A 144,179-nucleotide genomic window follows, 5' to 3' on the forward strand; every position below is an offset into this window, starting at 1 on the left:
TACCAGCGCTTAAGGGCGCCGGAAAACTTCAAGGGTCGTGTCCTGTAACCCTCGCAACGCTCAATATTGCTTTTCGTACCACTCGCTGTGCTCGTGGTTCAATTATGGAATGGTTCGCTATAGCTACTTTGTCCCCTTTATACTTACCAATCTTTTCAATATTTAGGTACCTACCTAACTTATGGAAAATCATAATATAACGTTTGACCTCCACCATCCATATCGATACACAGCAGTCATTTTATTACAAATTAATTAACATCAGTCTTCGGGTTTCTCAACAAGATTTCAGTGTTCCTATTTCTATCGGATATAGAATCGTGACTGGTTTCCACGCATACTTCATACCTCGGGTTAGGGTGTCGGCCATCATAGGAACCTAATTACCGAACTAAATACAAGAATTATGTTAATAAATTTTACAATAACTGTTGTTTTACTAACGCTAACTCATTGACAATGATGATTTTCATTATGTTCGAATTAAAATAGTGACTTTTATTAGTTGAATCAGAAACGTCCCTACTCCCTAATTAGATTTAGATCAAACTTAGACACTGACAGATCACATGTATAAAAGCTACAGATCAAATGCACCTGTTATTACAATCCGAATTTAGATAAATAAATTATAACTAGAATTTTCTTCCTCTACCTAAATAACTAAATACCACTACTACTTTTACTACTTTTGTACCATTTTTTTTTGTAGTGTGCAATAAAGCATTTTATTATTATTATTTGTATCTCTTTTAAAGTCACGGGTATATACATCCCGGTCATTTGATAGGCGTGCGTGGGGATACAGATCCAACACGTAGAGGCCCTTTGGAGAAGTTTGCTGTTATGTAATACACCTGCTAGAACCCATTCACGGGTACAAATAGATACCCGTAAATCGGTCCCAACAGGCGTAGGGGCTATTGTAAATATAGTGGAGAAAAGTGCTGGTTATGGTAATGAATGTTGGCTGGTCAAAAGATTGGGCTATTGCTGAGAGGTCCGGACACCTGCCATAACAATGTTAGTACACGTTATCGAAGCAGGTGGTGACTCGCCGCTGACTAGATGGGCCCCTGAAACTGCCGTCGTAAAGACGACCAGGGGCAACACCGGTGTGAGCGACTCAGGGCTGTCGAGAGGTGTGCGCCGCTTTCTACCCAGTGGCTGTTACCAGCCACTGTGCCAACTCGCGTCTTATGCATCTTTCACTTCCACCCCTGGAGCATATAGCTCTAACGACTCCTCTCTGGACGGCCAATGAAGGCAAGCCAGAGCTGAGAGTCCTATGGGTCCCCTTGGGGTCCACTCCGACCGACGAAGACACGCCGGAGACGGAGACCCTGACCGACTCTCGGGAGCACTCGGGTCCGTGGGGTCGTTACTCCCCAACAGCTCGCCACAAGCTGCCCTGCGGGCTTTATTATTATTATTATTCAATCTTATGATTTTCCTCGCAAGCAGATTGAGCCTTAGAAAATCGTGGATAAGTGTTACATTCAGCGTCAATATCAAATTACAGTCTCCGCTCTACTTACCTTACAATAGAATAGTGAACGGCCTGCCAACTTGCCAAGGGAAGGGACTACATATAGTCAAATGTATTGTATTGGATATTTTTATTACAATCCTTGTGTTACAAAGCGAAAAATATTGTACAGAATCTATACCGGGTGTGGCCTGTAATATGAGCAAAAAATTAAACTGTAGGCTGTACTCCTCATACTGACCAACATTGGTTCGGCGACTTTCAAAAGTAACTTGTGGTTTGATTTTTAATACACTTTAAAGTTTATTCTAACACGCAATGTATTGCGAATTTTGTTATGTTTAAGACATGACAAGCAACGTCAATCACAACGATAATGGCGTGGCGATGGCGTCCATTGAAGATAATATTTATTTTGTATGAAAAATGGGGAGTCTAAATACTTCATAATTTTTAAAAGTTGTTGAACAAAAGTGTCACCGTTTGAAGAGTACAATCTATGTTTTAATTATTTGCTCGTGTTACAGGCCACACCCGGTATACCTAATTTTAAAGGCGATCATTAACAGCGAAAAAAATGTGATGCCACAAGCCAAGGGCAGCGATAGAAACTACAGAAACCCAGTATGCCTAACTTTCAGTACAGAGAGACACACTATTAAATTACAATACAAAATAAATGTCATCTTATGAAGGTAAAAACTACCAAGGCTACCAATGTCCATGGCTGGAATCGAACCACCGTCTTTCGTTTACGAGACAGATGCCTGCACAGGCATTTTTCCTTCCATATGATATGACGTTAAGGAATGTCATAATAACCTAACAAATTCTACATGGACAGAGGCTGGTGACTGGTGTTTCATAATCGCAACGCAAGTGAATAAATAACCAGTCATCTAGGTAATAAGTTTACCATAAATTATTTTCTAATGCTCTATCTAAACTAAAACTGCACGCAGAGAAATCATTACCTACACGGTCGGGTATCATTTGTTATGGTCGCTTTATCCTTGCCCGAGTTGCTAAATGTGCCCAAGGCGAGGAATCCCATGCGATTGCTATCAAGAATTTTGATGAACTGCCAAATAAGCCGGTTTATACATTAAGTTGTCTTATTGTTAGATGTAATCAGGCCTAGCTGTTTCGTGACATGGTATTTCATGAACGACCGTAACAAGTAATACCTGGCCCTTATTTCACCAACGTGACAGGTCCGACAATTGTCGACATCACGGTTACTGACGTCACAGGCCTCCATAGGCTACGGTAACCGCTTACCATCAGACGGGCGGGGCGGCGTGGTTATTTGTCACCGACATGTTTATTAAAAAACAACTCCACTATGTTGCCAGTTAATAAGTACTTATTTTGAGAAGCTAATGACAATTGTCACAAGAAATACGACAATTGTCACGAAATTCCGACACAGAACTGACAGAACTCATTTGCTGTCAAGAATTACCGAAAGTTCTTTGAAATCTTGTGACAATTGTCATCATATTAAATATATTAAAAACGGGTCACTCACGTATTTTCAGTCGAAAAACGCTCGACATGTTTCACTCCGTACCGAGGAGTGTCATCAGGAGCTTGCGTTGCGTTTCAGTTTCGGAGTCTAGCTGTAGGTACTTTACTAGTCGTTTTAAAATGAGAGCGTAAAACGTATTGTGTGGAGAATCGAGCTTACAGTTAAGTATACTGATTGTATTTTGTCATCTAGTCTGATCTGTGTGATTAATGATTCGTGGAATGGTGGTCACTTGACGAACCATAAGTATCTGTTGCTTATTAGCTATAATTATATACCTATATATGTTATTATCTGCTGAATATGTTGTATTATTTTGCATAACGACCCGTGCCTGATGCATTGTGTTCCTCAATTTATGATGATAGATGTTGCCATCATAAAGTCAAATTATGTGCAAATATACTGTCCGTGAAATGAAATCGGACTCGTTTTATTTGCTTGGCACGAATTTTGACGGTAAAAATTATCCGTGCTTCTTTGGCGATGGCGATCCTCATACCTAACACCTAGTAAAGGAAACTGTACGCTTCTGAATAGGTATGTTACGTAGATAAAATTTTATAAATTCACCATGTAACGTAACATAATGTGAAATTCGTCATATTGCAAAAATTACAGCTCGCTAGAAAAGCTTAGTATTTCTTCAATGTCGATCAATATGTCGTCACTCGTTGAACAATGTCCTTGATGTATCCCGTGAGTCGGTTTCGTGACCGTAGGTATCTGAAGCAACCGACCGGAGTGCTCGTGACAAAGCCGAGCTTTCGGCTTTGTGGGGCGCTGCTGAGACGGATTGAAGCCTATATCGAAAACACAATTTAGTTTAGTACCTAATCCTAAGCGATCGTAAAACGGCGGACGAATCGGTAATTAGAAGCATTTGTTTCCAGTCACGCTAGAGCCAACGAAAAAGCACCTTTGACAGTTACAAAGTTACTAATAATGGATTAGGAGATTAGCGCGTTACAATTTTACGCATTGCAATTAGCTAGTAGAGTAGAGGTATAGATAGTACATACTTGAATTAAGCACTTGATAATAGTAATGTATTCCTTGTTTTTTTCGTTTTACGCTTCGTATCCGTATGCTTTGTAGTCAGGGTTACGTTTCATTATTGTGATGATACCTTGTCTCACCTTGGTGTAATGCTCGTATGGCACCATTTGTAAGCAGGGGAGTTAACGGCGATCGTTAGAGAACCATTTGTTGCTCTCAAGTTCTCAGCTCGGCTGTCCTAAGGTCAGGGTTGCGTTTCGACATTACCACACATTACTTACTCTCTCGCACTGCTATTATTAATAAGCGTGTTCAAAACAAGAACACGCTTCATACAAATTAAATATTTTAAGAAGTAGGAGGCGATGTGAGCGTTTACAACTAAATTAAGCCAGTCTAAACGTATCATTATGAGGACTAATTTGTAGCACTTAATTTATGTGTGGTCAGTTATTAATATCTCGATTGCTCTTATTTGCTACCCACGACACGACCACCTAATGAACAAAGTTTGACCGGGATTGGTGAAAAGGACACTAAATAATTATGGACGTGACCAAAATTAAAGAACAACATTGAGTTTCTGCACGTTTCAGAAGGTTAATAACGAAAATCAACTTAGGTAGGTAGGTACTGCCGAAGAGTAAATTTAGGTACGACTAAGTCTAGGTACCTATACAAACTTAGCGTAGCGTACAATAATATAACATTAATAACACAATTTTTCCTTTAGTCCCGTTTCATAAACAATACTTGGTATGTACCTAACCGCCGTTAGGTAACCGGTTACCAAATGTGTCTTTTGTTTATGATTAACTTCAATAAAAAAAACCGGTAACCGAGATATTCTGTAAGACTAGTTGAAACACACAACACGTAGGTACTTGACGTTATTATTTACGTAAACTCGCAGAAGACAATTCTGTGCTCGAAACGTCGGAGGTAATTTTAAAACTTAATTATAATAATTTAGAATACGCGATTAAGTCCTGTTTTAGTACATACGTAATAATAATAATTAAATGTGCAAAAAGGAAGGTTATATGTACATACTTCCATTTTAGAGAATCCGGATGTGTGTGTAGTATTTAATGGCTAATATGATCATTTGATCAAATATTATAGCTCTACCCATATAACCATTCCAGTCGCAGAATCATCAAAGTGGTAACTAAATGTCAGATGTGTCGTAACAGAGTCCACACAATGTGTCTAGAATTGTTTCGAAACAAAGTGTCGTCGCCGTGTCTACACTTTTCCGTAACAAGGTGTCGACACATTTGTGTGCACTTTGCGTGCGGTTTGCGACTAAATCTGACAGCAAATTTGTGACAGCAAATGTCAATATAAAATACCTCTTGAAAACCAAGGTTTGTCAAACTACTATTAGTGTCTCGTGTGCTCGTAATTCTAGTAAGTCATCATGGGCGATGCGAATGATAAAAATCGACCAAAACCATATAAACACCCAACACCCGTCAACCTTTTACAGAAAAGTTTTTAAAGAAATGCAATACGCTACTAGGTCAGGCAACGAATGCTCAATAAAGTTGTAGAGGGAAATGCTCGGAACACAATTTTTGGCTCCTTAACTTGGTTTGGACAAGTTAGGAGGTGAACATATCAACAGTCCTCGGCCGTAGCCTTTGAGCGGGGGGGAGAGAGGGGGCTTTGAAGGTCCCATTTTCCGGTTTTTCGATTATATCTCGGAAACTATGCATCGTAGCGACATGGCCACTTATAGAAAATGAAAGTTAATTTAATTTATTACAAGTTTATTTAGTCAATTTTTTCCATATATTGAATAGTTTTTGAGACATCCGCTCTTGAAACTTTATTTAGGGCTCTCAATTTTATCTTGATCTCTACATCAGTGAAGGTGCTAGTGTTCCACAAAATTAAAAACAATTTTTTTAGGGTTCCGTACCTCAAAAGGAAAAAATGGAACCCTTATAGGATCACTCGTGCGTCTGTATGTCTGTCCGTCTGTCACAGCCTATTTTCTCGGAAACTACTGGACTAATTAAGTTGAAATTTGGTACATATATGTAAATTAGGGACCCAAAGACGGACATATAACGTAAACAAATTGATTTTATACCCAAAAAATGACCATTGCCCCCCCCCCCCCCTTTATCTCTCTTAGGTCTTAAATTTTGAAAAAAATACACAAAATAGTCCTTTACCTATCACGATTATTAAGATGACAGGAAAACCTATTATAAATGTGCAGCCAAGCGCGAGGCGGACTTAATGTACGGAACCCTTAATACGCGAGTCCGGCTCGCACTTGGCCGGTATTTTCTAAACTCCTCTTGACGCTTAACCGCTGAACCGATTTCGTTGAAATTTGGTATAGAAATAGTTTGCGTCCCGGAACAGGACATAGGATAGATCTTATAACCAAAATCATCTTTTGAAGGTGTGAAAAGTGGCGTGAAAATTTGTACGGACAATCAATAACCGCTGAACCGATTTATATGAAATTTGGGATGGTCTACAATTCTACATCTTTGATTTAGTTGAAAATGATAAAAAACATGACTTCAAACCTAAACTTAAACAGTAAGTATTAACTTCAAGAATTCAATTCTGAATTCCCCCCTGCACCACATTTCACACCTTTAAAGGATGATTTTTGAGATAACTTATTATGTCCTGTCTCGGGACTCAAAATATATGTGTACCTTTAAATTAAAACTGTTCAGCAGTTTAAGCGTGAAGAGGAGTTTAAAAGAAAGTATTTTAATAAGTTTATATGTTTTTACTTCGGAATGGTGTCAATGTGATACCATAACTAAATTTGGTACTGTGAATTTATACGAAAACGATACCAAACATGGCCTCGTAGCTTTACTGATGTAGAAGTCAAGATAAAATTGAGAGCCCTAAATTCTTATTACTTGGCCTAACTTGTGTAGAAGGAAAAGGAAAAATAAAAGTCTTCGGCAGGAATATAAGACACAAATATAATTTTTAGAGTTACTATTTCAACCATCAAACATAAACATACCTTGATTATATTATTCTAGTGAGATACGCATATATAAACAAAAACATAAAAAAAATTACAAGGTCGAAATGTCACGGAGCTTGTGTGAGTTATATGTGAAAAATAAAAACTTTTATGACAAGAAAATCTGGACACAATTTAAGAATCATCCAATTGCGTCGAGGAATCATCAGTATTTTTGCTTGTTTCATTACCTCCTTGCTTCTTTTTTTGTCCTTTGTATTCTGTAGCAATTGGTTAGATCTGAAAATAAAGATAACTTGCGTCGTCACGGATGTCGATTTATAGGTTTTAGGGAGTGCAGAATTCGAAAATGATGACCATTTTATAATCCAAGATGGCGGCTACGCATGTTGTCATAAAAGTCGTCATGAATATTGTTTTATAGGTTTTAGGACGTGACAGGTCCAACAATAGGGTATATTACTGCAATGTTCTGCCGCCAGAGTGCAGCACTACCGACTCAGTAAATTCATAGACTAACTTATACATACTGTGCCTTAAACTGTTTTTTGACAAGTTTTCAAAGACAATAAAATATGACATTGATGCATCAAGGCGGTTTGTTAACAAGTGCCTGCCGGTAAACGCGAAAATCGAAATTTAGTTATCCGCCTCTTTATCGCTCGAATATGCGAGAGTGATAGAGAGGCAGAAACCGAACCCTCGATTGTCGTGTTTCACGATAGGCGATATGTGAGTGACGTAGTGACGCATGTTTGTTTACTGTATGTGTACTACTAGTGCCACCTACGCAGAGCTTTGCCTAATATTCCCTATTGTCTACATCACTGTAATTGAAGTCACAGGCCTCCATGGGCTACGGTAATCGCTTACCATCAGACGGGCGGTGTGGTTGTTTGCCACCAACATGTTAATTAAAAAAAAACTCCACTATATCGCCAGTTAATAAGTACTTATTTTGCGAAGCTAATGACATTTGTCACAAGAAATACGACAATTGTCACGAAATTCCGACACAGAACTCAAGAATTAGGTACCGAAAGTTCTTTGAAATCTTGTGACAATTTCCATCATTATCATCATAAACATCGCAAAAGAAATACCTGTTTTTGCCGATATAATAAAGTTTTTAAAAATAATACAATGATCGTGACAAACAGGAATACGGCCCGCCCGATGGTAAGCGATAACCGTAGCCCATGGATGCCTGTGACGTCAGCAACAATGAGACTTGTCGAAATGTCGCACCTGTCACGTTACGTCACATTGTCACGCCAGGGAGTACATCTGAAAATTGTGTGTTCCCATTTGTCCCCACCCCGATAAGGTGGAAAAAATGGGAAATATTTACATGCAAATCCTATTCCATCTGTTCCCTGCGAGGATAAATGGGATTACATCCGAAAATTGTGTGTTCCCATTTGTCCCCACCCCGATAAAGTGGGAAAAAATGGGAAATATTTACATGCAAATACTATTCCATCTGTTCCCTGCGGGGATAAATGGGATTACATCTGAAAATTGTGTGTTCCCATTTGTCCCCACCCCGGAAAGGTGGGAGAATTGGGAAATATTTACATGCAAATCCTATTCCATCTGTTCCCTGCGAGGATAAAGGATAAATGGGATTACATCCGAAAATTGTGTGTTCCCATTTGTCCCCACCCAGATAAGGTGGAAAAAATGGGAAATATTTACATGCAAATCTTATTCCATCTGTTCCCTGCGAGGATAAATGATAAATGGGATTACATCCGAAAATTTTGTGTTCCCATTTGTCCCCAGCCCGATAAGGAGGGACAAAATGGGAAATATTTACTCTCAAATCCTATTCCATCTGTTCCCTGCGGGAATAAATGGGAATACATCCAAAAATTGTGTGTTCCCATTTGTCCCCGCCCCGAAAAGGTGGGAAATATTTACATGCAAATCCTATTCCATTTACTTACGTACAAAAATGTCCCCCTGTCAACTTTCAATCGAGATTTAATCGATAATTTATTCGATTAATATTTAGATTAATGCAATTTCAATCTATGTTAGGTCGACTAAATTAATCGCGATTAAAATATGAGGATTAACTTTTTTTTATTCCACGGCATGGCTCTTACACTTTGAGAATATCTGAAAACGAATGAACACAAGGAGCCATTTTGCAAATCCAGTAACTTTGTTATTACTTTTGACAGCGCGTGTCATGTGTCAACACAGAGTCGACACAAAGTCGAAACATTGCGACTACTTTGTGACTGCAATATTTCTCAGCCTTAAACCATATTTATATACATCATAATTAACAAGTTTCGTAGTATGTAAAGCGTTATTTCTGTTATTTAAGTATAGTATACGCATCGAAGTACTAAAAATGCATCAAATAATATAGTTGTGAACACAGGCACTGAGAAGTAAACAATTTCATTTCCGGCTAAACTAAAACAATGTGGTGGCGCGTTGATTATATTACACTTAGTTTATCAAATCACTCGAGCAGTTTAATTCCCCATAATAATTTAAGTCCTATTGTAATATAAATGCAAACAATATATAATTACGTCTTGTAATCCGTTTTAGAGATGGCGTATTAATGTCACTTATTTTTATATAAGCATTTTTCCATCTGACAGTTTCCATTTGACAGGAACAAAATGAACGAATGATTTTGGCATAAAGTAGTCGCAAACCCGAAACAATGTGTGCACACGGCGACCACACTTTATGTCACTTTGTGTCATGTGTCGACCCTTCCCCATTTCTGGTAACTGTGTCGACACAGCGACGACTCTGCGACTGGAATTGTGACCGAAACAGACGGTGTCGACACAAGATGTGTCAACACCGCGTCGTAACGGCGACTAGAAATGGTTGTATGGGTAGTCTAGTGTAATAAAAATAACACATTTAATTTAAACGATCGGTTTATTAGAGCTAATAAAATAGATTATGTTTACTCATATCACGTGTGAGTAAAATATTGCCAAGACTGATACTACTGATAGGTATGGCTCGCACTGTCAAAATAAAGTTACCAACTTATCAGATCTCAACAGTGTTAGCAAAATTTTCTGTTCAAATGTTTTATCATTGACTGTACTTTTCCTTAGACAATCAAATGAGAATGATTAAGACGGTTCCAACCAGCCCAAAGTTGCGATTCATAATAAAGAGTTCCGATGCTGTAGGTAGGGGTTCTCCTGCCAGTTCGGTAGGTACCTACTCATCATATTGCACTGACATCCATCCGTACGTATTGGTATGCTAAATTTCAAATATTGTACATTGGAAACTGTACATAATGAACTGACATACAAAGTTATCCGTTCTCGTTGTTTTTGGGCTTATATACCTACGTATATTAATCTATTAATCAGACGTGATTTTATTTTAAAATATGTTTAACCCTAGTTTGCATGGTGAGAGAAATTTCCATTATAACATTGTCATATGAATTAAAGGTACTTTTTGTACAAGTCAAGTCATTATTATTTAATTTTAAAGACTTTTCACTTTCAACACTAATTGATTTTGCATTTTAAGTATAAATTATACGCAGTACTTTAATTTTTAAAATTAAGTAGGTACATACCTTTGTGGTCCGAATAATATATCCCACACAAGCCTCAGATAATCATATAAATCCTCGCGTTAGATGAAGGCTGTGACACCTAATGAATTAGTTAACCTACGCTACGCTTCAAACGATTAAGTTTAGTCACCCAATTAACTGCGCTACAATAGATTAAGATCGCTAATGATTTAGGTACACCGAGCTCAATGTGGAGCAACAGAATGTGTCGACATTCAAGTCTACAACTTTAGACAGTGGGTGAGACAAATAACGAGTGTCGGACACTTTGTACACAGTGCTATCCGAATAGTACATATCTATCAATCACAGCTGTTTATCAAGTGCAGTCGAGTCAGACACGCGAAAATTGGTTTCATCGATAAGTTTCATCGCAAATTGCTATTGACTGCCCTTACATTACAGCTCACAACTTTTGTCAAATTTAATTCTTGTTGAATATAGCAGTAGAATTAAAACACACATAAACGGAAGTACAAATGTTGCAAAGAGGAAATTTGTACCTATCTTATACATAACCAGTAACCAGTAACTAACAAGTCAATTCGACCGTGCACCTGAAATCAAACCGATATTTGAATCATATCAGTTAGTGGTCATTAGGTACGTAGGCCAAAAGGTGCATTTTTATGTAAAAATCTGGACTCAAATAACTTGAATAAAATCATTGAATTCAGACCTCTGGGTGACTGGGCTTAAATTATTGCAAATGAGCTCTAGAACAGAAACCCTTTTCAAGCAATAGATCGAATTAAAAATCCACCTGATAACGTAAAACCATATGTATAATGGCATATTTTTTAATGTTGGATACCTACTTTATGAAACTTCTAGTCTAAATTGTCAATTTTGCATTTGCAACCCTAACCCACTGTAGAACGAACGACATCTACGCGCCTCCGATACTTCGATCACGGGCAGTATTAGGGCCGCCGAGACACGTGTTTTTGTTGGATACATTCGTTAAAGATGCGAATAGAATATATTGTTCGGTTTCTATTTTTTTTTACGTAAGTAACTAACTGATCAAGCTGAAATTAACGTCTTTTTAGACGAAGAAAGAAGGTCGAAAAATAGCCAAAAACGGAGTCGTGAATAATTTACCTTTAAAGCGGGTTTTCCACCGCGAACGAGTAATGAGCGAGAGATGGCTAAAGCGGGTTTTCCACCGCGAGCGGAGCGGACTCATTAAGGACTTAGTTTAACTCGCAAGACTAAACTACGTACTTGTGTTTCCACCAACAAATAGTCGAGCGGAAATGACAAAATGAGCAAAAAGAGTTGAAATGAGCTCGCTCAGCTCGTGAGAGCGGAGCGGTGTCATTACGGAGTCCGGTCAACTCGCAATGGTAAATTACATAGGCGCGTTTCCACAGGGAAAGAGGTGAGCGGAGCGAGCCAACTAGTTAAAATGAGCCCGCTGCGTCAAGGTCCGGCCGACTAGTTTGAAAAGGACTCGTTGCTGTCTCCGCCCCTCCCTACCCCGCCGCCGCCGGCATCGAGCGCGCTTTCATATTGCTGTGATAGCTGAATGACTGATGAGTCGTGTTTTTTGGCAAATCGTTAAATAGCCTACTTATATTCCCCCTTCAGTGTTCTTTCTCGAATGTGTTGGCATAACCAAAATCTTCGTTTGGCGCTTGTTTCTCTGTTTTATGTACAACAATATGTATTGTTTCTTCTTGTATAACTAACTAACTAACTAACTATTTTGGCTCAGCGATCCAAAGAGAATCTTGGCCTCCGAAACGAGAGCGTGCCACCTGTCCCGATCCTGCGCAACTTCCTGCCAGTTACTGACGCGAAGCTGAAGCAGATCCGCCGCCACACTGTCTTCCCAGCGATACCTGGGCTTCTTCTTGTATAAAAACTCGTAATCGCTATCACTTGATTCCGTATCGCTCGACATCATGTTCAAACACGACTGTGTGGTCGACCAGTTCAAAACTTCAACTGAACTCGCTCTCTGTGGAAATCGACTATTCATTTTCTATTTCTCATTTGTCGTTCAGCCCGCTCCGCTCATTCCTCTTTTTCATTTCTCTTTTGCGGTGGGAATCAAACATAAAGCGGGTTTTCCACCGCGAGCGGAGCGGACTCATTAAGGACTTAGTTTAACTCGCAAGACTAAACTCCGTACTTGTGTTTCCACCAACAAATAGTCGAGCGGAAATGACAAAATGAGCAAAAAGAGTTGAAATGAGCTCGCTCAGCTCGTGAGAGCGGAGCGGTGTCATTACGGAGTCCGGTCAACTCGCAATGGTAAATTACATAGGCGCGTTTCCACAGGGAAAGAGGTAAATAAGCGGATAAAGCCAACAGGAGTAGTCATTTCTCCATACAAACGTACTCCTCGTTTTCCTCCGTGGTTTTTGAAGCTAGAGCAATGATTTTTTCAACACAGATTAATATTGCCAATATCTGTGTCGGACCGTTTTGCTTTTTTTGATATTTTTGTTTTTTAAGGCGCTAGAGCCCTTCAAAAATGGCCAAAATAGCCTAATTGACTATTAGACCAGCGGTGGAACAAAAATGGGTTTTGATAACATTAAAGTTTTTTCTTTTTTGATATGTTATTGTAAGCATGTTAAATAACGTTCATGTAAAAAGTTAGAAAATTTTAGGTGGAGCGTTCGGCCATATTTAAATATTTCAATTTTTGCTAAATAACTATGTAAATATAAAATTAAAGTTACAAAAAACTTTAACATATTCAATAACACTTTAATTTATTCACAATATTCGGTTTTTAGAAATCCGGAACAGCTGCTTTCTGGTGAACGTAAAAACACGAATTATTATGTAAATACAGAATTAGAGTAGCTGATATTGCAAAATTACGATATTACCTATCAACTTAGTATACATGTAAAAAGTTAGAAATGTAGACAATGTGCTTGTCTAGATATTGATTTCTGGTTAAGCAGTATAGCCAATATTGAATTAAAGTCTGTAGAGTTAATATTACACGGTCATAATAAAGATCTTACTTCTCACACAAAAGATTAGAAATATAAAATCACGGCGACACTAAATACTGATACGTAAGTAAGTATGCATTCCGAGCTTATATTTCAAACGCGCGGCGTTTTCGCGCGCCGCGCTGTGCGCCGGGGCAGGAGGCAGCGATCGACGGTCGCGGGCTAGCGGTTAGCGCGGTGACCTTAAAATACGCAAAGCGTTTATAAAATTATTATCAATGGTAAATAGTTATTTTACACAGTACACTAATGGAAACTTACCTTCCCTTATTTATTTCTATATGTACTAGGGATTGCCCGCGGTTTCGTTTACGTAGAATTCGTTATCGTGTTAAGTATAGAAATAATAGATACATTTGAAAATTATTTTAGGTGCATTGTCATACAGATAACTACCCTTGTTAAAGTATTCTTCAAATTCAATACACAGGTGTCATTTCAATATAATTTTGCGTAATTTGGCGCTTTTAGGTTATAAATGACTAGCGACATATATTTTTTAAGATATCATAAAATCAATTTCAAACTAACGTTATTCAATATTTATAATTTTAAAGTCAATATTACCAACCAACTGATCCAATTTACCTACGGAAACAACTCAAAATTTGCATCAAATTAAATGCCACTTTTCTTATCCGTTTCGAAAAATCAAGAGGGCCTTTACGAGCTGATGTGATGAAAATTTTATTTAACCTTCGTCCCTCGAATCCTTCACTACGCTCAAGGTTCAATTTTACGAACCACTCGCTACGCTCGTGCTTCAATTTTAGAATGTTTGAATTTGTGAATGTACTTCCTGCCTCGCACAGCCAAACTGTGGAATGAACTGTCCGATACGACCTTCAAACCTTAAAAGACCCCCATCTTAAAGGTCGGCAACGCGCTTGCAACCCTTCTGGTGTTGCGGGTGTCCATGGGCGGCGGTAATCGCTAACCACCAGGTGATCCGTCTGCTCGTTTGCCTGCTATTTAATAAAAAAAATGTTTCGCTTGTTTGGGTATCAATATTAGCACGAGCGGTTAATCAACAACTTTTCCCCTTGTAAAACAAATAAGGTAGAGTCTGTGCGGAAAGAGAAGAGTCGTGGGATTTGAGGGCGCGCCAGTGCTATTTTATGGTTTTTGCTATGCTGACAACACTGGTCACGTGATTATAGTACGACACTAAAGGTCATGATACTTGAATCCCTTTTGTTCCGTTTTGTACCACGGCTTACGAAACGGAGCCTGGTGGTGGTGTCGGCTCGTCAACTCAATCCTCTGATTTAGCGCAGGTACTAGTTTTCTTTTTAAAATACACTTGTTTTTATATCTCAGATACTAAAAAGTGACTGCGATTGACAAAACTGCTAAAACTATTTAAGAATCTGCCCAATACAACTGTAATTTTAGTACCAAACAAGATACGAGTCTCATTTATGTACTGCCTAATCTGTGCAGTCCAACAGTTATTAAAACCGGGTAGATCGGGTAGAAATTGGGCAATAGAACTGTAATTTTATCTGGGATATATTTCACCCATTGTAAACTTGACTTGTAATGTATGTGTACATTATTAATAATAAATATGAATATGAATAAAAATAGTGCATAAGTAGGTAGGCCTTATTGGGGATATGTCCGGTTCTCTCATCTCACGATATTTTACTTCGCCGAAAAGTCACTGCTAAATATGAAATATAATTTCATAACTAACAGAACCTACAAATAAAGAAATATTTTATTAGAAAAAGTTTTATTCTTTGTAATCGAAGTCTGAATTAAAATATTCAATGTCACTTATGTTTGAGCTAGCTTCAAAACAACCAGGGACACTCATAGAACTATCTTCATCTGAACTGGATGTGCTTGAATCCGGCACGTAGATTACGAATTCTTGTATATCACCTACTTAGCGGTCTTTTATTCGAGATACCGTAGGTACTTTTACACAATCCTGAAAAAGAAATTACATATAAATATGCGTAAAATGGCAAGTATCAAGACTATTTGTCAGTTATTTTAAAGTTCATGAATGACCTGCATATTTATGAAAATTAATGTATTTTGAATGAATATACTTACCGATTATGTACCGGAGACAAGTTACTTAGGGGGCTTATTAAATAGGTAATTATTTAATATTAAATACAACATCAATATCCGCGAATAGCGGAAACACGTTCCGCGACTTTTTGTAAGTCGATAGTCGGCTTTTAGCCGTTTTCTTCCCGCTGACAAAACCGAACAATGTTAAATATAATTTTCCTTATGGTTTTATTTACGGCTTTATCGTGTTTTGAAAATATTTTATACATAAAACTTGCGGTTTTTGTTAATAAAAATTTACATTGACAGAAGATTGTTTACTTTTTACAAGACAGGTGTCAAAGGTTTGATTGCCATATAAAATTTAAAATGTTAGTTCCCGTTTCTGCCACGACTCTTCTCTTTCCGCACAGACTCTAGGTGAAGTGCAGGCATATCAGGCCCGGCGGGTAACAAGGCCCAGCATTCAAAAATAACAGTTGCTCCCTATTATTCCCAATTATTCTGAATTTGTACTTGTTGCTAAGAAGGCCCACTGTCAGTGCAGGTAAAAAGGTCCAGTCCCGGGCCTTATTGAACATATGAGATGAAATATTAGATTAAAATATTTTAAGATAATTTTGAATATTTTTAATCTCTTATTAATAAGGTCGATTTGAAGAAACTTCTATAAAATTATGACTTATAAATAACACTTGCACTGCGTGGGCTGTCAAAATTGCTGCAGACTTTTCTTGGTCTAACTCTAATCATTTATCACTTGCTTTATTGACCTAAAGACGTTTATAGATCAAAAAGTCTAATAACATTGCGGCACTTATACTTTTTAAAGGCAGTAACTATTTACAAGTGACTTTTTTTGTTAATACATAGGTAGGTATTTACGATAGAAGTGCGAAAAATAGATATTTTGCAACGAGTGACAAATTTTAACACACGGCCAAAGGGAGTGTTTTAATGTGCTTATTATAGCACCGGTGTCGTAATGTAGCACCAGATGTACTGTCAAAATTATGTTAATATAATACTTATTTGTTACGAATAAATATTTATACTGTAAAAAATTATCCCACCAAACACATTTTCATGTAAATTGTTGCTAAGACGAAACCATAAGACTCGCACTGTCAAAAAGTTGTCAGATCTCTTGTCGAGCCAAGCTTCAAACTCTACAAGCCCTAACTTCACTAACTCTACACCTTAGTCAAAATATGTGGCTTGGCTGTTTCGCTACCGCCACATGGGCATAAGGTGAAAAATTTATTAAATTCATTATTTTTAGGGTTCCGTACCTCAAAAGGAAAAATACTGAACCCTTATAGGATCACTCGTGTGTCTGGCTGTCTGTCTGTCACATCCTATTTGCTCCGTAACTACTGCACCAATAAGTTGAAATTTGGTATACACATGTAAGTCTATAACCCAAGAACATACATGTAAAGTAAATAATAGAAATTCAAATGTGACGTTCCACGGGAAAAGGTACCTTATGAGGGTTTCTAGTTTCGGAGTTATGAAATGTTTTGTAAAGAGGTGAAAATATGCTCAATTTTTTTTTATTGTGTGATCTCAAACCTTAATGCGTAACGTTTGTTTACCTGTTTTTATTTTTGTTATAAGTTAGTTATAAGCCTAGTAACGTCGTCTCAGAGTTTAGTAAAAAGGTACCTTATGGAAAAAAGGTTGAAAATTTCCAAAAAAACTAGTCAATACGGGAAAAGAAGTTTGGTAGAGAACTGTATTAGCATTCTGCAAAACTAATTTGATAATTTCAGTTCTGGTTGGGGCGCCTAGCAAATATTATAACCGTACATCGACCGACATTATAAATCCAAGTAGCCTGCTATTATACTAAAGTTACTCTCGTCAAGTCTTTCTTAACTAGAATAATCTTCATTTGGTTTGGTCGCATGCAATAAATCAGCCATTGGTTTGCTGAAAAATGCCAATACCCGACGCATTACCTTATGGAATATCTAAGGTCATTGAACCTCAATGCCGCTTGTCTTCAATGGCAACCAAAATATATTATTGATAAGAAATAGACGATTTATAATATCTTTACCCCAAAATATTATTAGTTTATCCTAACTGTTCCATCATCATCATGCCTCATCATGTAACTTAACCACAAGGTACCTTTTCATTACATACAAATTATTGGTCTTTTTTAAGATTATTATGACGAAGAACCAATTAAATTTGTGGCAGTTTAATGTAAATTAATATTTTCTATTCATAAAAGATAAAAGCTTCAATGTGATTGATGTTTTGTAGTGATGTATTATTAGATTTATTTCCATAAGGTACCTTTTCGTAAATGTATGGAGCAAATACTGTTATTGTTATGTAAGTTTAAAGTGGCATAAGGGGTTAAATATAGTATTTAGTTGGGGTTTTAGGATTTATTTCATTTGAATGACAGAATTTCTTTCATATTATGTGCTCAGAAAAATTGATTGTGTGTTACATTAAAAGTAAAAATATTCAATTATCTGATTTTATATGAAAAAGTCAGAAAATACATTTTCACCTCTAAATCGGTATTGTTTTTTGCTTAAACTGTCTCTCAGTGTCGTTTTCTAATAGATAAAATTTAAATCTAGAGAGCTCATTGCAATAAATCGTGAAAATGTAATAAAACTTTATTTTCAAGAGACTGGTTAGTATACACATAAATCAGTCGATATCAAAGGTTTCTATTTGCATTACAGAACAAGTCGCAACATTTTTTAAATCTCAGATATATAAGGTATTATTATTTGTAGTCAACTATGTAACTTACTTCAGGAACATAGTTTTTTAGGCAGCTAAACTTAAAACTTCTGTATCGTAAAGTTGCTCATTTCACAACATTATTATCAAAAAATCATATCTCTTTTGTATTATCGATAGCTTATTTATTGTAGATTACTGGGGTATGCATAACTCCATACCCACCATAAGGTACCTTTGACCGTGGGACGTCACAAATAAAGGGGTCACTTTTGAGATGAATGATAAATAGAAGAAAAAAACACTATATCTTGTTATATATCAAATTAAGGGGCTCATTGTGAGAACCTCAGATATATTTTTTCATAATTTTAAAATAAATAGTTTAGAAGTTATTTAAGAAAATACGCAAAAAATGACCATTCCCCGCCCCCCCCCTTATCTCCGAAACTACTGGGTCTACAATTATGAAAAAAATACACATATTAGCTCTTTTCCTATAGATGCCAGAAAAACCTATTAGAAATGTGCAGTCAAGCGTGAGTCGGACTTAAGTACCTAGTTTTCCGATCCCTACGGGTTTTTTAAAGACATTTTACTCACTTTTCTCTAAAAAAAATATATATTGTTAAAATTGTGTAATGTACGGAACCCTTGGAACGCGAGTCCGATTCGCATTTGGGCGGTTTTTGTATTATACTTACAGTAGTTCTTGTAGAAATGAAACGGCCAAGCCACATACTTTTGGTGTAGGGCTAGTAAAGTTAGAGGGCTTGTAGAGTTAGAAGCTTGGCAAGAGATCTGATAACTTTTTGACAGTGCGAGCCTTATGGTTTCGTTTGGGCAACATTTTACATCAAAATGTTTTTGGTGGGATTTCACTTCTTTTTGTAAGTTGCTTATGACAATCTTCCATGCCCTAATTTAAAGGGTTGGGGGTGATTTACTATTAAAAATCCTGAAATAAGTATCTGGGGGCATCTGTTACACAATGTACTTCTTACTGATTCCCCATATAAACCCTTCACCCCGTAAGGGTAAACTTTGGAGTTAAAATCTGCCTTCACCCCGTAAGGGTAAACTTTGAGGTTGAAATCTATTCTATATCCTTCCCCATAACAATACCTATCTACATACCAAATTTCAACTAAATCGGTTCAGCGATTATTGATTCCCCATACAAAATTAAACCCCATCTTCATCCCCTTAGGGATAAAATTTTTTTGAATTTATTTGTTGTTTGTGTACTAAAACTATCTTACATACCAAATTTCAGCTTCTTAGAGGACTTCAGGAAGTACCCGGTATTGATGATCATCAAGTGAGTGAGTCAGTGATATGAATAAAATCTAAAGTATAAGAGCTATGCAATTGATATGCTTAATAAGTCCGAGAACTTTGTTTATCTGGTATAATCCAACCCCAAGTTATGAGGGTTCCAAAAAACGACGAAGCGCTTCGAGAAAAGGTAGATAGTGCCCTTGCGCTTTGCTCGTCTTGGCAGGGGCACTGCCGTGCCCCCAGATGTTAAAAGATGATACTACTATAACTAATAAAGATTTATGTTTAGTTACCTACTATTTTCGCGTAAACTAGACAATTTTTATATCTTTAGTTATTAAGGCCCAAAATAATTATTTTCACTTATTATAAATAAATCCTCCTGTTATGAAGTATCAAATATTGTTATTTGTATATGTATAACTCTTAAGTTAAAAACAATAAAATCTGTTATTACCTACTGTCAAAATGATTATTTTTTGCGGGATTAAGTAATACACTGCTAGTGTTCAATAAGGCCCATAATAGGACTTTTAAGGTATATTTTCCAAGAGTATCGTAATATTTTTATAACTATTTTGGTATAATGAAGAAACTTAAATAAATGAGAAACCTATTTGAGTGAGTTTTTCATACTTCATATCCTGTTTATTAAAAAAAACCATTTTAATTTAAGGTGGGCTGTATATAGGCATATACGGCCCACACGGAATATACAATAAGGTAAGTGGCCTCACTTACCTTATTGTATATTCAGGATGTATACCGTGTAATATTGAGCAGTTGGTTTATAATATACATATTATGATATTGACCTTGAATAGGACAGGACATGACAATAGGAACCAGAAATAGGTATAGTTGGTCAAACCATTTGTCAGTAAATAAAAACAAAAAACTATATTCATCCTTTTCTTTTGGGTGCTAGTACTAGTGTAAGTCAAAGATAGTATGATGATTCTCTCTGTCTATGTTTGAAATGAGACTTTGTTTTTACAAACTATGTATAGTAAAAAATAGTTGTGAATATCTTGTACATTTTTATTACAATATTAGTCAAGATAATGAAATATAGCTGGTCAAGCAAATCTTGTCACTAAAAAAAGGCGCGAAACACAAATTTTCTATGGGACGATAACCCTTCGCGCCTACATTTTTCAAATTTGCCGCCTCTTTCTACTGCCAAGATCTGATTGACCAGCTGTAGGTATTTTTACGTAATAAGATATTTTAATTTCACGTAATGTCCGCATCTAATTTATACATGTGCACGGTAAACAAACAAATGAATGATAAGAAAAGACAGACAGTGTTACTGAGCGGGAGGTGGGGCGAGGGGCGAAGTATAGGTAGGCTATGATAGGCTCTCGAGCGCCGCGCCGGCGACTGACGGACCAGCGCGGCGTATGTATGAATTTCGCGCCTTTTTAATTAGATTTTACTATTACAATGCAAGCTACACGCAGAAATTTCTTACTTTCCATAATATGGCTGCGTATATTATTTTATAGTAATAGACTTATTTTTACAGACTCTAATTCAATATTAGATCTTATAGGACAAAAAACGCATATTAATTCTAGAGCATATATCTTATTCTTCTAGCTTTTTAGCTTGCCTATTAACTTAAAAAATGAGATATGTTGTTGTGGATTTATTAAACTTTAATTCAATATCGACAAAATAATAAGCTAATTGTAGTTTGATAAAGAAGCACGTTAAAAAAAATTCTAATAATTTTACATTATAAAGCGTCATACATATTATAAACAATGGAACTTAAACATTGCACTTTAATTCAATATTAAAAAATCATTACTAAAAATATATAAATACCTAATTTATATCTAACGCTCGTTCTAACTTTTCATCATATATTGCAAATATGCTTAAAAATATGTCCCATATCAGATAAGTATCACTTTTTCAACTTTAGAATTATCAAAACTTATAGTGCAAAAATCCGGTCCCACTATTGAGCTATATGCCGCAATGAGAGGCGTGGCATTCAAAACTGATATCAATTAGCCAAAAAAACAAAACGGTCCGACACAGATAATTTCATAATCATTTAGATTTCCAAATTTGGTTACGATTGGTTAAGTTTTGGAAGAGGAAACAGAGGAGTACGAAACCTCGATTTTTGAGATTTTTACGCAGGATTTTTTGCCTTGTCCTTATCGCACTATTTTTAGGTGCCGCTTCCGTTAGCGAGACGGGTATATTTACCTAAAATATTTAAAACTCAGCTCCTGTTTCGTCTTAAGTTTTGGCTAGTTGTTTTTCGATTGTGCTGTAACAATAACATGTCGCTCCTTGAGAAACACAGTGTCATTAAGCGAAAAACGTGTTTTTTGGGTACAGAGCTTTAAAATTTTCGAAATCTTCAAACGTCTAAAACTGCCGTACTAGAGATAAAAGAAAGAGTTTTTTGCTATATTTTGTTAGATTTTGAACTAATCTTGTGAGTCATTTGAGTAAACTGTGTTTTTTTTGTTTAATTTCTAAGATAATTCAATTAAAAGAAAATTGTAATGTCACTATTCCGTTTAGTTTTGCTTAATGTCACATGACGACTTCGCAATATTGATTCAATTTATGGAACAGTGACACTATATCCAGTTATTTGATATAACTTAACGTTTATTTCAAAGAAAAAGCGCAAATAGAATCATTTTACATGGATGTTAATTAATATTTACTAAAGTAAGCGACTTTCAGTCTTAAAAAATTAGCAAATATGACTAGTTTTTCTTTAAAACTAGAGTATTCTTAGCTTGTTTTGTTTGGCTATATTTTTACGATCAAAAATTACCAAAGTAAATAAAGAAAGGGGAGGATAATATTTGGGGGGTGCGATGCAAGGGGCCCGAATGTCATGTAACGGACCCCAGACCAGCCTCTCCTGCACGTGGTCACCCTGTGGAATACCAAACAAGCCTCTGGCGATCCACCAACCCGCACTGAACCAGCATGGTGGGCTTATGGCCCAATCTCATTTGACATGTACGACTCCTCGTTACTGCGCTAAGTACCCTGTAAAAGTGGTGCTAAGAATCCCCGGGCGAAAGATACCCAAGTCATCATCATCCTGCTAGGCCTTGTTCTCATTTACTTGGGGTCGGCCTTCCCTGTTCTTTTCCTCCATTCTGCACGATTGAGTGCAACGTCGGCGTCTATATTGAGGTCTTTCAGGTTTCGCTGAACCGTCGTCAGCCAGGTAGCAGGTGGTCTTCGACGTCCTCGCTTCGTCGTTGAAATATCGAGCGCTACCTTAACCATGTAGTCTACAGGACGCCTCTGTACATGACCGTACCACCTCAGAAGTTTTTCCGTTAGCTTTTCTGTTATTGGCGCTACTTTGAAACTACCCGGCGGAAGATACCCACACGCTTTGTCGTCAAAAAGAAGTGGCAGGACAACATTGTCGGATTATCAAATTACTCCGACAAGGTGGCTGTGTTGACGTTAAGCATATCCCAAATCCCAAAGCTATATACCTACCTTAACCGCAATCAAAGCCTACGCATCAACATCTACACATTGCGATGATAAGATTGAAGAGTATTACGAGATTATGACCCTCTAAATAAATCTACTGATGAAAAGCAGGAAACATGGACCATTGTCCTTGGTGAAGTCAGATCAAGCACACATACATAGTCGGACCACATATGGCCTTGGCAGCAGAAACGACCGTAGTTCTAGGTCTATTCCATTTGCCTTTGGTCGAAACATGAACGTAGATAAGTAATTCTTTCTTTCTCAAAAAAACTTCAACGTCGCTGGACCTGGACTTCGCCTGGCGGAATATCACACACGAAATCGACTACTTATATAATAATATTTTCATCTGACAAAAGTTTAATTAGATATTTATTTATGTAGGTATTAGGTACATCACTAGGTTTAAATTTAGTTCCGATCACAGACCCGTGAGAGCAAAAATAAAGTTTAAGACTTAAATCCACCGTAAGCAATTAATTCATAAATAGGCAAAACACCTAAACAGAAACACACTCTTATTTGTAACCACGATCAGTTTAACTTAGAATTACGAAGTAATTTTGACACCTTACAAGAAGAGATACCTACCACAAATACACATTCAGAAGTTCAAATTCAAAATAACAACATTATAAATACTTTAGAAACAGCCAGTAGCAAAATTAAACCAACCCGGAAAAACAACAAAAAACTCACAAGCGACACATTACGTTATTAGAACTAGCTCTTCTGAAGGAGGTACGAATTCTTCATCATCATAAGTATTATCTTTATTAACAGTTTCAACTAAAACGGTAGTATTAACTTTATTAAAATAGCTTTAAACTTTTTTGTCATTCAAGACACATTGAGACATTTTCTACTGTAAGAGAACAATAGTTTTATGGGTAATTAATAGGTAAGTACCTACCTAGTGATAACAATAATTAATGTGTGTTTTGTGTCACCTTGTCAGAAATAAAATTGGAACATAACAGACATCACAAAAATAACTTGCTAATTATGATGAATGAAAAAGTATCACACAACACATAAATAATATTATATTATAATTAATAAATATGGGAATCTTACACATACCAACCTAAGGACTGTATCGTTTATTATAAATACAACTTTACTTAGCCGTTTTTTCTGGTATTATATTTTTATTAAAAAATTACACATATAGTTTAATTAGTGCTTTAATAATAAGTAACATTTCGTCCTGGGAGATCACGTAAAGCATATGGTTTGGACAATATTTACCCAATCCTCCCGAGTAACTACAACGATTTCGGACAAATACTGCAAGAAAATTTACGGTTTGCGAACAAGACGAGATATTACACAATATAAATCGTACTATGTAAACAGTAATTACATATGATTCGTAAAGCGAAACATCTGGGCATAGTCTAATCATTTCTTTTAGTTGGAAAAAAAGTTTTGGATCTGTGCTTGGTGGCCTTTTAGAGAATATGGCATGTTACTTACGACAACCCCGACTTTGGTATACAATATAACCATCATGGAGCGTTTCTATCGACCTGTTCTAGCCATGGTTTAACGCCATGAATGTCCGTTAGGCTTTGGATTTCGGTAGATTCTTTTAGCTGTTTCCCTCATTTCGCTGGCGTCAGAAATTGACGGGAATCCAAAATGTTGCATAAAAAGTCGTTTTCATGTAAAGATAAAAATTCACCACATTTATTCTGTGGATGTTCAATTGAGCAAGCATGAAAAGAACACTTAGATGGCTTATTTTGGCAGCATATTAACCTTTTGTTTCTTTAAATCGTACCAAGGAATCGGTGAAATAGTCTCAAATTAAGCTCGATAGGCTTGTCCAAATTATATTTGTTAGACGGAATTAAAATCATCATAAAGTCCCTAAAATAAAATAAATGTAAAACCTTCTTATATCAGATATGGCTTAAAAATACCCCCAGATTATACCTTAAGAACATAGTAATACAAAATAATACACACGTCAACAGTTAGACCAGGTTTTATCTGTATTTATAATAAACGATACAGTCCTTAGTTCCACAGTTAGATCAATAGGGCTCGTAATGTGGCTATATCTATCTAATTATAAATAGTCGTCTAGTAGGTACCCATAATACAACTCTATTATGAACCTTATAGAAAAAATACAACACAGTGACATTAAACAACGAATGACATTCATTAACCACACCGTTATAAGCGTTCTGTACCAGTTGTAGTGGCTTTAAGCTTAAAACGACATTTTTCACTTAAGCATGCCAACTGTCGCTATGGTGAACTAAGCTAGCATATTGACACTACACAGATAATGACGATCGACCTGCTAAAACTTCTGTCAGCTTCTTAAAATCACAATGTCACTTAAAGTAAAAGAACAGTACGTTTTTATTTTTAGTCAGCATTATGGCTTTAAGTTTTAAGCAAAACCGTCATTATAGGTATAATGTCACTTTACTTATTTCAAAACGTTATTCTATTCTATGAAATTCAAAAGTACAAGTGTCCTTAAAGGGAAAAGTACGATATTGCTTTAAATTGAGTTTTGATTTTGATACCATATTATAAGTTTAAAGTGACATAGTACGTATAGATACACTATTTCTTATGTAAATTGGCGTACTTACCATTGAATCTCATAGAAAACCGTCACTAAGCAAAAAAATACAATTTACTTCCCTTTAATGACATTGTTCCTATGAGACGGGCACCTATTCCCTCTATTCGCCATAACGACATTAGCGCCCTCTGGCGGTTCTAATAGAGCTAGGGCGATAGGTGTCTTCGTATTGCGTGCGTTACGATCATACGAGCTAGATGGCGTTATTAACTCAAAAACCCCATTTTTTGGATAATGACGTTATGTTTCTCAAGGAGCGATGTAGGTACGGCGGTATAGTGAGCAACTTTCGTCTCTCACTCAGACACTCACTCCTTTGTGATATGAAACAAAACATTACAGTACTATTAGTTATTCTGTGACATTACGTCGATTAGATATGTTCAACAATAGCCCTTGCATTTCAACTCTATGGAGTACATTTCCATGAACGGTGGCACTTTCGTCAGCGGCGAGGCGGCGGCGGCGGCTCGGCGGCGGGTCCCCCACATTGTGTTGCAAGCCTGCGTGGGACCGCCGCCGCATCCACGGACCGACACTAGACTAATCTAGACCCGTATATTTACTTAATTGTCGAAGCTACGTATGCTTAAGGTGCAGTGGGTTCAACCAGCATAGCTTATGGAAGCTATTCTCAGCGCAAAAAATATGAATAGCAATCTTAAGGCCTTTCTCTAATAACTTCATCGATTCCAAACCTGATTAAACAACTTTCGCTAATGGAAAAAACCGGGCAAGTGCGAGTCGGACTCGCGCACGAAGGGTTCCGTACCATAAAGCAAAAAAAAACGGAAAAAATGCAAAAAGAAAACGGTCACCCATCCAAGTACTGACCACGCCCGACGTTGCTTAACTTTGGTCAAAAATCACGTTTGCTGTATGGGAGCCCCACTTAAATCTTTATTTTATTCTGTTTTTAGTATTTGTTGTTATAGCGGCAACAGTAAATACATCATCTGTGAAAATTTCAACTGTCTAGCTATCACGGTTCGTGAGATACAGCCTGGTGACAGACAGACGGACGGACGGACGGACGGACGGACGGACGGACGGACAGCGAAGTCTTAGTAATAGGGTCCCGTTTTACCCTTTGGGTACGGAACCCTAAACATCACGAACATATACGACTATTTAGGTAGGTATTTATTAGGTAGGTACTTATGAAACGCACCAATAAGTATTTATAACTTTTTTGTACTGATTATCAAAAAGCATAATATTATTTTTTATCGAACTCATTTTGTTTTGTTAAAAATAACTAAAAATAAAAATAGTAACATAAAAATGGTCCCGCGGGCACTCACGGCCGTCCACTCAGTGCTCAGCGAGAGGGGACCTGAACTCACTGCACCTTAATGCGGTAACCGCTATGCGGGCTGCGGGGCCTGCGGGCCACGACGGGCACGTTTTGTATCGGCAGGATTTGATAGATAAGTAGACCATTCTTGGGTAAGGGCTCACGATTTTCGAGGGCAGGCACTTACCTGCCCATCGTGTGGGTGCAGTAACATACGTTATTATACATACCTACATACACTACGGTAGCAGTTATATATATTATAGATATATTATATACTTAATAAGTAACTAATAGTACTTATACACGGTGCGCTAAAAATAATGGACTTAAAGGTGCTGATACACTTGAGAATTCGGTTACCACGATAGTTATTCGTGAAATATAAAACAATTTAATGTCTACCTATGATCACCAGGTGCTGGTAAATGGCTCAAATCTCAGACATAATTTTGTTTAGGTTTCTATTATATATTTAATTGTTAATAATTGTTTGTTCCTAACTGCAATAAAGTCACAAAAAAACTAGTAAACGTTATACATACATACAAAACTTCTCCTCGCTCTATTTTCTTTGTATTACCTACTTTATTATTTTTTAGCAACAAATTACTTAATATAATACCTCTTACCAGACATATGTAGATATATGTCATGGGTATTGCTATTTGCTATTCTTTTATGGGAGAGGCGTTTTGGCAAAAGTTTCTTAAAAAATAATATGTACTTATGTGCTTGGAAATTGCACCGAGGCATTGCCTCTTATAGTACTTACATAAAGAAAATTTTAACAGGTGTATTTTACGGATACGGATTTGAACTAATGAAACTAAGCGCACGTGAGGGCCTAATTAAAAATAATTTGAACACACATCAATAAGAAGTAGAGCGTGTTTTAAACAAGCTTAACTTTAAAAATCACCACTTTTGCAATGGCGTATCTCTTTAAAACTCCTTTTAATATTCACGACCTTACGCTTAAGTATTTCCAAAGATTGTATTCGTGTTTAGGCAAAACCTTGATACGTGGGTTCAGGATAGAGTAATATTTTTTTATTCTTGCCCCATTAATATATTAGGCTCTATCGACACATAACTGGCCCTGTCAGAGGCCACATTCAATAAGTAAATATTTAAACAGACAAACCTTGAATTAGTCGCGGATTAGTTTATATTATTTATCATCGCGGAATACTAAGTGTTTTCGAATGACATCATGCAAATGCCTGTCAGGAGGATTTAGTCAACTTAGGTCTATAAGGAAAAAATACTAAATGTAAAAAATAAAAATATAACCGTGTTCGCGCGAACTGTACATTTTTCTCTACTCTGGGCAATAGTTAACAGCTTGTGGGCATGTAAGTAATGATTTTATCATAGTTCTCTAAATAAAAAGAGGACCTTTTCACGTGGATAAGGGTTAAAGAAGAAAATTAACCTTTATATAGCCCTTAACTCTTGTGTATGTCTACAGGAAAGACGTAACACAGTTTTCTGTTTGACCCATAAAGTTGTTTGTTTTTTTCAGAAATCCAAACGTTCGCGTTCGTTTGAGACGGCTAGTCTTCTGATATTCCTGTTCCACGTGTTCGCGCATGCGCGCGGCACACAGTTCGCGTCGCACGTGAGCGTGAACACGCCAGCCCACAGCTTCAGGCACGGCGTCGGGGACCCGCTGCCCACGCGGCAGGGCTATAGGAGCTCCAGACGTAAGTTGGACAGTTAGTTTGCTTGACGTTTCGTGCTGTTATTTGATCGCACACCGACTACTTGGGTGATTTTTGCTCATCTTTAACTTAAAAAACCGGCCAAGTGCGAGTCGGACTCGCGTTCCAAGGGTTCCGTTCATTATTAATATATATATATATATATTATATATATAATATATATATATAATATATATATATATTTAGTCAACTTAGGTCTATAAGGAAAAATTCATTATTAATATATATATATATATATATATATATATATATATATATATATATATATATATATATATATATATATATATATATATATATTGTTAAAAAAATTATAATGTACGGAACCCTACATTATTTCACATATATGTATATATATGTGAAACGCGAGTGAATTGCGTTTAAAAAACCCGCAGGATCAAAAACTAAGTAATTAGTCCGACTCACGCTTGACTACATATTTCTAATAAGTTTTCCTGTCATCTATAGGTAAAGACCTATTTTATGTATTTTTTTCAAAATTTTAGACCCAGTAGTTTCGGAGATAAAGTGTGGGGGGGGGGGGAAATGGTCATTTTTTTATCTATTTTCTTCAATTGCTTCTACACTGTTTATTCTAAAATTAAAAAAAATATATGTTTCAGATTCTCACATTGAGCTCTTTCATTTTATATGTAACACGATATAGTTTGAAAAACTTTATTTTTTTATTTTCTCATTTACCCCCCAAAAGTGGCCCCCATGTTTAAAATTCACTTGTTTACGTTACGTCCGTCTTTGGGTCACAAACTTACATAAGTGTACCAAATTCCAACTTAATCGGTCCAGTAGTTTCGGAGAAAATAGGCTGTGATAGACGGACAGACAGACAGACAGACGCACGAGTGATCCTATAAGGGTTCCGTCTTTTTTCCTTTTGAGTTGCGGAACCCTAAAAACCGAACAAGTGCGAGTCGGACTCGCCCACCGAGGGTTTACGTACTTTTTATTTGTTATTTGTTGTTGTTATAGCAGCATCAGAAATACATCATCTGTGAAACTTTTTAATTGTCTAGCTATTACAGTTCATGAGACCAGCCCCTAGTAGCATTTTCGTTGGGGCCCACGGTGCCAACGGTAGGGAAAACGTTGTGTTGAGGTTCGTTCCGTAGCCAACGTTAATTTTGTTTTGGCCCACCATCGCATTTACCAACATTCGCTGTGGCACAGATGCCCAACAATGGGCCTTTGTGTATTTTGGTACCGTTGGCTAAACAACGATAATATCCGTTGGCCCAATGATGACATATATCGCATTTACCAACATTGGCAGTGGCAGTGATGCCCAACAATGGGCCTTTGTGTATTTTGCTACCGTTCGCTAAACAACGATAACATTCGTTGGCCCAATGGTGACGAATACCGCATTTACCAACATTGGCTGTGGCACGGATACCCAACAATGGGCCTTTGTGTATTTTGGTAACGTTGGCTAGTCAACGATATCATCCGATGGCCCAATGATTACAAATATCGCATTTACCAACATTGGCTGTGGCACTGATGCCCAACAATGGGCCTTTGTTTATTTTGGTAACGTTGGCTAATCGACGATATCATCCGATGGCTCAATGACGACAAATATCGCAATTACCAACATTGGCTGTAGCATTGATGCCCAACAATGGGCCTTTGTGTATTTTGGTAACGTTGGCTAATCAACGATATAATCCGATGGCCCAATGATGACAAAAATCGCATTTACCAACATTGGCTGTGGCACTGATGCCCAACAATGGGCCTTTGTTTATTTTGGTAACGTTGGCTAATCGACGATATCATCCGATGGCCCAATGACGACAAATATCGCAATTACCAACATTGGCTGTAGCATTGATGCCCAACAATAGGCCTTTGTGTATTTTGGTAACGTTGGCTAATCAACGATATCATCCGATGGCCCAATGATGACAAAACTCGCATTTACCAAAATTGGCTGTGGCACTGGTGCCCAACAATGGGCCTTTGTTTATTTTGGTAACGTTGGCTAATCAACGATATCATCCGATGGCCCAATGACGACAAATATCGCATTTACCAATATTGGCTGTAGCATTGATGCCCAACAACGGGCCTTTGTTTATTTTGGTAACGTTGGCTAATCAACGATATCATCCGATGGCCCAATGACGACAAATATCGCATTTACCAACATTGACTGTAGCATTGATGGCCAGCAATGGGCCTTTGTGTATTTTGGTAACGTTGGCTAATCAACGATATCATCCGATGGCCCAATGATGACAAATATCGCATTTACCAACATTGGCTGTGGCACTGATGCCCAACAATGGGCCTTTGTTTATTTTGGTAACGTTGACTAATCAACGATATCATCCGATGGCCCAATGACGACAAATATTGCATTTACCAACATTGGCTGTAGCATTGATGCCCAACAATGGGCCTTTGTGTATTTTGGTAACGTTGGCTAATCAACGATAACATTCGTTGGCCCAATGGTGACGAATACCGCATTTACCAACATTGGCTGTGGCACGGATGCCCAACAATGGGCCTTTGTGTATTTTGGTAACGTTGGCTAGTCAAAGATATCATCCGATGGCCCAATGATGACAAATATCGTATTTACCAACATTGGCTGGGGCACTGACGCCTAACAATGGGCCTTTGTGTATTTTGGTACCGGTGGCTAAACAACGATAACATTCGTTGGCCCAGTGAGCACAAATATCGCATTTACCAACATTGGCTGTGGTACTGATGCCCGACAGGCCAACAATACCAGTTGAGTTTGCTTGTGGCGTCACTAGATGGCGTTACTGTCTCCAAACATCGAAGTTATAGTTATTTTCTCGATTATTCCGGATATAATCATAATATTTTTTAAAAGTAACTTATAAATCTAATAGCTATAACTATAAAATTTATACATAAATTTTAAAAATTGTATTTTACCAACATTTTCTCAATTTAAATCTCAAAAAACATAAATCTCGCTTACGAAGTTTCAAAGTGCGGTTAGTATATATACAAATTAGAGTGTGTCGTGTATGCAAGTATGTAAGACAGTAATAAACCAGTTCTGAAGCAAGCCGGTCGTGTCATTTGCTCCCATATACAACATTGGCTGACGAGTTGTGAAGTTACCCGCGAGTTTAAAAAATATGTCGTTTTTAGGAAAATTATCGGTTTTCGACCACAAAACTGGCGATTGGCTCATTTTCAAGGGAAAGTTAACAAAATTCCTGCTTTTGAATTCAATCGAGGATACCAATAAAAGTGCAGTGCTTGTTAACATACTTTTCAGATGAATCGTACCGGCTGTTACGTAATCTCGTATACCCAGACGACATTGAAAAGAAAACGTACAAGGAATTGGTTGAAGTACTCGATAAGCATTTTAAACCCAAGCAGTGCTCGTTCGTCGAGAAGGCAAAATTCTACGGTGCTACAAGGAGTCCTGGTGAAACCCTAGGTGACTGGGCGGCGCGATTAAGGGGTCTCGCATGCTATTGCGAATTCGGTACCGCCTTAGACATGGTTCTGCTGGACCGTTTCGTCCTCGGGTTGGGCATGGGCCATGAAAGGGACAAGCTATTTGAGCAAGACTATAAAAGTTTGACCTTCGCGAAGGCACTGGAAATTGCGGAGAAGGCTGAGTGCGCACGAGAGGCAAAAAAGGTGGATACATCTGGCGCTGATGTGATAGTGAAGCAGGAGCCGGTGTTTCGGGTAGGCAGCGACGGTAGGTCGAGCGACAGGTCCGACCGCCGCGCGCCCGGCCGCGCGACCTCGAGCTCCAATTCGAGATATCAGCGCGATAGCGATGTTCCTCGTTGCATCGTATGTGGAATGAAAAATCATAATAGTTGTCGAGCGTAGTTACTGTGGGGCTCGCAGATTCCGAAGTCAGGACACGTTCACGCAGGCTGGAACACGCTGGCTGGCTCGCTGGCTGCTGGTTACCTCTGGATTACCGCACCATTACCGGGGATGTGTAGGGTGTTTAATGAAAACACATTTGTAGATTATAAGAAAACTTTGGAGAGTGTTGGGAGGCTGGTACCTCTGTTGATGCTTGCTGATGAGAATGAATGAGCTCCCAGGGTGGGCGCGTATATATAGGCGCGCTCAGCGCACCCCCACCGTAGGTACTCTAGGCCACGCCTACTCAAGGCGTGGGTGTTACGTGCAGAGTAAGTATTTTCTTTATTGAGCCAATCACAGTACAGTAAATATAATCATGTTACAAAATTAGGGAAAAAGAGGATATATTTAATTGGGGAACAATAAAGACTTATTATCTAACACGTGACATAATAAAACACACAAAAATAGTAAAAGGCAGAAATCGACGTTATTTATTTACACGTTTTATACTTAAATTTATTATGACCTATTCGCGACAGTTCTCCCCCACGTGTGTCAACACCGTATTTAGAGGAGCGTGTAGGAATAAGCCTGGAAGCTGAGCAGCAAACGTCACCTGCGCGCGTGTGTACAATGGCTACTCTTATTTGACCGTCTACATCGGGAAAGAGTTGTGCGATTTCGCCTCTAGACCATGTACCTTGTGGCACGGAGCAGTCGCTAATCGTGACGTTGTCACCTACGTGCAATTTCTGTCTGGTGTGATGAACGTCGGGCATATTCGCAGCTGCGGCGGTAGATGGTAGTGGATTCGTTCGAGGCCTTTCTAATGGTAAGTCGACCACGGGAACCTTGAGGTTGGCCCCGCGACAGGTTCGACACCATTGGCGCTTATGTGATCGATAACGAATACTACCGCGCAATCCGACTATGTGATATTTTTGTTTTAACTCGCTTATCACTGTCGAGTGGTTGCCGTTGTACAGAGCGCGAAAATGATGAATTAGCAGCTTGGTGAAGTCTTCTTTAGCGCGTAGGACGGGTACTTGCTTGCTTCCGCCGTCTGTCACGATGACTCCGTATTCGTCAAGTTTAACTGCTATTCTGTGCAGCGGAGATTTTTTCGGTAGCGCATGCCCAGCTTCCAGGGACTTTACCTCTTCTGGATAGGCTTCATATTGGCTCCGTTTGATTAGCGATATTTCAGCTAATATCAAATTCCCCTTGATCATTTCTGTATCTGTTTTCTCATATGGCAACTTGGCGTTATTTACCTCGGTGGCAACCAGAACTCTAGCCGTGGCCCTAACTAAATGCGTGAATTCGGAAAAACTGTTTACCTTAGGTAGGTACTCGAATTTACTTTTAGTTTTCGTATTTGAGCGTACGGACTTTGACACGCGTCGTCGTGTATGACGTATCGCGGCGTTGTCGGCGACGGGCGCGAGCGTTCGAAATTTTGACGATCGCGGCTTATGATCGCTTTTACGTTCGGGTTCTACAGCCCACCGGGAGGTTGCTCCAACTTGAGCAGGTTTGTCTCGGTCAAACGTCAACGCGGGCCACTTTGTGGGCAATATCTGCGCGGTGGGCACGTCTTTGGGCGGGTTTAGAGAGCTTTCGCTCCCCCCGGCGAAAGACGTGTCGCCTATTCTATCTACGCTAGATACCGCGGGCTTGTTTGACGCGAAGCTAATTGTGTTTACGGCTCGTGCCCAGCTAATCTTAGTTGCAGGAGAGGCCGTGTGTAATCCGTGCAGCAGTTTATGATGACCTGCTTCGCATTCGCCTACACCGCATGCTACGTATTTGCATGTATTCGGCTGATGAGGCGCGGATCCTAAACACCTAAAACACAGCCGCGCGCCCTTCGCTAGTTCCCATCTTTCGGAAATCGTTGCCGCCGTAAACTGTGCGCACGTGCTAACCACGTGATCCTCATTACAAATGGGGCACGTATTGCGCGGCGGGACAGAGATGGACGATTCCTGATTGGATCTAGCTCCGGTTGACGCGGGTTTTTTTTTATTGTTATTATCGCGATGTTTTACTTGGGCGATAGTAGACTTACTGTGCGAACTACTTTTCGTATCGCGGGAGTAAGTTTCGTGGAAATCTGACTCCGAATCCGTGCTAGAGTCGCGAGAGAACGCGGGGGCGCGGGACCTAGAGGGAGCGTTGCTCGACCGCCTAGGCTCATGCTCAAAAGATGCCGTGTTCACTACAGCTCGCGATCTATTAGTCGGTCTGCGGTTTACGCGTTTGGCTGCAGTACTAATGTCGTTGAGAAACTCAGATAAAGCGGCCAGGCCGGGAGTTTCCGAATTAGTCTGCCTATATTTGGCCCATTCGTAACGCACTATCAAATTTAATTTGTCCACTATTTTGTTCACTAGTTCAGGCGCGTGCAAATATTTTTCCTGACGCAACGATTTTATAGTGGCGACGGCGTTCGCGATATGCGCGGCGAAAGAAGAGATATTACCATTGTCTTCGGACAAACGCGGCATGCGTTTGATATTATGCAGTTCCGTAAGTACAATTTCTTCGGGGTCGCCGAATTGCCGTTCTAGCGCTTCCATAATTTCGTATGGATCCTGAACTGTGTACATGATCGATTTTACGGCCGTCCGGGCCTCGCCTTTAAGTGCGCGCCTAATTCTACTGACATTGTTAACGGCACTAAACATGGGCGACGTGTCCTCGAACTCCGCCCTAAACGATATCCATTCGGTTATATCGCCACCGAATGTGGGTAACTCTGGCGGCTTGTGATACATTGGCGCGTAGGTACCTTGCGGCACCTCTAAAAATCGCGGTGGCGGCTTGCTAACCCTATCGGTCGCGGCGCGCGGCGCGGTCTCTTTCGGCGGCGGGATTTTTACGTTTTCACTCGCGATTTCGCGCTGTAGCCTCGCTTGTTCTACCCAACTTCTAGTTCGTACCTCGGCCTCGGTCGCGATACTGCCGCCGTCAGACTGCGCCTTAGCTTGGGCAATCTGCAGCTTCGTTTTGGCGGTATCGGACTCTGCCTTGGCTACGAGTAGAGCGGCTTTACGAACCTCGAGCTCGGCTAAAAGCACGGTTAATTCACTATCGCGGTCCCTATTTGCCGATTCGCGGACAGACCTAACTGATTCGCGAACAGACGGCGCTCGCGGCGGCGGCGCAACAACGGGCGGCACTAAAGTATTCGACCTACTGCGAACTACCACTGTATCGTCATGACGCTCTTCTGAGTGTACCGACTCATTATCTCTCTCACCACTAGTTTTCCGGTTGTCGCTGGTGCCTTTGCTCCACGTATGGGTCTCGCCGGACGTAGTTTTGCCGGACGAGGGCGTGGGCGTGGGGACAGGCTGGTCCCGTCTGCGTGAGCGAAGTGATCTTCCGCTTTGTGACATCTTCTTCTTTCTTGATTTTTACGCACAAAACACAACACTTGACACACGCGGGGGGTCCCTAACTATATACAAATTTACCTGCCTAACGCCTATGCTCTGACGCTACAGAACGCAACGCCAGTGCCCCTAAGCGTGGATCCCTCGGTGCGCTGAATCTCCCGCAATGGCTAAGTGCAGTGCCTAGAGCGTTCGAAAGCAGCGTGATGGTATCACCATGTGACACATGCAACTAAAGTTGCCAGGACGCGTGAGTGGAGGAAAACCTACAACACTGCACGGTCCGCCGGCAAGCCGGTAATGGTGGGTTATGGAGAGGTAGGTAGGTAAGGTCTGAGCCGAAGCGAACTTCGGAGGCTCAGCGCGTTCGTTTTTCTTTTTTCCTCTGAATCAAGTAAAGCTCTACTTAAAATTCAGCGCGTACGTGTTTCTTTCTTCATTCGGCAACGAAGGACCATAATGTCGAGCGTAGTTACTGTGGGGCTCGCAGATTCCGAAGTCAGGACACGTTCACGCAGGCTGGAACACGCTGGCTGGCTCGCTGGCTGCTGGTTACCTCTGGATTACCGCACCATTACCGGGGATGTGTAGGGTGTTTAATGAAAACACATTTGTAGATTATAAGAAAACTTTGGAGAGTGTTGGGAGGCTGGTACCTCTGTTGATGCTTGCTGATGAGAATGAATGAGCTCCCAGGGTGGGCGCGTATATATAGGCGCGCTCAGTAGTAGTGCAGTCATTCGGCACCCTTTTGAAGGGGTGCGAGAGGCCTCTTCCGCCTTCCGGCTGCGGAGGCTGTCTCCGGTCGCGCCCCACCTTGTGGGGCGGTCAATCGCTCGTCATTTTGGGGACGGCTGTGTGTCCATTGAGGGCCAGCTTTCTCGCTACCGGCCGTTTATCCAACCCCGCGACCCCTAGCCCGGTGAGGCGCGCTCAGCGCACCCCCACCGTAGGTACTCTAGGCCACGCCTACTCAAGGCGTGGGTGTTACGTGCAGAGTAAGTATTTTCTTTATTGAGCCAATCACAGTACAGTAAATATAATCATGTTACAAAATTAGGGAAAAAGAGGATATATTTAATTGGGGAACAATAAAGACTTATTATCTAACACGTGACATAATAAAACACACAAAAATAGTAAAAGGCAGAAATCGACGTTATTTATTTACACGTTTTATACTTAAATTTATTATGACCTATTCGCGACAATAGTGATAAGTGTCGCTATAAAAGTCTGCGTTGCCAGAAGTGTGGTGAAAAAGGGCATTTAAAGAAAGTGTGTAAGGTTCGGGTTAATTGTGTGGAAACTCAAGGACAAGATTCGGATACTACTTGTCAGGACTGTAAGGAATGTGAACTCTTTAACCTAAGGTATGAAAATTATGCTCCTATTATTTTGCGTGTAAACATAAATAATAAAGAAATTAGTATGGAACTCGATTCCGGATCTGGACTAGACGTGCGCGCCGCGCCGGCGCCGCCGCGCCGCGCCGCCATTCATACGCGCCGCCGCCGCCGGCTGATCCTCTCGGCGCGCCGATATATGAATTTTCTCAAAAATGGACGGCAAAGTCTACTTTGCCGTCTAAAAAATAGGTCGCGAAGCGCGTAGTTTATGGTCAGTCAAAAATTAAAAACTTAAAAACATTGCAGTCTCGATTTTGGTACTGCAATGTTGCATACAAATTCCATTATTTGTCGAGTTCCAAACTTTTTAGGGTTCCGTACCCAAAGGGTAAAACGGGACCCTATTACTAAAACTTTGCTGTCCGTCCGTCCGTCCGTCTGTCTGTCACCAGGCTGTATCTCACGAATCGTGATAGCTAGACAGTTGAAATTTTCACAGATGATGTATTTCTGTTGCCGCTATAATAAAAAATACTAAAAACAGAATAAAATAAAGATTTAAATGGGGCTCCCATACAACAAACATGATTTTTGACCAAAGTTAAGCAACGTCGGGAGTGGTCAGTACTTGGATGGGTGACCGTTTTTTTGTTTGCTTTTTTTATCGTTTTTTTGCATTATGGTACGGAACCCTTCGTGCGCGAGTCCGACTCGCACTTGCCCGGTTTTGAGAAAAGCACTATATATGACTCGGCTGGAAGGCTACTTGCTGGCTTCGGATTCAACTAAACGGACTCCCAAGGTCGTCCGTTTAAAACGAATCCTCAGCCTGCAAGTAGCTTTTATGGCAAATCTAATGAGATCCTAACGATTTTAATGCCTGAACAAACGTAAACTAACGTCGCCCGATGACTTCACATAGTTAATTTGGCTGATTTCGGGGTGGGGTGGTTAGCGTGAAGACAGCCACCCCACTTTGAAAAAAAAATAATTAAGGATTCGGGGCCCTAACGATTCTAATGCCTGAACAATCATGAACTAACGAATATCTTGCTATCTAGACCAAAAAAACTTACAAAAAGTGGTTTGGGGTGGCTAGCGTGAAGACAGCCACCCCCTTTTGTTTAAAATCAATGTATATTAGAATCGGGGATATGTACAAGAACAGCGTTTGCGTAAGTATAATGCTAGTGAAAAACTATACGTAGTAAATTTTTGCAGTTTTAGTAGGTAATACCTACATGAAAAAAATTGCCACACGCCGGCGCCGCCGCGCCGCGCCGACCAAAAAAGCCGGCGCGCCGCCGCCGGCAAATTTTAGCTCGGCGCGCACGTCTAATCTGGACTTTCAGTGATTTCAAAAAAAATGTATATGGCTAACTTTTCTAAACAACCTCTAATAAAAACATATATAAAATTATGTGTGTATAATGGACACAAAATCACGCCTTTGGGTTATTTTTCAGTTGATATTAATTATAAAGGTATTATAAATAAGATTAACATCTACGTTGTTGAGAACGGAGGGCCACCACTTTTAGGTCGTGATTTTATGTTCAAATTTGGATTTGAATTGCGTCCAATACAAACAAATAAGCTATCGGTGCATAATGATGTTGAAACCGATGTGAAAAGTTTGATTAATGAGTATGCCGAATTATGGGAGGATGGTTTAGGCACATTCAATAAATTTAAAATAAAGTTAAGTCTTAAGGAAAATACCGAACCTAAGTTTTTTAAAGCCCGAACCGTACCTTTTGCTATAAAGAGTAAGGTAGAAGAAGAAATTGAGCGGTTAGTCAAGTTAGGTATTTTGGTACCGGTAAATTTTTCAAACTACGCAACGCCTATAGTTCCTGTTTTAAAACCTAACGGTAAAGTGCGTATTGCAGGAGACTATTCGGTAACCTTGAATAAAGACATGCATGTGGATAGGTACCCAATGCCGCGAATTGAGGAAGTTTTTGCGAAAATAGGAGGAGGCCAATCTTATACTAAGATTGATCTCAGTGACGCATACAACCAGTTCCCTATTGAGGATAAATCTCAGGAGCTTACTACCATAAACACGTCACGGGGACTATTTAAGTACACCCGCCTCGTCTATGGTTTGGCCAACGCGCCGGCCATTTTCCAAAGGACGATGGAGACGTTGCTAGCCGGTATCGAAGGCGTATCCTGTTGGATTGACGATGTATGTGTCACAGGAAGCACTAGGGAACAACATATGTCTAGATTGCGCGAGGTACTTCATAGACTGCGAGACGCGGGCCTACGGCTAAAAAAAGAGAAATGCGAATTTTTCCGCCCAAGTGTTACATACCTAGGTTACGTCATCGACGGGCATGGCATTAGAACGTGTCCAAAAAAGACAGAAGCAATTTTAGGGGCTCCTACTCCTAAAAATGTAATGGATGTTCAAAAATTCCTGGGGGCTATAAATTACTATCGTAATTTTATTCCTAGCGCTGCGTCCATACTGAGTCCGTTGCACGAGCTGCTCCCTAAAGACGTTCCCTGGGTATGGAATGATAGGCACGAAAAGGCTTTTAATACGATAAAGCGAGAATTAGCTTCTGATAGGGTGCTGACTCATTTTGATCCCGCGGCACGTCTGGTGCTGACAGTTGACGCGGGCCCCGGGGGCCTTGGCGCCTGGCTGGCGCAGGGAGTCGAGGGTCATGAGAGACCGCTTGCATTCGCCTCGAGGTCCTTATCGGCGAGTGAAAAAAACTATAGCCAGATCAATAAAGAAGCCGCGGCTATAGTGTTCGGTGTTAGGCATTTCCACCAATACCTATATGGTCGCGACATACCTTTCGTTCTTAGGACTGACCATCAACCTCTGTTAGCCATATTTGGAAAAAAAAATGGGATTCCTATTATGGCGGCTTCGCGGTTACAGCGATATGCTATTTTCCTGTCCGCGTACAACTATAAAATCCAATATATAACGAGTGAAAAGAATGCCATAGCGGACTACTTTTCAAGGTCACCCATTAACACAGATAGCGAACCGGACATTTGCAGGGGCGGATCATATCTTAATTTTATTACAGATAGTACACTGCCTGTTCTGTTCGATGATATTAAGGAGGCTACATTGAAAGATAAGGTACTGCAGATGGTGTCTAAATACATTCGATTTGGATGGCCACGTAAGATAAAGTGTAAAAATATTTTACCATATTATAATTGTAAAAATGATTTGGACGTGGAGGACGGCTGTGTTTTACGCGGGCATAGAATTGTTATTCCACAATTATATCGAGAACAATTGATTAGGGAGTTACATAAGGGTCATTTTGGCGTAGTAAAAACAAAAAATTTAGCGCGGAGTAAATTTTGGTTCCCGGGTATCGATTTGGAAATCGAACGCATGGTTCTCGCATGTAGTACGTGCAGCGCACTACGCGCAGCGCCCGCGCGCGCAGAGTTCCGGCCCTGGCCTCGCGCATCCGGCCCGTGGGAGCGCATACACATCGATTACGCTCAATATGATCAGAAAGCATTTCTTATTGTAGTAGATAGTTATAGTAAGTGGGTAGAATGCATATATATGAATGATTTATCCACAAAGACACTAGTTAGTAAATTAGCCATGTTATTCTACGTTTTTGGGTACCCGCTATTAATTGTATCGGATAACGATCCAAAGATTAGTAACGAGGAGTTTAAAAAGTTCTGTCAGTCTAATGGAATAAAACATCTAACTTCTCCTATCTACCATCCTTGTAGCAACGGGCAAGCCGAAATATATGTAAAATTGTGTAAAAGGATGTTAAAATGCATACTACAAAAAAATTCAAATTCAACGATCTTAGAAATAAATAGGCAATTAGCAAGGTACTTATTTGAATACCGTACTACGCCACACTGCGCGGCCGGTGACTCACCTGCTAGATTGATGTTTGGTCGAGATTTGCGTACACGTTTGCATTTAATTTTACCAAAACACAAACTTAATATATCTACTTTGGATGTTGGCACTAATCGGTGTAGATTGTTTGAGGCTGGATGATGTCTGGGTTCGTTGTTATATATCCCAAAGACCTACTTGGCTATTAGGTAGAATTATTAATAAGTTAGGTAATAGAATGTATACAGTATTTGTGAACAGTCTCGGCATATGTAAACGCCATGTTGATCAATTAAGACGTTATTATGCACCGATCAGTACTGATTACGATTGTTCCGATTTGTCACCACCAAATATTATTAACTCAGAACCACCTCGGTTAAGTATTGCTGAGCCAAATTCCACAGAAGTGGAATCGGTAATGCCCAACGCTTCAAATACAAGCGAACGACATAATATACATGACGAATTCTTTGAATGCGATGATGGCGCCATTGCCGATTCTATTTTGTCTGGACCCGACAAACAGCTGATCGCAGGTTCGTCGTCTGCGACGTCACAGTCAGGCCTCGAGCAAAATGTAAACGCGGAGGGGATGACTGAAGCGCAACACTCACACGCAAACACCGTTGCTACCGGCCGTACGGAGACTACGGCCTCCGTGCCATCAGCTGTTGTTACTGATAATGATAACGCGGCAATGTGTGAGTCTGGCGCTCGTCGCATTAACTTGCGCCCTAGAGATAAGGTTGTAAATTATAAGATTTAGTTTGTAAGTTTCAATTGTTCATGGTGTTTACGGTGTGATTATTTATTGTTATCAGGTTCCCAGAATAAGCGTGGGAGGAGTGTCGTGTATGCAAGTATGTAAGACAGTAATAAACCAGTTCTGAAGCAAGCCGGTCGTGTCATTTGCTCCCATATACAACAGAGTGTATAGTAAGTGTACTTGCTTCAGCAGTACATATACTAAAATTGGAACGTACAGAGAAGATTAACAACAACTGCTGCCTAGGGCCTTCATGTGGATACAACCAATGCGTAGCGTAGTGTAATTGTAATATTTATCAGCAAAGGCCCAACGTCGTATTACACAACCACTTACCTAACGTAGGGTAACTGTAGGACTCGTAAAACAAAAGCCCATTACATAATTAGACTGTAGGCACACTATAAATTACACAACTATTTACCTACGGTAGTATTGTAAGAATCCTACACAAGGCCCAACGTTAAAGTTACAATGTTGGCCCTTTGTGGGACAAGCTGTGTTGGGCCTTCAACCTGGTGCACGACTACCTACCGACCTACCTGACTTGCCGATGGGTAATTGTTGAATTTGCAAACAGAAGCACAACGAAAAAATTGCCCTTTTTTATTTTTTTGCAGTTGGCCCTACAGTAAGCCATACGGCCAAATGTAACAATTAACCAACCATCAAACAAATGTGTATAGGCCCAACCACGGCCCAACCAAAACCACCACCGTTGAATAATTGTATGATTTATTTAAATAGGCCCAACGAAAAAAATACTCTAATGGCCCTCTGTTGGGAATCTTCGGGAGGGCCTTTGTCGAGGGCCCTCCAGCAAATCGTACGGCCAAATATAACGGTTGCCCAACTAATACGTAAACAAAGGCCCAACAAAATCCCTACAAGAAAATGCTATTAGGGGCCCGATGACAGACAGACGACGGACAGTGGAGTCTTAGTAATAGGGTCCCATTTTTAGTTTTTAACTTTGGGTACGGAACCCTAAAAACCGATTAAAATCTTTACACTATCTATCCCTACTTACGTACCTCTAAATATGCTGACAGAAAATTTTGGTTAAACAATTTTACGGAGTCAGTTTTACCTAAGTACTTAGGGGGAGAACCGTTAACGGGCCGTTTGCTGGTTTGACTTGTATCTCATTACTGTAGGTAAGTAACGACTATTGTTCTGTCTTAGGACCACCAGTGCGGCAAATGCAACAACGCGGCAGCGGCGGCGGCGGCTACCCGCGCGTCATGCCGCGCATACCCTTCGACAGCGAAGAGAGACGCGGCGATGGAGTCAACAGTCTGTCGTGGCCTTATGATGCCCAACAAGGTACAATATGAAATGTGCGTCTGATGGCTCCTCTACACGATGGGCCAACGGCGCCAATCCAAGGGACGCATTTATGCGTTAGGGGAGCAAGTGATATTGCTAATTGCTATCTCATTCTACCGCATGGCTGCGTCCCTTGGAGTGGTCGGCGCTGGCTCATCGGGTAGAGGAGCCATGATACAGACGAAGCTCTCAATATGTTTTAGACTTTGAAAGTGGTTCATAATTGTAACATTCCATTTCTAACCACAGCTGCACTACCGGTACTGAACGCGTCGCTGTCATTGTCAATTTCCATAGTAAAATGAACAGTAATGCAGCTGTCGTTGGAAATGGACTGTCACCTTAAGACTGAAACTTGTCTCTGACACATGACTAAAACATCCTCCATATGCGCATAAATATTATCTCTTCTCGTTGTGTAGGCCACCCGCAACTTTGGATATTCCCCGATACACAATTTCCCGCTATTCAAAAAAAGTTGTGATTGGCAAAAATGAAATTCCGTGTTAAACCTCTTGCGAGGCATTATTCGATACAATATTTGAGGATGTCGACATGCGCCGTGTACAGCAGCTAGTATGTACAGTCACTCGCGGCAAACCCGTGGGGCCATTTCAACTCTAGTCAGACTATAAGAAGGTATTACCTAGTTACTTATTCTAATTCGTTGCGTTCGTCTCGTCCAAATTAGTTCTACCTTGCTCTTCCTTTTGTCACCAAAGTAAAAATCGGGCCAGCAGGCGTGTCACGATTATTAAGCAGTGGCACCAGTGAGCACGTTGATGGGCTCTTAAATCAGTAGGTACGGTTATGAATGGTTGCTCTATAAAGAAAAAACACTAACAAATCTTGGCTATTTCGACCCAGAATCACGAGGACTATGTATTAATTAAAACAAAGAAAAAAGTCTCCCTCGTTGTTCGTGCTAATTTTGGGTGTCATTTTAGAGACGCGCCGCGGTTCATACATTTTTTTAAATCATTAATCCTCGTGATTCTGAGTAGAGATAACAGCTTTATCAGATACTTTCCACCTACCTCCCTAAATGTTAAGACGTGGCTTGGTTGCTTTACAGAAACCTATATCCCCGTACTTCCGCCGTCGCCATACAAAGTGGACTCTCCGGACCCGGAGTCGCTCTGGCCCGAGGGTCTCTTCCTGCCGCCCCTCGGCGCCTCCCGTTTCGGCTTCGGCCGCAGGACTGACGCCGGTAAGGATAGCTTTGGTACATAATTTATAACTATTTATTTAAGCCTTATTTAGTGTCCCATTCTCATTGCTGGGCAAAGGGAGGACTCGTTTCCTCCAACTCTACTCAACACTTAATATGTGCCATTGCCATCCCATAAGTCCCATTCTACACCTTATCATTTATTAGTCCAATAATACCTATAAATGGCCACTATTTCACCACCGGAAGACGCGTGGTACTTCCGGTGGTACTTATATGGAAGAGAAAAAGACAGAGCTAGAGACAAGGCGGTTTCGTTTGCTACGGCGCCAACGATGGCATCTTGGCTAGGTAACTTAACCTGGTGATCAAAATTAAAACAACCCACTGATCTGCTTTCAACGGTTTAATTTTCCTTTCACGACTTTTCGTGAGGACGGTAGATAATAGAGTGCAACTTGAATCGCCACCATTGTTCTATTGCTAGCGACACAGACTACAGCAATTATTTCCGTATTTTATGCTTATCGCACGGGCAACTTTAAATTGGGCTACAATAAAGGGTTCAGTCTTAATTTCTTCTATTGGAACTAATTGTAAGGGGTTCATTTACAAGAGTCATAATTTAACTTATTTAACTAAGTTTAACCTTCATAACTTTCACATTACAGAACCGGAAATTGTTGATCCATACCTGGTGGAAGGTTCGGAAGCGGTCGCGGCGGTGGGTCGGGCGCGGCAGCACGGTGTGTACTACTTCCACGACGTACCTCACATAGAGTCGCTGCTCGCCAACCAGGAGCTGCGCGCGCTGAACCGCCTGCAGCCGCACCGCGTCGCCAGCATACGGCACACGTGGCCGTACAACCGACCCTAGTACCACCAACAACGAAACATGTAAAGGCCGCTTGTACCATCGCCCACACTGTTAACTGTCCATCGGTGGACCTTATGCCTATTGTAATAAGGTCCACCGATGGGCAGTTAAGAGTGTTGCTGTTTGATACGTCCGTTGTTGTCACTTTCGGTTGTCCGTGTGAGAGCGTTTTCACATTGTCCGACCCGTTATCGAATATAAAATAAATAAAAGAATAAAAATGTGTTCCTCTGTATTTATTAATATAACTGTAAAATTTTTATAAAATAAAGTCTTCATACAAAAAAGCAGACTTGTTGTCACAGGGCCTAGCAGCTGTTTATCTCATAAGTATATGGTACTATTCGACATCCGATATCGAAGAGACGCTTCCGATAATTTCACTATCTGCCGTATTCGAACTTCAAGATATTCACAAGAGACGACACGTTCTAGATCCATTCTAGATACGTTATAGTTTTTAGCTATCAACTAGTTCTCTTTTGCGGCGCAATTCCGGCAACTAATGTCACTTTTACGTTAGATAGAGTAAGATATCTATTAGATGTGAATTACCTAGATCTCTCTGCTGTGGAAATCGTTCAAGAGTATCTCCAGAATCGCGCAAATGTCAAATTTGACAGGTTAGATCTTAAACATATCGTTATCGTATCTTGGTGATGTCTAAAAGATGTCTATTTCATAATCCGAATCGAGCCTTATTAAATTTCAGCCATGTCGGGCCCCCCGCAAGCTGTCGGACCAACATTATCGGATGCATGTTAACAGATGTAGGATCCACATCCGATACTGCGGAAGCGATTGTATGATCCTAATCCTACATCCGATGTCGGATCGGACAATGTGAAAACCTGAAATATGTAGTTATTTACGATACAAGTCCGAAAAAGAGGAAATTCGAAACGAGTGGCGATAAATTAAAACACGACCGAAGGGAGTGTTTAAATCGACACAGAGTTACGAATTACTTATTCGCACGTGTATCGTACAACGTTTTACAGTACATATGGCCCTTTAAACTTTTGACATACGCACGAAAAAGTAGGACCATATGTACCTACCGTAAACGGTCTTACTTAGGCGACGATGTATGTTTTCTTTAAAAAAACTGGACTTGCTCACGGAAGAACGTCTCCACATTATCCATCAGATCCGATATCGGATGTCGGATAAGTCCACAATGAAGCAAAATGTAAAAAGTGCCATTTTATACTTATTTACACATTTTGTAAATGTTTATTGATAAAAAAAAGCTCCACAGCCAACACAGTCCGGTGACCGAAGAAAACAACGGCCGTACCTGTACAAGCGACCAAGGGCGTAAGTATTACATCTATCCGGTTGCCAGTAGAGACTTTCTGCTATTAAGCAACAAGGAAATAAAACAACATTATACCCGTCTCGGTCCCTCTCAGCAGAAGGCGCCCGACGACCGGATACATGTAATAATTCCGATAACGATAGTAATGTAATTTGTAAAAAAGTTTAAAGATACTGAGTCATAATGTATTTAAAGTAAAGTAGTGTCATAAAACAAAATAAGTTTACATAAAAAAAGTTTTATATAGGTAGGTAAGTACCGTAATATTACGTAGGTAGGTAACTTACATTTTAGTCCACAACTTACAACTATGGTCCAAATTCAAGTTCCAGTAAAATATATGTTAAATACGTAAATAGTTATTTGTTTCACTCGGGGGCAAAGTTGTTGTTTAACCGCTCGTGCTAATATTGATACCCGAGCAAGCGAATGATTCCAAAGAAAAATGGAATCTTGAGCGTTGCGATGGTTTCAAAGCACGAGGATTAAACAAAATTTGCCCCCGAGAGAAACACAAAATGTTTCACCACACCAACCCGAAGCAAATGTTAAATATCAAACCAAATCAAATCCAAATGAATGTTATTAAATATTTATCATCCAAAATCATCATTTAATAGTCAATTCTACCAGCAAACATAAGAAAACAACTCAAAAATTGCATTTGATTACTTTGCCTCACATGTGAATAAAATGCAACTTTGCTATCAGTTTATGAAGTACAAAGTAAGTAAGCCTTTCCGAGGTGGTGTGATGAAAAATATTTTTTCAATTAAGTTCGAGTATATAATACCTATTACATACTCGAACTATAATATATAATACTTATGAACTGGCGATATAGTGGACTTTTTTTTAATTAACATGTTGGTGGCAAACAACCACACCGCCCGTCTGATGGTAAGCGGTTACCGTAGCCTATGGAGCCCTGTAACCTCAGTAACAGTGATGTCGACAAATGTCGCACCTGTCACGTTGGTGAAATAGGGCCCTGATGTTATCGGTACCTACCTAGTTTTTTCTTTTTTAATATGGCTAATAACTCTAATAACTCGTGCTAATATTTATACCCGACGAAGCAAAATATTCTAAAACTGAACCAAGAGCGTAACGAAAAGTTGAATATTGAGCGTTGCGAAGGTTTCAGAGCACGAGGTCTAAAACAAACTTTGCTACAGAGTGAAACAGATTTTTTTTACCACACCAACACGAGGAAAATACTAACTGTAAAACAATATGCATCTAATTACTTTACCACTCTTGTGGATAAAATGCAACTTTCTGGACGGTTTTTAAAGCATAAATGAGCCTTTACGAGCTGGTGTGGTGAAAAAAGCTGTCAATCAAGTAGGTATACTCCACCTGATTCTGGATATTAGTCTGATTTCTTTGTTCATAACAGTAGATATCGAGTAAAACAAGACCGAAGTGATCCCATAAGTGTTCCGTAAACAAAGTTTTGTACGGAACACTAAAAAAACGAATTGTTTACTGACAAATAATGTATTTGATAAAAAAAAGTGTAAAAATATTTATATAATTTTAAATATAATACAGTAAAATGTAACAGAATAATGATTTTTATTCAATTTCAGTCCTTTCAGTTTCGTAAGTATTGGCTGCCAATTCCTGCCTGGTAGGTATTACAGGGCACAGTCTGTATATTCCGTATTGCGTAGATTTCGTCTTTATATACCTAAGTAGGAACATTTTGTTCCTAATAAAACTTTTATGAAAAATGAGTATAATCTTTCCACTTAAATTCTAACACACCTATTCATTAGGTATAATATACCTACCTAATACAGTTGGAGTAGGTAGGACGCGATCACGTATTGGTAAAACTAAAAACTTATTAGGTACCTACCAACATCAAACTTAAGGGGCTACCCGAGGTTATCATCGATTTTTGACAAGTTTTAATCGTATCTCCTTTTATTGCACTACAGATAGAATTATAAGACAAACGGTAATCGGTTTTTCAATCTTTTATATCCGGTTTTGTACACCGGGTTTTAAAAAAAAAAGTATACTTTTTTTTTAATATTGTCTAAAAAACACTTTTTTCGTACCTAGTTTGCAGTGAAGGATCTTACATGTACGAAATCTACATATTTGGGTTCGTCTTTGACGTCTCCAAAAACGTGTCTAAGGTTTTAATTTTAAAGTAATTAACACAATAGTTATGGCCAGAAAACCAGTTTTATAGTCTAAAATTGTTCAAAGACAATGTTGCTCGAAGACAATGAACTTTGAAGTAAATATGGGATTGCCGTTGCTGTTAATATAATAAGCTACAAAAACATTAGAAAACTAAGGGATTCATATCGAAGGTCATAGGCGTGGGGTAGCCCCTTAATTAACTATAGTAATGGAGAACTGTCCAAAGTTCAAATTTTGTCCCGAGTTCTTCTTTATTACCATTACTTATGTATATTAAAAAATCTATCAAAGACATGCTTCATTCAAATACTTAGTAGAGTGAGTTAAAGATACATATTAAGTGATATTAACACTTCAAACTCTCGGATTTTGTACACATATTTAATTACAGAAACGGGTCTACCGCGATATAATTTCTTTGTTTTCCGGTAAATTCCGAGGTTTCAGCCGAGTTGCACCGACTATGGATACGGAGACACTGAAGTGGTGACTTATAAACTAATTACGGGTAGTTCAGTGTTGTTTTATTTATATCTTGGTTGACAATTAGGTCGTTATTTAGTTTACATCAGCCTTTATTAGACTTAAAGAGAAATGTATTGACTTTGAAGTTTGGTTCAAAAATTCGAGCTTAAGTACACCTTGTAAATATCACAACTGCATATAGTTATATATAATAATGTCATAAGATAACCCATGGGACGGATGTACCTATATGGTAATAAATGGCAAAAACGCCAAATACAAGAAGGAATGTAAACAATTGATGGGCTCAGCACCGAATAAATCGGCCGCTATAGCCACAGGACCATAGACACAAATATAACTGCACTACTTTGATGATTGTCAATAAGGACCATTTATAACCATGTAAGCCTAATAAGGCCCAATTGCACCATTCCACTAACCCGGGGCTAACCGGTTAAATCTGGAGTTTCCATGGTTACCCATACAATTAGACACTAGGTTAACGGTGTAACCGCTTAACCCTGGGTAAGTGGAATGGTGCAAGTGGGCCTAAGGCTTCCTAGTAAAGTATTAAGGACGCCGAGCATGAGGAATTTCGTACATTGACTCTCCAGTTCCTATCTATGTATCGCACGCGCATAATTATATTGCTGCACCACCTTTGACACCGGCGGTCAATGTCACTGTGCGAGCGGGACAGTAATATATTTATGCGCGAGCGATAAAAATAGGAAATGTCAATGGGCTCGTGCTTAGCTTAATGAAGCTTACATATATTATTATTACATATATACTGGAATAGTAACAACTAGAGATGCACCGGATATTCGGTTACTATCCGGCATCAGGCCTATCCGGCCAATATTTTAACATCCGGCCGGATAGTAGGTCACGGTCCGGTATCCGGCCGGATACCGGATAGTAACATTGCTTGATTTCGGAGTTTTGAATTTGAATTTAGGAAACAGTCACGGTCATAATCGTACTCGATTAGTATTTTAAACATTCGACTGACTTGCATGTGTACTCATTTCGAACCTAGAAAAGATTCTGCGCGGACGTTCACTAGGAAACAGGTCGAACCTGCACAATGCGCAGTTGAAACACCGAAATTAAGGTATAGTTCCGCCAGCCGAATATTCGGCGGCCGGATACCGGATATTCGGCCGATGCCCAAGCCGAATATCCGGTGTCCGGTATCCGGCCAAACAACTATCAGTTGCATCTCTAGTAACAACAACAATAAAAAACACCCCCTATCCCGTTTTGATTCAATACTAACCCATTATTTCTGGTCCGAAAGTAGTGACTTTAGCAACTGATTGACAACTAACCAACTAGAACAACTTGTCTGAGGCAGACACACATTTCACTACATATTAAATATAGTCAGTAAAACAGCAATTATAATACTACAATAGGATATGGTAGTTCTAAAAGCAGAGTTGCAGAGGTCACCATTACAGAAGCACATGTAGACCTTCTTGTAGTTCCACAAGGTGTACGCGCAGCGCTCCTCGTAGTCGCTGGGGGGCCGCTGCAGGCACATCCTCTCTGTTGCTGATCCGTAATCTAAACAATTAATATCTCATTCATGTCTGTAGTCAAATCATTAATATGGTATACATGGTTAAAATTATCATACAACACAATACTCTTTATTGCACACCTGACAGTCCTGACATAGTTTACAATAAAAGTACAGTAACATAAACAAAGACAGTTGGAGAGAGGTAACAACAGGCGGTCATTGTAATTCATGTAGTATAAAATAAGAATAGTGTTGGTGAACTACCAATAAACAGTGAAACTTAGTGTTAGTGAACTATCAGTGATTAGTGAAACTTATTATTATTATTATTAAAGCCTTCCTTATACGAACTGTTAACATTTCATTTAACAATTATAATTTTATGTATGTATATTTCTATATGCATGTTCGTAAGGTCTTTTTGACCTAGGCCTCTTCCGAATCGCCTTTTTCTAATATATTTAAGTATTTGTCCAACATTTTCTTCCATTCTTGTCTATCTATTGCCATTTCTCTCCAGTCTTTTCCTATTGTTTCTATTAGGTCTTTTTCCCATCTTGTTTTTGGTTTGCCCTTTTTTCTTTTACCAATTTTTGGATTCCAATTTGTTGCTATTTTTGTCCATCTGTTGTTTTTCATCCTGGCTAGTAGATTAGTGAAACTTAGTTTTAGGGAACTATCTTGAAGGGAAGGCATGTAGTGTATTAAAATATGAGGACATTTCAGCAAAACCAGTCTGGATTAGTCAGGTACGCAAGCACATGTACTCTCCCGAATTTCGGATATAATTATTGTGATATTGAATTGAAATAGCCTTTATTTCAGATAAGTATTTTGTAGTACATTTCATTTTGTTGTTAACATATATGTATATATATATATATATATATATATATATATATATATATATGTAATCTAATTTATAGAGGAGGCCTTTGCCCAAAGAGGGCTCTAGGAATAAACTTTAAACATAAGGAATTACTTAACATACAGTAATCTCATATATAATCTATAAAGGCTTTTTATTCTTATTGTAATGCTGTTTTATAAGTAGGTACTCTAACAAACTTTGCTTTATTTTGTACATAATTCAAAAATAATAAATAATAATTATTTAAACATACCATCTGTCCGAAATGCTCCAACATTGCCTTCTATCATTTTGCCACACCAGCCCGAGGGGCAGGCCACGACATGTATGCCGAGCTGCGAGTATGGATCAGTTGTGTTCACTACGACTGGGTCTCCACAGCTGCCTAACTCTCCTCTTGACCGACATTTGACACATCTTTTGTGTAAGCCTGAAATATACAACATTTATGTTTAACATCTCATGCTTATTTTCAGTATACATAGAGCATCATAATTATTTATGTCTCTCAAAAAACTAAATACACACTGAGATAACAAAAACAAAATGAGTAGAATATTATGGAGCTGCTTCGTTATTTTACAAAATGATGAGTTTTCACTTTAAATGACCATTATATAAAATGTTGGTGTCATTAAGAAATCCGGTTTTCAAATACGAAATATTGTCTAAGTCACCATTTAAAGTGGTTTCATACCCTCTTAGTCCAATAATAAGCCTGCTATGATTACGCACGTATGAGCTATTGCTAAATCCAGCGCTTGGGTGCAGGTAAAACTTCCACTCTCACTTTACCTTGAAAACATATTCTAGACACATAATAAGAATGACAATAGAACTTACATTTAACTTCCTTTAGCAAAGCCAGGCATATTAAGAAACAGAGTAAAAATTGTCTATAATTCATTTCCTTGGTTTAAACAAGTTTCTTTAAACGAAAATGATTAATTGTAATTATTAAATTCGGATTATATGTAAATTAGTTCAAAACTTTTGCACTTGATTGATTCGCCTTGATGACATGTTGATGTTGACACTTGACATGTAGCAGTTGTAGCACAGATAACAAAACGTGTATTATGCGCCTACTACGCAGTCCGAAACCGAAATGAGACGTCCAAGGTCACCTTCGTCGGTGACTTGTTGCCAGTGCCGTCAATTTTACGTCTACAACGCTGAAAACGCCAACAAAGCATCCAACGGTCCAAGATCATCCTTGCGGTGCAATAAAGAACAAAAAGCTTTTTACTTCTCATTAAATAGCACATCAAAAAGCAGGAAAACCAACCCTGGGAAAGGCTAAGATAGTATGGTAGGATAACGCTAGGTAGAAGATGCAGACCAAAAGTTGTCGATTTTCTTGGTTGTGTTGAGACTATTGAGTCTTTGTTGGCGTCAGGATTTATTTCCCATTTATTTTAATATGATTAGCCAGAGAAACCACAATAGATAGTCGCAGTAGTCGCAGAGTAATATATACAGCTTGGCAAAAAAGAGTAGAAATTAAAAAGTGGCAACACTGTAGTGTCGTCCCTTTCAAACCAATATATATAAGAAAAAGGGACGACACTACAGTGTTGCCACTTTTTAATTTCTACTCTTTTTTGCCAAGCTGTACGACAGTCGGATGCCTCGTTGCCTACCTTGTAGTAGAGGCTTTAATCTGTGTCCGACGGTCTGACGCATCAATAAATTTGGTTGGTAAGTGGGTTGGTACCACTGAAATTGGTTAGTACATTGCTGATTAATTACAAAAAGTAGCCAATTGCAAAAAATGTAGAATGGTAATGTATGAACTTGTTAGAAAAAAGGTTTCACTGAAAACATATTTGATTCGCTTTAGGCATGCTTTAGGATAAAATTAAATAGAATATCGACAACAATACAGTTAAAAAGATAATAAATATGTAAAATACGCTCAAATCAAAATGTGTCAACATTGAAGAACTCGAACAGTGATACCATAATCAACACTTGGCGCTTTCATTCATCTTCAAATCAAAATTACTTTATATCAATATGGCGGATAAATCGGAAAGTAAGTTTTATTAGTATTTTTAGTGATTTTACCTTTCTATTTAAACGCCTAATGTATATTACAAATAATTCAATATTCGTTTACTATAATAGGATACTGCACTATCGAAGTCTTTGTGGTTGTGTCTCGTATTTTCGAATACTGCGTCCTAAGCTGTTCAAAATTTGAAAAAATTCAAATTTGTTGGCGAATTGTCAATTTTTAATTGTTGAAATTTGGAATTAATTGACGGAAATTACTTCAGACACTTGCCTCGCGAGCATAATTACGTCAAAACCCTGGCTTTACAGCGGCTACTTTTAAGTGTCGTTATCGTTTTACTAAATTTATTGTGTTGGTTTCGTTTAGGGTCGCAAGATGCTAATAATCTGTCGAGGTCGCAAGTCAAAGTCAAGGATGAGCCGATGGATTTGGACTTGCCGGATGAGGACGACGTGCCGCCAGCGTTTGGGCCTGCAGCACTCGGCCTTCACAGGGTGGGAACAAAGTTACCGCCAAAACCAGCGCCCAGCGAACCAGTGCAAAAACTCAATGCAAGAGGAATGCCTGCGCGCATCAGAAAGAAAAATAGATTTATCTTTGTTGACGATTTTGTGAATACCTCTCCTCCCAGGCAGTCACCAAAGCGAATTCCAAAGATATTGTCTAAAACACCTAACAAACAATCAAGTGCTAAAAAACAGAAATCCCCCTCAAAAGTGCAAAGAAACCATGACAAGTATGATGATAAAATAGACACTGTGAACAGTCAGTCACCAGACCGCAAATCAGGGCAAAGGATTGGCATGAGGTTGAGAAACCTCCTTAAACTTCCTAAAGCCCACAAATGGGTATGTTTTGAATACTTTTACAGCAACATCGACAAAGCTTTGTTTGACGGTGAGAATGATTTCATGATCTGTCTCAAAGAATCATTTCCTCAGTTGGCCAATCATAAGCTCACTCAGGTTCAGTGGGCTAAAATCAGGAGAATGATGGGCAAGCCTCGCAGATGTTCCCAAGCATTTTTTGCTGAAGAACGTAAGGAATTAGAAAGGAAGAGGAAATTAATAAGATATATTCAACAGAGGAAAAGTGCTGACATATGTATCAAAGATTTGCCGAATGAAATTCCTATGCAATTAGTGGTGGGAACTAAAGTAACAGCACGGCTGCGCAAACCTCAGGATGGACTTTTTACTGGATGCATAGATGCTGTTGACACCTCTAATAACACATACAGGATTACGTTTGAGAGACCAAAGTTAGGCACTCATTCTGTTCCCGACTATGAGGTTTTGTCCAATGAGCCACCTGACACAATATGTCTGTCCAGTATAACACAGAAGTTTAGACCAAGATATGTCATGCAAGAGATAATCAATTTGTACAATCCTTCAGTACAAAATAACAACACGCAAGGAGATCCTATGATTGGATGCTCAGATATAACCAAACAGTTGGACACTATTGGCAGCTATCCATTCCCGCTCCTGGAACTAATTGTCAAGTTGACCAAAGTGTTGCAGGCCAAGAAGGTCAAAATTAACAGACTAAAAGAATATAACTGTGAAGCAGAGAAGAGAAAATCATTTGGGCAAAAAATGCCTGAAGACTTTGAAAGGAAATATGCTGCAGTTGTTATTGATTTAGAAAGAATGAACATGGATTTGCAAGAATATATAGATGAAGTGCAAACATATTGCCACCAGATTGCTCCAGGGCCGAGCCTAGCTGCAATGTTGGCACCCTCACACTTGCGGGAAAAATGCAGGGAGGAGGCTGCAATATTAGTAGAGAAGAACCATAATGGGTCAGTCAAGGATGCCACATTGATTGAACTTGTAACAGACCTCACTGCTTTGATGTTGCAAGTCAAAAGTCTATCGGATTCTGATCAAAATGCTTATGAATTGTGTGTGCTGCAAGGAACCATGGACCGGATAAAAATGAAACTGGAGCCACGACATCAAAGGCAATTCCAAAACAATGTAGAAATACACATGCAAAGGATTCAGATGGGATTAGGACAAATGACATCTAACAGTTATGTTATTGGGTAATTACACTCCACCATTTGTGCAAAATACATAATTATAATCATCAGCAATTTCAAGAGATGGCAAGTGAGGCAATGTCAATTTTCTATGTAAATGTTTATAATGACACTCACTCACTTTGCTCTTCGTTCAAGTCGATGCAGTTAGCTTAGGGACTAAAGAAATTTAAGTTGCTATCTTGAAAGCTACCTTATGTCATTTATAATCTAAACAACAATAATATTAAACCATTTTAATATCAACAGACTTTCCGAGATTTTGACATACTATTTATGAAATGAACTTCAATAGTTAATTTATGTGCAAAATTTTATATTTTATTGAATAAGAGTAGCTCATGTAAAAATAATAAATATTGTATCCCAATGTTGATCATTGCTGATAACTCTGCCGTGGCTTGGCCGCGTGGCCTTATTTTGGTGTCAGTCAATAATATGCTATTTTTTGATGATTTCTTTTAATCAATAACAATACCTATTACAATGTGTATAATTATTTATACCTTGATTTGTAGCTTATCTCTAGCTTATGTTTATGCGCTGTAAATTTCTTATAAAAGAAAATGTATATAAAATATTATAAAAAGCAATTGACCACATTTAATTACACTTTTACTTCTACTCAACCTCATTAAGGGCGGTATTCCATCTGTCCGATGTCAGTACGTCTCACTCTCTCATTAAAGCAAAATGTGATATGCAATAAATATTGGAAATTGGACAAAGAAATTGTATAGGGGGAATTCCACCCTAAAATAAATACAAGTCATGCTCCTGATCATGATCCTTACTGCTACCATTACTTATTGGATCACTTATTGAAAAGTATTAGGGTTTCTAAATGTGTCCTCTAGTTCAGTATAGGTACGGGTACATCTTGGTCAAGCAAATCTAGTCAGTAGAAAAAAGCGCGAAATTTAATTTTTTTATGGGACGATTTAACCCTACGCGCCTACATTTCTTAAATTTGCCGCCTTTTTCTACTGACAAGATTTGCTTGACCATCTACAATGTATACCTATCTTAAAATTCAAATTTCAACTGCCACAAATCTGCTATAGTGATGACCAAATACCAATAGACAGGGTTCCAATGACCGGGAGTACCCTCTATGCTGAGCTTGTATGGCGAGAACCGGGAATTCCTAGTTCTTAGTTTTCTCCCTAGTTCCCACCTATTTATCACCATTCAAGATGCATTTAACTTTATTACAAAGCAATAATGATGACAATCCTGCAACGCTTGGTGCCCACTTAGGGTGCCATTGTGTGTTTTACCACTTTTACCTAACTTTAACTACGCGGCTAAGGGTGGTATTCCCAGGGTCGTTTTAAACTAAGTATGCTGGGGCCATTGGGAACATAAGAATTTGGGGCCTTTTTGGAAAGTAAAGAAAGCAAATTAAACTAACATTTTGTACTATAATCTTTTATTTATTATGGATAAGTAATCAAATATACTGTTACTGTCTGTCCTTCGGGGCCCCCCGAGGATGGGGGCCCTGGACCAGGCCCCGTGTGGGCCGTGTGCCCTTATAATAGTAAAAACCATTGACGTATAGAATGGTAAAGACGGTACTGGGAATTACACCTGTCCAATTTCTTGCCTCAGCTCTCATTAAAGCAAAATGTGTGACGCAATACAAATTGGATGGTGGAATATACCACCCCAAATTATTTTATTCAGTATTAGCTCGAACACGTTCACTGCGGGAGGGGGCCGAAAGACCCCATGCAAGTTATGATTCATTACAAGTTACACTGATTGCCGCAGCGAAGGCGTTAACCACTATGGGTACTTATTGTAGGTATTCGTAGAAACTTATAATTTATCTATGTACCTATAGGTTGTATTTATGTATAGGTACGTAATAAACAGCATTAGTACATCAATTTACATACGAAAAAAATAGCTAATATAATTTATATCTATGAGTACTGTGTGCTGTGTGGATCCGCTGGGCAGTATACTCCCCAGCGGCACCAGTTTCAATGACGATTATTTCGTTTCCTATCACAGGTACAGCCACAAACATTATAGGGATATGATGTACCTTTCAGGCACCTTTTAGGTACATCATTTCACCATATTACAATTCATTGGTATTCATTATGGTGGCGCCGCTGCAGAGTAGCACACGATTAGGTTAGGTATACATGTCCCTTGGATGTACTATAACGGCATTACTATTAGCAGTTTTTGCAAACTGGAAATTAGTGGAAATAAGGTAAGTAAAATAATAGAAAAAAAAAACAACTTTTCTTTTTGTTGATGTTCATTCAATTACTTACATTTGAAATACTTAATACAATTATAACATTATATTTACCATACCAAATAGTTAAAAAATCCACGAGAACCCATCCCACTCCAAACTAATAGCAATACCTCCTGTTTTTTATACGGAACAATGAATTCCTTAAGCAATGTTCAATCTCTATGAGTATTTTTATACATTTCAAGTTTTGTTAACAATGTTTTGATAGATCATGAAACGGAAAACTCATCTCGGCCATCGGAGATTCATCCTTTTGCTAATGGCCTCTTCAAACGTCACCGATAATCGCATGCGACTTGCAATACATTGCGGCATTTGATCGATCGATTGATTTCGTGCTCCTACTGAGCCAGCAATTTACAGATTTTTGCAATATATCGGCGCAACAAAGTGAGATGGAGCGATAGTTAGAATGAGACAATGTGTCGCAGCCGACATGTTGGAAGGGTTGTTGTTAAGCAAAAGGTACCCATATGATTTAGACTTCTTCTACAAATAGACCTATTAGGAAGTAACTTTTAATTAGTGTGCAAAGAAAGGAGTGGGGAGTTTAATGTGTGAAACTATAACTGCTCACAATGGTTTACATCTTGTATTTATTCAGAGTTTCCAACAGTTCATCAGCTTCTTCTGAAGTTTTGACTCTTATAAGTATTGAAGTCGGAGGTGGTTTGGCGTCAGGTGTCGGTATGCATACCATCATGACATTATTCTTGCCCATCCTCTGAGTAGGTATAGCCGAAGCTAGGATTAGGTTTAGCATCACATTGCCCAAATTAGTGTTGGCACGAACCAGCAACTGATACTTTCCACTTTCTTCAATCTTTTTAATATAAAGTGTACCAACACCCCTGTCAGCAAAGTTGCCATCTTTTTTGACAAATATTTTACATTTCTTCTCATAGACACTGTCTTTTTCTACAACGGGTGTGTATTCCACTTTAGGTGGTTCATCATCTGCATCCTCATTTTTCTCTTCTTCTGTAGGTTTAGCTGCATTGAAGTTACTGATGCTAAATGGCTTTCCAACCCCAAATGAAAATGGAGTTGAGGCAGTAGAGTTTGGCATTAAAGTAGAGCTCTGAGGAGAGCTGTTAAGACCAAAAGTAAATCCTTGTGTTTTTGGGGGGCTTGAAGCACTACTAACACTATTAATTCCCTTTTCACCAAATGAATTAGGACTGCTTTGTGTCGAAAATGGGGATGTTGAGTTTGTCTTCAGATTCGAATTTGAAAATAGAGAACTAGAGCCAGTAAATGGTGAAGATCTCATAGTATTTTGTTCTGCTTTAGAGTCTCCTATAGTTGTGTTGCTCTCGGAATGTTTCTTTGTTGCATCATTAGAATCAGGACCCTGATATTCTGCTTGTATTTCCTTTAGATGTTTCTCATAGTCTTTGAATATTGGTGACAATATACACAAAGGTGTTTTCTCTACATGCTGTTTAATCCAATCTGATACTGATTCATTCAATCCTTTGAGTTTTGTGTAATATCTAATTTTTTTGTCACTCTCTTCTGATTTATCGTCTGTACTTTTGTTCTCCATTTTTGATGTAATGCTGGAGTTTGATATAATTGTATTTGGCTTAGACACTGTCTGAGCCTTGAATGGTGATGATATGGGTGCTGTTGAAAATAAAGACTTTTTAGCTTCTGTATTGTTGGGTGGTATGCCAAACATGGTGGATGATACTACAGAAGTAGATTCAGTTTTAGTTGTGTCACTCAATTTAGTGGATTGTGATTTGAAAGAGAAATTTCCTACAGTTGAATCTGCCTTTGAAGCAGTAAACAAACTGGATGATGAAGTAGGCACTGAGCCCCCAAATAATGATGATGACTGTGAAGTGGGATTGAAAAGAGTTTTACTCGAAGATGACGACACTGGGAGGGTGAACAGGCTCCCGCTGGGACTGCTAGTTGCTAGGGTGTTGTTTGAGCCGCTGGATGAAACAGCGGTGTCAGTTTTACTCAAAGCTGATCCATTCACAGGTTTGCTGCCGTTGGTCAAGTTGGCCAAAAAGTCAAATGATGACGGTTGCGCTTTGCTAAAGCCTCCAAAACCACTAAAGACACCTTGTTTTACCTGGAACATGATAAAATTTAAATTGAATATCTATATATTCTTTATTATGGCAACAAACAGTCATTAAATCATAAGATACAATCAATAGTATATCTATATTATATTATAAGGAATAGATACTACAAAGAAGACAAACAGTACCAAAAAATTACTAAATGATTTGTGGAAACATTTTAGGACAATGATCCTGAGTGGTACATGAATCTAGTGGTGGATACATGAATCTAGAAATTAAACTGGATTGGGCATGAGTGGTGGGGATAACTGACAGAACGGGATAGTCTTATGTATCTTTCAGGAGTAGCAGCGAAAGCGCTATTATTGTTTGTCCTTGTCACAGTCTCACATTTTATTTGTTCCCCACCTTTTTTTAGTATTGATAATGGTGGGCAACAAATGAATTCGACCAATCACAGTGTCGCATTTGCATATGTTTTGTCCCTCACGGAGGCACGCGTATACCACTTCTATAGGATGCTACTTCTATGGGTAGATATTAATATACATGCATACAGTATGTTATTTGTTAAAACAAAAGCTGTTTTATGCTGTGTATAAAGACATATAATTCACTAGTGTTGCACCCCGGCTACACACAGGTTAACAAATTATACACCCAAACATTCCCTCTGTACATAATGTTAAGCAAAATAAAAGTATTTCATTTCATTTTCTCAAGAATCACTCTATTTATCAGTGAAAACCGCATGAAAATCCGTTCAGTAGTATTTGAGTTCAACACGAACAAACATATAAACACACAAACAGACTGACGCGGTAGGGGGACTTTGTTTTATAAAGTGTAGGTAGTGATAATGTACCTAAGCTTATTGTGATGTGAATGTCATGTGCACAAGGGAAGTTTGGCAACAAAGAAATTGAAACTTGAATGCACAGTTCAGAGGAGAGGATACATTATTATTAACCTGTAGAGTCAATAGAGATTATACCAATTGTTTAATTTCCTAGGATAGAAGTTACCGAAGCAATGCCCGTTAAATACTCAATGTAAATGTACATACCCCTTCAGAAGTATTTTGGTTTCGTCTCTTAGCCGTCCTGATCACACGTTTTTCAATAGCTTCTTTAGAAGCAGGTTTGAACGTGCCCATTTCTTCATGTTCGTCAGGATCATCTTGGTCCCAATTATCATGGTTTAGCTCTGTGGTGGCCGCACGCTTTGCTGACATCGTACTACTATACAAGATAAACGCGCTGTACAAAATACCCGATGGGTAACTTGAATACGACTTAATCACTAACCACTCAACGCTACAGGAAATTACATGAACAACTAACAAGTAGCAGCAAACTTGTGTCAAACTTAGAATTAGATTTTAGAGGTTTTCCTGGATCCTTTTACTGCATTGGAACAGCATGAGGCATGAGTGACACTGCACTGAAACTAGTCTAGTGCACACAATTATTCTAAGAGTGAGTGTCAAACAACTGTCAATGTCATTTTGCATCGGAAACAAGCCCCCTACTCTGTCTGTTCTCTTTCACGGCGCAGCAACTAGTATCATTTCTCTCTCCTTGCTCTTTTAAAAATGCCGTTTGTCAAAAAAGGACAACCATACTGTTGACAAGATGGACTTCAAATCCAAGTGGCCCCTTTTTAGGCGACCCAGGTTGTGCATGTGTGCGTAAAAACGTATATGTGTGCTCTTTTAGGGATGTGAAAAGTCGATTTTAATCATGTTATATATCGATAAACGCTACACAGCGGAACGAAATAGCGATTAATTGAAGCTTCAATATCTTCGTTAAACATAAGCATAATTGAAATGCTAATGGATAATTAATATATTATGATGTAATAAAATATTTCAATTATTGCGGACCACCTATTTTAGTAGGTATTTATGTATTTCAATTAAATATCTGAACTTTCCCTTGGTTCTCTCCTGGGGCGTGACTATAAAATTGTGATCTGATAACCACAATAAAGAATAAAAGCGTTTTTGTTCATTTTAGGTATAGTTAAACCTTTGAAGTAAAATTAAAATTGCAAGAAATGTCGATAGTTTATCGATATGACTTTATCGACATCGCTACAGCAAAGTGGGTCGCTTTGTTAATCGTACACTAAACAAAAAGTGGTCCCACTGACAGCTCGCTTGGAAGGCATCTGTATATATTCTTATATCTATGATCGGAAAGCGCCCTCCAGACTACTCCAGACTATGCGCGTGAATCGCGGCGCGAAGCCGCGAACGTGAGTGTGGCGTCGATTTTCGCGGACAGCGAAATCGACTCCACACTCGCGTTCGCGGCTTCGCCCGCGATTCACGCGCATAGTCTGGAGGGGGCTTGTATTGTATTGTAGCTCGGGCGATTTTCCGCAACTCGACGTCTTGCGCCTATTTTGCGTGATAGGGGGTGGGCTAGTCTTGCCAGCCCAGCTCCTCGAGGAATCCTATCAAACCTTTGATGTTGAGTAGGACCTCGGGGAGGTCACTCGGGGATCCGAGATGTTTTGCCCTGTATGGGGCCAATCCGCTGCATTCCAACACCACGTGAGAGGCTGTTTCTTCTTCCTCCATGCATCCACGGCATAGGGGACTGTCTGTGACACCTGTTATAAAAAGATGTTTGTTAAAAAGTCCATGACCTGTTATGACACTGGTTACCATACTCAGTCGAACCTTTCCTAGTTGAAGGAGCGCCCTTGTGAGCTTACCGTTCATGCTAGGCATGGCCTGCTTGGCCTGTCTGCATCCAGTTTGGTTTAGCCAGTGTTCTGTGTGTAGTTTCCCTGTACGTGCCAGCAGCATTGAGCGTACCTTACTAAACGGTATCGGGAGGATCGGTTCCGGGCCTATCGCCCCCGCACCCGATCCTTGTCTGGCGAGCTCGTCCGCGGCGTCGTTACCTCGGGATCCACTGTGTCCTTTGATCCATTGTAAGGTGATCTTATTGTTCTGACATACCTCCATTAGTCGTTCGTGGCATTCGTGTATAAGTTTGGATGTGACTATATGGCTTTTTAGGGCCATTAAGACTGCTCTGCTGTCGGAGAGTATGCGGATGGAGGATCCTACTACCTTCCTTGCAGTGATGGCAGCCGCCGCGTTAATGATGCCCATGCACTCAGCCTGGAATACCGAGTTATGGGCTCCTAGCGGAGTGGTGATTGACATGTTCAGGTCTTCTGAAAAGGTTCCAGAGCCTGATCCGCTGTCTGTTTTGGACCCATCAGTGAAGATTCTCAGCTCCCGGGGATTGAGTCCTTCGTAGTTGTCGTCCTCAAATAATTGTATTTTGTACCTTTTGTCAAAGATGGCTTGTTTGTGAATTCGATCCGTGCCCGCCATGAGCACTGGAAATTCGCTGTATACTTTTTCCAGGCATGCTGTGTGAAGAGCTCCTGTGGTGTTAGACCATATATTGAGGGTTCGTAACCTTACCGCTGAGAGACTGGCCTCTTGTTGTATGTGTAGGTGCAGCGGTGAAAGGTTTAGCATGACCTCCATGGCTGCAGTCGGAGTGGACCTCGTGCAGCCAGTGGTGGCCGCGCATGCGAGCCTCTGGAGTCTTTGTAGCTTGTCTCGTACGTTGCCTAGGTTTGTTCTTGGCCACCAAACCAGAGCACCGTAGCAGAGTAGGGGGCGGATTATAGTCTTATAGAGCCAAAGGGTAATTTTCGGGTTGAGTCCCCACCTCTTACCAATCATCCTTCTGCACTGCCAGAAGACTACTCCCGCCTTGTCTATGCGTTTGTTGATGTGATTGTTCCAGTTGAGTTTACTGTCGAGCGTTAGCCCTAAGTACTTAACTTCGTCGGTCAGCTGTAGCTCAGTCTGGAAGAGTGTTGGTCTGGTAAAGTTGCCAAGTGCCCTTTTATTGGTGAACATTACCATTTCTGTTTTGGTGGGGTTAACTGATAGGTCAAAATCTCTACACCAGCGTTCTACGATCCGAAGAGCTGCCTGGGTGAGGTCGCATACTGTACTGGCAAATTTACCTGATATTAATATTGCCAGATCATCAGCGTAGCCTATTGTGTAGAAGTGTTCCTCGTTCAGTTTGGTTATGAGGTTGTTGACTACTAGGTTCCACAACAGAGGTGAGAGAACTCCCCCTTGAGGGCATCCCCGCACCGCCGCTACGGCCTGCGGTTCACCTACATACCTTATTGTCCTTTGATTTAGCATGTTCATGATCCACTTTATTAGTCCAGGTTCAGCGCCGTGGTTTTCCAAGGCGTTCCCTATACTGGAAAAGTGAGTCTTGTCAAAAGCGCCCTCTATGTCAATGAAAGTGCCGAGGCACATTTCTTTGCCGTGGATGGCTCTCTCAATGCGGCTTACAACCATGTGAAGAGCCGACTCCGTAGATTTACCTGAGCTGTACGCGTGCTGTGGCCCATTTTATAAAGCTACAAGTTACAATTTACAAGCGGAAGTCTCTTTCTAACCCTATGTTTTAGAACGAGACTTCCGCTTGTAAATTGTAACTTGTAGCTTTATAAAATAGGCCACTGGTTGTTGTGCATCGGTATGTTCTTTAGCGCCCGGTCCCTCAGGTCCCTGTCGCACAGTTTTTCCAAAGTTTTCAGCAGGAATGATGTGAGACTGATGGGCCTAAAGGATTTGGCAGCTGTGTAGTCGTTCTTACCTGGTTTAGGTATGAATACCACATTCACATCTCTCCATCTCCTGGGCACGTACCCCCAGGCTAGGCAGGCTGCCATGATGTCGGTCAGGGTTTCCTGGATGAGTCCTAGACCCCACTGTAGGAGAGCGGGGAAGATCCCATCCGGACCAGCCGCCTTGAAGGGATGGAAGCTGTCTATGGCCCACCTGAGTTTCTCAGCCGTGACGACTCTGTGCGCCATTTGCCAGTTGTTGTCCGTTGTACTGTATTCCTCGTCCTGCTGATCTGCATCGGCGAGACTTACGCATCCTGGAAAGTAAGTTACCAGGAGAAGGCGTTGGGTCTCTGCAGGGCTAGATGTGTATGTGCCATCGGGTTTACGCAGTGAGCCCAATTGTGATGTGGGCTTGTGCGCTAAGGTTTTCCTCACCCGGTTGGCGTGGTCAAGTGTTTCAATGCTGCTGCAGAAGTTCCTCCATGACAGGGATCTCCAGTACCGCAATCTCTTTTTGTACCTGGCCTTGGCTTCGTAGTAGTTTTCCCAGTCCACCTCAGCCGTTGTGTTCATGGCCCTGTTGAAGAGTCTTCTTGTTTTCCCCCGGAGTCTCTCCAGTTCTGGGCCCCACCACTGGTGACCCTTTATGGCAGTCTTTGCCGGTGGTTTTAAGGGGCACGCCTTGTGGTAGCTGTCTACGAGGGTATCAGTTAAGATATTTACCTGCTGTTCTATCTGAGCCGGTTCCCGAAGGTCATCCCTCGGTGGAAGCCGGTCAAGGCTTTCCCCTAGGACCTTCCTAAAAGTGGCTCGGTCCATTTTCCTGGGATTCCTCCGGGCGGTTGGTGTGTCTCTAGATGCTAGTAGATTGAAGCGAATCCACCTATGGTCTGAGCAGGAGGCCTCCTGGGAGACGTGCCATCCCATAATTAGTTCACTGACCTCCTCCGAAGCCAGAGTCAGGTCGATAATCGTCCTGCATCGTTTGTTTACAAATGTTGGTTCAGCGCCTATATTTAGAATGTTTAGATTAGTAGTCACAAGATATTCAACAAGTGTCTTACCTCTGTTGTTGCTGGTCTCCATTCCCCACAGTGGGTGGTGTGCGTTGGAGTCGGCCCCGATGATTATTGCGAGGCCTGATCTCTCGCAGTGGCTGACCAGTCGTTGTAGTTCGGCAGGCGGTGGCTCGTCCTCTCCAGGCATGTACGCCGAGGCAAGGACTAGGTCGCGACAGCCTGTTGGCAGTGGAACTTGTAGTTTAATCGCACACAGGTCTCTGGAACAGAATTCAGTGAGTGGTTGTGCAATAATATTGTTAGTAGTTAGGATACATGCCCTAGGGACGGCATGTACCGTGGAGTAGTAGAGCTTACCTTTCGTGTCGGACAGCCCGCGTATGTATCCATTGCCCGCCCATGGTTCTTGTAGGAGGGCAACGGCTGTTGGCAAACCTGCCAGACAGCGTCTGAGTTGGGCCGTAGCGGCCACGCTGTGCTGGAGGTTTGCTTGGATGACACTAGTTGGTGTCCATGTTGTCGGTGGTGGGGGCGGCATTTTGCATTTCCCCTCCCTCCTTAAACATGTCGGCCAACCCCGACACTATCCAAGCCGACAAGTCCTCACCCTCGGATGATGACCCGGCTGGTCCCTCACCAGTGCCAAGGAGCTCATCCTCCGAGAGTTCGGGTATCGTCGGCTTGGGTAGCGGCAGGGGGGCAACTTTCTCCCCGGAGACAGACTTGCTCTGCTCGGAGGTGCCCGCGGCCTGTTCGCTGGGGACCTGTACTCCCGTTACCCTTAGGGTGGAACCTTGCAGGGTGGGAGGCTGGTCCAGGTATTTGCCTCCGGGACCCCTGAACCTGAGGTAGACATTGCCCATCCCACAGTTCAGGGATCTCCCCCTCTCCATGAAGGCGGGGACGAGGTCTTCGGGGATTGTGAACTCGACAAACCACCCCTGGTCTTGCCGTAGTATTTGTATAATGGACCAAGACCCGACCTTGGCCCATTCGTTCTGGTACCTTAGTCCGTCAGCTGCCTGACGGACGTCTTCCCAGGACGAGTTGTCGATGTTGGGTATTAGGAGCCCGCACTTAATTCTCCTTGCCATCTCCGACTGGCGAACCGCCTTAAGGGAGATGTCTGGCAGGGTTAGGGCCTGGACACATCGCTGAGACCAGGCGGCCGAGTATTCGTCTTCTGCGAAGACCCTCAGCTGTCCCTCAGCGAAGATGGGCTTGCCCTTGAATTTGGGTGGCCGGGCTCCTACGTGGTTTCTCCTCGCCTCCTCCACGATTGCTTGGTGCAACCCGCGGAGGATGGCGTTGGAGTGGTCAGCGGTGATCTTCCCCGACTTCTCGTCAGTAATGACGATCGTCAGGTCAGATGCCGCTGCTTGTGCGTACGACAACGGTTGGCTTGGGCTCACTAGTCGCTGCTTTTTGTTGTCTCCTTGCGGGGAGAAGGACTCATCTCGCATCCTTTTAGCAGCGGCTCGTGCGAGCTTACCAGGTCGTCGTTTGGAGGGATCTGCGGCCGAACCCGTAGGGCTGTCGCCCGACGTTCCAGCCTTAGGGGGTAGGATGGAACCTTTTCCCTTCGGCGGAGGCCTGGCAGCAGCAACCTGCTTGTTCGGCGCCGGTTTGGGTGCCGGCTTCTGGGAAGCCTGCACACCCACACCGGTTGCAGAGTGTGTCGGTGTCGATGTGTTGTCCAGCTGCTGCTCTCGCGCTAGACGAGCTGCACGCCTCTGGTTCTTGTTTTTCTTCTTCTTCTTAGCCACCCCACCTTGACATTTAACAGGGGGGGGGTGGGTTAGAGGAGGAAGAATTCACAGGTCTGGCAGGGTGAGGCTTCCCAGCGGGGGGTCGCTTCTTGGACCTTCGGTCCACTACCTGCCAGTCCTGGAAGGGGTTTGGGCCGGTCTGCTCCCCAGATGAACTGGGTTGCGGACGGGCCGGGGTTTCGGTCTGACGCACTGTCACTGGAACAGCTTGTCTCGCCTGTGTGGCTTCACCATTAGCGATGGACGCTGCTGGATCAGCTTGGGGTTTTTCGTTAGACCTGGTATCCATAGTTCGTAACGATTAACTTCATCCTCATCGGCTCCCACCCTACAAGGGCCCACATCTTGGGAACGCTTACTCACACATATAAAAGGTGCTTTCGGTCGTTAGGACACCGACTCGGGTATAGAAGTGAGAAGTTGGCTAGTTGCGCGACATCGGAAATGTGTGAAGGTGGGACGTAGGGTCGTCCAGGTCAGACGCCCTCCGCCCGATTCACCTAAACGCACTTCGTCAGCATGGCCTTTCACCACCGCATCAGCAGCCGAAACTGCCTCTGCGGCCCTCTCACTTCTCGCCGTGAGCCCACCTACGGTTCCTCACTTGACCATTTCCCGGACTGTGGCTAGTAGCCCGGGCTACCGTTTTGCCCGAAATCAGGGCCGAAGCAGACGTGTTGCCACGCGGGTTGGCAATGGCTCAATCCCCAGGATCCCGTCATCCTTGCGTACGGCGCTCTACTGTGCAGGTCCTAGCACAGGTAGGTTATGTATAGGTCGTCAGTAGTAGCCTACACCTACTGACAACACCAGTGTGGATGTTAGCCGCCACTAGAAAGAGGCACGAATGCCAGTCGCTAGTGACGTTGCCCAGGATGGACCGGGGGTGACAGACGGACCTTTGGGCAGGCCGGAGCCCACCCAAACTTCCCCCTGTCTCCCGCTCGGGGAGGTCATCACACCACTCCACCCCTGGAGGGGGCTTATGACAAATCGTTGTTTATAGCGTCCTCCACACTCGTGCGCGAATCGCGGCGCGAAGCCGCGAACGTGAAGCCCCCTCCAGACTATGCGCGTGAATCGCGGGCGAAGCCGCGAACGCGAGTGTGGAGTCGATTTCGCTGTCTGCGAAAATCGACGCCACACTCGCGTTCGCGGCTTCGCGCCGCGATTCGCGCACGAGTGTGGAGGAGGCTTGAGTGTGGCGTCGATTTTCGCAGACAGCGAAATCGACTCCACTCCACACTCGCGTTCGCGGCTTCGCCCGCGATTCACGCGCATAGTCTGGAGGGGGCTTATTATCGTAACAATTTGTCATAATACACACGGTAGATAAAACTGCGCAAATCGGACTGCACAGTTTAATCGCTACGATTTATAGTTACGTGTGTAGCCGGCATAGGGAAACTCGCTCTTTCACACTGCAACCCGTTGTTTTTTTAATTTCTGAAGGCCTAACGCGAACCACGTTCGATGTGTTGCCTCCCTGTCACACTTACGTATAAATTCACAGGTGCGGCAGTGAGGCAACACGTCGAACGTGGTTCGCGGTAAGCCCTCTGCTCTTTTTTGCCAGGCTGTACACTCGCGTCTCGTGCTCGTGACTCGGCTAGAGATGGGTAGGGGTGAGTAAATACTGAGTATTTACTCGATATTTACTCAAAGCACCCGATAAATACCCGTATTTACTCATTTAGGTGGGTAAAAACGATTGCTTATAAAATATTCAAAAAGTGAGATTTAAGAACAAAATTGTATTTTATTGAAGAGTGCTAACGTGTATTAACAATATCTATAAAATAAAAAGCATATAGGACGCTTAATTTAGGAAAAAAAGGTAATTATTAGTGAGATGCAAATTGTGATAATGCAAAGTTAACAATTTTGTTTTAAATAAGAAGGTATTTACTTTAAAAATGTGGTACTTAAATTCTATTGATGTTCTAGATAACTGCATGTCGCGCAAAAAGTGCGTGTTTACGTGGCACTTACGACCTTTTATTAAGGGTTTTTTAAAGAAAACTCAAAAATGGCTCAACCGATGATGTTCAAAATATTGTTTTTTGTACTCTATTATACGGCTAATCTCCCGATATGTTTTCATATTTTTTCTGAACTTTGGTTCTAAAGTTATAGAGAGATAAACATTATTTTGGCCTTTCGAAACGGTTTTTTTACCAAAATATTCAATTTATCCAAAAATGTTCTTAGATACATTCCAGTTATTTTTAAAGACCCATTTAATGATGTGCAACACGTTGGTGGTTTCTGAATTTTTTTTTTGTGACAATTAGTTACATGTGTCGCGAAATACGCGATGATTGTGAATACATACATAGCAACACTAAATCCGGAAACGGAATAGAAAGAAAAACAAAATATATTGTCGATGGTAAGTTGAAGGAGGCTTCTTTTGCTCACTACCATGAAAATGGCAGTTTGTACTTTTAACTTTGTCCAGTTATTAAACTTAAAATCAGTGTTAGTGGCTCGGGATTTCCAGGTTTCAGCACGTAAAAGCAAGCTAAGTATTTAGAGAATAAAAAATGTATCTATACGTTGAATGCATAAAGTTTCTAGCATTAATTTCTAGCGTGGTGTTATAAATGGTCACTAAAGCTTACTCCAAGCATTTATTGGGCATGTAAGATGGCATGCAAATTAAATTAAAGCTCCAAATCATGTGTTGGTTTGAGGGATGGTATAGCCTACCAATAAAATCAGATTATTCAAATGTACATGCAAGAACGATTCGCATGATACATCTGGCTTGGCCAGGGGGCAAGCGTTTTTAAATAGTTTCTGTAAGAACACTAAGAACGATTCACATAAATGTATGTGGCTCACCTCGAGGTTGTTCGCATGTAAGTTGGATTCGCATGTGACAGGTATAATCTACCAATTAAATAAAGTTATTACGTGCAAGTTGGATTCGCATGTGACAGGTATAATCTACCAATTAAATAAAGTTATTAAGTGCAAGTTGGATTCGCATGTAATAGTTAATAGGCACTCGTTTGTAGACCGCTGGAGCCAGCCTGTAAGTAATAGCACCGATGTGCTGGTCGCGGATCTACCACAAACTTGGACGAGTGGGCCTATAATAAGATCAAAGTAAGCGTTTTAGGTCCCATAAAACATTTGTAGGGAACATTCACAGATGTGGTGGTTGCAGACCTTAAACGAGCTCTGATGTGTATGGGCTTTATGCCATTATTTAGGATTGATATACCATGGTATAGGGCAATCTAATGAGACCAGGTCAGTGAACTGCTCAAGCCATAAGCGTTTGGCAAGGTAACTTATAAACAATCAGTGATGAAGAGTATAGCTATATTGACTGCCACTCTATGTAACAATCCTTATAAATTTACTTAGGAAATATTTAGTGATTCGGTTGGAATCAATGTGTTAATACTTTAACAGGTCGTGGGGAGAATCATTGTGCTCTGCTCACCTGCAATCTTAACCTGGAGTTCTGGGCATCCCGGGCCATGTCGTGAGAAGCAATTATAAGGTAAGGATGACCATATTTCTACCGTACAGATTAAAGCCTCATTTATCATAATGTTAGATTTTGTATGTTCATAGACAAAGTTACATAATAACACCAACAAGCGAAGCAGGTAATTTGTAATTACTGAGTTATAATTTATATTGAACTAAGGCATAAGCTATAGTGTTGAAAGATCTCATAAATTCCACTATTAATTTTATCATAAATAAAATGTGTGCCAAATTCATCCCCGTTGGTACATATTTATGGTGTAGATGCGAGGGATTCATTATTTAAGAAGGAGTAAATAATAATAAGAGGTTTCTGTACGGTGAATGTAGTCATCCTATCTTAAAAAAGCAGTAAAATATAAAATTAAATGAGAAATTAGGATCACGGTGGCGACATCTGTGGAGGAATAGACTAAACTTGATTGATCACTGAAACTAGCTATATTATGATAATAAGGCACGATTTCAGGATAATTTACGTCAGTAAGCAGACGGGCAGCTATTTTTAATAAATAAATGTTGTTGTACTTTATTTCACAAACCCCTTTAGTATTAAATACCATATAAAACTTAAGCTACCTTGTTCTAGAACCCGAGAGCAGTTCGGTAAGTGAAATTTACAGGTAGTTCATCTAGTGATTGACAGATGGCGTTTTTAGCATAAAATCTAAAAGTGACAGCTATTCCACCACAGATGGCGTGGTGAACTGATTTTGTACTTGAATCGGAATCGTACAAAAAATTTATTTGAATAATATTTTCATAATTTTGTTAATTAGTCATGAAATTCTTATGAATAATTAATAGAGAATAACTTAAAGAGTAAGTCAAAACGGAAACATATTGCGAAATTCATTATTCGTTCCACAGACAACATAACTATACATCAACAATGTAGTGACATTTTGCAAGTTTGCTACAACCAAGTACGAGTTAAAAAGCCGGCTATTTTGCGAATAAACATTCACAACTAGCTTTAATAAGGCGAAATCACAAGAGGAATTCAGTGATTTACGAAAGAAAAGTGTTATTTGATGGGACGATCTGTTAGTTCATCAGGTGAGGACGGACAATTTTGTTTACATGTTATCAAACAAGTTGCGTGCGCAAACAAGTAGTGATTCCTTCAGTACACTTAGTACACTTCGATCCGAGTTTTAGACGCATATCCAACAAAGTTAACAACAATAAAATTGTATTATTTATTTATAAAAGGTACTACGTCAAGGTTATAAGTGGATATCACAAGCAACATAGCTACAGTCTTGCTCAATTGAGAGGAAAACATATTGCTCCATCATTAAAGGATATTTAACAGAGGAAACTAAAGTTCTATAACGGGCCAGGTATGTAAAAACAAGTACTGATTTCCTTGACAAATTTTAACTTGCATTTTTAATGAAACCATTTGGTATAAGAAATAAATCACATACAAACTAAGAATTTAGTCCAAAACAACATTATGGCAACAAACAGTAGTCACTTTGAGAGAAAATTTGAATTTTCATGATAATTATTTGTCATATTGTTTATTTAAAATAATATTTGGTTGAACATTTTTCATCAAACATTGTTAATAAACATGAAACAGTCTGATAACTTTATAGTTCCTGTGCGCATATTCCTAAAATACAAAGGAATTAGTAATATTTTAATACAAAGATTACTTCATTCATATTTATGTAAATTGTTTTTTGGTAACAGCGTTTATTTTAATAAAATTGCTAATTTGTAGTAACTTGGTAAATAAATATATACTCCATAACAAAACACACTAAAAACATAAATCAGTTATGTTTAAATTTACACATTATGAAATAAATTTACTTAAAACAGTTTAAATTCATTGAAACATGAAGGTGCACGGTAGAGCGTGGTCAAGTACTACAAGTTTATTTCTGGTTATTAAGGTTGATGTGGAAGTGAATAAATTAATTATTAATTTAAGATAAATAAACGAAATGGAACACTGGACAAAATTAAAATTGTAAAAATGACTGCAAATATTCAGATGGATTAAACCTGAATAATAATGTAGTTTAATGGAAACTAGTCGGCTTGTGTTTTTGATTGTGATTATTCTTGTTGAATAAATAAATCTAGAAGATGCTCTTGATGTTTCTTGCTGTTGTGAGTAAATTGCCAAGAAGGGGCACGGTAGTGTCACGTCCAAGTCAAATAAAATGAAAGTAATATCTGGTTCGAGAATTAGTGCTATGTTTATAGGCTAGGTCGAACTATATGTGGGACCTGGATGTGAACTTTAATAAAATAAAATATCACTAAGCAAGAGTAACAATTCAGAGCTACGACCAATATTTAAAAATGTTATATGCCATTATCAGGGAATGGTATGAAGTGGGTCTAATAAATTAAATTCACAATCAATACACAACCTGTATATGAAAGTCACTTGCCAATAAATTGTGTTGATGAGACTATAGCTTAGTCCATTAAGAAATTGTTTACCATCCATTATAGTCAAAGATAATAATTTCAGACTCAGTGCACAACAACACTTCCTAATAATAAAGATGGAAGAGATATATTTGACGAGGTTAAACAAATTTGTGTCGGAAATAAAGAATCTATCCAACAACTCAAGGATCCTCATTTTGTTAAAATCATGGAACGATGAAGAATATGAACAAGCCAAGATTGCTTCGGCAAAATTACAAGCCGTAATAACAAGATTTAATACCGAACTATATCAGTACTTTAAAATAGTAACAAATCCAAACGCGGACGAGATTTCAACCATGACAACTGAACAGTTGGAGGGTGATGAGACTCTGGCTGAATTAAACGCTCTTATTCAATTAAGAGAGACAAGACAGGTTCTTCATCCACCTGAGTCTATAGAAGAGTTAAGAAAAGAGTTACAAGTAGTGCTCACAGCCAGACAAGATGCAAAAGGAACTTGTGAAGAATTTAAAAATAAGGAGAAAAGCTTCACTACAGAAACGCTTCTAATACAAGAGTCTAGGAACAAGAGAAGAGCAAGGTCGAGGAAACCAGATGTTAGCAAGGACACACATAAGAAGCATAAACCAACCTTGACTGCCTTTAGTAAGACATATGCCAATAAACGAAAGTTCATGGAAGAAAGAAACAGTTCTGCACCTATTCAAAAGAAAAGAAAGATTTCATGTATATTCTGTAGTGGAGATCACTTCAATGATGAGTGCACCAAGTTCAAAACAGTACAAATCAGAAAGTCAAAGTTAAATAACCGCTGCTACATATGTTTAGATCTAGGTCACCGTGCAAGAACGTGTAAAAGAAATTTAAGAACTTGTCTACATTGTGGAAGAAAAGGACAACACAACAGAGCACTGTGCCCTACGAAGGAACAACCCACGAAGGAACAACCTAAGAAGGAAACCACGACCTCATTACATATCAATGACGATTCGCCAACAGTACTCCAGACAGTTATAGTTAACGCTATAGGCAGAAACAATACAATACTCAAATGTCGTGTGCTCTTCGATTGTGGCAGCATGAGAAGTTATATCTTACAAAAGGTAGCCAAAAAACTTAACCTGGAATCTGAAGAGAAACAGCATCTCACGGTATTTACCTTTGCTGAGGATAAACCTCGTGAGTTGGAGACTCCACTGGCCAGACTCTGCTTGCAAACAAAAACTAATGAACTGAAGTTAATATATGTCAACATTGTGCGCTCTATGACTCATGAAGTATCCACCTTTAGCAAGGACTTCTTAGAATGGGAACATCGAAACAAGTATATTCTATCCGATGACGGATCACTCGAAGATCAAGTTGACATCCTGATAGGGAACGACCACTATCAGTCACTAATGCTATCCGAGAAGATAGAGATAAAGGAAAATCTATATCTAGTGAATTCTGTGTTTGGTTGGATGCTGTCTGGTCGATCAAGAGAAGAAAGAGGAGAAGAATTATCAGTACTTACATACTTCCAAGCCTCATACGAGACCAAATTAAATGAACCAGATCTACCGTTGGATAATACATCTATGAGAGCCTTATGGGATTTAGAATCTATAGGAATTGTCGACTCGCCTAACACCAATAGAGATAAAGAAGCGATCAAGCATTTCAACGAAAACACAATACTAGAAAGTGGAAGATACCATGTCAGCTGGCCATGGAAGGATTATCCTCCAGAGTTACCAACAAATTACGGATTAGCATATGGAAGACTTGTGGGGCTCGTGAAAAGACTGGATAAAGAGACGTTATCAATGTATGAAAAGACATTAAGTGATCAATTGGAAAAGAAAATTATAGAAGAAGTTCCTAACAAGAAAGAAAGGGATCATCCTATACATTATTTACCATTTCACGGAGTTATGGCTACTGGAAAAGCACTTAGACTGGTATATGATGCTTCAGCGAAAGTAAAGAATGCGAAAAGTCTTAATGAATGCTTATATGCCGGCCCAATGATGCTAGAAGACCTGACTGGATTATTAATTCAATTCAGATGCCACAATGTAGGATTAACTGCAGACGTAGAAAAGGCTTTCTTGCAAATTGGATTGAATAATAATGATAGAGATGTGACTAGATTTCTATGGCTGAAAGATACAGAAAAACCTGTTACTGAAGACAACCTTATACAATACAGATTCACTCGGGTACCCTTTGGAATTATCTCCAGTCCATTTTTATTAAATGCTACAATAAAGCATCATCTACAGACCTCTGAAGGGAATTATACAAAACAGCTGGCCAATAACATATATGTGGACAACCTACTTACAGGCACAGAGTCAGTAGATGAAGCATTAGATCTGTATAAAGAGGCAAAGGACAAGTTTTCTGAGATATCAATGAATCTTCGAGAGTGGAGTTCTAATTCAAAGGATTTTCTCAATCAAATACAGGATGTGGCTCCAGAGACCACAGTGAAGACTTTGGGCTTAAATTGGGACTTAAAGGAAGACTCACTCCAACTTAGAGCCAAAGTAAACAAGAATAATGAGATTACGAAGAGAGGAATACTCAAAACTATAGCGGCAATATACGATCCTTGTGGATTCAGTGTACCCATAGTACTGCCAGCCAAACTACTTCTCCAGCAATTATGGAAGGAAAAGGTCAAATGGGACAGCTCATTATCTGATGAAACAAAACAGAAATGGATGAGTATTCTAGAAGATCTTAAAGAAATAGAGTCAATACGTCTACCAAGAAATATGACTGTGCCAAATAGACATAAGGCACAATTACACTGTTTTACAGATTCTTCGACAGTAGCCTACGCGGCTGTAGTATATCTGGTGCAAGGAGATAACGTCCAGTTTGTAATAGGCAAGTCACGTCTTGTACCTACCAAAGATCAAGAAAATTTGAAGATACCATGCAAGGCTTGAATTACTAGGTGTTTTAATTGGAAGTAGACTTATTAAATATGTCTTCAAGTTTTTACAACTGGATATAACGGAGATGATATTGTGGACCGATAGTCAGATCGTAAAAGGCTGGTTTTATTCAGACAAACTACTGGAACCGTTCGTGTCTAGAAGAATGGACGAAATTAGAAAAAATAAAAATCTAATTGTGAGATATGTTCCATCTGGACTTAATCCAGCAGACACTGCAACACGACCAAGTACCTCAAAGGAAGAGAGAAATGGGTGGTTAAATGGACCCGCCTTCTTACGACAGGATTCAAAGACCTGGCCAAAAAGCCCAGGTGCTGAAGTTTCTCTTCTGTTGGCGGAGGGTCTGTCTAACACAGATAATCATCAAAAGGCTAAAACATTGTCTGCCGAACCAAGTCCAGTAACAAACTTAGATCCTCAATTACAAGAAATAAAACAGCTACAAGAAACAATGTTTCCGGAAGAAGTACAAGGAAAGAAAACAAGTCTAGCTCGCAGCCTAGGTCTATTCTGTGACACAAATGGAATACTAAGATGTGACGGTCGTCTTGCGCATTCAGACTTATCTTACGACGCAAAACATCCTATTCTTTTACCAAAAGAAAGCGAATTGACTGAAAAACTTATAAAGGAAACTCATGAAAAGAATCTTCATGTAGGAGTGGCTCATACTTTAAGCCTTATACGTCAGAAGTATTGGATACCTCAAGGTAGAAGTAAGGTCCAAAAAACGTTAAGTAAATGTCCAAGATGCGTGAAACACGGAGGAGGTCCGTATGAATTACCCAAGACTCCTGCATTACCGGTAGAAAGGGTGAAGTATACAAATTCATTCGCTTATACAGGAGTGGACTATTTTGGACCAATGGTCGTGAGAACGGAAAGCGGTCTAAAGAAAAGGTGGATCTGCTTGTTTACGTGTCTAGTGATCAGGGCAATACACCTAGAAGTTGTCAAGGATCTGACTACTAACGAATGTCTTATGGCATTTAAGAGATTCATAGCTACAAGGGGGGCTCCGACTCTTATATTAACAGATAATGCCTCACAATTTAGATTGTTAGGAGAAATATTAACGGAAGAAGGAAATTTTATTACTAACATAAAATGGAAATTTATCCCACAACTTGCACCGTGGCATGGAGGTGCTTATGAAAGGCTAGTAGCAATTGTTAAGCATTGCTTAAAGAGAACGCTTCAAAAACATATGCTGGAAGACAATCAACTTTTAACGATTATTAAAGAAGTAGAAGCGGTTACTAATACCAGACCTCTCACTTATGTAGGATCAAATGTAGAGCACATATTTAAACCTGCGGATTTCCTAACACCGGGAAAGTGTTTAAGTATAGAAGTACTCATGGAAGGTCTACCACTTTCGGGATCACTGATCAAACAACAACTTATAGAAGGTTGGAATCGTGGCAACAGAATAATGGATGAATACAAAGAAATGTTTATTAACCAATACTTATTAAGTCTCAGGGAAAGGTATCGAAATTCACCTAAACAGGCTAGGGTGAGGTCTCATGAAAGTCCAATGGTTGGAGATATAGTACAAATAAAGGGTGAAGCCAAAAATAGAGAAGGATGGAAGGTAGGAAAAATTTCAGAATTAATAAAAGGAAAAGACGGTTTGTGCAGGGTTGCAAAGGTAAAAGTGGGAGACAGTGTGTTCACAAGATCCATAGCACATTTGTATCCTCTGGAAGCGGATGAAGAGGCATCATTCCAAGATTCTACGAAAGAATCCCCAGTGTATGAAGATAAAGAATTACACATCCGCACTGATGGTCTTTCTCAGTCCTTACCATTAAGAACTGAAGAGAGTAACGTCTATGTTCCTACTAGCTCTATCAAAGATCATAAAAAACTAAGCAAGAATAATGAAAACGATTTAACGATGGATCAGAGCGAGTTGTTGGAGAATACAAGTTCGACACAAATTATGGAAACCACTCCAGAACCAGTTCCTTCTGGCATAGACACAGAAATGAATGATGAAGCGACGTCGAGTCACCAGGCTGAACCAAGTGATCAACGTCGAGTAGCTGCCGTTCAGGCTATGGAAAGGATCCATAGATGGACGCAAGAATTAATGTCAAATATCAATTAAACTCTATCAAAGAGGCGGGGCAGTGTCGCGAAATACGCGATGATTGTGAATACATACATAGCAACACTAAATCCGGAAACGGAATAGAAAGAAAAACAAAATATATTGTCGATGGTAAGTTGAAGGAGGCTTCTTTTGCTCACTACCATGAAAATGGCAGTTTGTACTTTTAACTTTGTCCAGTTATTAAACTTAAAATCAGTGTTAGTGGCTCGGGATTTCCAGGTTTCAGCACGTAAAAGCAAGCTAAGTATTTAGAGAATAAAAAATGTATCTATACGTTGAATGCATAAAGTTTCTAGCATTAATTTCTAGCGTGGTGTTATAAATGGTCACTAAAGCTTACTCCAAGCATTTATTGGGCATGTAAGATGGCATGCAAATTAAATTAAAGCTCCAAATCATGTGTTGGTTTGAGGGATGGTATAGCCTACCAATAAAATCAGATTATTCAAATGTACATGCAAGAACGATTCGCATGATACATCTGGCTTGGCCAGGGGGCAAGCGTTTTTAAATAGTTTCTGTAAGAACACTAAGAACGATTCACATAAATGTATGTGGCTCACCTCGAGGTTGTTCGCATGTAAGTTGGATTCGCATGTGACAGGTATAATCTACCAATTAAATAAAGTTATTACGTGCAAGTTGGATTCGCATGTGACAGGTATAATCTACCAATTAAATAAAGTTATTAAGTGCAAGTTGGATTCGCATGTAATAGTTAATAGGCACTCGTTTGTAGACCGCTGGAGCCAGCCTGTAAGTAATAGCACCGATGTGCTGGTCGCGGATCTACCACAAACTTGGACGAGTGGGCCTATAATAAGATCAAAGTAAGCGTTTTAGGTCCCATAAAACATTTGTAGGGAACATTCACAGATGTGGTGGTTGCAGACCTTAAACGAGCTCTGATGTGTATGGGCTTTATGCCATTATTTAGGATTGATATACCATGGTATAGGGCAATCTAATGAGACCAGGTCAGTGAACTGCTCAAGCCATAAGCGTTTGGCAAGGTAACTTATAAACAATCAGTGATGAAGAGTATAGCTATATTGACTGCCACTCTATGTAACAATCCTTATAAATTTACTTAGGAAATATTTAGTGATTCGGTTGGAATCAATGTGTTAATACTTTAACAGGTCGTGGGGAGAATCATTGTGCTCTGCTCACCTGCAATCTTAACCTGGAGTTCTGGGCATCCCGGGCCATGTCGTGAGAAGCAATTATAAGGTAAGGATGACCATATTTCTACCGTACAGATTAAAGCCTCATTTATCATAATGTTAGATTTTGTATGTTCATAGACAAAGTTACATAATAACACCAACAAGCGAAGCAGGTAATTTGTAATTACTGAGTTATAATTTATATTGAACTAAGGCATAAGCTATAGTGTTGAAAGATCTCATAAATTCCACTATTAATTTTATCATAAATAAAATGTGTGCCAAATTCATCCCCGTTGGTACAACATGTATGGAGTGCCCCTCTTAAATATACATTTCTTACAATTTTGAGTACTTAATCCAGTAGCAGCTTACAAAATACACCTATATTTCAAATTTATAAGCCCCCTTCAGCACTCTAAATAGTTTATACCCACCAATTTGGGTATAAACGAGTAAATACGGGTATATTGAGTAAATACTGAGTATTTACTCGGTATTTACCCGTGAGTATTTACTCACTACCCATCTCTAGACTCGGCTCACGGCTCGTCTCGTGGCTCGCACGAGAATGTAAACTGCCTATTTCAATCAAAACTGTGTTGAAGATTTTTATGGGCTGTGGTAAATTCATGATTCGAGTTGTGAGAGTGTAGGTAAAGTGAGGAAGGAGGGGGACAATACCGAGGAAAATAATAGGTAGTCGAAGTCGAGGCGTTTATATTATTTTCAGGCCTTTATTTTACTTAAATGATTTTGTATTAAGTGAGAGGAAGTCAAAACAAAATTATCTGGAGTTGATTACAGTGAGTTTTGATTACTTTTAAAGTTATTTACCTACATCATTTCTTATGAAAACCGTTTTTTGTCTAAAAATAAAATGTTGAAAATATTTATTATGTAGCACATATTAAACCCGCACTAGTGATAAGTTGTTGAAAAATAAAAGTGACGATTATTTAAATTATAGAAACGACGAAAACTGCTATGGAAGTGTCTAATGAGATAAAGGAAGATATTCGCAAAACTCAGTCTGACTTGAAAAATGCGATACGCGTACATCAGGTAAGCCAAGTCGTCGATTGTTATCACTTGTTGCAAACTTAAATATATATTATTCTTTACTTATACTGAATAGCAAAAGTAGTCACATTGAGCATGTAATTGTAATTCTTACAGGTTTGGGTCACGCGTCTTCGGGAAGATGAAAATGTAAGTTCTCAAAACATATTGTTTACTACGTGCGGTAACATGTCGAAATCATGATTAAGTACTTTTTAATTTCGTAAAATTAATAATTTGTGTACATACCTAATATGATAAAATCCATGTGATATTTTTGTTTCAGAATTTACATCTGAAATCAAAAGTCAAAGAAGCTGAAAATGAAATTATTGCCATTGGTCAAGCTCAAGTAAGTTATTTTAAGTATAATAAACTGTATAGTTAGCTCTTTGATCATACTATCAGTAATAAGATTTGCCCCTGCCACTTTTTAGAATTGTAATATCATTAGTTGTTACCACTCAGACAGTGTTTAAAGTGCCTAATCAGCTTTTTACTATTTTACTCTACATATCTATTTCAGAAACTAGTGGTAGACAGATTAAGGAGAGAATTAGAACTTTATCAGCAGCGTTTGAAAGCTCGTAACAAGCAGACAAATATTGAGAATGATAATCGCTATGTAGCCCAGCAACTAAGGGACCACCAGCTTCAGTATCGCAGCAGAAATAGGACTGCGTCTTTACTCAAACCTTCAGTACTTAATGAGATTCATATTAAGTCAGAAAACTATAATGATGTAAAAGAAAACATATCAGATTCTGAGACTGAACTCAAATCCACAAATGAGAAAGGGAACTCAAATCATAGTGATGCAGAAGAGAAAGAGAAATATTTGAGAAATTTTCAGCAGATACCTAAAGTGCATGACAGTAGGAATAACTTTGCTAATGCACTAAATAAAGTCAAGGAGGCATTTATGTAAGTAGATATCTATTTTAGTGTTTTTCATTTATCTATTTCAGTTTATAATATTGTTGTCTAATATGATAATTTAAATGTCAACATGGCATTATTCTGTTTAACAGCGGCAGCAACTCGCAGTCGGTTCTAGGCTGGCAGGAGGCGCCTTGGTCGGGGGCGGGGTCGCCGCCGTCGCCGTCGCCGTCGCCGCCGCCGCTGCCCGCGGCCGGCGAGCCCGTCTCGCAGGAGCTGTTCTTGAGGTTATACATTACCAGAGATATGTCTCGAGGAAGGGCAACAACCGCTTCTCCATTCATACTTAGTTTAGCATTTTCCTCGTGGCTGTAACATTATAGAAAATATTTTTATGCGATTTGATGTGTATTATAACCACCGCTATGCTCTTTCCTTTTCAAACACTTCAGTTATTAGTTAACAAAACTGTGGACAGTAGAGGACAAAAGGAAACACGGCCACTGTCAACTCGCACCGATTGTAGATAGCGTTACGTTACATACTTACGTAGCTTGCTTCTTCCCGTCTAAAATCAGGCTGTATCAACTTGGCCTCTGTTATTTTTCAGATTAATTGGTTTGGTGACTCCAGCCCAGAAGGAGATACTTGAGAAGAAGAGAAGCGAGCGTCGGAAAAGATCCACGACAAGCACCAACAGAAATGACTTCTTATACGGAAACTACGACATGTTGCCTGTGAGTATATCCTATTCTGAAATGTTGTATGTACGTTTAAACGTGGTGAAGTGAAGTACGAGGAGATCGTAAAGTATGTACGAGTCATGTTCGGATTCGTCCTGTGGGTCGCGAAGCTGGAATCTCGTCATAATGTGAATCTTAACCCCTTATTCATAGACCCCTTATTCATACAAATCTGTGTTAAATGCTGCCTCTTTCACACACTAACACAAAATGACGGATATACGGTTTATTTGACATTATGAATAACGCCACAATTCTTTTGTGGAATTGTGGTGAAACCTCCGACTAAAATTCTTATAATTTCATATTCCATGCGTAATTATAATTTACGATTTTTATTACAGAAACGCAAGAAATACAATCAATTCCCATATTTGCAATCGCACAACGATCCTCCTCAAACACGCTCGGCAAAATTACGGAAACAGCAGGTAAATATGGACATTAACATAACATGTGTAGTCCGTAACAATTTGTTATTAATTATTTTCTAAGTTAATTTCTTTAACACATTGGATAATTTCTTTAACACATTGGAAAAACTATTTCAAATGTCTTAAAAAGTAATTGACTGGCTTCAATATGAGCTAAACTGCTTGAACTATCTATTGTTATTTGATGAATTGTTTACAGATCCATGTTTTGTTGTCATTTAGTAAATATTTTAATTTTAATTTATTATGACAACAAATAGTCATTACATCAAAAAATACACTGGGTGGACTACAGAAAGGATAAACAGTGCCGAAAAAATGTACAAGTGATATTGTAGAAACAGGATTTGATAGTGAGTGGTAGAGATATTCATCGTAAATATGTTTTAACAAAGAATTATTCTAGTTCCAGACTCAAAGCAAGGAATCCCGGGAAGGATCACCCTCTGGTTCTTCGGCTGAAACTAAAGGTACACTCAACTGTAAAAATATGGGTGCACACATCAATGACATCATACTATAATAAAATATGTCCCATAGCTCTTACGTCAGCGAATTAAGAACTATGCGACATATTTTTGAGTAGTTATAGGTAGTTACACTCGACTGTACCTATGTCTTAACTTTATAAGGTTTCGTGCATCGTTCGACGTAATTACCTACCTATACCTATACCTACATAGGTACCTATCGGTAACCGACCATGATGCCGGCGATCAATGCCACCGGGCGAAAGTGATCGACTCTGATAACTGTTGTCCGGGCGTTCAGTCAGTACCTATCGTATATTATCCTGTTTTTCAATTTTTGGGGAGAATTTTTTATGAACTTCATATTTCGTAATTTAACAAAACGGTATACGAAACCAAAATTAAATACAAACGAACAAAAAGAAAATATGACCGAAAGTACAATTTTAAATTTTAAGATCTAAGAGCTAGCGTGTAAGGCAGTCATTCGGTCCTCGCCGCCCGAGGATGGGGTGGCGGTGATGTGAGCAGGGTGCGGGCGGCGCAGTAATCTGTGTTGTTGCGGCAGAGGGCTGGGGCGGCGGCGGCGGCGGTGGAGCGGGCAAGCCGGCGTGGGCGGCGGCGCTGCCGGCCGGGCTGTCCGTGGAGCCCGTCTACTCCGCCAAGAAGGTCTGCAACGCGTGCGGCAGGAACGGTCAGTGCCCCGCTTCATACTTTAAAACGCCCAAGTGTTAAATCTTTAACTTTGGCCATTATTATATTTCTATGGAGATCGTCTCTGCCATCTGCTACATATGTAGTATAATTAGGTACAAAAAATGTATGACTGTCCGCTTTGATGTCATACGTCATACTATATAACTTAAGGTATAAATTGGCTAAATTGTATAGTTTTTTATTTAGTGCAAATCGCCACACCATGTGATTGTAAAGGCCAAAATTGTCACAAATAAGTAGGTACATACATATACATAATTTTCATTTATTATAAGTACAATAATCAGTTTTTTTGTATAAAAAGGTATAATTATACCTTTTCACGCCACTGTTCGGAAATGTGGCAATAGATGGTCTAAAACCAAGCTGGAAAGTAGGCAATAGCTGTAGCACCTGAACCACCACTACTACAATGTTTCATTGTTATCATCATCTGTCATTGGTGACAGTACGCTACAGCAATGAGTATCATTTAAAACATAAAAATCAATAATAGGTCTTTTTTTGCGCAACTTTTTCCTTTAAAAATAAAATTAGGTTATTCATAAAACCAATTTTTTGTAAAAAAAAAGAATTGTCAAAACCATTCCCTTAATTTTTTTTTAACAATTATCCATTCAGTTCCCGCTCAAGGCGTTTTTACTTTTGTAGCTGTTTGTACTATGTAACTGTACTATGTAATGCCTGGGCCGGAAACGCTAAAGATGGACTCGTATTATTTGAGGGCCTCCACTAACGTGTCGGCCCTCAAACGCACTCGTCCAACTTTTAGCGGTTTTCCGTCCTTTCCTACAATGTACTATTATTATAGGCACTAATTGTAGGCACTGTACGATATCGTGGATACCGAGCCAAATTAGCTTTTTATGACCTTAGGATTACATAGGAATAATCGTGCAGCGGCATCGCCTAATGAATCTCTAATTCCTTTCCCGAATCGCGCCGAAAAATGTATACTCACTGCACTTAGCTACATAGCCTACTAATTCAAATTCAACAACACTATAAATTTTCTCGGAAATTCTTAGATCTACTGAGCACGGAACGAAAAAATACCGTTTTCGTTCCCATACAAGAAATACCGTCCCTGCTACAGAGACAATTCTAGTCGTACTGGTATTGTAGCAAATTTTGTCTACTTTCAAACGTCTTAAAAGGTACTATCCAAAACTAGTCGTTTATAGGGTCATAATCGCCCAAATCTAAGAAAAAAATCCGAAATGTTCGTGTATTTTTTGTGTTTTGACAAAGTTGCGTTCGGCGCTCGAGGTCACAAACTTGGATTATTCATTGGGCCAACATCAAGAACAAGTCTGCAAAAAATCAGAAATACCGGATTTACGCAAACGCAAAAGCTACTGGATTATAGTGGGTGTGGGAATTGTGGGATATAGATCTAGACACGCGGCAGCGTGTCAAGCCAAGTTCAAGCAAAGGAACTGGCTAGCCAGCGCCAAGTGTAATATTACACGAACCACTTGGTGCCACTTTTGACCCTTCTATAACTCAAAACATCTTTAACGTAAACACATAAAACTACGTGTGTTTAATTATATCCATAAGGACATCTAGAAGCCCAAATTTCATGAAGCTAGCTCAAACGGTTATAAAGATATGAAGGTCAAAAAGTCGTAAATTTTAAGACTGACTGACAGACTTATAGTACCTAAACTACTTCCAGATGACCTAGAAGGATGAAATTTGGAATCCAGCTCAGTTATTGTGTGAAAGCGTAGGAAAAAATCTGAAAATAAAAAAAAGTTATAAAATAGGGGGGGTCCCCACACAAAAAAACCATTTTTTATTGTGACTGACATATAAGTACCTAAACCTAACCTACTTCCAGATGACCTAGAAGGATGAAATTTGGAATCCAGCTCGGTTATTGTGTGAAAGCGTAGGAAAAAATCTAAAAATAAAAATAAAGTTATAAAATAGGGGGGGGTCCCCATACAAAAAAACCATTTTTTATTGTGACTGACATATAAGTACCTAAACCTAACCTACTTCCAGATGACCTAGAAGGATGAAATTTGGAATCCAGCTCGGTAATTGTGTGTGAGCGTAGGAAAAAATCTAATAATAAAAAAAGTTAAAAAATAGGGGGGGTCCCCATACAAAAAAACCTGTAATACGCGCTAAACAACCGGCCAACGGTGTGTCGTTGGCGGCGCGCGGCACCACATAATTAATACAAAGAACACAAGTAAAAAAAATGCAGCGGAAACACAAGAAAAAACATTAAATCTCAATACCTGCCTAGTTTTCTTTACAAAAAGTATTGATATCCTTTACAAAAAGTATTTTTACATTTATGTTTTTGATGGGATTTTCATCACGTCGTGCGTTGGCGTCGTTTGCATTCCCCTCGGAACTTCGCACATAGCCTGTATACTCGGCGATGCGATTTAGCAACTCGGCGTACTGTTAAACTTTTATTAGGCTATATTTCGATAGTTTGCAAAACATGGTTAATTAACACATTGAGTGCCAGGCACCCGCCCGGCGGGAGCTCTGTTCGCAGCAGCTTTCCTCTACGAAGTGGGAAAATGCTGGGATCGCCTACGAGCGTAGCGCTACGAAAACGTTGGCTACGTTTTACATAATGTAGTCTCTCGAACTTGCACAGATGTGCCGTCGCTGCTGGTGTGGTGCGCGGCGTGCGGCGTGTGGCTCCACACCGGCTGCGGTGCGGCGGGACGCTGCGCGTGCGGCGCCGACCTGCCCGACCCCGACCCCGCCCACCCCGCCACCCCCGCACACCACCTGCTGTACCGAGGTGAGTACCCCCCCGGCCGGTGCGGCGCCGACCTGCCCGACCCCGCCACCCCCGCACACCACCTGCTGTACCGAGGTGAGTACCCCCCCGGCCGGTGCGGCGCCGACCTGCCCGACCCCGACCCCGCCCACCCCGCCACCCCCGCACACCACCTGCTGTACCGAGGTGAGTACCCCCCCCGGCCGGTGCGGCGCCGACCTGCCCGACCCCGCCACCCCCGCACACCACCTGCTGTACCGAGGTGAGTACCCCCCCGGCCGGTGCGGCGCCGACCTGCCCGACCCCGACCCCGCCCACCCCGCCACCCCCGCACACCACCTGCTGTACCGAGGTGAGTACCCCCCCGGCCGGTGCGGCGCCGACCTGCCCGACCCCGACCCCGCCCACCCCGCCACCCCCGCACACCACCTGCTGTACCGAGGTGAGTACCCCCCCGGCCGGTGCGGCGCCGACCTGCCCGACCCCGCCACCCCCGCACACCACCTGCTGTACCGAGGTGAGTACCCCCCCGGCCGGTGCGGCGCCGACCTGCCCGACCCCGACCCCGCCCACCCCGCCACCCCCCGCACACCACCTGCTGTACCGAGGTGAGTACCCCCCCGGCCGGTGCGGCGCCGACCTGCCCGACCCCGACCCCGCCCACCCCGCCACCCCCGCACACCACCTGCTGTACCGAGGTGAGTACCCCCCCCGGCCGGTGCGGCGCCGACCTGCCCGACCCCGCCACCCCCGCACACCACCTGCTGTACCGAGGTGAGTACCCCCCCGGCCGGTGCGGCGCCGACCTGCCCGACCCCGACCCCGCCCACCCCGCCACCCCCGCACACCACCTGCTGTACCGAGGTGAGTACCCCCCCCGGCCGGTGCGGCGCCGACCTGCCCGACCCCGACCCCGCCCACCCCGCCACCCCCGCACACCACCTGCTGTACCGAGGTGAGTACCCCCCCGGCCGGTGCGGCGCCGACCTGCCCGACCCCGACCCCGCCCACCCCGCCACCCCCGCACACCACCTGCTGTACCGAGGTGAGTACCCCCCCGGCCGGTGCGGCGCCGACCTGCCCGACCCCGCCACCCCCGCACACCACCTGCTGTACCGAGGTGAGTACCCCCCCCGGCCGGTGCGGCGCCGACCTGCCCGACCCCGACCCCGCCCACCCCGCCACCCCCGCACACCACCTGCTGTACCGAGGTGAGTACCCCCCCGGCCGGTGCGGCGCCGACCTGCCCGACCCCGCCACCCCCGCACACCCTATATTTAGCTTGGTCCGACTCTTAAAACCAAATGATAAATTGATAATATATCAAATCATGATATTTCAGACAAACTGGCAGAACGCAAGCGCCTGCAAGAGAAGAACATCCAGCTGTGCGTGGAGCTGCGCAAGCTGGAGGCGCGCGCCGCCTCGCTCAAGCAGAACCTGGACGAGCACAGCGCGGAGAAGCGCCAGCTGCTGGCCGACCAGATCAACACGCAGCGCAACCTGCAGAAGCTGCTCGACTTCATCAGCCAGTTCAAGGAGACCTCCGTCAGCCTCCGCTCCACCTCCGTCAGCGACTCGGGCAGCGACCTCAGCAAAAGCAATGAGGAATGAACTGGTCAGGTAAACATACATATTGTATACTTAACTTTTTTCTTAAATTGCTGAAGGACGTCCGTGAAACAAATTTTGTTTGTGAAAAACAAACAAGGTTTTTAGAGAGAGAATAAAATAATACTAATAATGACACATAAAAAGTAAAGATATAATTTTTTTTTAAAGAATAGTATAAATTCAACAGAAATATTTTCTTTTGGTTTTGATACTTTCGACCCTATTTCTAAGAACTTTTTGATTCATCCTTGTATAGAGGTTCACATGTCCGGCACCCAAACAGTAAACATGCAAATGGTATGCAGAGGTGAATACAGCATGTATCAGAACGAAAGGCAAAGAAAGAGACCCATTAATGTTTAGGTCATACTGAGCAACTTTTACTATGGGACCAACCCCGAAAACACGGAAAAAAATAGGATGTTTCATACATTTTGCTGGTTGTTGAAATTTCCTATGGGAGAGTCAATAAAACATACAATTCACATAAAACATAGTCCATCACTTTCTTCCATTAGCAGAGCTCGGCGGGGGTGAGCTGTTTTCAGAGTTTGCACAACATGGACGTGCCTTGTCATTCGATGGTATATTATATGTGGTGTAATTTAATAACTAAAGAAATTATTTTATTTAGGCTGCCTTTCCGATACGATTAAAACAATTGAATTTTATAGCAAGCTTTCTTTAGTAAACCTCTTCAAATAATATATATATCCATCCATATGCTACTATTAAAGTTTATTTGTACATAAGGCATTGTCATTTTAGTTTAATTATAATTAATAAAGGTTTATTTTAATATTTCTTTTTAAGGTGTATCTATATTAATATCGATACTTGACATAAGTGACGTCAAAATGGCTTACCCCTGCCGAGCTCTGTCCATTAGCCTAGTTAATTTGAAATTCCACCAATTCTCAATAGTTGTTACACCCTGGCGGCTGGTCCCATGACTCCCTAGTTTGTATGACTATGAGAGATATGGTAGAAATGTTCGCTGCAGCAGCTCAGTCGGTGGAGTCGTGAGTTCGTCTTGCCGAAGGCGGTGAATTCTTTCTTTCCCAAAACTGTGATTGTGATATTGGGCGAGACTGCTGAGTGCAAAATTAATTTGCTATTGTTTTTATTTGCAGATGAAATTGTGTTCACATCAAAGGTTGTCGGCCGCCGCGCCGGTTGCCGGTCGTCGTAATAAAGAGGTCACGCAGTAGCCAATATTGTTACTAGATCTTAAGCTAACTCGTAAGTATATTTCCATTTTTAGTGTTCCGTACAAAACTTTGTTTACGGAACACTTATGGGATCACTTCGGTCTTGCAAATCAGTTAAATACGTTTTTCTCAGAGACCGTTTGACATAGATACCTAAAATTTGGAACAGTTATAGCAATTACCACCACTCATATTGTAAATAAGTCAAAACTGCTTATTTCTTATTAAAGGGGGAAATTTAGGGGGTTGAGAGGGGTAGGCTGAAACTTTTTTCATTTGTAAGAATCGTGTGGGGTACCATTAGAAAGCTTGCAAAAAATTGAGTCGATGGACTGATTTTGACTTCATTTTAGACTGCAATAGTTTCGTCAAAAAATGCATTTAAAGTTGCAAGTTTTCATACAAAAAATTTCACCTCTGTCCTGGCGATTTTCGCGAAAACTATAGCTAACAGGCAGCTGACCAGTCAATACCCAACTTAAAGAAGCATGGAGACGGCGGGAAAATTATCAGCTTAACTTTATCTTTATTAGTTTTTTAACTGCAGCTTGACCTTTGGTTGCTTAGGGCTAGCTAACTGATGCTTACACTGGTCAATTCATATTAGGCGAGAAACATCCTTAGTTAAAACTTTGGCATTGAAATTTATGACTTATGTCTTTGATACAAAGTTTAATTCTGTTGCTTATTTTTGTGGGATATTTAATTTTATCTCAATAGCCTACTATAAGTATGAGAGAGATCTACAAAATACGACCTTATAATATTGCAAATAAGTTTCAATTTCGAACCGGCTTTCCAACCAATGGACTGGGCATTTCAAAAATTCAAATTAAGAATTCCGTTCTTGACTGTCGTTGTGTTTTATTTTCCACAATAGGACACATAGAGTTAGTAAGTCGTATAGAGATAATAAAGTCATTTAATATTTATGAACAGCTTTGGCCTCATGTATAGATTTTATTGAGAGTATCTGATTCGTCGAAACAATATACACAATATTCCTTTTCATTAAGTACTATTACATTTCTGTATTAATCGTATAATTATAATATCTATTAGTTATATTCAGTACTTATGTATATTTTTGAACGGATCGGTGAGCAACAAGATTCAGGGCTATAACCGCGAAAATAGAAGTTCGCAAATTGCGAGCATTTTTCTGTCATTCTAATTACGCCTTCATTGGAGTAAAAGAGAAAGATCCCCGCAAATTGCGAATTTCGGTTTTCGCGGTAGCCCCTCAGTCCTGTTACGAGAAAATAATTTTGGAAGACATTAATAGTATATGACAGTTAAATATCACAGTTTTTAGAAACAAAGGTAAAATTGACGAAATATTTAAAGTAAGCCGATCTTGTTTTTTAGCAGTTCTAAATAATATTAAAGTCTATATATATATGGCATAGAACTAGAAACAAAATCAAATAAAAAATAATAATGAGTTCTTAATTCAAATTGAAGGAGTATACATTTAAGGTATTATAGGCCAAGCACGCACCACGATATTATTTTTTGCGACACGATTTTAGAATCGCGCTGTAATATATCGCAGAAAATTCACTGCGCGCACTGCGATGAAAAAGTCGACGATTTGTTCATTCTCAACATGGATTTCGTACCAGTCGCTTGTCATGAAACGTGTCTTTGATATGCGATTGCTGTATGACTTTGAGCAGTTATAACACAAAGGTGATCCCCGTCACCCCGTCTATTACCATAATTAAATGGTCAACATCTAGCGTCTCATTTTGAGACTCCATTGGAGATTTAGGTGCCGAGATGTTGGGGTTTGGAGAGCGAAATGCCGACTGAGGTCCGGCCGGGGTGCGATTTTATTATCATAGTGCGCGCGGGGCCATACAACTCCGCATGCTGCAATTCACTTTGCGACAATCGCGTCGCGAACAATCGCGGAAAAATGTGACAAATCACAATTTTAAAATCGCTGCGATTTTTTTGTCGCATATGCGCGCACTAACATATAAACACATACGTTGCATTTCCGCGACAAAATTATCGCAGGACAAAAAATCGTGGTGCGCGCTTGGCCTTACTCTAAATTATTATAATACATCAAGCATTCGCGAGATGCTCGACTTCGGTATTCAAACACAAAGCAATAGTACAAGAATCTAACTAAATGCAAAGGCCGAAGGAGGGATTCGAAGATCCGAAGCGTCCGATAGACGCGCGCCTCCCGTAACTTTTCCAAGTATTTTTAAGTACAAGTGTCTAAGTCGCAAGATCCAAAGGCTGAAGTCACATTGGGCCGAAAGCCCCAAGGAGGTCAGTTCTAAACACAGGTAATTAATACAAGTGTCTAAATGCGAAGGTTGGAGGCCGAGCTCCGCGTAGGGCCGAAGGCCCGAAGCCTGCAAGATGTCAGTGGTTAAACACAGAACTGACAGCCCGGACGCTTCGGGCCTTCGGCCCTACGCGGAGCTCGGCCTTCGGCCTTCGCATTTAGATACTTATACTATTGTTCTGTGTTTAAGTACTAACATCCTGGACGCTTCGGGCCTTCGGCCCTACGCGGAGCTCGGCCTTCGGCTTTCGCATTTAGACACTTGTACTATTGTTCTGTGTTAAAGCACTGACATCCTGGACGCTTCGGGCCTTCGGGCTACGCGGAGGTCGGCCTTTGGCCTTCACATTTAGACACTTGTACTATTGCTCTGTGCTAAAGCGATGACATTTTGCTAAAGCTCGGCCTTCGGCCTTCGCACTTAGACACTTTGTACTATTGTTCTGTGTGTGTAGTTGAATACGGTATCCTAAAAACAGGCAAACAACCTCTGTAAAATGTAGCGATGCGAGCGGTACGGCTACCATCAGTTTGGCATTGACATAAACGCTACCATGGGCGTGAACGTAATTTACTTTCTATGCATCTCGCTCGTACTGATATATTAGTGCGAAAGAGGACCTATAGGAAGTAAATTACGTTCACGATATCCTTTATGTCAATGCCAAACTGATGGTAGCCGTACGGAACACTAAATGCCTCGAGCTATCTCGGACTTGGCCAAATTATTAATAATGAAATTTACCCCGATCGGAGGTACCGTATTAAGTTTTATACATACGTTAATGTTTAGGGCCAAATCTTTATAATTACAACAAATTATGAAGAACTCTAGATGAATGTATATATATAATAAGTGTACAAGTAAATTGTCAATATGGCATTAATGTCAGTATCGTGCTCTTTAGAACAGATAGGCTGAATTACGCGCAAATGTGAACAATAGGGGCCGTTCAGTCAAATATATCTGCGGCAGCGGCCGGGACACACCGAGCGCCGCGTGCTGTGTCACTCGTGTATCTTTTATGTTGCTTTTCAAAGCAATCTTAAAAGAGAAAACGAAAATGAACAAGTTCTTGATTATGGGTGCGAAAAATCTATAAATGTCGATCACAATATTCACAATACGGAAATGGGCTCTATCCAGTTGAGATCTGTCAGCAAATGGACCCGTAACGAATTTTAAACGCATAAAAATAAGTAAATTTACCTGGTTATGTCCACAATTACACGTAAAACTTAAAAGGCAATACACAAATTGAAGAGAGAGATATCTCACGCTGTCTCTTCAGTAATAAGTTGTTAAGAGCCCTTCAACGTGCACGCTAGCGCCACAGCTAAATAATCGTGATTATTGAAGAAGTTGAAGGGCCCTTAACGGTACACGGTGCTTCTCAGGTAGCGATATTTAGGGACGGAAGACTACGAGTCTACATCTATTGATTTCGTATTTACAAACATTGGACATCATCAATCCTCGAATCAAATTTAAATGTCCTCGCTCGCTCTGTGTGGACCCGCCAATTATACAGGAACATCGGCCATGCTCCGTGAAGGGCTCCGTACACGCTTAAGGAAGTACCTTCGCAGCACTGTGTACGCCTTTTTACTAAGAAAAGAACATGTTCGCTATAGTTTTAATTGAAAGTAGCTTTCTTTCGGAGCGGTTATTTCCGAAAATAAGTCAGTTCCTATTTTTACGACACGATCTTTATTTTATGCGCGTAATTCTGTTTATTTGGTTCTACACATGAAAATTGTTTGATGTGAAAAAGAGTTCACAAGGTATTTTATACATTCAAATGGATGATCAGTTAGCTAAATACAATTTAATTTGTTACCCGCCCTCATTTGTAAATCAATTGATTAGCCAAACTAAACGTGTTCAGTAGGTACCCAATGATTCCTAATTTAGCATATATAGTTACTTATTACTAATTGTCGTGATAGTAAATATTGTCTAGTATACCTAGTGATTATTGTTTTGCTGCTTAGTTAAAATCTAAATGAACTAATTATTTTCTGTGATATGATTAAGTTTTCCTTGGGTTTGTTTCGTAGTACTCTAGGCGAAATAACCGGGGTCGTGTGTAAATAAATGTCCAAAACTTGGGAATGTCGATTTTTTTTTCAAACCATCACCTTTAGCGTATAAATAATTTAAAAAAAAGTATTGAATGAAACGTTATTATTATTTCCGCAATAAACGGAACGGATAAAATAGAAAGTAGGTACAGTATAAAATACACAAAATAAATATGAAAAGCCCAACGCACAACACGCGCACTCGCGCATTATTAAAAACTTTAGTACCACGTTTCGCTAAACTTTGCGCCAAAACCTTGAGCGATTTTGTAGCGTTTACGGACGGACGGATGGACGTTTTTTATTACTCCGCTTCTAATATTTTCTTCCCTAGAGCGACATCTTTCCTCAATCGATCGAGAGCTTCTTCTAGTATGTGACACTCGTATTCGGTGATACGGTTCGTATATCTCGTCATCTCTCTCACACCGTTCGAATCGACGTGCACTAAACCGGCAAAGTATGATGTTCCGAAATGGTCGTTCTCGACGTAGGCGTGCACTCTTGCTTGGCGGCCGGCCAGCGCCGCCAGCGCGCCGCGCGCGAACAGCAGCGCGCCGTACGCCACGGACACCGTCGCCGACCGCCCGAGCTTGGCTTCCGACACGATCTCGTCGTACCTCTGTACTTCACTTACGAACCTTCGTATGTCCGTATCCGTCATGTCGGTTCCGGGGCTGGCCTGCGAAATGAGCGGTACGGTGGTTTTATTCGAATGCCCGCCGATGACCGGCACGAAGCATCGCTCGGGTGCCAAGCCGTGGAGCGTCCCGAAAAGTGTCCGGGCTCTGATCCAGTCTATTGTGGTGACGCCGAACAGTTTCCTGGCATCGAACGTACCAAAATTTCTCATTAATTCCGCGGCCATCGGCACGAGCGAGTTGATCGGCTCCGCGACGACTCCCACGAATGGCATTTTAGACAGTCTGCCGATTTGTGAGGATACCGTTTTTACAAATTCCATGTTGGCTTTCAAACATGCTTCGTCGGACACGCCGGGAGTCTTGAGCGGTCCTCCTACTAAAAGTACCAAGTCGCTGCCGCCTAGCGCTTGCTTCATTGTCGCGTCTCCTAAGTAGCCCTTTAGTGCGGACTTGGCGGGGATGTGCGAGAGCTCTATGACGACGCCCGGCGTCGTCTCCCACGTGTCGTGGATCACCAGCTTGCTGATCGCCGGCTCGGTGCGCAACAACAGACTGACGGCTTGCCCGATCTCGCTCGCGCCTCCCATCACACAAACTTGGAACAGTCTAACAGTCGAATTAATACTACTTCGTATTAAAATATTGGAAAACTTCCTTGTGACCAACATATTATTGTGCCTAATATTCTCAAAAAATAAATGTATACCTATTAAAAAAAAATATAAAAAATATAGTCTGCCTGACTAGTGACAGATTTGTCAGTCAAAGAATATACCATCAACTAGCGAAGCATGCCAGTTAGGGTGAAACTACTAAAAAGTTTGACAAAATGAAATTACTTATATAATATACAGTGTGTTTTTTTTAAGTGGGACAGTATGGGGAAATCCCAAAGTATAAGAGATACAGGGAAACTGTCTTAGGAAACATTAGGTACTTTTTTGTGAAAAAAAAAATGGTATAGTCAAAATTTTGGTCAAGTGTGAGTTGTCCCTAAAAATGATTAATTTTGATGAAATTTTTTTTTGACGCACATCTACTCAGTTTCATGAGGGGATCATTTTATTGTATGGGAAGAAAAAAATCGGGACAGCAGAAGTTAGTCAAATTTAAGAAAATCGTTTTCATTTTTACAACCCGTGTAAATTGAAAACCACTGCCCACTGCAAGGTTTTTATTTAAAAAATATTGCCTATTCCAGTTTTACATTTGAATTTGGAACACTTTATTTGGTTTAAAAAGGATTAAAATACTTTAAGATATTCTTACGCGAGCCTTACCTTACAAATCTAATTAAAAAAAAAAACAAATTTTAAATTTGGAACTTCTTGAAACAAACAGTATTTTACTTGATATTTCATTGTTTAAAATTAACATTATGTTAAGTTTTCGTCATGGAATTACCAAACTCGCATAAAGTAGATTTAATTGAAGCGTATTTTGTAAATTATCGTAGCTCTGTGAATGCGTTACAGTGGTATCGGGAACGTTATCCGGACCGCGATCAACCGGACCGCAAAATTTTTGACAAACTGGTGAAAAATTTAAGAAAGGGAGGCTGTTTTAAATTAAAACGGAAGAGACGAGCCACAGTAATAAATGAATTTACAACTATCGCAATCTTAGGATATTTTGAAGCCTACCCAAAAGCCTCATTGAGGGAAGCTGCTAACACTATCGGTGTGCATAAATCTACAGTACGAAAGGTATTGAAGGCTTACAAGTACAAGTGTTACATAGAAGGTCATCTTGTACAAGCATTGCTTCCAGGAGACACTGACCGGAGATTAGCATTTTGCCAGTGGTTTGTAGCATGCTCGATTAGAAACCCGTCTTTTCCAAGCCGGATTATTTGGACAGATGAATGCAATTTTTCAAACAATGGCATGTACAATAGAAAAAATAATCATTTTTGGGCACGTACAAACCCCTTCCGAACTACGGCAACCCATAACCAGGTCCGCTTTTCCTTTAATTGTTGGTGTGCAATATTAGATAATAAAATCTTTGCCATTAAAATTTACCATGGAACATTGAATAGTCAAAAATATCAGGAAATATTAAACATGGCTGTGGATTTAGTAGATATGGCAATTCCATTAAATAATTTGAATAATATCATCTACCAACAAGACGGCGCCCCTGCCCACAATAGTATCGCTACGAAACAGTTTTTAAATGAACATTTTCTTGATCGCTGGATGGGCACAAATGGCCCTATTAAATGGCCACCACGTTCACCCGATTTAACACCGTTGGATTTTTTCATTTGGGGGTACCTTAAAGGTCGAATTTATGCAGATACTTACAACTCGGTACAAGAGTTAAAAGACGCAGTGCATTATCATTTGAACAACATACATCACAACGCCTTGTCTAAAGCTACCAGAGGTATTCTGAAACGCGCTCGTGCCTGCATTCGACAAGAGGGAGGCCACTTTGAACATTTACTTTAATGTAAAATTATTTTATTAAATTTACCTAACTTCTGCTGTCCCGATTTTTTTCTTCCCATACAATAAAATGATCCCCTCATGAAACTGAGTAGATGTGCGTCAAAAAAAAATTTCATCAAAATTAATCATTTTTAGGGACAACTCACACTTGACCAAAATTTTGACTATACCAATTTTTTTTTCACAAAAAAGTACCTAATGTTTCCTAAGACAGTTTCCCTGTATCTCTTATACTTTAGGATTTCCCCATACTGTCCCACTTAAAAAAAACACACTGTATATAATACTTACGATTGAAGAATAATGCTGCATACGTCAACATTGACATGATTTACCAATGTCATTTTTGACTTTTTGTCAGTTTTTAAACAGTTTAAAGAAGAAAATGTAAATAAAAAATGTTTGCTCAAAAATGTATTTTTCGGCTTTTGAAATACTGTCAGTGTAATCAAGTGAGAAATGTTCACATTTCCGTGATCGGCGCCGGGAACGACGTAGGATTGAACTTGGGATTGTTGTTGAAAACTAACCAGAAGGTAACCAGGCTCCACCTGTACGATGACGACGACAAGATTTACGGAGTAGGCTGCGAACTGAACAACATCCCCGGAGGTCCGGTGGTGGAGTCGTTCGCGGGCGACCAGCAGCTGGGGCTCGCGCTGCGCGACTCCGACCTCATCGCGCTGGTCGCCCGCTCCCCGCGCAAACTCACCACCACGCCGCACCAGATGATCATCGAGAACGCACCCGCCATACAAAAAGTCTGTTTAACCATCGCTAATCACAATCCTGAAGCGTTGTTCGCTATTTCCACGGATCCTATAAACTGTATAGTGCCTTTTGCGAGCGCTTTACTGACGACCTACAATTGTTACAATCCTTTCAAAGTGTTCGGCATCACGCACATCGACACCGCGAGAGCTCGCGCGTTTGCCGGCAAGATGCTGGACGTGGATCCCAAGACACTGAGACTTCCCGTCGTCGGCGGTCATTCTGATAAAACTATAGTGCCTTTATTTTCTAATTTAGAACCCTCCTGTTATTGTATTAGTTCGGAACAGGCCGATATGTTGACGCGGTTCTTGAGGACGGCCGATAAAGACGTTATAATTAATAAACAAGGCACAGAATCGGCCACATTGGCTATGGCGTGGTCGATCCATGAGTTTATCGACTCGATAGTAGACGCAATTAACGGGAGAGAAGTGATAGTGAATTCGTACAGTCCGAACCTGATGTTCGGGACGCGATATTTCTCTGGGCCCGTGAAGGTGGGCGCCGACGGCATCACGGCGTGCCTCTGCGACTACCACATGAACGACTTCGAGCGCGAGCTCCTGACAGCGGCGCTGCCCCTCATACAGGAGGATGTTTCAAAAGGAGAAGAATACGCCGGCGTTGTCAAAACTTTAGGTTGTTACCATACTTGACCCAAGATAAATTGCAACATGATTTACACGAAGTTCCTTTTATTTGTCGTACAAACAGCAACACTCCTAACTGTACATCGGTGGACCTTATTACAAAAGACATAAGGTCCACCGATGTACAGTTAACAGTGTGGACGATGTTATTTTATTTCTGAGATCACTTACCTATTGTTTCAAGAGTAGGGGAGACTGGGGTCAATTGAAACACGGGTCAATAGAAACAAGTTCAATAACTCCGAAACGAGTGACGATAGCGAGGCGGTCCCTGAGGGGGAAGGGATCGGCGTTCGTGTCAGAACCGGTCGAGCAGTGCTAGCCGCGGCTCTGTGACCGTCGGACGTTATTACGCGAGTGTATTGCTTTTTCGGCACAAAAAGTAAGTATTTTTGATGTTTTTGTTTTGTTTATTAATCAGTATCCATTGGTAGTACTTTAATACTATTTAACCTTTTGTTTGTATGGTTATTCTTGTTGAGTTTTTAGTGGTATATGTGTACGTACCGTTATTTTTCTATGATTTTAAATATTCACCAAGACGTTGCTGGGTCAATTGAAACAAAATTTACCGTTGTATATGGTTTTAAGCATTTTTTTGCAGTAACATATTTTTTTTGTTTTTAGATGCCGCGAAACCGTCCAAAAACTACGAATCGAGGGGAGTGTGATATAGATATCTACATATTCTAAATAATAAGGCAATAAGTGCCATATGAAAATGTAAGTAAATTCATAGCAATAAATGCTAGGTTTTTTCGTTAAGTTAATGGTAGAAACTACCACTTACAGTGTTTAAATCAAAGATTGAGATTGTGTGATTTAATCAAGACCAAAAAAAGGAATAAAAATGATTATTACAATAAATAAGTATTTTATTTCTAGGTGTTTCAATAGACCCCATTCATTGTTTCAATTGACCCGGAACCAGGGTCAATTGAAACAATTTTCGAGGATTTCTAAAATGCTTTTAATTCCGTATCTGATACCAATGGATACAAATTAACATAATAACTTTAACCTCTTGAGGTTCAATGTCCTAATACTAGTACAAATTACCTCCAATGAAATTTAAATCTTAATGAAATGGAATAGAGTTTCTTTTATTTTGTTTCGTTCGATTTTTAAACAAAACAAATTCAACTCTATTTTCTAATACCGTTGATTCAAATTCGATTGCCAATTTTCCTTCTATGGTGGGCCGCTAGAGGTTAAAGCCAGATAATCTACCCATAGTCGAAACCTTTCACAAACCAATATTGATAGAAAATGTAGGCACTATGGCCGTTTTTTCTAAAAACGTTTCAATTGACCCCAGTCTCCCCTACAAGCCGGTTTACCCGACTACAGCAACGCAAAAGGAGGGTTACTTTTATCATAAACAATTATTACGGTTCTATGGTAGGGTGGGTCACTCGTGTATGGAGAAAAAAAGTATTAGTTATCCTTCGGGCACAGTTACAAAAAGTTGCGTAATAATGCCAATAAACAGTATTTCAAATTATTCTGTAATCGGAATTCATTTTCTGCCTCCGGATCCATTTCAAAGTTTTCATACTCTATAAATATTGTCATATTTTGTATGGTCTGCGCGGTATATTTATGAATCGTCTCTTTATTCAAACTTTAGCTAAAAAGTTATACCATATTAGCTCGAAATAGCATGGTAAAGGTTCAGAGCCAATAAATAAATAAAAAAGTACTCAAAAAGAAACATTTTTTTTCATAATGTCGATACATTTAACTGATTTAACAATAACTTTGACTAAAATCCGGAGGCAGTAAAATTAAAGCTAAAAATAAAATAAAAATATGTGCAATAATTAATTAAATGGCACCTTTTTTGAACTGTGCCCCCTATTAAATTAAAATAAGTAAAAATGACCCACCTTATTCTATGGGGGTTGTTAGTCTTCTCTATCTAGCTATAGCAGGTATTGACTAGGTAGGTATATAGCTTTTCTATTGCCACTAATAGCTTATTCTATAAACTAAGCACGAATAATTTTTGTAGATGGACCCCCCACTATTTATAACCACCGCACGCGCGTGACTACGTAAATCTTTTGAACGTCACGCCTGTCGTGTATGTACGGCGCATCATTGTGTTCATGTTCACCTTGTCAGAACGCACTAAGGTTGATATTAGGCTGTAGTCGCGCGCGTCAGTTGAAGTCTTTATAATAACACATTCAGTTCTAGCGTACAGTGTGCAGCAGGAGTTGCTAAGCGGGCGAGGTGTTCAAAATTATCTTGACACGCTCTTATTCTCTGAACAATAAATTCGCGTCAAGATTATGTTGAACACCTGGCCCGCTTAGCAACTTCTGCTACTGACTGTACAGCGCAAACTACGCGCTACAAGCGTAACCGATACCACGGGATAAACCGTAGGTATGTAGCGAAAAGCGCCTACGAACAGTGCAGCGGGTCGCTGGCAGTGAATGCGATATGTGTACGAGTAAAGTACGATTGCCAGTATTCCCAGTCCACCGACCGGGGGCCCATTTCTCGAACGGCATTTGACTAATATTATTAGCCCACGAACTGTCAAATCGTATGGGTTGCCATGACAACACACTAATAATATTAGACTAATATCGTTCGAGAAATGGGCCCCGGGCGGCGGAGTCGGCGCGCATTTCACATTTGTTCGGGCGCAACGTCCTCGCGGACGCGACTGGCCCCGGGCCCGGGCCGACGCCATCGCTTCTGCCAGACATACCTAATGTACAATAGGAATAGGCACATTGAAAATGCGTTCCGGCGGGAGCGCGGCCCGACTCCGGCCGGTCTGTGGGAATAACCTACAGTACCTACACTCTAAGGCTCACCCTTTGCTACCCTAGGGCGTACCGTAGGGCCTAGGGTTTAGGGCGTACTAGCTGGCGTGGTTGCATGGAGCGGGCGCATGCACGCGACTGCCATTGTAGGTAGGTAGACTGGGTACGGCTGTGCCAGGGTGCGGTAGTGACCCATCGGTGTGGGTGTGGGTACTCTGGCGTAAGATAAGCCAGGACCACCGGAAAGAGTCATGGTAGAATCCCAGGCATAACGGTAAAGAGGGTGACGCCGGAGTGGCTTTTAGTGGGTATACCTCCTCTCCTCCTATTTAGAGGGGGATAGGAGGTATAGGTACCCACTGCAGGAGGGAGTCCCACATATCCCTCAATGGCTCCCCAGGCCGAAAGAATGCGTAGCGCAGTTTACCTCTACTGACTATACGGATCGGAGGGTAGACTTCAAGGGGAGAGAGGAGCGGCATACAAGTCTGCGCGGGACTTTAAAAGCAATGTGGACTCCCTGCTTGCTTTTAGCTAACTGATACATTAACTAAACTATTGACGATCAAACCAAAATTGGCACAACCGTACCCAGTCTACCGCACGCTCATACTATTTGTCGTTGACTCCGCTCCGTGCGACCGCGCCAGTTATTGCGTGGCATGGTATAATAATATACTTCGCCTGGTACTCTCTTCCCGTCTTTTCTAGGTCACCTGACTGATACAAGCCTACGTCATCATGCGACAGCGCTATAGCCTATATGATAATATGCGATAGCGCTATATATAGCGGCCATGTTATTGTGACGTAGGCTTGTGTCACTCTGGGAAGAGAAGACCATGTTTTATTAGACTATATGGTGGCTCATACTACTTGTCGTTGACTCCGCTCCGTTCAACAGCGCCACCTAGCGGACGCCCTCATTAATCGCAGCCGATCGGACACTGCCTAAAAGTAGGGAACCTTTAAATAAAATATTTTGTAAGCTAATGATTTTATTAAAATGCGATTAATTGATAGACTTATTCTAATTGGGTACAACATTACAAAACCATCGTCTACTTTCAGAATTGCCTGGCAAATTATTGTTTAAACATTACAGCTTCAGTAGTATGGGAACTGCACGCTGACGTGACGTGCAGTTGGCTTGCAGTCCGTCTGTACCGGCTCCTAGTGCGCTAGATGATAGTGGTCATCTGTTAAGTTAATTTGTGACAAATTTCCTTATAGTAGGATTCAGCGTCTTCTACGTCATACGCTAGTTCTTCTATTGATTCAGTCAAATATGTTTGTTCTACGTGACTTACGACTTCAAAGGCCACTATTTCGGATATACCATATTTTTGAATTTTTACAGGACTCGCAAAGAATTTGGTCTTATATGCGTCATTGGCCACCAACGCGATTTGTGCATCCGGGGTGCCGCTTAGGGCCTTGAGGACGGCCGAGACCGTCTCCACGCCCGCGTAAGCGCTCAGCTGGCTAGACGGATACGAACCACACTGCAGCATTCCGTTCGCCGCTTCCCTTACAAACTCTATGATATTTGCGGCTCCTTTGGGGTCTATATTGACCCAGGGCCTGACATGCGATACTAGTGGAACTGACGTGCTAGGGGAATGCCCGCAGATGACTGGCACGTGGATATCTTTAAGTAGCCACGGTATATCATAAAGGTGGTGTAGACGAGCTTGGGCTCTCATAGAATCGACGCCGGTAACACCCATCAATTTATTTTTGTTATAAGCTTGTTCCGCTTCCATGATTTTGCTGATAAGCGGGAGCGTGTAGTTGACGGGCTCGGTGAGATCTACTACGAATGCTTCGGGACATTGTCGACAAACTTCTTGTATAGGGTGGACGAGGAGATCCGCGTTCACTTTAAATAAATCATAGTCCGTCTGACCAGGTCTTCTGAGGTCCCCGCACGCGAGGCACACTACATCAGCGTTGTGCAGCGCATCTCTGACGTGTCCCGCCCGCCCCTCCGCGATCGAACTACTCGGGATATGAGACAGATCCAGCCCTACCCCATAAGTGTACTTTGGTTGATCGTATAACACTATCCGACTCACGAGAGGATGATTCTTGAGCAGCAGGGAAAGACCTTGAGCAACTGGATTTAATCCTATGATGGTGACTTGAAACTTGCTCTTTTCCACAAGTTCCTTTGGTTTAATTTCGGGGTTTGTGTGAAGAAACATACGTCTGGTGTAACTCTTACGTATCAGGGATATGGTCAGACGGAACATGATTAGTAACAATTATATCAACAACATATAATTTTTTATTTAATTTTGTCCATATTTTGTTGGTCACAATTTAAGTGACGTGACAGTTTCGTAGAAATGCCCTGTAAATCCGACAGATCTAATCTGCCAGCATTCGTAGACTACTTAAGTTGACATATCGGCACTACTTTGAAAAAATCTCGTAAATAGAGTCTGTGCGGAAAGAGAAGAGTCGTGAAATGTATGGGAACTGGGACTTCTCTTTCCGCGCAGACTTTACTCGACATTGAGAGACAGTAACGCTGTATAGGTACATTCCATACATAGATACCACATTTTTAGGGTTTCGTAAAGTTAGACCGTAAAAAGTCTGCAGCGATTTTGATAGCCCACGCAGTGCAAGTGTCATTTTAAACGTCAAACTTCTATGAAATTATGACGTATAAATAAAACTTACACTGCGTGGGCTATCAAATCCGCTGCAGACTTTTATTGGTGCGACTATAGTCACCTAGAAACCCTTTATAGCTTCGCCATGTCTTTCTGTCTGCCTGTGTGTCCGAGGCTTTGCTCCGTGATCTTTAATGCAAGAAAGCTGCAATAGAATTAGATACCTACATAAAACATGCATTGTAACAGAACGGTAAAATAAAAACTTAAAATTTATTTTTAGGATACCTCCCATACAAAACGTTATTTTTGTTTAATTTTTTTTTGCTTTGTTTCAGCCATTTTTTTTTTGTGTAGTGTGGGGTATGTTGGATAGATCATTTAAAAAGTGTATGGGTCTCCGAAAACCATTTTTAGGGTTCCCTACCTCAAAAGGAAAAAACGGAACCCTTAATTATAGGATCACTCGTATTTCTGTCTGTCCATCTGTCCGTCTGTCATAGCCTATTTTCTCGGAAACTACTGGACCAATTAAGTTGAAATTTGGTACACATGTAAATTAGTGACCCAATGACGGACAGTATGTAACGTAAATAAATTAATCTTAAACATGAGGACCACTTTTGGTTTTAAAATTTAAAAAACAGTTTTGAGAAATAATTTAAATTTTTCATTTTGTGAATTTCAAATATATTTTTTTATAATTTTTAAATAAAAAGGTTAGAAGTTAATTAAGAAAATAGCCAAAAAATGACCCCCCCCCCTTTATCTCCGAAATTACTGGGTCAAAAATTTTGAAAAATACAAAATAGTTCTTTACCTATAGATGGCAGGAAAACCTATTAGAAATGTGCAGTCATGCGTTAGTCGGACTTAATGTACGGAACCCAGGGAACCCTGGGAACGCGAGTCCGACTCGCACTTGGCCGGTATTTTAATAATATAATTAATATTTTCGGAAATAATCATCTGAATGAAACGAATATGTGTGGCCATTTCTCGCAACTCAACATACAACCAAACCAAAAGATTACAATCCTATCGGATTTACAGGACAAAAAGAAACATTCAAGAAAGTACAATAGTATTTTTTAAATAAATTTCTTCAGCGCGGAAAATCTTCACAGAAGTTAAAAGTTAAAGAATTCATAACTCGAAAACTATGAGAAATCGGCCAACATACGAGTACAATATTCTGAGAGCCCACGACGTGATTTTGTTGTGCGTTACTTTGGTCTGTGTTACTTTAAGATCAAATTCTATGAAAATATTTTAATTTTATTTTTTTGTAGTATTAGACACACATATTGCAATAAATACTACTTAGGTACACTATTTAAAAATATAAACCGAAATATAAATGTCATATACCTGATATACCTAAGAAGGGAAAAATGTCCGCTGTAATCGATCCAGCGACCGCCGTCTACCGGACAGACACTTATAACTGATAAATCCAGTCATAATGGCATGGGTCCAAATTTTTAAGAATATGACAATTTCCTGAAGGCTTGTGGCGCCCCTTGGCTATCTCAAAGGTAGTTCTACCTAGAAATGGTTCGACCGTCTAACCGTATCCAGGCGTGGCTCACTCCGCGATTTTGGTGGCTAGCCATAATCCGCGCGTGGCGCTGTTCGCCACCTACTGGTCATATCCGCCCTAATTGTAACAGACGCGTTTTGTAAGCGGGAAACGCTAGAATCGGCTACGCGTGTAGCGCTACTAAAACGTTGGCAGTAATGCGTTTATGTTTATGCATTCATTCCCTTATTGGCTCATTCCACAAAATTGCGCTATATTTTATTATATTACTGTTGAACAGTGAAATAATAAATAATTGAATTTAGTCTACAGGGTGTTTGGTCCATCGTTTGCCAAATTAAAATGGCGGATACGTGGGGTAGTTTTCTTTCTTTTCACGCCCTTTAAAAATTATTAGGGCCCACGAGTTTTGTTTTTTTTTTTTTGTTTTTGAAAAATCTTCAGGGCCGACTTGTTTAAACTTAAGTTAAAAAAAAATTAGTGGTAGAGAGAAGCAACGTTTATTTAAAGATAAAGATAAAAGATAAAAAATAGTTTATTCAAGTAGGCATATTACAATGCGCTTATGAACGTCAAATAAATTTACCGGCTCCAACCGTACACCTCTGCCCCGAGAAGATTTAAATCCCCCCTCAATTGGAGGAGGGTATCCCAATATGGGACCGGCAACAAACTCGGCGGGACACATCTTTTCAAAACATTATTACATCTTATAATTAACATGCATTACGAGTAATTAATACAATTTAAGTCGTCGTGATGTCTAACGTTAAACGGTTTTATCAAAGTCAAAATAACTGATATTTAACCTCTAGTTTTTTTTTATAATCCTCAAATGTTTTACAACATGTAAAAATTTACACCAAAGTCAACTTTGATTTTCAATAAAAAAAACAAAAAGAGACCACGTTCTTGAAAATACTTTACTAAATTCTGTGTTCTGCCCTCTTTCTAATGATGTACAATAATCCCAAAAAAACTTTCATGAACTTCATTTTTTCCCGGTGTTTTGTAACGGACGCAACAGGCAAAAATTATCGATGCCTAAACATTGACGCTGTAATCTCCTTTGAAATCCCCTTTGCCTATCCACACGCGGGTTTGTTTTCAGCGATGAGGTTTGCTGGTTGTGAAGGTTTAAAAACGAAGGTTTAAAACTTATGTTTCGTAAATTTAGTTGAAGGTGCTATCTCCCTCTTACATAGCACAAAAGCTGATAGGTTCCGACGTCGTGTCGCGTCCATAGTTAATTTGTGTTTGGTTTTGTCTATCAAATTGTAATTAAATGTGAACGCTCCTAATTACCGTAAAACGGGGTCAACAGAAATCGCGGGGTGAATAGAGAAATTTTGAACATTTTCTTTCAAGTTGTTATATTTAAAAACGTACAATTCTAAAATCAGATTTTTTGGAATACGTATATAGTAGACTATTTATTCTCTACATTGATACCAAAAGAAGTTAATCAAACTGCCTAAAAGTTAGATTTTTTTGACTCTAAAGGAAGGCCTCGCCGAGGTAAGAAATGAAGCCTGTCTGAACTTTGTTCTAGCGGTAAATGTAGTAACATTAGTGTAACTGTAACGTAGTTAAAGTTAGCTAACATGGTAATATAGTATCTGTAGTTCCTAAATAATAAATAATATCACCAATTTCCTCTATAATGAAGCATTATTTTGCAAAAAACTATCAACAAGCAATATTACTTGAAAAAGGGGTCAGTGGACACGCATATGGGGTGAATATTTACGTCATATGGGGTGAATAGTTACGTCATAGGGGGTGATTAGATACCACAAAGGGGTGAAAAAACACGCCTTGGGGGTTAAAAGACACGAAAAAATATTTATGTATCAAATAACTGTTTAACAGATATATGTATATACTATTTGCCAATAGAGTATCAACATAATAATGACCAAATTCGATGCCTATGACAACTAAAACTTCATATTTCTATTCACCCCTTTCGTGTGTCTATCGACCCCGTTTTAAGGATATGAAGAAAACAGGCATTTTCTTTGATTTTCTCTGAATTGGGTGGGTCAAAATTGAATTCACAAATGCAAAATTGAAGAACTAACCAAGACTCATAAAATGATGTCTAAATGTTTACTTTTATCATTTGGTTTATTGGTGAAAATCGTCCTTGAAGTTGAAAATCGTGTCTTTTCACCCCGTTTTACGGTACCGTTTAGACCGTTTTAAAAAAATAAAACTTAGGCGCGAAACGCGGGAAATGTGTCGGAACTTAAAAAGCCATAAAAAAACAGAAGGCAGAAAACCGAACTTTTGTTAGTGCTTTTATTAATCTCTGTTTTGTTGAGTTTTGATCATTTGAAAATGGCTACTTTTTACAACAAAAAGACATCGGTCACATTTCCCACGATTCGCGCCTAAGTTTTATTTTTTTAAAACGGTCTCCCGCTAAGAAGGAGCGTTCACATTTAATTACAATTTGATGGACAAAACCAAACACAAATTAACTATGGACGCGACGCGACGTCGGAACCTAACAGTTTTTTGCTATGTAAGAGGGAGATAGCACCTTCAACTAAATTTACGAAAGATAAGTTTTAAACCTTCACTGCCAGCAAACCTCATCGCTAAAAAAAAACCCGCGTGTGGATAGGCAAATAGCTCAATAGTGGGACCGGATATTTGCACTAAAAGTTTTGATAATTCTAAAGTTGAAAAAGTGATACTTATCTGATATAGGACATATTTTTAAGCATATATGCTATATATGATGAAAAGTTAGAACGAGCGTTAGATATAAATTAGGTATTTATATATTTTTAGTAATGATTTTTTTTTATTGAATTAAAGTGCAATGTTTAAGTTCTATTGTTTATAATATGTATGACGCTTTATAATGTAAAATTATTAGAAACTTTTTTAACGTGCTTCTTTGTCAAACTACAATTAGCTTATTATTTTGTCGATATTGAATTAAAGTTTAATAAATCCACAACAACATATCTAAATTTATAAGTTAATAGGCAAGCTAAAAAGCTAGAAGAATAAGATATATGCTTTAGAATTAATATGCGTTTTTTGTCCTATAAGATCTAATATTGAATTAGAGTCTGTAAAAATAAGTCTATTACTATAAAATAATATACGCAGCCATATTATGGAAAGTAAGAAATTTCTGTGTGTAGCTTGCATTGTAATAGTAAAATCTAGTTAAAAAGGCGCGAAATTCATACATACGCCGCGCTGGTCCGTCAGTCGCCGGCGCGGCGCTCGAGAGCCTATCATAGCCTACCTATACCTCGCCCCTCGCCCCACCTCCCGCTCAGTAACACTGTCTGTCTTTTCTCATCATTAATTTGTTTGTTTACCGTGCACATATATAAATTAGATGCGGACATTACGTGAAATTAAAATATCTTATTAAGTAAAAATACCTACCTAGCTGGTCAATCAGATCTTGTCAGTAGAAAGAGGCGGCAAATTTGAAAAATGTAGGCGCGAAGGGATATCGTTCCATAGAAAATTTGAATTTCGCGCCTTTTTTTAGTGACAAGATTTGCTTGACCAGCTATATTTCATTATCTTGACTAATATTGTAATAAAAATGTACAAGATATTCACAACTATTTTTTACTATACATAGTTTGTCGAAGGACTGTCTCATTTCAAACATAGACAGGGAGAATCATCATACTATCTTTGACTTACACTAGTACTAGCACCCAAAAGAAAAGGATGAATATAGTTTTTTGTTTTTATTTACTGACAAATTGGTTTGACCAACTATACCTATTTCTGGTTCCTATTGTCATGTCCTGTCCTATTCAACGTCAATATCATAATATGTATATTAAAAACCAACTGCTCAATATTACACGGTATACATCCTGAATATACAATAAGGTAAGTGGCCTCACTTACCTTATTGTATATTCCGTGTGGGCCGTATATGCCTATATACAGCCCACCTTAAATTAAAATGGTTTTTTTTTAATAAACAGGATATGAAGTATGAAAAACTCACTCAAATAGGTTTCTCATTTATTTAAGTTTCTTCATTATACCAAAATAGTTATAAAAATATTACGATACTCTTGGAAAATATACCTTTTATAAAAGTCCTATTATGGGCCTTATTGAACACTACCAGTGTATTACTTAATCCCGCAAAAAATAATCATTTTGACAGGAGGTAATAACAGATTTTATTGTTTTTAACTTAAGAGTTATACATATACAAATAACAATATTTGATACTTCATAACAGGAGGATTTATTTATAATAAGTGAAAATAATTATTTTGGGTCTTAATAACTAAAGATATAAAAATTGTCTAGTTTACGCGAAAATAGTAGGTAACTAAACATAAATCTTTATTAGTTACAGTAGTCTCATCTTTTAACATCTGGGGGCACGGCAGTGCCCTCGCCAAGACGAGAAAAGCGCAAGGGCACTATCTACCTTTTCTCGAAGCGCTTCGTCGTTTTTTGGAACCCTCATAACTTGGGGTTGGATTATACCAGATAAACAAAGTTCTCGGACTTATTAAGCATATCAATTGCATAGCTCTTATACTTTAGATTTTATTCATATCTAAAAACTTCGATTTCGTCACTGACTCACTCACTTGATGATCATCAATACCGGGTACTGCCTGAAGTCCTCTAAGAAGCTGAAATTTGGTATGTAAGATAGTTTTAGTACACAAACAACAAATAAATTCAAAAAAAATTTATCCCTAAGGGGATGAAGATGGGGTTTAATTTTGTATGGGAAATCAACAATCGCTGCACCGATTTAGTTGAAATTTGGTATGTAGATAGGTATTGTTATGGGGAAGGATATATAATAGATTTCAACCTCAAAGTTTACCCTTACGGGGTGAAGGCAGATTTCAACCCCAAAGTTTACCCTTACGGGGTGAAGGGTTTATATGGGGAATCAGTAAGAAGTACATAGTGTAACAGATGCCCCCAGATACTTATTTCAGGATTTTTAATAGTAAATCACCCCCAACCCTTTAAATTAGGGGATGGAAGATTGTCATAAACAACTTACAAAAAGTTACAAGAAGTGAAATCCCATCAAAAACATTTTGATGTAAAATGTTGCCCAAACGAAACCATAAGGCTCGCACTGTCAAAAAGTTATCAGATCTCTTGCCAAGCTTCTAACTCTACAAGCCCTCTAACTTTACTAGCTCTACACCAAAAGTGTGTGGCTTGGCCGTTTCGTTTCTACAAGAACTATTGTATGTAATTATAATACAAAAAGTAAAATGTCTTTAAAAAACCCGTAGGAATCGGAAAACTAGGTACTTAAGTCCGACTCACGCTTGACTGCACATTTCTAATAGGTTTTCCTGTCATCTATAGGAAAAGAGCTAATATGTGTATTTTTTTCATAATTTTAGACCCAGTAGTTTCGGAGATAAGGGGGGGGGGGGGAATGGTCATTTTTTGCGTACTTTCTTAGTTTCTATATATATATATATTTATTTTAATTTATTGAACAATAAGCTAAATAAAGTACATTATTATTCATCTCCTCCTAGCCGTTTTCGGCTACAGCGACTGCTATGCTACAGCTGAGAGCGTCGCTGGTGCGCTCTCAGGTGACTGACGTAGCCAATCCTTGCAGCAAATGTGCGGCCACATTCGCTGCATGTCAGCACCCCTCCGACGTAATTGTACGTGATGGCCACAGGTGGTCTGGCCTTTAGCTCGTCACGCTTAACGTCGAGCTCTGTGCGTCGCCTGGCTTCAAACTCACGCACCTGCGTCTGCACAATATGCCTCCACTGTGGACGGTCACCAGCTAGTGTCTCCCATGTTGACGGGGCTATATGAGCTCTCTTCATTATTATTACAAGACCCATCGTGGGCAAAACCTTGAGGAGGTTTGTATGCCGATGGGGAGTTCGAGAAAATAACATGACAATATACATATCTATCTTATACTAATTAAAATTCTAACAAAATTCTCTTATATTAATTCTTATTCTAATTCTCTTATATTAATTATAACAAGATATAGTTTTTTTTTCCTTCTATTTATCATACATCTCAAAAGTGACCCCTTTATTTGAATTTCTATTATTTACTTTACATGTATGTCCTTGGGCTATAGACTTACATGTGTATACCAAATTTCAACTTATTGGTGCAGTAGTTGCGGAGCAAATAGGCTGTGACAGACGGACAGCCAGACACACGAGTGATCCTATAAGGGTTCAGTATTTTTCCTTTTGAGGTACGGAACCCTAAAAATAATGAATTTAATAAATTTTTCACCTTATGCCCATGTGGCGGTAGCGAAACAGCCAAGCCACATATTTTGACTAAGGTGTAGAGTTAGTGAAGTTAGGGCTTGTAGAGTTTGAAGCTTGGCTCGACAAGAGATCTGACAACTTTTTGACAGTGCGAGTCTTATGGTTTCGTCTTAGCAACAAAATTTACATGATAATGTGTTTGGTGGGATATTTTTTTACAGTATAAATATTTATTCGTAACAGTAAGTATTATCTTTTAACATAATTTTTACAGTACATCTGGCCCCAATTTCACATCGGTGACAGGTGCGACGAATTGTAAAATCACTGTTGCTGACGTCACAGGCATCCATGGGCTACGATTACCACTTACCATCGGGCGGGCCGTATTCCTGTTTGCCACCATCATTGTATTATTTAAAAAAAAATTATTATATCGGAAAAAACAGATATTTCTCCTGCGAAGTTTCTGACAATTGTCACAAGAAACACTATTTTTCGCAATTCTATCGTAAAAGAAAAGAAAACTAACGAAGAGGTTTTACGCATATATGTAGTAGGAGAGAGGAGGAGTTTGTTAAGAACTATAGACAATAGAAGAGGAAGGATGCTTGGGCACCTGATACGACACGACGAATTTATCAAAAATATCATAGAAGGGAAAGCTGAAGCAAACAGGAAGAGGGGAAGACCAAGGAGAGCGTACATGGATCAAATAAAGGAAAAGATCAACGTCATGTCGTATCGGGCTGTCAAAGAGAAAGCGGAGGACCGCCAAACATGGAAATTGCTCCACCGACAAGAGTCATACTCTTAAATATATGATGATGATCGTAAATACCTACCTATGTATTAACAAAAAAAAGTCACTTGTAATTAGTTACTGCCTTTAAAAAGTATAAGTGGCTCAATATTATTAGACTTTTTGATTCTTTAAAACGTCTTTAGGTCAATAAAGCAAGTGAAAAATTATTAGAGTTAGACCAAGAAAAGTCTGCAGCAATTTTGACAGCTCACGCAGTGCAAGTGTTATTTATAAGTCATAATTTCATAGAAGTTTCTTCAAATCGACCTTATTAATAAGAGATTAAAAATATTGAAAATTATCTTAAAATATTTTAATCTAATATTTCATCTCATACGTTCAATAAGGCCCGGGACTAGACCTTTTTACCTGCACTGACAGTGGGCCTTCTTAGCAACAAGTACAAATTCAGAATAATTGGGAATAATAGGGAGCAACTGCTATTTTTGAATGCTGGGCCTTGTTACCCGCCGGGCCTCATATGCCTGACCTCACCTACCTTATTTATTTGTTTTACAAGGGGAAAAGTTGTTGATTAACCGCTCGTGCTAATATTGATACCCAAACAAGCGAAACATTTTTTTTTTATTAAATAGGAGGCAAACGAGCAGACGGATCACCTGGTGGTTAGCGATTCCCGCTGCCCATGGACACCCGCAACACCAGAAAGGTTGCAAGCGCATTGCCGACCTTTAAGATGGGGGTCTTTGAAGGTTTGAAGGTCGTATCGGACAGTTCATTCCACAGTTTGGCTGTGCGAGGCAGGAAGCACATTCACAAATTCAAACATTCTAAAATTGAACCACGAGCGTAGTGAGTGGTTCGTAAAGTTGAACCTTGAGCGTAGTGAAGGTTTCAAGGGACGAAGGTTAAATAAAATTTTCACCACATCAGCTCGTGGCCTCTTGATTGTTCGAAACGGATAAGAAAAGTGGCATTTAATTTGATGCAAATTTTGAGTTGTTACCGTAGGTAAATTGGATCAGTTGGTTGGTAATATTGACTTTAAAATGATAAATATTGAATAACGTTAGTTTGAAATTGATTTTATGATAAAGTAAATATTATCGGAGATGATCGGTCTTAAAAAATATATGTCGCTAGTCATTTATAACCTAAAAGCGCCAAATTACGCAAAATTATATTGATGTGTATTGAATTTGAAGAATACTTTAACAAGGGTAGTTATCTGTATGACAATGCACCTAAAATAATTTTCAAATGTATCTATTATTTCTATACTTAACACGATAACGAATTCTACGTAAACGAAACCGCGGGCAATCCCTAGTACATATAGAAATAAATAATGGAAGGTAAGTTTCCATTAGTGTACTGTGTAAAATAACTATTTACCATTGATAATAATTTTATAAACGCTTTGCGTATTTTTAAGGGCACCGCGCTAACCGCTAGCCCGCGACCGTCGATCGCTGCCTCCTGCCACGGCGCACAGCGCGGCGCGCGCAAACGCCGCGCGTTTGAAATGTAACTTAATATATGCTCGGAATGCATACTTACGTATCAGTATTTAGTGTCGCCGTGATTTTATATTTCTAATCTTTTGTGTGAGAAGTAAGATCTTTATTATGACCGTGTAATATTAACTCTACAAACTTTAATTCAATATTGGCCATACTGCTTAACGAGAAATCAATATCTAGACAAGCACATTGTCTACATTTCTAACTTTTTACATGTATACTAAGTTGATAGATAATATCGTAATTTTGCAATATCAGCTACTCTAATTCTGTATTTACATAATAATTCCTGTTTTTACGTTCACCAGAAAGCAGCTGTTCCAGATTTCTAAAAACCGAATATTGTGAATAAATTAAAGTGTTATTGAATATGTTAAAGTTTTTTGTAACTTTAATTTTATATTTACATAGTTATTTAGCAAAAATTTAAAATTTAAATATGGCCGAACGCTCCACCTAAAATTTTCTAACTTTTAACATGAATGGTATTTAACATGCTTACAACAACATATCAAAAAAGAAAAAACTTTAATGTTATCAAAACCCATTTTTGTTCCACCGCTGGTCTAAAAGGGGACTTCAAAGGAGATTACAACGTCAATGTTTAGGCATCGATAATTTTTGCCTGTTGCGTCCGTTACAAAACACCGGGAAAAAATGAAGTTCATGAAAGTTTTTTTGGGATTATTGTACATCATTAGAAAGAGGACAGAACACAGAATTTTGTAAAGTAATTTCAAGAACATGGTCTCTATTTGTTTTTTTTGTGTTCCGTACAAAACTTTGTTTACGGAACACTTTATGGGATCACTTCGGTCTTGTTTTTAATTGAAAATCAAAGTTGAATTTGGTGTAAATTTTTACATGTTGTAAAACATTTGAGGGTTAATAAAAAAAAACTAGAGGTTAAATGTCAGTAATTTTGACTTTGATAAACGCAATATACGTTGCATCTCTCTACCACTTACTTTTTTTAATCAAGTCGGCCCTGAAGATTTTTCAAAAACAACAAAAAAAACTTGTGGGCCCAAACATTTTTTAAAGGTCGTGAAAAGATAGAAAACTACCCCACTTATCCGCCTTTTTATTTTGGCAAACGATGGACCAAACACCTTGTATATCAGTGGTTCCCAAACTAGACTTGGGCTCCGACCCACCTAACAAAAACTGCCAAACTCGTTGCACCCACCTCTTGGCCGTCTCAACCGTTCGGGGGCATAAAATATTGTTGGTAAAGCGGAATTTTGCATTACGAATTTTTTTTTATTTTACCCTGCGCGATTTTTTTGTGAAATTAGTGTCATTAAAGTAATATAGTAGTGTCATCGCACGCGACCCATAGTTTGGGAAATGCTGGTCTATATTTAATGCTAAGCGGCAATAGAAATTCATCATCTGTGAAAATTCCAACCGTGATAGCTAGCACGGTTCATGAATCATGAGTTCATGAGATACTCGTACAGCCTGGTAACAGACAGACGGGCAGACGGACAGACAGACAGAAGAACAGAGGAGTCTAATTAATAGGGTCCCGGTTTTACCCTTTGGGTAAGGAAATCTAAAAAGGTAAGGTATATCGACGATATCGACATACAAAAGTGGTATATTTTTTGTCATTCACTTTGCCTATAGACGGTATAATTTACGAGTCTTAAAGAGAGAGAATGGAAGCAATAGTAAGTACCTACATTGGTTTGTGCCTTAAGGGGATTAGTAACGAGGGTCTATATTAGAAGCCCGACGCGGAAACCGGAAGGCTTTCAATGACTCGAGCTCGTAATCCCCTTAGGCACTGCCTGTGATAACTACACACGTTTATCATTACATATTTTTTATTATTACTTATCATTTTCCTCGTATATATCTAAAAATCCAATGATCATCGTCGTCGAGTTTGATAATATTAATAATCTAAGTGCGAATAGGTACCTACTCGTATAATGACGAAATATAATTTGCGCCGATTAGTCATAATTCTTATAAAACTTAATATTTACGAATACAAAAGGACAAAATAGCGACAAAGCACGTACAAACAGCAAAATCCTTAAGACGAAACAGGAGCTGAGATTTAAATATTTTAGGTAAAACTACCCGTCTCGCTAACGGAGCGGCTCCTAAATCTAGTGCAAGGACAAGGTGAAAAATCCGGCGTAAAAATCTCAAAAAAATTGTACTCGACCGTTTCCTCCTCCAAAACTTAACCAATCGAAACCAAATTTGGAAATCTGAATGATTATGAAATTATAAAAACCCTCTATTCTGTCAAAGAATATAAAGAATAAAATCTTGACTATTTAATTTTTAAATAAGTATATTTTTTTTGTTTTATAAATTAGTAATTTAGTACATTGACATACATTTCCTATTATTGTAATATATTAATTTTGACCTTTTGACATTACATAGACTAGTCGTATATTTTAAATAATTTTATTATTATTTTTGGACATTTTTATTTTTTATATTCTTTATAATTTGACAGATTTTTACTTTTTACCTACTCTTTTCTATTTTATAGAAATATGTTTTATATTATATTATATTACTGTTTTATTTTATTAGGGTTCCGTACCTCAAAAGGAAAAAACGGAACCCTTATAGGATCACTCGTGCGTCTGTCCGTCTGTCTGTCTGTCTGTCCGTCTGTCACAGCCGATTTTCTCCGGAACTACTGAATCAATCAAGTTGAAATTTGGTACACATATGTAAGTTTGTGACCCAAATACGTACATGTAACGTAAACAAATGAATTTTAAACATGGGGGCCACTTTTGGGGGGTAAATGAAAAAATGAAAAAATCAAATTTTTCAAACTATATCATGTTACATATCAAATGAAAGAGCTTATTGTAAGGATCTCAAATATATGTTTTATAATTTTCGAATAACAGTTTAGAAGTTATTCAAGAAAATAGGCAGTAAATGACCATTCCCCCCCCCCTTATCACCGAAACTACTAGGTCTAAAATTTTGAAAAAAATACGTAAAATAGGTCTATACCTATAGATGACAGGAAAACCTATTAGAAATGTACAGTCAAGCGTGAGTCGGACTTAATTACAGTTTTTGATCCGACCCCTACGGATTATTTAAAGAGATTTCACTCACGTTTCACATAAAAAATACATTGTTAACAGTGCCGGATTAGTTAGAGTAGTAGTTTTCTTAGAGTAATTGGTGATAATTTTCTGATAAGATAATCATTTTAAATATTTAACGGTCTTACCTACTTACGAGTAATTGTAAGGTCAAATTAAAAATAATGTTTAAAAAAAATGTTAAATTGAGAGCTAGCTTAAAGTTTTTTGTACTCGTCGACTTAAATGGTTGAATTAATAAAGACTTTGTAACCAATAGGCAAAACAAGCACGTGATTAGGGCACCACGTTCAGGGGGGGCACCAAAATGCCAGATTGAAAAAGGTGAACAAATTTTAAAATTAGGGACAGACACATCGTTTTTACCACACGATTTTTTTTAGCTGTCCAAAAGCTAATTTGCAAAAATAATGGCGCGTAATTCTTTGGGAAACAATCGGTAGCAGTAGAAGAGTCGTGATTACATGTATAGATTCGATTTCACCCCACTCTTTTGCGGTTCGGCGTTAGGTCTTATGCGAGGCCTTCTGCCTTACGGCAAAGTTGATATTCTGCCTTAACGCTTAATGCAGCTGAGCCTACTGCCTTTCTCACACTTCGCCAATTCAATTCCAAGCTCTGCTTTCTTGCATATTTTATGCATGAAAACAACCTCGCTGAGACCCTTAGATATCGAGCCCTATGCGAAGCTAGGCTGATAGAAAACTGTCCCATCCCTTCTCTGTATGAAATCCTGGATTTGTGCCTTGTTGGGACTAAAAGTAAAATTGCGTTTTTTTTTACTTATATCGAAAAATTGTCGCGCTCGCTTCGCTCGCGTTTACAATAACTTTATAAGGTATGATAAAGGTGATAATCGGGTGGCGAATGCAGCAACATTACTCTGTGGCAACTTTACTGCTGCAGTACTGTCAACTTCCGTGATAAAATGATGTGACTGATTTCCATACTAAAAGTAAAAATGTACAACTGTCTATCATATTGCGTTTTTATATCGAAAAATTTCCGCGCTCGCTTCGCTCGCATTTCTATTACTTTCTAAGCTATGATAAAGGTCACATTCGGGTGGCGACTGTAACAGCATTAGGTACTCTGTGGCAACATTACTGCTGCGGCACTGTCAATTTTCGTGATAAAATGATGTGACTGATTTCCATTCTCAGCTGTAATGCGGCAATGAACTTCTCTCAATTTACCAAAAAAAACAATGTAATCTTGATGACCCTAGGGAGAGGGGGCACCTAGAAATGCTTAGGGCATCAAAATATCTTAATCCGGCACTGATTGTTAAAAATTGTGTAATATACGGAACCCTTGGAACGCGAGTCCGACTCGCACTTGGCCGGTTTTTAGATTATTATTATTGATATTTTTGTTGTGACGATCTTTTTATGAAATGCATTTTATTTTGACATGTAAAATTGAATGTATATTTACAATAAGAAATAAATGAATCTAATCTAATCTATCTGTGTCGGACCGTTTTGCTTTTTTGGCTAATTGATATCAGTTTTGAACGGGTACTACGCCTCTCATTGCGCCTGTGGCATAGTCAATTAGGCCATTTTGGCCATTTTTGAAGGGCTCTAGCGCCTTAAAAAACAGAAATATCAAAAAAAGCAAAACGGTCCGACACAGATATTGACAATATTAATTTGTGTTGAAAAAAACATTCATCATCATCATCATCATCTCAGCCATAAGACGTCCACTGCTGAACATAGGCCTCCCCCTTGGACCTCCATTCGTACCGGTTGGAAGCCACCCGCATCCAGCGTCTTCCGGCGGCTTTAACAAGGTCGTCCGTCCATCTTGTGGGTGGACGTCCTACGCTGCGTTTGCTAGTCCGTGGTCTCCACTCGAGCACTTTTCGACCCCATCGGCCATCTTCTCTGCGCGCAATGTGGCCTGCCCATTGCCACTTCAGCTTGCTAATCCGGTGAGCTATGTCGGTGACTTTAGTTCGTCTACGGATCTCCTCATTTCTGATTCGATCACGCAGAGAAACTCCGAGCATAGCCCTCTCCATAGCTCGTTGAGCGACTTTGAATTTTGAGATGAGGCCGATAGTGAAAGACCACGTTTCGGAGCCGTACAAGTCATCGCTGGTAACACACATTGATTAAAGACTTTCGTCTTGAGGCACTGAGGTATGTCGGACGAAAAGACATTACGTAGTTTCCCGAACGCTGCCCAACCGAGTTGGATTCGGCGGTTGACCTCCTTCTCGAAGTTGGACCTACCTAATTGGACTACTTGTCCTAGGTAGATGTACGAGTCAACAACTTCGAGTACCGAGTTCCCAACAGAGACTGGGATGGGCACAACATTGGCATTTGACATAAGTTTCGTCTTGTCCATGTTCATTTTCAACAAACATTGCTCTAACATCAAAACCCACGGAGGAAACAGTCGAGTACGTTTGTATGGAGAATTGACCACTCCTGTTGGCTCTTAAGTCAAGCGAGTAGATACTAGGTGCTAGCAGGGTCATCTTGAATCTTTATAAATAGAGATTAATTTTTTCCAAGTCACGTAAAATTATTGTAGACCAAACCCAAAAATTAATTAATTAATTGGAGAATTATTGTCGCCAATAGCGACTAAAAAAATTCAAGTGAGTGAAACCGTTGTATAAACAAATTATTGTAGACATTAGGACAATCGGGTTAGGACTAATCTCGAAATTTCTAGAAGACTTGAAATTTGGTATGTATGTTAATTAAAGGTCTCTTTTTCATGTCCACACTATTTGACATTTGGGGACCTCGAGAAACCGCCAGCATCTTGGAATAATATTATTAATTCTTCAATATTTTTTTTAATTAAGCCGAAGCAAGACATATTTGAAGGAACTGTCAAAGCAATTGTCATTCGACGGCACAGATATAATTAAAGAACTATTAATTTTTTGATTTGAATATACTTAGGGTAATGTAATAATGTGGTTAATGTTCACGACTTAAAATCAACCTGTATCACCAGAGATTTTGAGATTTTGAAAAATCAATTCTAAACTTAAATACTTAAAGCGTATTTTAATGAGTAGTCGACTAACCAAAATGTCATAAATCGGGGACCGGAACCGCTTACCATAATCTAGGTTTGTAATCGAGTTATTAAAGGCTTGTTTTAAGCAATCTTATCATTCGGATTAATTGTATCATCGGGTAACGTCGTAATAGGCTAGCCCGATATTATAAGAATGAATTGCCGACAAAGGTTATTGACTGAGCGCAAAGTAATTTTTTTTTACGCTATAAGTCTTTTTTTTACATTTTAATAAAGCATTTATTACAACAATCATAAGTAATACATAGGCAAAGGGTTAGGTTAATACATATGTGGGTAGGATAGAAAAGTGGTTTCAATCGATGTGTGGAAGGGCGGCACCGTCGTCGAACCCAAGCCAACTGGCGGTGGACTTTAAACGGTGCCTCGGATACACATGCTGGTGGCGCGTATAACGACGATACTGATATTACTGATCCTACATCTCAGACAGCCCATATGGTGCTTAGAGAACGGTTCCACCGTTGATATATGGTTTCTGCCATATGTTGTACTTATATAAAGGAAGACATTTGGGGTGCATAGACGCTGTAAACAGATGTTACAAGTGGGGTGAACGTTTCATGTCTCATTTCACAGGCCGTGGAATATTTTCTCTGCTTCTCGTCTTCAGCTGATTTTGGTACAGATGTGACGGGTCGTGAGAGGTAAGAAGGAGCGTCAGTGTCGACGACACGGATATCAAACAACGCCTCCCTCTGCAATTAAATAGATCTTAACAGTCGCAGTTATTAGATTGAGTTTAGTTAGGTATAATTATTCAATTAAATATTAAAAAAAAACCGGCCAAGTGCGAGTCGGAATCGCGTTCCAAGGATTCCATACATTACACAATTTTTAACAATGTATTTTTTTATGTGAAACGTGAGTGAAACGTCTTTAAAAAATCCGTAGGGGTCGGATCAAAAACTAAGTAATTCAGTCCGACTCACGCTTGACTGTAGATTTCTAATAGGTTTTCCTGTTATCTATAGGTATAGGCCTATTTTATGTATTTTTTTCAAAATTTTAGACCCAGCAGTTTCGGAGATAAAGGTGGGGAATTGTAATTTTTCGCCTATTTTCTTGAATTACTTCTAAACTGTTTATACGAAAATTATAAAAAAATATATTTGAAATCCTTACAATAAGCTCTTTAATTTGATATGTAACACGATATAGCTTGAAAAACTTTATTTATTAATTTTCTAATTTACCCCCCAAAAGTGGCCCCCATGTTTAAAATTCATTTGTTTACGTTGCATGTCCGTCTTTGGGTCACAAATTTACATATATGTACCAAATTTCAACTTAATTGGTTCAGTAGTTCCGGAGAAAATCTGCTGTGACAGACGGACAGACAGACAGACAGACGCACGAGTGATCCTATAAGGGTTCCGTTTTTTCCTTTTGAGATACGGAACCCTAAAAACACCTACGCTATATGCCAACAAAATCCATTTCATGGCAAAAATGCCTGACATCATTTTGGAAAGGAGCTAACACTCTTCAAACTGCTGGATATTATCGATTTCTATGAAACATAGCTAAGAACTACCGAAACTCAAAAACTAAGAAACTCGCTTGTACATAAAAAAACGCATCTAAATAGGCCCATCCGTTGGTGAGCTACGATGCCACAGACAGATAGTAGACAAATATAAAATTATACTTATACAATACCTACTTACACTCTTATGATGAACTTATATTAATATTTAGGATTATACAGATTTACTTTTTTATGGCGTTCTCCGAATACTACTCCGAACTACTTTTGAATAGGGTTCTCCGAATGGAGTCAGTTAGCCCAGCGGTCAAAGTTTAGTGTCAACGTAGATTTTTATAAATACCATCAGTATTTTGCATTTTTGTTAATTTAGTTTGCAAAACGATCACCAAACGGTCGACGGCGGCGTAAGCATGCAGTGGAAAAGGTAGAATACTTAATTATAATTATACAGGTACATGATTTGAGGATCGATCACAGATTACAGCCGACTCTTGGGGGTCTCAGTAGACAGAAAAGAGAGAAGAGAGGTATCGCACCGACATTACGAGTAACCTACCTATGTAGGTACGTAATGATTTGCTCCAGGCAACGAAGTTACAATGCCGATGCCGAGGAAGCTGCTGCATATATGTTTGTTTGGATGTAAATAAAATATATATATATATATATATATCTATCTGGTCGAGGAGATTCACTAACACTAAAGGTGTCAAAACATCACTGGTATCTAGAGTCAATAATGTCAAAAATATCTAAACAACTTTAACACCAAAAATAAACTCTATAGTGCGGGAAGTAAGTGCAGCAGTAAGTATGCATTTTTGCCTCAGGCGATGCCGCTTATAGCACAAGGTCCAATCTGGGCTATACCTACTATTTTTCCCTGGCCTTAATAACTAGTACAGGGGCTCCCAAACTGTGCCCTTGGGCGCCGTAGACAGTAGATAAGGGCGCTGTGAGGCAATCCTCGTCACCATATTATCTATCTATTTCGGATAGCCTATTAAGTAGCTAGGTTAGGGCGCCGCCGCCGAAATTTTAAACTTGCAAGTGCGCCGCGGGCGCGGGGCGCGGACTGAAAATGATTGGGAGCCCCTGAACTAGGGCAAGTTATATCTCATTTTCGTATAATTTTCGAAATAAAGAGGAATTCATTTTCGAAATAATAGTTTTACCATTTCATACAAAAAATGGTAGGTATTTACACAACAAATTAAAATTAATACGTATGTAATGCGCTTTTTATTACAAGCTTTTATTTAGTTTCACCTGACCGTTGTCTGTCTGTAATCAAATCTTGCAAGTTAAATTTGATCCACTTCCCGGTTTCCGATTGAGCTGAAACTTTGCATGCATGTATAAATCGAATGACAATGCATTATTATTTATAATGGTACCATCGAGCTGATCTGATGATGGAGACAGGAGGTGGCCATAGGAACTCTGTTATGATAATACATTACTTATTCTGTGACTCTGTGATGAAACAACGCAACCTAATTGTGTTGGTATTTAGAATCGTCTCGATGAGTATTAGTTGTCTGTCGTAAGAAAAGTACAGTCAGCGATAAAAGCTCGTACCAAAAATGACTTTTTGCCAAAAACTTATTAGCATTAAAATATGTATATATTTTGCGTTTATTTTTTACATGCAAGAAGTAGGTACCTTCTTGCATGTAAAAAATAAACGCAATATAACGCACGGTTAACAGGACCTGTTCTTGTTGTTCTTGCATTCTGCATGACCAAGTAACATTATTGTTGAAATCAACAGGAAAACGTTGAATTTACAGTATGCCATGACTTGTAATATACGTTATCTATCACTAGATACGAACGAGACACTGATAAAATAGGCATTTAATTTTTATCACTAAATTCATGCCGAGTAGGTAACTCCTAGATCTGCTACTTGCATTGACAATTTATAAATTGTTTTCATTCAGAAATAATCGGCCATGCTCAGTGTAGGGTTTCGTAGTTATAATTCTGTCAAAATAGGCCAAACGGGGGCTATTAGTAAGTATCATAAGGGGTACCTTTGCAGCGCTTTGTACATTACTTCTTTTTATTAAGAAAAGAAGATTTTATGCAACAAATCACAGACGACTAGACCGATCATGTTCGCTATAGTTTTCATTGAAAGAATTTATTAAGCTCCTGTTTCGAAAGTTTTTTTCATAATTTTTGGACCCGTGGTTCAAAAGTTATAACTAGAGGCCCCGGACACATAGTTTTTTTCTTTCGGAGCGCATATTTCCGGAAATATTAACTATATCAAAAATGGTTTTAAGAGGCCCTTAAAATTCATTTTGAAAGACCTATCCAACGATACCCCACACTATCGGGACAAAGTAAAAAAAAAAATCGATAAACCTTTTTGTATGGGAGGTACCCTAAAAAAAAAAATTTCGGTACTTTTTATTTTACCGTTTTGTCGCAATACATTATTTATGTACCCATGCCAAATTACAGCTTTCTAGCACTAACGGTCACGGAGCAAAGCCTCGGACAGACAGACAGACGGACAGACCTGGCGAAACTATGGGTTTCTAGGTAACTACGAAACTCTAAAACACCGGACAAGCCCCACTCGGACTCGCCCACCGAGAGCTACGTACAAATTTAACTTAGTTTTAAAAATTTATTGTTTCAGATTTTTTATAGTTTTCGTATGTCTAGCTTGTAACTTGAAAACGACATTTTCGAATAGAACCTTAATGGTTTTTTTTGGACTCACACGTCATGTACCTACCCACAGTACAAGCCCGCCATCTTAGCCCTACTGAAATTTCCTTTAAGATTCAAGATAAATACGAGTAAGTAACTAATGCAATAGAGGTGGCCAATGCGGTTCATAAATTCTTTATTTTTATTCCTAGAGTAAGGACTAGATGAGTCATGCAAGACCGTTAATATTTTATGGTATTGACGGACTTGCATGAGATCTTATTAAATCATATCTAGCTCAAAGGAATCCATAGGTAAAGATTTACATTGTATTTTTATAAATGCATGTTAATTAATTATAAGATGTAATGTATTGAAAAGAGGTGTCCCGCCGAGATTCTTGCCGGGCCCATATTGGGATACTCTCCTACAATTTAGGAGGGATTTCATTAAAAAAAAATCTTCTAGGGGCAGAGGTGTAGGTTAGAGCCGGCCTGGCCGGCGTATTTTTATTTGAAGTTTATAAGCGCATTGTAATACCTATGCCTATTTGAAAAATAAACTATCTTTATCTTTAGTTTTATTTAACTAATCCTATAAAACTAGGAAACTACTCCGATAAAAATATGGTTGATTAAGTCATTACAAATCGTAAATAAAACGGAAGTTATCATTTCAATTTTGATGAAGTTGGATAAGGCAAAAACTAACTCGATTACGTTTAATTTTTACAAAACGACACACTGCTAAAAGAATACAATTTGATATTTTTTATTGAAATAAGTACCTATTTTAAATACTTATTTTAATTATTTTATTTAGAAAGAACTCATTTATTGTATAATAAGTGTTAAGTAAAAATTAATATAAAACTAAAATTAACTACAATTAAGATAAATAAAAATAAAAAAATTAAAATACCTGTCAAAATTTTGCACCCTTGGTAGGGTGCCCATCACGAAGGCAGCGTTCCCGCGCTGGTTTGCTCTGGCCAATTATTTTATTTGTCATTTATAATTTTCGATTCAATCGTCATTAAATAATCCATTAAATAATAATTAAGAAGATCCGAAATTTTCATGGTTCTTCAAGTATTTGATAATGCTCTGATAATGGTGATTTTAAATAATTTACCACACAATTTGTCACCTGTTACCACATAAATAAAACCAACCGACCCTTACATAATGCAAGGCACCTTCCCTTTTATTAGGAACGTTTTCAATATGCTATAAATAAAAGTGGCTATAAAAAAAAAAAACCCAAGAGCATGTATGGCCATGCTCAGTGTAGGGTCCCGTAGTTACCATTCTGTCAGAATAGGATGTACAGCCTGGCAAAAAAGAGTAGAAATTAAAAAATGGCAACATCGTAGTGTCGTCCCTTTCAAACCAATACATATAAGAAAACGGGACGACACTACAGTGTTGCCACTTTTTAATTTCTACTCTTTTTTGCCAAGCTCTACGGGGGCTAATATTACCTAGTAAGTATCATGTAAGTAGGTACATTACAAGCGTAAGGGAGTTACCTTCGCAGCGCTTTGTACCTACTTAAGTACTTACGTATTTTTACTAAGAAGATAAGACTTCTTGCATTTTAATCAAGTTATATAAGAAATAATTATTTTTTGATTTGTTTTACTATCTTTTGCAAACTCTTTAGCGTATGATATCAGATCTATTTATATCAGTTTATAAGATAAGACTTTTTGCAATAACTCAAAAACGTCTGAACCAATCATGTTGGCTATAGTTTTCATTGACAGTATTTACTATATGTGTTTTTTCATTTTTTTTTTCATTTTTTTTGGACCCATGGTTCAATGGGAATGATGAGAGGGACACATTTTTTTCTTTCGAGGCGACTATTTCCGAAAATTCCGACTATCTAAAAATGGTTTTAAAAGAAGACACTTATTCGTTTTGAAAGATCTATCCAACGATACACCACACCATTGGAAAAAACGAAAAAAGAAATAGAAATAAAATATAGCTGCCCTAATACCCTTTTTTTGTAGTTTTTATTTTACCGTTCTGCTGCCATGCATGATGTATATATGTATCCATGCCAAATTGCTGATTGCTAGTACTAACGATCAGTCGATCATGGAGCAAAGTCGTGGATGGACAGACGGGCATGGCGAAACTAAGGGTTACTAGTTGACTATAGAACCCTAAAAATACTAATATATCATATACTATAATTATGACCTTAATAGGTATTTTTTCCCCTCTCAAGTTAGGTTTATATAATATGGATATAAAATAAAATTTAAAAAGACATACAAAATCAATACTTTACATAGTTAATATTAAAAAACCTAACCTAGGCTACTGTCAGCAGCGGGGCAAGGCTCGAGCTGCCGGTGGTCAGGGCCGCAAAGAGAGGAACCGCCGGACTAGCCGCGCCGTGTTCAAGACCACCTTTTCTTCTGCATCTGGCCTGAGGCCTTCTGCATCTGGCCCTTGACCCAGCCACATAGCGAGTCTCTCAATTAGGTATGTACCTAGACCTACCTTATTAATTATTTTAATATTCGATTGAAAAGGAACATTTGTTGCATTTTAGGAACATGCATATTTAGATTTTATCTCAAGCACAAGAAAATATCAAAGGTTTAATTCATTACCTTACGGAACCTTTCTAAAAATATTACTTTTATCAATACCTACTATTGAAAATTATCTCTTAATCACCATAAGTACCTACAGTACCTACACCGCAAATAGCGTAGAAGGTATTTATAAGTAAGCCCAATTCATCAATGTGTGGTTGTATTGGTTCCCAAAAATGGCGAAATTAATTTCTCTAATTATTTTCGTCATCTGTTTGTGTTCAGTAGGAGCGTTTTTTGAATTCGAAGCACCTCGTCATGTGTTTGATACGGAATTGTATGAGAGTGTATTAGATGAAGAGCTATGTGAAGCGCAATTGAGTTACTTAATAACTAACAATACAATGCTGACCGCTGAATGTAAGTATGCTTTTATCATAAACTCAAATTAGACTTTTAACCTTCAAATAATTTAAGTAACTTGCTTAATTAATATCTGAATTATCTATTATAAAATAGAGCTTTAGTAAGTTACCGGTTTATTTATTTATTTTATTTTGTGTTTTATAGTTCTTGATGCAGGCATTAGACTTCCGAGAGGCATTTTACAAGGAAACTTTGTAGACCTCGGATACTACCAGCAGTGTCTAGCAATCAGTGAAAACTTTGAGGCCTCGGACATAGAGGGCAAGTACTGTATGATCAATGTTCCAATGGTTCAAGATGAGTTAAACTTACCAGTGTTGCCAGAATGGCCAGAAGGTTCCGAGAGGTCCGGGGACTGGCCCAAGCTTCCGTGGCAACAACTTTTTTCAGTCACAAGACCACATAGTGACATGTTCAGAAATCTGCAAAAGGTACGAACGGAAGCAGCAAAGTACAGTCGTATGACTGGACCTGATGATATGGATTTTATGAGGTAAGTAAATTTTTACATATGACACGTCAATCATCGTTTATGAACTGATTCATATTAATTTTCATGAATACGTTAGAATAAGCAGCCCTTAATCCACAGGATAACAGAAGACAGCCCGATGGCTAATGAAGTCTTCAGACTGGCAGTATGTCTTCCTAAAGCGTGCACACCCAGGCAGTTCCTCGACACTGTGTTTATCAACACCACTAGCGTGGGTTTACAACTCACGGAAGAGTATTGCAGACTGAGGAATGATAAACCGTTTGCACCTGTTGATTATGCTGCTATGTAAGTAGTCAAAATATTAAAGAAATTATTTTAGTAAAAATTATAACCATTCATAATTCCATAGATGATTGAGGTTTAAAATAACTAACACCACTAGCGTGGGCTATCAAAATCGCTGCAGACTTTTCTTGGTCTAACTCTATTTGCCTTGCCTGTTGAGACCTCGGGTTGAGACCCAGAACAATTTGTTTTGTTTTTGAATTTGGAATATGTAGTTACAAAAAAATTGCACTCAGGAGCTCGCGTTATTATTTCTAAATTATGTTTTTATTCTATTTCAGGGGAGTATTTGGCTTCATAATCCTTATTACTGTCCTTTCGACATTCTACGACTTATATTTTACCGCGATATGTAAGGAAGGTACGTATTTAAGTCAATATGTGATTTCCATTTCAGTAACTATAAGTAGGTATACCTACTCGTACCTATGCAATGGCAACCATTTTAATTCACATTTGAGTATCTTCCTATCCGCTGTCTGTATATTATTTAACACATAATTCGAGCGTCCATTCGTTAAACTTTCAGGTTCAAAAAAAGCCAATACTCTTGTAAAATCGTTCTCTGTCTATACGAATACTCGCCGGTTGCTCACATTCAACTCTGTGCCTGGAACTTTAGAGAGCCTGGATGGAATCAGATCCATATCCATGATGTGGGTCATCATAGGCCACACGTATGCTACCAATGGGAGAGGACACTTTTTTAATCGCCAAGAAATGTTCACGGTTTGTTTTTCAAAATATATAAAATAATATATATTACTTTATGCTTATTGTTTATATACTCGTATGTATTTTTACGCTCTTGAAGGGTCCTAAAAGACCACCTAATATGCAATTACAAAAGAATGCGCAAGCAAGCCAGCACAAATTTGATTTTACTTTAAAACGCCTATTTCGTTTGTATAATGATCAGTTTTGAACGGAGCTTATTTGCAGTGGATGCATTCATTCTCGGCACTTTGGTTCGTTACAGTGGATGCATTCATTCTCGGCACTCTGGGTTGTGGCGTCTCCCATCTCAGTGGACACCTTCTTCTTGCTGAGCGGACTGCTGATTGTGTATACCTCTGTTGGGAAGATAACTCCAAGTTAGTATTATGTAATATGTACATTATTTATTCAACATCAACTAGACAGACAGACAAATATGGCGAAATAAAACGGGTTGCTTTGAACGGAACCAACATGTCAGAAAACTCTTGCTCCTCCATGATTCATATATGTAATAAATATGTAATGTAAACATCATATTGTTTTATTTTTAAGTCGGATAAATTAAATATCATTTTTGTGTCCTTTTGTGCCTAACTGATGTGGGTCATATTATTAGAAATACTAGATGGAGAGCTTAGTAATTTAGACCTATTAAATAGGTATATTAAGAAATGTATTTCTAACAAAAGCCACTTTCTGCCTCCATCTTGTAACTCTTTTGCGGGCAAAGTTATTCCAGATCGATTCAAGAAAATATATTCGGGACATCAGTGGCCTATTTTATAAAGCTACAATAAGTTACAATTTACAAGCGGAAGTCTCTAATCCTATTTGTTAGAACGAGACTTCCGCTTGTAAATTGAAACTTGTAGCTTTATAAAATAGGGCCACAGTGGGTAATAGTACCTAGTTATTACACCACGTAGGTACCATTTTAGAAATGAATTTGCTTGTTTGTTACACCTAGAATTTTCTCATATTTGACAAAATAGAGGCATTGAATAATTTTACGGTTTAGACTCACTTGTTTTTAGTTACTCGCGCGATATGTTTATGCGATATGTTAGTATGTCTCACAACAGTTTAAATTCGAAAATAGAGTCAATCCGTGTTAAAAAAAAACTTACACCCGTTAATGTCAAATTACTCTTTCTAATTGTAAATATCAGCGTAGTGACTATACCCAGCTATAGCCATGAATTTCATTTGTTTCAGAGGGTCTCTTTAAAAACATCCATCTGTTCTATCTTCACCGTTTATTGCGGATGTTTCCCATTTTGGCCACCGCCGTGTTTCTCCAAGCGTCGTTGTTCAACCACCTCTCCGACGGGCCGGAGTGGCACATCGTCGTTGATAAAGTGGAACGGTGCAGGGCGTACTGGTGGGCCACCCTCACCTATGTGCAGAACTATTTGGTGGATACACGGGTAAGTAGCTTTACAATAACAAACATATAGCCGGAGTAGGGTAGGTAAAGAAAGTAGGTTCAATAATCGGCCAAGAGCATGTCGGGCCATGCTCAGTGTAGGGTTTTGTAGTTACCATTCTGAGCAAATAATCCAAACGGAGCTATTAAACGTGAAGCTCTTCAAACCTGCCGATATTTATCAAAATCTGTCAAAAAATAAAATCGATAAAAGAAAAATATGGCCCAGTAGGTAGTTGTAATTTATTAAGAAAGGTTTATATTTCAGTGTATTGGCCCTAGTTGGTACCTCGCTGTCGACATGCAGCTGCATATACTCTCACCTCTAATATTATTCTGGATGCTCGGCAGAAGAAGATCGGCATGGATTGCACTATCTCTCGTCATACTGGTTGTCATGGTGGTGTCGACAACGTATAACTATTTAAACAAGTTCCAGACCGCATCGTTTGTACCGACGTAAGTTATAGTTATAAATTGAAATAGATATCATACACACTAAAGAAAAGGCCTTCTTTCAGGGCGGCTTTTTCTGGGCGCCTTTTATAATCAAACTTATTTATTTTTAAAAACCTATCCAACCCAACGACATGTCACACTAATAGGGTTGAAGCGAAAAAAATGGTCACATACATTTTTATTCTTTTTTTTCATTTGATACCTATGTTGTAAGATGTAATTTGATATGAGTTTAAAAAAATCCCTTCCTTTTTTTACCTTTTTTTGATAAAGTGAATAAATATAAAAGAAACAAAATGTAACGTGAGGATTTTTTTTCGTGTCAACCCTATGGTGTGGGATGTTGTTGGAAAGGTCTTTCAAAATGAATAGGGGTTTTAGAAGAACATTTTTTGATAAAGTGAATATTTTCGGAAATAATCGTTTTGAAAGAAACAAAATGTCTGTGACAATTTTTTTATCGTTTCAACTTTATAGTGTGGGATGTCGTTGGATCGGTCTTTCAAAATAAATAGGGATCTTTAAAACAACATTTCTTGATAAAGTGAATCATTTCGGAAATAATCGTTTAGAAAGAAAAAAAAGGGTTTTCCTTCTAACTTTTGAACCATCTGTCCAAAAATTATGAAAAAAAAATCATGAAATTAGTGCTTAAAAAACTCAATCAAATCAATAAGCCGTTTAAAATGAGTTATCGCTAAAAGTCTTCCCTTCTTATTTTAATTAAAAGCCTGGCAACCCTTATTTTTACCGTATTTTCGCAGGCAACCCTATACCATTGTATTTGCAATAACATTACCATCATTTTGATGTATAATTCAAGCGTCAGACAGATGAGTGCAATTATCGATATAAAATCACCTCTTTAAACACGGTATACAATAAAGATGGCGCTATTAGCAACTCCCATTGTACAACTTTGAGTAATCGAACCTAGATGACATTTTTATGAAACGTTGTGTTTTCAGTCGAACGCGAGAAGATGCCAACCACTACCTGCGGTACTACTATCACAACACACTGACCAGATGCTCGCCCTTCTTCGTTGGCATGTTGTTTGGCTATCTTCTTAATATGTATAAAAGCAAACAAGTCCACATGGCTAGAGTAAGAAAATATACAATTTGTTTATAAATCAAATAAAAGTTAGCAACATAGGTAAACTTTACCAGCTTATAAGTGAATTCAGAAATAATTTGACTCCTTTGAAAGTAGATGAAGATGACATATTCTGGTTTCTCCTGAAGAAACAAATACATATGTAATTATTATTTGAATGTCATAACGTAATATTACATAGGTACGCATCAGACGTTACCGAATATTATGTCAGTTTTACACTGCTAAGTAAGGCAGTAGTGGTAAGGCTACATTGCCCATTTAAAAGTACGTAAATATAGCATTTGATCACAATATGTTATGTACTTAATTACAGTTACCTACTCATTAAAATTATGAACTTACCACTCCTTACCATCTTTTAGTGGTTTGTAGCATTATGCTGGTTCTGCGCCTTCGTGGTCTCCGCCGGCATCATCTACTCCTCGTACCCCGTCCTGCAGATGGACTGGGACAGCCCCTTCTGGGACGGCATCATCAACTCCTTCGCCAGGCCCGGGTGGGCTGTTTGTGTTGGCTGGGTGATATTTGCGTGTACACACGGTTATGGAGGTTGGTTGATTTCCGAATATTTTTCCTGACATTCATATTTTTGGCGATGACGGGGGGGGGGGGGGGGGGGGTGTCTAGCCGTCAAAGCGGTACGAGTCAATTCGATTTCTAAAACATCTATGTATGTATGCTTGAGTAAAGATTTGTTAATGAATAATTACGAAGTTATTGATAAGGTGAGTGGATCTCATTTATTATTTTTAGGGTTCCGTACCCAAAGGGTAAAACGGGACCCTATTACTAAGACTTCGCTGTCCGTCCGTCTGTCTGTCACCAGGCTGTATCTCACGAACCGTGATAGCTAGACAGTTGAAATTTTCACAGATGATGTATTTCTGTTGCCGCTATAACAACAAATACTAAAAACAGAATAAAATAAAGATTTAAGTGGGGCTCCCATACAACAAACGTGATTTTTGACCAAAGTTAAGCAACGTCGGGCGTGGTCAGTACTTGGATGGGTGACCGTTTTCTTTTTACATTTTTTTTTTGCTTTATGGTACGGAACCCTTCGTGCGCGAGTCCGACTCGCACTTGCCCGGTTTTTTTACATTGTTTTTGGATTAATTTAAGTAAATAAAAAGGTTTATAAAAAAGTCTATCAATTCAAAAAAATCCTGACATTTTCGTGTTCCGTCCTCATTTCTGACAAAAGGTTAAAATTCCTGTCATCTGGTAACCCTACTTACAAAACAGATGAAATAACATTCCGAAAGTCAAATTCATTATTTCGGTCAAAATTGTTTTTGGTTGTAAATGTATGAATGCAGTTTTTCTTGTTACTAATATCGATGACATGGTTCCTAAGAAGAGATCGTCGTATGTCTAATAGTTTCAGATTTTCCCATACTGACCGATCTAAATGGGCCATCCTGTATAATATACACATATAAATACCTACTTATATAAGTAGGAGGCCATTAAAGTTTTGTTTCTTCGTATAACGAATTGAAATAAAAAAATTGTCGCGGCCACAATAATAGTGACCTTAGTCAACAGTGGCGCCAACTGGCTAGCACAAAGAGGGTATGGGTCAAACAGACTGTCAAACTGTGTTACGTCTTTCCTGTAGACATACACAAGAATTAAGGCTATAAAAGTTAATTTTCTTATTTAACCCTTATCCACGTGAAAAGGTCCTCCTTTTATTTAGAGAACTATGATAAAATCATTACTTACATGCCCACAAGCTGTTAACTATTGCCCACAGGAGAGAAAACTAGAGTGTTCGCGCGAAATGTATATTTTTCTCCCCTGTGGGCAATAGTTAACAGCTTGTGGGCATGTAAGTAATGATTTTCCATAGTAGGTATATAGTCCATATTATTTATTAATCCAATCTCGGTTGGTACTACGCAGGTCCTGTCAACTGGTTCCTGTCGCTCCGTATGTGGAAGCTCCCCTCTCGGCTTTCCTACGCGATGTACATTTTCCACTACTCCTTAATGGTTATTGTCAATACTACTTCTGTGTCGACGAGTCACTTCTCCGTCGAACGCTATGTAAGTTTTTAATTATATTTCGTACTTTTTAAAACTTTTAATTTTCTTAAGTGAAATCAATTACTTAATATTTTTAACTTTAATTTTTAGGGAAGATTCCCTAAGATTAATTTTGCATGGCAGCTACAGTTTTAGTAAGAAGGTACCTGAAAAAATTACGGTGTATATGTCGCAGTCGGATCGTATAATCCGCCGTATTACATTACGGCTAGCCGTTTTCAAAAACAGGGGCGTTTTGAAATGCGGCGGTTTAACGATTAGCCGTATTGAATGCGGCTGAATAAGAATCCGCCGGAATGTATTCGGCGCCATACGTTCTTCAACACGGCTAGCCGTAATGTAATACAGCGAGTCATTAGCCGCCGCTTTGACAGTTTTTAGTTCACATTTTTTACACTCGTGGCGCTGCCTGACAAACGCTGGGGTGTCCATCAAATCTGGAGTTTGTCGGACTGTTTCTTTTCAAAAAAAAATTTCCTTCGCAACTTAACTAGACGGAGCCCCGCTTCGCGGGGCTCCTATTTCTGAGCGGTTTGCCCTTCGGGCATCTGAAGCTACCTAACGAACCTAACCTACCTACCTATTGATTAAGTGAGACGTCCGTGAAAACATTACACTTTGGGGAAAAAAGCGTAGGTAGGTAATTAGGTTAGGTTCGTTAGGTAACTTCAGATGCCCGAAGGGCAAACCGCCCAGAAATAGGAGCCCCGCTTGCGGGGCTCCGTCTATTTAAGTTGTGAAGGAAATGTTTTGGAAAAGAAACACATGTAGTGCGGTGGGACCATGGTAGAAATAAATTAAATTGCAAACATTGTCAAACTCCGGTTACGTAGGCGACCGAAAGAACTGGTCACTCTACAATGTACGATGCGGCTAAACGTGGGCCGCCTTATTGAAGAACGTATCGCAGTGACAATCCGGCTAATCGTCGAACCGCCGCATTTCAAAACGCCCCCGTTTTTGAAAACGGCTAGCCGTAATGTAATACGGCGGATTATACGATCTGACTACGACATATATAAGTTCTAAATAAAAAAACATAGATGGATCTGAAATTAGAATACGAATAGTATGTATGTATAAACTCTTTATTGTACAAAACACAAACTTATGGTACAGAATAGGCAGTAAGAATAGTGTAGAAATTATTTATGGTTTTTTGCACTGACCTTTTTAATTGAGAAAAAAATAACATCTTAGTATGTTTGATTTTGATCGCTGCTTATTTGGGTTTAAGGACCTGAACACATTGATTAGTGTTTAATACGACTGTGAACACATTGATTATAGTGTTTAATACGAGTATTTGACATAAAACGCAAGTAGCAAATGTATGAACTTGCACTTAACACTCTAAGGGGCTGTCCAATAAACACGTCATATTTTTATGGCTAGTTAATTTTATTAAATATCTGTAGCATATAACCGTAATTGAGATAGAGCCCGCTTACTTTGGGTCTATAATGTATCGGATTCTTCGATTATTCACGCGGCATCCTAACATTGTATTTTATTATAATCGTTCGTAAGAAGTCCAGTCGGTGGAGCTGAGTTGACACACTCGCACTTTTTGTTTCAGTTCTACCGATTCCTAGCTGACTTCGTGACGGCGTTTATAGTCGCTTTTGTAGCGACAGTGCTGGTAGATTCTCCTTTCTCTACACTTATAAAGATGGCGATAGGAGGAAGTGAGTTGTTTTTTTAATTATTTTTGTGGTAGGTAATGTCTTTACATCACTATCATCATATAAGCTACAGATGAGACAGACATAGAACTGGGTTACTAATTATTGAACTCGAAATACTTATGTAGGTAACGTGACACTATTATTCTACATCATCTGGAATAAACGACTGTCTTCTAATTTGTATGCAGTTTTGTATGCTATTTATATACTCCGCCCACTACTGCCCACCGTTTATTAAATCACAATACAATTGCCTATAATGTAATCCAACAAAGGTTAATCGGTATATCTAAAACTTTTACAGGTAAGACTGGGAAGGCGACGGTGAAGACCAAGCAGGGATGTGAAGGCGAAAATAACCAGTAGTACACACTAAGTAATAGGGAGTAAGATTGTACCTTGGAATCTTGGGATCAACATCATTATTTGTAATAGATCTGGGATTTTTTTAACTCAATGAGTTCTTACTTAGGTACATACTTGTAGGTATTTATTTTCATTTCATTTCATTTTATTTATATTATTTATAGCACATATAACACTTTAAACTCTCGCGTTTTGTAAAGTGACGCTGAGTGACGCGTTGTTTATTATTACCGTTATGGTAACATTCCATTTCTAACCGCAGCTGCACTACTAGTACTGAACGCGTCGCTGTCATGTGGCTGTCATTGTCAATTTCTACAGTAAATGAACAGTAGTGCAGCTGTCGTTGGAAATGGACTGTCACCTCACCACACACACACACACACACACACACACACACACACACACACACACACATACACACATGAAACGCATTTTTAAGTAAGAATTTTCTAGTTGTAGTAAAGTATTTATAGTTAATTAATAATTAATTTTATGTGATGATTATAATTGTTGTAAATCTTAGGTAGAAATAAAATACATAATACACTATGTATTCCGATGGTGTTATTATTTTCTAACTTACCAACAGCTGAAGTTTGTATACACATACTTAATTATACATATTTAGTGCCTGGCTAATAAGGAAAATTTGCATGCTTCTTCAAGTAAAATGTACTTACGCATTTAAATCAATATTACTGTCCAAAATTTGGCAAATAAATAATCTAAGTATATATCTTTTATTTTTAAAGTTTGGAAATCTGTTTCTAGTGTGGGTACTAGGTAGAGTATATAATCACACATCCATTTGAGCTTGCACGACTGCCTTATTAATGCTAAGTTAGTTGAACATTTCGGCGTTACAAAGGAGGTACGAGATTCGAGATACCACCTGCAATCGCTCCTCTACACGATGGGCCAACGCCGGCCACTCCAAGGGACGCAGCCAAGCGGTAGAATGAGATAGCAATATCACTTGCTCCCTCTAACGTATAAACAGTGTTGCCAACTGAGAATAAAAAAAAAGCTAGACTAATGTCTAGATTATGCCAAAATTATGCCAAAGAAATTTTTGAACTATGCTAAAATATCACTTGAAATTTGTCATTTAAAACACATACATTTTTCAAATTTGCCGCCTTTTTCTCCTGACAAGATCTGCTTGACCAACTTTATATAGACTGTCGAGATCGACGTCCATCCGTCCACAAAAGTCAAAATTCATATGAAAATATGAACTACATAAGGCGATGGCGCATATTGTTGCTTCCAAGTTAGTGCAAACTTGGCTGAGACTAAATTATGCTAAAAAATATGCCAGATGCTAAATGGAAAATTTTGGTGCCAAAGCGAGTGAAAATATGCCAGATCTGGCATCATTTATGCCAAGTTGGCAACACTGCGCATAAATGCAAACCCACCAAGGTAAAATGTTGCCAAGCCGACCATATTACTCGTACTGTCAAAAAGATATCAGATCTCATGTAGACTAGCCCTAACTTCACAAACGCTACACCTTAGTCAAAATATATGGCTTGATTTAGATTTAGATTTATTTATTTCTATGAAATTATAATATAAATTATTTTACACTAATATATACGAATTTCTCTTGGCCGTTTCGAATATTGTATACCTAACAGAAAAGTATAAAACCATCAAAAACATAAATGTAAAAAAGGAGAGCCAAGTTCAATACAAAAATTATGCTTGGCTGTGGGGTTCGCCGTAAAAAGAATGGAGATCTAAATGAGTGCCAAGTTCTATGCAAAATCCAAATATGTATTTATAGGAACAAAATAACATTATAAACAAGTATTAAACTCTATTTCTTTGCTTTATTGGATACCTATAACAATTGCTGTTATTTAAAAAAAATGTGAGATCTTAAAGCAGGTTAGATTTGACTTGGCCAGTTTTCATTACATCAGTCATTTTATAAAGTTATTCAACATGTTTATTTTGTAATTCTGATAAAAACTGGCCAAGCCAAATCTAACCTACTTTAAGATCTCACATTTTTTTAAAATAACAGCAATTGTTATAGGTATCCAATAAAGCAAAGAAATAGAGTTTAATACTTGTTTATAATCTTATTTTGTTCCTATAAATACATATTTGGATTTTGCATAGAACTTGGCACTCATTTAGATCTCCATTCTTTTTACGGCGAACCCCAAAGCCAAGCATAATTTTTGTATTGAACTTGGCTCTCCTTTTTTACATTTATGTTTTTGATGGGATATCAATACTTTTTGTAAAGAAAACTAGGCAGGTATTGAGATTTAATGTTTTTTCTTGTGTTTCCGCTGCATGTTTTTTACTTCTGTTCTTTGTATTAATTATGTGGTGCCGCGCGCCGCCAACGACACACCGTTGGCCGGTTGTTTAGCGCGTATTACAGGTTTTTTGTATGGGGACCTCCCCTATTTTTTAACTTTTTTTATTTTTAGATTTTTTCCTACGCTTACACACAATTACCGAGCTGGATTCCAAATTTCATCCTTCTAGGTCATCTGGAAGTAGGTTAGGTTTAGGTACTATATGTTAGTCACAATAAAAAAGAAATTTGTATGGGGACCCCCCCTATTTATTAACTTTTTTTTGTTTTTAGATTTTTTCCTACGCTTACACACAATAACCGAGCTGGATTCCAAATTTCATCCTTCTAGGTCATCTGGAAGTAGGTTAGGTTTAGGTACTTATATGTCAGTCACAATAAAAAACGGTTTTTTTTGTATGGGGACCCCCCCTATTTTATAACTTTTTTTAATTTTTTGATTTTTTCCTACACTTTCACACAATAACTGAGCTGGATTCCAAATTTCATCCTTCTAGGTCATCTGGAAGTAGGTTAGGTTTAGGTACTATAGGTCTGTCAGTCAGTCTTAAAATTTACGACTTTTTGACCTTCATATCTTTATAACCGTTTGAGCTAGCTTCATGAAATTTGGGCTTCTAGATGTCCTTATGGATATAATTAAACACACGTAGTTTTATGTGTTTACGTTAAAGATGTTTTGAGTTATAGAAGGGTCAAAAGTGGCACCAAGTGGTTCGTGTAATATTACACTTGGCGCTGGCTAGCCAGTTCCTTTGCTTGAACTTGGCTTGACACGCTGCCGCGTGTCTAGATGATCAGTGAATAAATTTTTCACCCTGGTGTAGAGCTTCAGATGAGATCTGATAACTTTATGACAGCGCGAGCCATGTGGTAGTCTTGTAGTAGTTGTCCCAGTCCACCTCGGCCGTTGTGTTCATGGCCGTGTTGAAGAGTTTTCTGGTTTTTCGCCGGAGTCTCTCCAGTTCAGGGCCCCACCACTGGTGGCCCGCTATGGCAGTCCTTGCCGGTGATTTTAGGGGGCACGCCTTGTGATAGCTGTCTATGAGGGTATCAGATAAGATATTTACCTGCTGTTCTATCTGAGCCGGTTCCCGAAGGTCATCCCTCGGTGGAAGCAGGTCAAGGCTTTCACCTAGGACCTTCCTATAAGTGGCTCGGTCCGTTTTCCTGGGATTCCTCCGGGCGGTTGGTGTGTCGCTAGATGCTAGTAGATTGAAGCGAATCCATCTATGGTCTGAGCAGGAGGCCTCCTGGGAGACGTGCCATCACATAACTAGTTCACTGACCTCCTCTCTTTACATTAACTGAGTGGTTGAATTTGTGCCTTGAAAACAAGAGGACGGCGCCAGCGTATCGTTCTATCGTTGTCTTGTATACCGGCCAACGGCGGTCAAGGGGTTAAAAATTAATAGATTTCAGATTTTTTTATAGTAAGTATTCGTATTTGTAGTGTAAGACGATATTATGTACTTGCCAAATTTCATAGTTCTAGGTCAACGGCAAGTACCCTATGAATTTTGATTCCCTTGAGAGTGTCGAAATATACGTTTTTTACGGCCAGGCATAAACGGTCGTATCTTTTTGTTACGTTAACTTAGAAGTTCGATTTTTTCACAGCTTCAAGGGAGTATACCTATGGTTTTAATTTCAACTCTATACCTCCACGCTTTCCCGAGATAAAGGGTCTTGACCTTGACAGACAGACATACGGCTTGACGACGGACGGACAACAAAGTAATCCTAAGTATAAGAGTTCTGTTTTTTCCTTTTGAGGCACAGAATTCTTAAAAGAATCGAGTTCGCTCGGATCATATGGCTCAAATAGTTAAATTGCCTAGCAAAAACAAGCGCCCTCAGCGCGTCATAGTAAGAAGTAAGGCCTCTAAGTACCTAATAGTAAACAGCTCTGAGTAGACTAAGTACTTAGAACTATTGAATCCTAATTAGGGGTCATCCATTAATTACGTCACACGAATTTCTGGGTTTTTTGACCCCTCCCCCCTCCTTGTCACACTTGGTCACATTTGGCAAACCCCTCCCCCCTAGTGTGACGTCACATTTTTTTCTACGAATCGAATTAAGTAAGTAAGTACCTAAGTAATATTAATATTTTATCAAAATATTTTTGACGATATAAATATTAGTAATTTTATAACCTAAAACTGCTAAGGAAAGAAAATTAAACGAATAAAAACGATTATCGTTTTAAAAACTTGTTATTTAAATGTACAGCGAATAAAATAATTTAAATAAATTTTCGGTTACTGATGAAGTTAAAGTGACGTCACAAAGTTTGTGTCTCCCCCCTCCCCCATGTCACAATATGTCACATTTTCTTGACCCCCTCCCTCTCCCTAAATGTGTGATGTAATTAATGGATGACCCCTTAGCAGTTACCATGTTAAATTCTCAGATAGATTCGAATGGTCTGAATAAACTATTCAAGGTGCTTTATAATACCGTATGTAAAGGTAGGAATATGTAATCCCGCACGTACTGATGGAACCGTTCGTCAGTGATGTAATAATACCTCTTGTCATAAAGTTGGTATAAATGATATCTACTTGTTCGGATGCCGGTATATATATTTTAATTTGCTTCTTACTGCAAGTCTTATCAAATTCCTTAAGCAGGCCACTGACGAGCCTTCCAACAGTCTAAATAGCGTGGCTGCAATCCAAACGCGTCCGTGAATGTCAAAAACGTACAATGTTTAATATTAGGATGCCGTCCATTTGGATGAATCCATTGTAACGGCATCCATTTGGAAGGCTCGTCAATGGCCTGCTTAAGGAATTTGATAAGACTTGCAGTAAGAAGCAAATTAAAATCTACCGGCATTCGAAAAAGTAGAGATCATTTATACCAACTTTGTGACAGGAGGTATTATTTATTACATCACTGACGAACGGTTCCTTCAGTACGTGCGGAATTACATATTCCAAGCTATTAAAAAAGCGAAACACTGCGAAAGCAGCATACATAAAAAAATGACAACATTATATCCTCACAAATTAAGGTCATAGACCGGGAGATAGTGACACATTTTACTGGGTCATTTGTACCAGTATGGCGGTTCGTCAGGGGTCTAAGCACGTAATGAAGGAAAGCAAAATGATGGTCATAGCGCTGGTACCGGCGGCCCAATCGCGTTTTATTATTATTATTTATTACTATTATTAATACAAGAAATAACCTTATGATCTAATTCAGTTCCCTGCAAAACTGTTTACACAGTTTGTCTGCAGGTGCGAGTCTCTGATATAATTACTTACATACGTAATCAATGTAAAATATTATAAAAACTAACATCATACACTTAACTAATATAATCAGATATACCTTACTTTACTTGGGTGACATTTGCAGGCACAGGCATGCAATTGTCACCCAAGCATTTTCAATAGGTGCTGCTTTACTGCTGTTTTAAATCTAGTTTTATTGGGCTCGAGCCTGATATTTTCTGGAAGACTGTTTAAGAAATATGGCAACCTTTTTTTTAGAGTTCGGTCTCCGTAATAATTGGTGACGCGGGGTATTTCATATTTTTGCACAGCCACTGATCTTGTATTATGTTTATGTTCTACTCGTGTCGAGATTTGCTCTTTATTGCTGTGGTTGTTAATTGCTAAGAGGTATTTGTGTTTTAAACTGACCGGGAGTATTTTACAAATTTTAAATAGTTTATTATAATTACCTTTACAACTGTTTCTAGTTTTTTTATTGACGAGTAACTTTAAGAATCTAATTTGTAGCGCTTCTACTTTATCTATATACGATTTAAAAGTGAGACCATAGCAATCAAGGGCATAGCTTAACACGGAATCAACTATTGCAAAATATAAGCACTTTAATACATTAATTGGTACTTTAAAGCTAAGGTGGTAAAATCTTCCTAATAAAATTCTAAGTTTGCTACAGATATAATTTATATGTTGTTGCCAAGAAAATGCGGAATCTACTTTAACACCTAAATATGTAACACAATCAACTTTTTCTATTGGTTTACAATGGCAATCGTGTAAGTTATTATGAAGACAAGTAAAGCTATGGGTATACATAGGGAGTGGCATTTCTGTTGGGCTTAGATATGGCGATTGTATAATTAGGAGCTTAGTTTTATCTGAATTCAATATAATGCCATTGTCATGTGACCACTTTACCACTGAGTCTATGTCTTGTTGAACTAGACGACAAGTTTCTATCATATTGGTACCTGCGCGTAGGGTGCATAGGTCGTCAGCAAACATATGTGCGGAACAGTTTCGCAGAACTCCACATAAGCTATTTACATGCATTAAGTAACACACGGGGCCACATACGGAACCCTGTGGTACTCCACAATGTACTAGTGTCTCATCACTTAGGTCGTCTCCAATCTTCACTCGGTATGAACGTGATGTGAGATAGTCGCGAAACCATTTGTTTAGCGGCTGCCCCACACCACATTCAGCCATTCCATTTAAAAGGGTGTTTGTATCTAAAGTGTCGAATGCTTTCTTAAAATCATAGAATATTGCTACAACAAATTTTTTATCGTCTAAGTAAGTATTAATTTCATCAGTGAATTTGGACAAAAGAGTGGCAGTACTTCTACTTTTCTGAAACCCATGTTGACAATCATTTAATATACTGTTTTTTTGAAGAAAGGAGCTTGTTTGATTGATTATACATTTTTCAACTATTTTATCTATACTGGAGAGAATGGATATTGGTCGATAGTTTGAGTATACTTTACGGTCACCCTTTTTATGGATTGGACGTACTAGAGATTCTTTTAACTTATTAGGGTATTTATGTTGAGTAACTGATAGATTAATTAATTTGGCTATGACTGGACATACTTTATCTACGATTAGCTTCAGGTCAGACATGCGTACAAGATCGCTTCCCGGCGCTTTATTTTTATCTATTAGATTAATTACACGTTTAACGTCTTTGCTAAGCACGGGTTGCCATCTCATACACACGTCCGTCTTGTTTACATATTTGTTTCTGTCTAACCATATATCGTTACATGTATGCTTAATTTGCTCTATCTCGTTTGTAAAGGTAAATGCAAACTTATTACAAATGTCTCTAATTGTGTTACCTTGGTCTACCATATTACTAAGGACGGAGCTATCTAATGAGATTTTATTATTTCCTAATAAACTGTTTATTTTCTCCCATACTTTCTTAATATTTTTATTACAATCTAATATACTTTGTTTATCGTATTCATTTTTACACTTCTTAGTTGCTTTATTACACTTATTTCTATATTTAGTATAATCAAGTCTTTTCAACATATTCTTTGGATCATTACACCAAACTACGAACAATCTATCCCGTTTTGAGATCATTTTTTTCAAGTTATCATTAATCCAGTTCTTATTATCTCTAATATTATTTAAGTCTTTGGTCGGTTGTATTTTATAACATGAATCATAAATATTTTTAAACATAACAGTAAAGCTTTCATATAATTTAATTGGACATTGTATATTTAACAAGTCTTCAAAATTAGTTTCTAATAACTTTTCTCTTACGAGACTATTATCGAGTACGCGCCTAGTAACAGCGGGCGCTGGCGCACGCGTCGCCGTGCCGCCCGGCTCACGCCGATTCCGGGAAGTCGCGGCGCACGTGTTCCCGCGTCCACTGGTTACTAGTCGCTGTTTCCATTGTATCACAACTGAAGTAAAGTAGTGGTCAGAAATCTTGTGTGTAATGACGGCTGAGTCTATGATAGATATAGGTGCTCTAACGTATATATGATCTATGCATGATTCTACAATTTTTCCCATAACAATTTCTCTTCGTGTGACATCCTTAATACATTTTACAAATCCATGTTCCGATAAGATGTTTTCATACTCTATGACTCTACTTTCATGACAATTTAACAAATTAATATTAATATCTCCACAGATTAC

At 39.2% G+C, this 144,179-nt stretch overlaps 10 protein-coding genes across 11 annotated transcripts; 6 read left to right on the forward strand and 4 right to left on the reverse strand.

Moving 5' to 3' along the window:
- Positions 1 to 28,527: 28,527 nt before the first annotated feature.
- LOC134666884 (uncharacterized) lies at positions 28,528 to 45,347 on the forward strand (the record flags this gene model as incomplete). Its single annotated transcript, XM_063524190.1, has 5 exons — positions 28,528 to 28,708; positions 32,016 to 32,453; positions 43,142 to 43,282; positions 44,361 to 44,495; positions 45,128 to 45,347. Coding segments are annotated over 5 exons (1,101 nt in total), but the record flags the coding sequence as incomplete, so codon positions are not given.
- A 4,675-nt stretch (positions 45,348 to 50,022) lies between these two features.
- Positions 50,023 to 52,694, reverse strand: LOC134666394 (uncharacterized). Its single transcript, XM_063523523.1, has 3 exons — positions 52,531 to 52,694; positions 51,941 to 52,117; positions 50,023 to 50,857 (listed from the first exon to the last, which is right to left on the reverse strand). Exons 1-3 carry the CDS (start codon positions 52,592 to 52,594, stop codon positions 50,658 to 50,660), a joined length of 441 nt encoding a protein of 146 aa, XP_063379593.1. The 5' UTR covers positions 52,595 to 52,694; the 3' UTR covers positions 50,023 to 50,657.
- A 916-nt stretch (positions 52,695 to 53,610) lies between these two features.
- LOC134666392 (protein lin-9 homolog) lies at positions 53,611 to 57,149 on the forward strand. Its single transcript, XM_063523519.1, has 2 exons — positions 53,611 to 53,725; positions 54,074 to 57,149. The coding sequence occupies exons 1-2, from the start codon at positions 53,707 to 53,709 to the stop codon at positions 55,765 to 55,767; spliced, it is 1,713 nt and encodes a 570-aa protein (XP_063379589.1). The 5' UTR covers positions 53,611 to 53,706; the 3' UTR covers positions 55,768 to 57,149.
- Positions 57,150 to 58,614: 1,465 nt separating this feature from the next.
- Positions 58,615 to 61,535, reverse strand: LOC134666393 (nuclear pore complex protein Nup50). 2 transcript variants are annotated; one of them, XM_063523522.1, is made up of 3 exons: positions 61,153 to 61,535; positions 59,914 to 60,130; positions 58,615 to 59,670 (listed from the first exon to the last, which is right to left on the reverse strand). In XM_063523522.1, exons 1-3 carry the CDS (start codon positions 61,318 to 61,320, stop codon positions 58,625 to 58,627), a joined length of 1,431 nt encoding a protein of 476 aa, XP_063379592.1. In that variant the 5' UTR covers positions 61,321 to 61,535; the 3' UTR covers positions 58,615 to 58,624. The 2 variants fall into 2 exon arrangements, with proteins under 2 accessions (XP_063379592.1, XP_063379591.1); XM_063523521.1 differs by having other exon boundaries at positions 58,615 to 60,130; positions 61,153 to 61,530.
- A 12,243-nt stretch (positions 61,536 to 73,778) lies between these two features.
- On the forward strand, positions 73,779 to 76,385 carry LOC134666885 (uncharacterized). Its single transcript, XM_063524191.1, has one exon. It carries the CDS (start codon positions 73,779 to 73,781, stop codon positions 76,383 to 76,385), a length of 2,607 nt encoding a protein of 868 aa, XP_063380261.1.
- Positions 76,386 to 80,531: 4,146 nt separating this feature from the next.
- On the forward strand, positions 80,532 to 89,619 carry LOC134666977 (uncharacterized). The gene is made up of 12 exons (XM_063524288.1): positions 80,532 to 80,753; positions 80,868 to 80,900; positions 81,037 to 81,102; positions 81,277 to 81,674; positions 81,782 to 81,916; positions 82,240 to 82,366; positions 82,717 to 82,803; positions 83,213 to 83,276; positions 83,845 to 83,970; positions 86,623 to 86,772; positions 88,094 to 88,374; positions 89,499 to 89,619. Exons 1-11 carry the CDS (start codon positions 80,676 to 80,678, stop codon positions 88,363 to 88,365), a joined length of 1,536 nt encoding a protein of 511 aa, XP_063380358.1. The 5' UTR covers positions 80,532 to 80,675; the 3' UTR covers positions 88,366 to 88,374; positions 89,499 to 89,619.
- A 4,654-nt stretch (positions 89,620 to 94,273) lies between these two features.
- LOC134666886 (malate dehydrogenase-like) lies at positions 94,274 to 95,281 on the reverse strand. The gene has a single exon (XM_063524192.1). It carries the CDS (start codon positions 95,279 to 95,281, stop codon positions 94,274 to 94,276), a length of 1,008 nt encoding a protein of 335 aa, XP_063380262.1.
- Positions 95,282 to 97,436: 2,155 nt separating this feature from the next.
- On the forward strand, positions 97,437 to 98,510 carry LOC134666978 (malate dehydrogenase, mitochondrial-like). The gene has a single exon (XM_063524289.1). It carries the CDS (start codon positions 97,468 to 97,470, stop codon positions 98,497 to 98,499), a length of 1,032 nt encoding a protein of 343 aa, XP_063380359.1. The 5' UTR covers positions 97,437 to 97,467; the 3' UTR covers positions 98,500 to 98,510.
- Positions 98,511 to 102,478: 3,968 nt separating this feature from the next.
- Positions 102,479 to 103,531, reverse strand: LOC134666888 (malate dehydrogenase-like). Its single transcript, XM_063524193.1, has one exon. The coding sequence runs from the start codon at positions 103,529 to 103,531 to the stop codon at positions 102,479 to 102,481; it is 1,053 nt and encodes a 350-aa protein (XP_063380263.1).
- A 23,567-nt stretch (positions 103,532 to 127,098) lies between these two features.
- LOC134666889 (nose resistant to fluoxetine protein 6-like) lies at positions 127,099 to 136,018 on the forward strand. Its single transcript, XM_063524194.1, has 13 exons — positions 127,099 to 127,295; positions 127,446 to 127,794; positions 127,894 to 128,082; positions 128,364 to 128,443; positions 128,612 to 128,811; positions 129,062 to 129,176; positions 130,018 to 130,229; positions 130,497 to 130,687; positions 131,656 to 131,794; positions 132,172 to 132,358; positions 133,718 to 133,860; positions 135,440 to 135,548; positions 135,853 to 136,018. The coding sequence occupies exons 1-13, from the start codon at positions 127,112 to 127,114 to the stop codon at positions 135,912 to 135,914; spliced, it is 2,160 nt and encodes a 719-aa protein (XP_063380264.1). The 5' UTR covers positions 127,099 to 127,111; the 3' UTR covers positions 135,915 to 136,018.
- The last annotated feature ends 8,161 nt before the right edge of the window (positions 136,019 to 144,179 follow it).

The sequence above is a fragment of the Cydia fagiglandana genome, chromosome 8 (assembly GCF_963556715.1).
Source record: "Cydia fagiglandana chromosome 8, ilCydFagi1.1, whole genome shotgun sequence".
Taxonomy (NCBI): Eukaryota; Metazoa; Arthropoda; class Insecta; order Lepidoptera; family Tortricidae; genus Cydia; species Cydia fagiglandana.

Excerpts from the sequence above, each read along its gene's own strand:
- LOC134666885 (XM_063524191.1), top strand. The coding sequence starts at position 73,779 with ATGACAACTGAACAGTTGGAGGGTGATGAGACTCTGGCTGAATTAAAC.
- LOC134666889 (XM_063524194.1), top strand. The coding sequence starts at position 127,112 with ATGGCGAAATTAATTTCTCTAATTATTTTCGTCATCTGTTTGTGTTCA. Across the intron at positions 131,795-132,171 it reads AACAAGTCCACATGGCTAGA|TGGTTTGTAGCATTATGCTG; the intron begins GTAAGAAAATAT and ends ACCATCTTTTAG. Across the intron at positions 133,861-135,439 it reads ACTTCTCCGTCGAACGCTAT|TTCTACCGATTCCTAGCTGA; the intron begins GTAAGTTTTTAA and ends TTTTTGTTTCAG.
- LOC134666978 (XM_063524289.1), top strand. The coding sequence starts at position 97,468 with ATGTTTGCTCAAAAATGTATTTTTCGGCTTTTGAAATACTGTCAGTGT.
- LOC134666888 (XM_063524193.1), bottom strand. The coding sequence starts at position 103,531 with ATGTTCCGTCTGACCATATCCCTGATACGTAAGAGTTACACCAGACGT.
- LOC134666886 (XM_063524192.1), bottom strand. The coding sequence starts at position 95,281 with ATGTTGGTCACAAGGAAGTTTTCCAATATTTTAATACGAAGTAGTATT.
- LOC134666393 (XM_063523521.1), bottom strand. The coding sequence starts at position 61,320 with ATGTCAGCAAAGCGTGCGGCCACCACAGAGCTAAACCATGATAATTGG. Across the intron at positions 60,131-61,152 it reads ACCAAAATACTTCTGAAGGG|GTAAAACAAGGTGTCTTTAG; the intron begins GTATGTACATTT and ends ATCATGTTCCAG.
- LOC134666394 (XM_063523523.1), bottom strand. The coding sequence starts at position 52,594 with ATGAATTATAGACAATTTTTACTCTGTTTCTTAATATGCCTGGCTTTG. Across the intron at positions 52,118-52,530 it reads TTTGCTAAAGGAAGTTAAAT|GCTTACACAAAAGATGTGTC; the intron begins GTAAGTTCTATT and ends TGTATATTTCAG. Across the intron at positions 50,858-51,940 it reads TGGAGCATTTCGGACAGATG|ATTACGGATCAGCAACAGAG; the intron begins GTATGTTTAAAT and ends TTAATTGTTTAG.
- LOC134666977 (XM_063524288.1), top strand. The coding sequence starts at position 80,676 with ATGGAAGTGTCTAATGAGATAAAGGAAGATATTCGCAAAACTCAGTCT. Across the intron at positions 80,901-81,036 it reads GTCTTCGGGAAGATGAAAAT|AATTTACATCTGAAATCAAA; the intron begins GTAAGTTCTCAA and ends TTTTTGTTTCAG. Across the intron at positions 81,103-81,276 it reads TTGCCATTGGTCAAGCTCAA|AAACTAGTGGTAGACAGATT; the intron begins GTAAGTTATTTT and ends TATCTATTTCAG.